Genomic DNA, 144,179 nt, shown 5'->3' on the forward strand with positions numbered 1-144,179 from the left:
TAAATGTTGCATTTGTACCAGCCTCCACCACATCCTCTGACAGCTCACTCCACACACATACCACCCTCTGCGTGAAAAAGTTGCCCCTTAGGTCTCTTTTATGTCTTTCCCCTCTCACCCTAAACCTACGCCCTGTAGTTCTGGACTCCCCCACCCCAGGGAAAAGACTTTGTCTATTTACCCTATCCATGCCCCTCATGATTTTATAAACCTCTATAAGATCGCCCCTCAGCCTCCGACGCTCCAGGGAAAACAGCCCCAGCCTGTTCAGCCTCTCCCTGTAGCTCAGATCCTCCAACCCTGGCAACATCCTTGTAAATCTTTTCTGAACCCTTTCAAGTTTCACAACATCTTTTCGACAGGAAGGAGACCAGAATTGCACGCAATATTCCAACAGTGGCCTAACCAATGTCCTGTACAGTCGCAACATGACTTCCCAACACTTGTACTCAATGTTCTGACCGATAAAGGAAAGCATACCAAATGCCTTCTTCACCATCCTATCTACCTGTGACTCCACTTTCATGGAGCTTTGAACCTGCACTTCAAGGTCTCTTTGTTCAGCAACACTCCCTTGGACCTTACCATTAAGTGTATAAGTCCTGCTAAGATTTGCTTTCCCAAAAAGCAGCACCTCGCATTTATCTGAATTAAACTCCTTCTGCCACTTCAACTTTGATATTGAACATGTTTTGCTATATTAAGGACTACCTTAGTATCTGAGGAGTCACTAACAGTGTTAAATGTTATGCAATCATCAAACATCCCACTCCTGGTCTTATGCAGGAGGGTAGGTCATTAACTAGGCCTAGGACACTACATACGGTTGTGTCCAGAGACCAAGCTGACTAACTTGCAACATCCACAGCCATTTTCTTTTTGCCAGGTACAATATTAGCAGCTGACATTTTTCACTCACTCCCACTGTGGGCGGCATGGTGGCTCAGTGGTTAGCACTGCTGCCTCATAGCAACAGGGCCCCAGGTTCAATTCCAGCCTCGGGCGACTATCTGTGTGGGTTTCCTCTGGGTGCTCTGGTTTCCTCCCACAATCCAAAGATGTGCAGGTTAGGTGAATTGGCCATGCTAAATTGCCCGCACTGTTAGATGCATTAGTCAGAGGGAAATGGGTCTGGGTGGGTTACTCTTCAGAGGGTCAGTATGGACTAGTTGGGCCGAAGGGCCTGTTTCCACACTGTAGAGAATCTAATCTAATCAGAATGTGACTCCAATAGGCTCGGGCTCCAGGATGTCTTATTCATTGAATACTGCCCTTGATGCCCAATCACTCTCACCTCACCAGTTCAGGCCGTGTTGCCTGGCAGAACGCAAACTGAGTATCATTGAGCAGGTTATTACTTTGAAGTGGAGTTTGATAGCAGTGTCAGCAACTCATTCTGTCACTTTGCTGATACTTGAGAGTTTTGGCTAGATTGGATCTGTCTTGTTTTGCACACAGGGCATACCTGGTTACGTTTTCATGTTGTCAGATGTTGTAGCTTTACAGGAACAGCTTAGCTAGGGGATCACCACTCGGATTGGTCACTGGAACGGAGATTTTTGTAAATTAGGCGTATTTGAGACTGACGTCCTCCATGTAGCTCTAGAGTCAGTCTTTTTGGATTCCTGCTTTAGCTGTACTTTACCTGTTGTATGTCAGAAGTTGTGGCTGTAACAACAGCAAGTGAATCTCTGAGTGAAAAAGAGGTTATAGAGCTAAAATTGTATCTTTGTGCCATCCAGATACATGTACATCAAAGCGATGCACAAGTTTCTGAAAATAAGAAAGTTGAGAGTCAAGTGTCCTAGTCCTGGCACAGGCACCCAAAAATTACAAGTGAATTTACCTAGAAAGATCCATAAGACATGAATATCAAATCATAATGAAGTGATGCAGCTTTGTAAGAATATCAAATGTCATGGTTGAAGGGAGTTTCTCGAAATGGAGAAAGGTGACCAGTGGTGTTCCACAGGGGTCAGTATTGGGGCCACTGTTGTTTGTGATAGACATAAGTGATCTGGAAGAGGGCACTGTTGGTCTGATCAGCAAGTGTGCAGATGACATGAAGATTAGTCGAGTAGCAGAAAGCATAAGGGACTGTCAGAGAAAACAGGAGGATATAGATAGACTGGAGAGTTGGGCGGAAAAGTGGCAGATAGTTTTCAATCCAGACAAATGTGAGGTGATGCATTTAGGCAAGACTAATTCTAGAGCGAATTATACAAAAAACAGAAGAGCCTTAGGAAAAGTTGATTAGCAGAGAGATCTGGGAGTGCAGGTCCATTGTACCCTGAAGGTTGCTGCACAGGTGGATAGAGTGGTCAAGAAGGCATGTGGTATGCTTGTCTTCAACACGCGGGGTATTGAGTATAAGAGCTGGCAGGTCATGCTAAAGTTGTACAAGACATTGGTTCGGCCACATTTAGAATACTGTGTACAGTTCTGGTCTCCACATTACCAAAAGGATGTGGACACTTTGGAGAGGGTGCAGAGAAAGTTTATGAGGATGTTGTCTGGTATGAAGGTGCCAGCTATGAAGAGTGGGTGAGTAGGTTAGGTTTATTTTCACTAGAAAAAAGGAGATTGAGGGGGAACCTGATTGAGGTTTACAAAATCATGAAGGGTATAGACAGGATGGATCGAGACAAGCTTTTTCCTGGAGTGAAGGATTCAATAACGAGAGGTCACGCTTTCAAGGTGAGAGGTGGAAAGTTTAAGGGGGATACACACGGCAAGTACTTCATACAGAGGGTGGTGGGCATTTGGAACGCATTGCCAGCAGAGGTGGTAGAGGCAGGCACGGTAGATTCATTTAAGATGCATCTGGACAGATGCGTGAGTAGGTGGGGAGCAGAGGGATACAGATGTTTAGGAATTGACCGACAGGTTTAGACAGTAGATTTGGATCGGCTCAGGCTTGGAGGGCCGAAGGGCCTGTTCCTGGGCTGTAAATTTTCTTTGTTCTTTGTTCTAAATGAACATTTCTATTGTATTACTAGCACCTTATTTTGAGGTGCCTACCACAACTTCTTTATTAAGTTCATAAATAAATAGACAATGAATAGAATGATAACAAAAGCAAAAATTGATGGAGAAACTCAACAGGTCTGGTAGCATGTGCAGAGAAAATAGAGTTAACATTGAATCCAGTGAGACCTTTGAGGTTCTCCAGTAATTTGTGTTTTTGTTTCACATCTACAGCATCCATAATTCTTAATTTTATTTTAATACAGATTGCTGTGTAGCTAAAGGGAAAGCAGGAGCATAGGAATAAATGTTATGTTTTCAGTGCTCAGGTCTTAGCTATTTAATAATCTATATGAATAAAATTATGAGGGGAATAAACATGATGCATTCAAGTACAGCACATAACACAGACTCCATTTTGCAGTTCCTCAGATGGAACACTTGCCAAAATAATTAAAGTGGCCATAAATCAACTCATGTTAACGGAAAGAAAAATATCAATTGAAGACAACAACTTTTATAAAGTGCCTTTGGAGTGGTCAGATGACACAAGATTCATGATATAACTTTTTAAATTCATATCCGACAAACGCCTACACCTCAAACGAAAAACAGCTTCTTCAACGAAAGGCATTTTTGAGAATATGTTAATGGAGGGATGATACTGGAGAGGGACAGGTAGGGACAGAACTCCAAAACATGTATTCTTCGCAACTGAAGGCACAGCCTCTAAACAAAGACGTTTACACAGAAAGAGCACAACAGACCAAAATACAGAGAAAGAAGATATTTCAGATATTTTAATGATTAAAACTGAGGCAGAGAATGAAGACTACATCAGTGGAAGCAAAGAGGGTCAGTCCCACACAGACTGGGTCAGTCCCACACAGACTGGGTCAGTCCCGCACAGACTGGGTCAGTCCCGCACAGACTGGGTCAGTCCCACAGAGACTGGGTCATTCCCCACACAGACTGGGTCATTCCCCACACAGACTGGGTCATTCCCCACACAGACTGGGTCAGTCCCATATAGACTGGGTCAGTCCCACACAGACTGGGTCAGTCCCACACAGACAGGTTCAGTCCAACACAGACTGGGTCAGTCCCCGCACAGACTGGGTCAGTCCTATATAGACTGGGTCAGTCCCACACTGACTGGGTCAGTCCCACACAGACTGGGTCAGTCCCCGCACAGACTGGGTCAGTCCCCGCACAGACTGGGTCAGTTCCCGCACAGACTGGGTCAGTCCCCGCACAGACTGGATCCAGTCCCACACAGACTGGGTTAGTACAACACAGACTGGGTCAGTCCCACAGAAACTGGGTCAGTCCCCGCACAGACTGGATCCAGTCCCACACAGACTGGGTCATATCCCACACAGAACGGGTCAGTCCCCGCACAGACTGGTTCAGTCCCCGCACAGACTGGGTCATATCCCACACAGACTGGGTCAGTCCCACACAGACTGGGTCAGTCCCTGTACAGACTGGGTCAGTCCCACACAGATTGGGTCAGACCCCACACAGACTGTCAGTCCCACACAGACTGGGTCAGTCCCACACAGACTGTGTCAGTCCCATACAGACTGGGTCAGTACCCGCACAGACTGGATCCAGTCCCACACAGACTGGGTCATATCCCACACAGACTGGGTCAGTCCCACACAGACTGTATCAGTCCCCGCACAGACTGGATCCAGTCCCACACAGACTGGGTCATATCCCACACAGACTGGGTCAGCTCCCGCACAGACTGGTTCAGTCCCCGCACAGACTGGGTCAGTCCCACACAGACTGGGTCAGTCCCCGCACAGACTGGATCCAGTCCCACACAGACTGGGTCATATCCCACACAGAACGGGTCAGTCCCCGCACAGACTGGTTCAGTCCCCGCACAGACTGGGTCATATCCCACACAGACTGGGTCAGTCCCCGCACAGACTGGGTCAGTCCCACACAGACTGGGTCAGTCCCCACACAGACTGGGTCAGTCCCACACAGACTGGGTCAGTCCCCGCACAGACTGGGTCAGTCCCACACAGATTGGGTCAGTCCCACACAGACTGGGTCAGTCCCCACACAGACTGGGTCAGTCCCACACAGACTGGGTCAGTCCCCGCACAGACAGGGTCAGTCCCCGCACAGACAGGGTCAGTCCCCGCAAAGACTGGGTCAGTTCCCGCACAGACTGGGTCAGTCCCCGCACAGACTGGGTCAGTCCCGCACAGACTGGGTCAGTCCCCGCACAGACTGGATCCAGTCCCACACAGACTGGGTCAGTCCCACACAGACTGGGTCAGTCCCACACAGACTGGGTCAGACCCCGCAGAGACTGGAACCAGTCCCACACAGACTGGGTCAGTCCCCACACAGACTGGGTCAGTCCCACACAGACTGGGTCAGTCCCCACACAGACTGGGTCAGTCCCCACACAGACTGGGTCAGTCCCACACAGACTGGGTCAGTCCCACACAGACTGTGTCAATCCCCACACAGACTGGGTCAGTCCCGCACAGACTGGGTCAGTCCCCGCACAGACTGGGTCAGTCCCACACAGACTGGGTCAGTCCCAAACAAACTGGGTCAGTCCCTGCACAGACTGGATCATTCCCCACATAGACTGGGTGAGTCCCCGCACAGACTGGGTCAGTCCCATACAGACTGGGTCATATCCCACACAGACTGTGTCAGTCCCACACAGACTGGGTCATATCCCACACAGACTGGGTCAGTCCCCACACAGACTGGGTCAGTCCCACACAGACTGGGTCAGTCCCCACACAGACTGGGTCAGTCCCACACAGATTGGGTTAGTCCCACACAGACTGGGTCAGTCCCACACAGACTGGGTCAGTCCCCGCACAGACTGGGTCAGTCCCACACAGGCTGGGTCATATCCAACACAGACTGGGTCAGTCCCCACACAGACTGGGTCAGTCTACACACAGACTGGGTCAGTCCCCGCACAGACTGGGTCAGTCGCACACAGACTGGACCTATCCCCACACAGACTGGGTCAGTCCCCACAAAGACTGGGTCAGTCCCACACAGACTGGACCTATCCCCACACAGACTTGATCAGTCCCTGCACAGACTGGGTCAGTCCCGCACAGACTGGGTCATATTCCACACAGACTGGGTCAGTCCCCACACAGACTGGGTCAGTCCCCACACAGACTTGATCAGTCCCCGCACAGACTGGGTCAGTCCCCACACAGACTTGGTCAGTCCCCGCACAGACTGGGTCAGTCCCATACAGACTGGGTCATACCCCACACAGACTGGGTCAGTCCCCACACAGAATGGGTCAGTCCCACACAGACTGGGTCAGTCCCCGCACAGACTGGGTCAGTTCCCGCACAGACTGGGTCAGTCCCCGCACAGACTGGGTCAGTCCCACACAGACTGGGTCAGTCCCCACACAGACTGGGTCAGTCCCACACAGATTGGGTTAGTCCCACACAGACTGGGTCAGTCCCACACAGACTGGGTCAGTCCCCGCACAGACTGGGTCAGTTCCACACAGGCTGGGTCATATCCAACACAGACTGGGTCAGTCCCCACACAGACTGGGTCAGTCCCCACACAGACTGGGTCAGTCCCACACAGACTGGACCTATCCCCACACAGACTGGGTCAGTCCCCACACAGACTTGATCAGTCCCCGCACAGACTGGGTCAGTCCCCACACAGACTTGGTCAGTCCCCGCACAGACTGGGTCAGTCCCATACAGACTGGGTCATACCCCACACAGACTGGGTCAGTCCCCACACAGAATGGGTCAGTCCCACACAGACTGGGTCAGTCCCCGCACAGACTGGGTCAGTTCCCGCACAGACTGGGTCAGTCCCCGCACAGACTGGGTCAGTCCCACACAGACTGGGTCAGTCCCCACACAGACTGGGTCAGTCCCACACAGATTGGGTTAGTCCCACACAGACTGGGTCAGTCCCACACAGACTGGGTCAGTCCCCGCACAGACTGGGTCAGTTCCACACAGGCTGGGTCATATCCAACACAGACTGGGTCAGTCCCCACACAGACTGGGTCAGTCCCCACACAGACTGGGTCAGTCCCCGCACAGACTGGGTCAGTCGCACACAGACTGGACCTATCCCCACACAGACTGGGTCAGTCCCCACAAAGACTGGGTCAGTCCCACACAGACTGGACCTATCCCCACACAGACTTGATCAGTCCCTGCACAGACTGGGTCAGTCCCGCACAGACTGGGTCATATTCCACACAGACTGGGTCAGTCTCCACACTGAATGGGTCAGTCCCCACACAGACTGGGTCAGTCCCCGCACAGACTGGGTCAGTTCCCGCACAGACTGGGTCAGTCCCCACACAGACTGGGTCAGTCCCCACACAGACTTGGTCAGTCCCCGCACAGACTGGGTCAGTCCCATACAGACTGGGTCATATCCCACACAGACTGGGTCAGTCTCCACACTGAATGGGTCAGTCCCCACACAGACTGGGTCAGTCCCCGCACAGACTGGGTCAGTTCCTGCACAGACTGGGTCAGTCCCCGCACAGACTGGGTCAGTCCCCGCACAGACTGGTTCAGTCCCCGCACAGACTGGATCCAGTCCCACACAGACTGGGTCAGTCCCACACAGACTGGGTCAGTCCCACACAGACTGGGTCAGTCCCCGCACAGACTGGATCCAGTCCCACACAGACTGGGTCAGTCCCACACAGACTAGGTCAGTCCCACACAGACTGGGTCAGTCCCCACACAGACTGGGTCAGTCCCACACAGACTGGGTCAGTCCCACACAGACTGGGTCATATCCAACACAGACTGGGTCAGTCCCACACAGACTGGGTCAGTCACCGCACAGACTGGGTCAGTCCCCGCACAGACTGGGTCAGTTCCCGCACAGACTGGGTCAGTCCCCGCACAGACTGGGTCAGTCCCCGCACAGACAGGGTCAGTCCCCGCACAGACTGGATCCAGTCCCACACAGACTGGGTCATTCCCACACAGACTGGGTCAGTCCCACACAGACTGGGTCAGTCCCCGCACAGACTGGATCCAGTCCCACACAGACTGGGTCAGTCCCACACAGAGTGGGTCAGTCCCACACAGACTGGGTCAGTCCCCGCACAGACTGGATCCAGTCCCACACAGATTGGGTCAGTCCCAAACAGACTGGGTCAGTCCCAGACAGACTGTGTCAATCCCCACACAGACTGGGTCAGTCCCGCACAGACTGGGTCAGTCCCCGCACAGACTGGGTCAGTCCCCACACAGACTGGGTCAGTCCCACACAAACTGGGTCAGTCCCCGCACAGACTGGATCATTCCCCACACAGACTGGGTCGGTCCCACACAGACTGGGTCAGTCCCTGCACAGACTGGATCATTCCCCACATAGACTGGGTGAGTCCCCGCACAGACTGGGTCAGTCCCCGCACAGACTGGGTCAGTCCCCGCACAGACCGGGTCAGTCCCATGCAGACTGGGTCATATCCCACACTGACTGGATCAGTCCCCACACAGACTGGGTCAGTCCCCACACAGACTTGGTCAGTCCCCGCACAGACTGGGTCAGTCCCATACAGACTGGGTCATATCCCACACAGACTGGGTCAGTCCCCACACAGACTGGGTCAGTCCCACACAGACTGGGTCAGTCCCCACACAGACTGGGTCAGTCCCACACAGACTGGGTTAGTCCCACACAGACTGTGTCAGTCCCACACAGACTGGGTCAGTCCCCGCACAGACTGGGTCAGTCCCACACAGGCTGGGTCATATCCAACACAGACTGGGTCAGTCCCACACAGACTGGGTCAGTCCCCACACAGACTGGGTCAGTCCCCGCACAGACTGGGTCAGTCCCACACAGACTGGACCTATCCCCACACAGACTGGGTCAGTCCCCACAAAGACTGGGTCAGTCCCACACAGACTGGACCTATCCCCACACAGACTTGATCAGTCCCTGCACAGACTGGGTCAGTCCCGCACAGACTGGGTCAGTCCCCGCACAGACTGGGTCAGTCCCACACAGACTGGGTCAGTCCCCGCTCAGACTTGGTCAGTTCCCGCACAGACTGGGTCAGTCCCATACAGACTGGGTCATATCCCACACAGACTGGGTCAGTCCCCACACAGACTGGGTCAGTCCCACACAGACTGGGTCAGTCCCCACACAGACTGGGTCAGTCCCACACAGACTGGGTCAGTCCCCGCACAGACTGGATCCAGTCCCACATAGACTGGGTCAGTCCCACACAGACTGGGTCAGTCCCACACAGACTGGGTCAGTACCCGCACAGACTGGATCCAGTCCCACACAGACTGGGTCAGTCCCACACAGACTGGGTCAGTCCCTGCACAGACTGGGTCAGTCCCACACAGATTGGGTCAGTCCCCACACAGACTGTGTCAGTCCCACACAGACTGGGTCAGTCCCACACAGACTGTGTCAATCCCCACACAGACTGGGTCAGTCCCGCACAGACTGGGTCAGTCCCCGCACAGACTGGGTCAGTCCCACACAGACTGGGTCAGTCCCACACAAACTGGGTCTGTCCCCACACAGACTGGATCATTCCCCACACAGACTGGGTCGGTCCCACCGAGACTGGGTCAGTCCCTGCACAGACTGGATCATTCCCCACATAGACTGGGTGAGTCCCTGCACAGACTGGGTCAGTCCCCGCACAGACTGGGTCAGTCCCCGCACAGACTGGGTGAGTCCCCGCACAGACTGGGTCAGTCCCCTCACAGACTTGGTCAGTCCCTGTACAGACTGGGTCAGTCCCCACACAGACTTGGTCAGTCCCTGCACAGACTGGGTCAGTCCCTGCACAGACTGGGTCATATCCCACACAGACTGGGTCAGTCCCTGCACAGACTGGGTCATTCCCCACACAGACTTGGTCAGTCCCTGCACAGACTGGGTCAGTCCCCACACAGACTTGGTCAGTCCCTGCACAGACTGGGTCAGTCCCGCACAGACTGGGTCATATCCCACACAGACTGGGTCAGTCCCCACACAGACTGGGTCAGTCCCACACAGACTGGGTCAGTCCCACACAGACTGGGTCAGTCCCCACACAGACTGGGTCAGTCCCACACAGACTGGGTCAGTCCCACACAGGCTGGGTCATATCCAACACAGACTGGGTCAGTCCCACACAGACTGGGTCAGCCCCCGCACAGACTGTGTCAGTCCCATACAGACTGGGTCATATCCCGCACAGACTGGATCCAGTCCCACACAGACTGGGTCAGTCCCCACACAGACTGGGTCAGTCCCACACAGACTGGGTCAGTCCCCACACAGACTGGGTCAGTCCCACACAGATTGGGTTAGTCCCTCACAGACTGGGTCAGTCCCACACAGACTGGGTCAGTCCCCGCACAGACTGGGTCAGTCCCACACAGGCTGGGTCATATCCAACACAGACTGGGTCAGTCCCACACAGACTGGGTCAGTCCCCACACAGACTGGGTCAGTCCGACACAGATTGGTCAGTCCCCGCACAGACTGGGTCAGTCCCACACAGACTGGACCTATCCCCACACAGACTGGGTCAGTTCCACACTGACTGTGTTAGGCGGGGTGCAGTCAGGATCAATCCCAGCACAGATTGGGTGAGTCCCTGCATAGACTGTCCGATCAGCAGGTCAGACCCAGCAGAGGCGGTGTACACCCCCTGATATACAGCCAGGAGGGAGTTGTCCTGGAAGTCCTCAATATTGACTCTGGGACCCCATGAAGTCTCATGGCATCAGGTTAATTATCTGATGGGACAGGACATATGTGGGGATTGTGTTAGTGGTGTCTGGGATATTATCTGTAAGTTATGATTCTATGAGTATCACTGTGTCAGGCTGCTGCTTGGCTCGTCTGTGAGGGGGCTCTCTCAATGTTGGCACTAACTCCCAGGTGTTAGTAAGGAGGAGTTTGCCGGGCCCACAGGGCTGTTTCTACCGTTGGACATTTGTGGCACTGTGTTTTTTAATTGAAACTTCGTTGCAGTTGATGCAACTGAGTGGCCTGCAGGCCATGTCAGAGAACAGTTAAGAGTCAACCAGATTGCTGTGGGTCTAGAGTCACACCCATGTCAGGGCAGCATATTTATTACTGGAAACTGGTGAACTAGGTGGGTTTTTAATTCCACTGATGTTTTTGAATCCAGTTTCACCACCTGTTATGGGGAATGTGGTACAGAGCACTAATCTGGGGATCTGGATTATTAGGCCTCATTCTGTTATTATCTGTGTCTGTCTATCTCCATGTGCCTCTCTCTGTCACTGTAGATCTACCTGTGTGCCTTTGTTTGTTCGACTCTCTCTCTCTCTCTCTCTCTCTCTCTCTCTCTCTGTAGCTTTGCCTGTACCTCTGCCTGCCTCTGGCTCTCTGCATGACTGTAGCTCTGTCTGTACTCCTGCCTCTCACTTTCTGCCTATTCTTGTAACTCTGCCTGTACTTTTGTCTGACTCTCACTGTCTGCCTATCCATGTACCTCTGCCTGTACCTACACTTGTCTCTCATTCTGTGTCTATCCACTTAGCTCTGTCTGTCCCTTGCTCTCTGTCTCCCTCAGCCTGTCTGTGCGGGTGAGAGTCCTCTGTCTGTGTGTCCACCTGTCTGTGCAAGTGTGTGTCCTCTGTTTGTGTGTCAGCCTCTCTGTGTGGGTGTGTGTCAGCCTGTCTGTGCGGGTGTGTGTGTGTGTGTGTCAGCCTGTCTGTGTGGGTATGTGTCAGCCTGTCAGTGCGGGTGTACATCAGCCTGTCTGTATGAGTGTGTGTCAGCCTGTCAGTGTGGATGTGTGTCAGTCTGTCTGTGTGGGTGTGTGTCAGCCTGTCAGTGCGGGTGCGTGTCAGTCTGTCTGTGCGGGTGTGTGTCAGCCTGTGTGTGTGTGTGTGTATGTGTGTGTCTGTGTGTGTGTGTGTCAGCCTGTCTGTGTGGGTATGTGTCAGCCTGTCAGTGTAGGTGTGTGTCAACCTGTCTGTGCGGGTGAGTGTCAGCCTGTCTGTGTGGGTGTGTGTCAGCCTGTCTGTGCGGATGTGTGTCAGTCTGTCTGTGTGGGTGTATGTCAGCCTGTCATGCGGGTGTGTGTCAGTCTGTCTGTGCGGGTGTATATCAGCCTGTGTATGTGTGTGTGTGTCAGCCTGTCTGTACGGGTGTGTGTCAGCCTGTCAGTGCGGGTGTGTGTCAGCCTGTCTGTGTGGGTGTGTGTCCACCTGTCTGTGTGGGTGTATGTAAGTCTGTCTGTGTAGGTGTGTGTCTCCTTGTCTGTCCGAGTGTGTTTCAGTCTGTCTGTGTGGGTGGGTGTCAGCCTGTCAGTGCGAGTGTAGAACATAGAACATCGAACATAGTACAATACAGCACAGAACAGGCCCTTCGGCCCACGATGTTGTGCCGAACATTTGTCCTAGCTTAAGCACCTATCCATGTACCTATCCAATTGCCGCTTAAAGGTTACCAATGATTCTGAGTCTGCCACTCCCACAGGCAGCGCATTCCATGCCCCCACCACTCTCTGGGTAAAGAACCTACCCCTGACATCCCCCCTATACCTTCCACCCTTCACCTTAAATTTATGTCCCTTTGTAACACTCTGTTGTACCCAGGGAAAAACTTACTGACTGTCTACTCTATCTATTCCTCTGATCATCTTATAGACCTCTATCAAGTCACCCCTCATCCTTCGCCTTTCCAATGAGAAAAGGCCTAGCACTCTCAACCTATCCTCATACGACCTATTCTCCATTCCAGGCAACATCCTGGTAAATCTTCTCTGCACCCTCTCCAAAGCTTCCACATCTTTCCTAAAGTGAGGCGACCAGAACTGCAGACAGTACTCCAAATATGGCCTTACCAAGGTCCTCTACAGCTGCAACATCACCTCACGACTCTTGAATTCAATCCCTCTGCTAATGAACGCTAATACACCATAAGCCTTCTTACAAGCTCTATCCACCTGAGTGGCAACTTTCAAAGAGCAATGAACATAGATCCCACGATCCCTCTGCTCCTCCACCTTACTAAGAACCCTACCGTTAACCCTGTATTCCGCATTCTTATTTGTCCTTCCAAAATGGACAACCTCACACTTGACAGGGTTGAACTCCATCTGCCACTCCTCAGCCCAGCTCGGCATCATAGCTAAGTCCCTTTGCAGCTGACAACAGCCCTCCTCACTATCCACAACTCCACCAATCTTCGTATCGTCTGCAAATTTACTGACCCACCCTTCGACTCCCTCTTCCAAGTCATTAATAAAAATTACAAACAGCAGAGGACCCAGAACTGATCCCTGTGGAATTCCACTTGTAACTGGGCTCCAGGCTGAATACTTACCATCTACCACCACTCTCTGACTTCGACCGGTTAGCCAGTTCTCTATCCAACTGGCCAAATTTCCCACTGTCCCATGCCTCCTGACTTTGCGTATCAGCCTACCATGGGGTACCTTATCAAATGCCTTACTATAATCCATGTACACTACATCCACTGCTCTACCCTCGTCCACATGCTTGGTCACCTCCTCAAAGAATTCAATAAGACTTGTAAGGTAAGACCTACCCTTCACAAATCCGTGCTGGCTGTCCCTAATCAAGCAGTGTCTTTCCAGATACTCATAAATCCTATCCCTCAGTACCCTTTCCATTACTTTGCCTACCACCGAGGTAAGACTAACTGGCCTGTAATTCCCGGGGTTATCCCTATTCCCTTTTTTGAACAGGGGCACAACATTCGCCACTCTCCAGTCCCCTGGTACCACCCCCGTTGCCAGTGAAGACGAGAAGATCATTGCCAATGGCTCTGCAATTTCCTCTCTTGCTTCCCACATAATCCTAGGATATATCCCGTCAGGCCCGGGGGACTTGTCTATCCTTAAGTTTTTCAAAATGCCCAATACATCTTCCTTCCTTCCTTCCTTCTCCTCTAGCTTACCAGTCCATTTCATACTCTCCTCTTCAACAATATGATCCCTCTCATTTATAAATACTGAAGAAAAGTACTCATTCAAGACCTCTCCTATCTCTTCCGACTCAATACACAGTCTCCCACTACTGTCCTTGATCGGACCTACCCTCGCTCTTGTCATTCTCATGTTTTTCACATACACATAAAAGGCCTTGGGGTTATCCTTGATCCTACCCGCCAAAGATTTTTCATGCCCTCTCTTAGCTCTCCTAATCCCTTTCTTCAGCTCCCTCCTGGTTATCCTGTATCCCTCCACTGCTCTGTCTGAACCCTGTTTCCTCAACCTTATGTAAGCCTCCTTCTTCCTCTTTACAAGACATTCAACCTCCCTCGTCAACCAAGGTTCCCTCACACGACCATCTCTTTCCTGCCTGACAGGTACATACATATCAAGGACACATCGTATCTGTTCCTTGAAAAAGTTCCACATTTCAATGACATCCTTCCCTGACCTCCTATGCTCCCAATTTATGCTCCTCTGATCCTGTCTTGCAGCATCGTATTTACCCTTCCCCCAATTGTAAAACCTACCCTGTTGCACGCACCTATCTCTCTCCATAACCAAGGTGAAAATCGCAGAATTGTGGTCACCATCACCAAAATGTTCACCCACTAACTAGCCCATCACTTGTCCTGGTTCGTTATCGAGTACCAAATCCAATATGGCCTCCCCTCTGGTCGGACAATCTACATACGGAGTTAGAAATGCTTCCTGGACACAATGCACAAACACCGTCCCGTCCAATCTACTTGATCTAAAGAGCTTCCAATCAATATTTGGGAAGTTGAAGTCGCCCATGAGTACGACCCTGTGGCTTCTGCACCTTTCCAAAATCTGTTTCCCAATCTGTTTCTCCACATCTCTGCTGCTATTGGGGGGCCTATAGAAAACACCCAACAAGGTGACTGCTCCTATCCTATTTCTGACTTCAGCCCATACTACCCCCAAAGGCAGATCCCCCTCAAACTTCCTTTCTGCAGCCGTTATACCATTTCTAATTAGCAATGCCACCCCCCTCCTTTTTTACCACCCTCCCTAATCTTACTGAAATATCTGTAACCAGGAACCTCCAACAGCCATTCCTGTCCCTCTTCTATCCACGTTTCCGTGATGGCCACAACATCGTAGTCCCAGGTACCGATCCACGCCTTAAGTTCACCCACCTTATTTCTAATACTCCTTGCATTGAAGTATACACACTTGAGCCCATCTCTGTGTCCGCAAGTAGTCCCTGTCAGTGCTACCTTCTCCACAGCCTCCTTACATTCTTGGACATCCTGACAAATGGCTAACCTACTTGCTGAACTACAAGTTTGGATCCCATCCCCCTGCCAAATTCGTTTAAACCCCCCCCCCCCCCCGAAGAGTGCTAGCAAACCTACCCCCCAGGATATTGGTGCCCTTGTGGTTCAGGTGCAACCCGTCCTGTTTGTACAGGTCCCACCTTCCCCAGAATGCAGTCCAATTGTCCAAATACCTGAAGCCCTCCCTCCTACACCATCCTTGCAGCCATGTGTTCAACTGCATTCTCTCCCTATTCCTTGCCTCACTGTCACGTGGCACCAGCAACAACCCAGAGATGGCGACTCTGTCTGTCATAGCTTTCGGGTGTGTTTCAGTCTGTCTGTGTGATTGTGTGTCAGCCTGTCTGTGTGGGCGTGTGTCAGCTGGTCTGTGTGGGTGTGTGTCAGCCTGTCTGTGTGGTTGTGTTTCAGTCTGTCAGTGTTGGTGCGTATCAGCCTGTCTGTGTGAGTGTCGGTCTGTCTGTGTGGGTGTGTGTCAGCCTGTCTGTGCAGGTGTGTGTCAGTCTGTCTGTGTGGGTGTGTGTCAGCCTGTCAGTGAGGGAGTGTTCAGTCTGTCTGTGTGGATGTGTGTCAGCCTGTCTGCGTGGGTGTGTGTCACAGCCTGTCAGTGTGGGTGTCTGTCAGCCTGTCTGTGTGGGTGTGTCACAGCCTGTCTGTGTGGGTGTGTGTCACAGCCTGTCCGTGTGGGCGTGTGTCAACCTGTCTGTGTGGGTGTGTGTCACAGCCTGTCCATGTGGGTATGTGTCAACCTGTCTGTGTGGGTGTGTCATAGCCTGTCTGTGTGGGTGTGTGTCACAGCCTGTCAGTGTGGGTGTGTGTCAGCCTGTCTGTGTGGGTGTGTCACAGCCTGTCTGTGTGGGTGTGTGTCACAGCCTGTCCGTGTGGGTGTGTGTCAACCTGTCTGTGTGGGTGTGTGTCACAGCCTGTCCATGTGGGTGTGTGTCAACCTGTCAGTGTGGGTGTGTCACAGCCTGTCTGTGTGGGTGTGTGTCACAGCCTGTCAGTGTGGGTGTGTCACAGCCTGTCTGTGTGGGTGTGTGTCAGCCTGTCTGTGTGGGTGTGTGTCAGCCTGTCAGTGAGGGAGTGTTCAGTATGTCTGTGTGGATGTGTGTCAGCCTGTCTGCGTGGGTGTGTGTCACAGCCTGTCAGTGTGGGTGTCTGTCAGCCTGTCTGTGTGGGTGTGTCACAGCCTGTCTGTGTGGGTGTGTGTCACAGCCTGTCCGTGTGGGTGTGTGTCAACCTGTCTGTGTGGGTGTGTGTCACAGCCTGTCCATGTGGGTATGTGTCAACCTGTCTGTGTGGGTGTGTCATAGCCTGTCTGTGTGGGTGTGTGTCACAGCCTGTCAGTGTGGGTGTCTGTCAGCCTGTCTGTGTGGGTGTGTCACAGCCTGTCTGTGTGGGTGTGTGTCACAGCCTGTCCGTGTGGGTGTGTGTCAACCTGTCTGTGTGGGTGTGTGTCACAGCCTGTCCATGTGGGTGTGTGTCAACCTGTCAGTGTGGGTGTGTTACAGCCTGTCTGTGTGGGTGTGTGTCACAGCCTGTCAGTGTGGGTGTGTCACAGCCTGTCTGTGTGGGTGTGTGTCAGCCTGTCTGTGTGGTTGTGTTTCAGTCTGTCAGTGTGGGTGCGTATCAGCCTGTCTGTGTGAGTGTCAGTCTGTCTGTGTGGGTGTGTGTCAGCCTGTCTGTGCAGGTGTGTGTCAGTCTGTGTGGGTGTGTGTCAGCCTGTCAGTGAGGGAGTGTTCAGTCTGTCTGTGTGGATGTGTGTCAGCCTGTCTGCGTGGGTGTGTGTCACAGCCTGTCCGTGTGGGTGTGTGTCAACCTGTCTGTGTGGGTGTGTGTAACAGCCTGTCCGTGTGGGTGTGTGTCAACCTGTCATTGTGGGTGTGTCACAGCCTGTCTGTGTGGGTGTGTGTCACAGCCTGTCTATGTGGGTGTGTCACACCCTGTCTGTGTGGGTATGTGTCACAGCCTGTCAGTGTGGGTGTGTGTCAGCCTGTCTGTGTAGGTGTGTCACAGCCTGTCTGTGTGGGTGTGTGTCACAGCCTGTCCCTGTGGGTGTGTGTCAGCCTGTCTGTGTGGGTGTGTCACAGCCTGTCTGTGTGGGTGTGTGTCACAGCCTGTCCGTGTGGGTGTGTATCAACCTGTCTGTGTGGGTATGTGTCACAGCCTGTCCGTGTGGGTGTGTGTCAACCTGTCAGTGTGGGTGTGTCACAGCCTGTCTGTGTGGGTGTGTGTCAACCTGTCAGTGTGGGTGTGTCACAGCCTGTCTGTGTGGGTGTGTGTCACAGCCTGTCAGTGTGGGTGTGTGTCACAGCCTGTCAGTGTGGGTGTGTCACAGCCTGTCTGTGTGGGTGTGTGTCACAGCCTGTCAGTGTGGGTGTGTCACAGCCTGTCAGTGTGGGTGTGTCACAGCCTGTCCGTGTGGGTGTGTGTCACAGCCTGTCTGTGTCGGTGTGTGTCACAGCCTGTCTGTGTGGGTGTGTGTCACAGCCTGTCAGTGTGGGTGTGTGTCACAGCCTGTCAGTGTGGGTGTGTGTCACAGCCTGTCAGTGTGGGTGTGTCACAGCCTGTCTGTGTGGGTGTGTGTCACAGCCTGTCAGTGTGGGTGTGTCACAGCCTGTCAGTGTGGGTGTGTCACAGCCTGTCCGTGTGGGTGTGTGTCACAGCCTGTCTGTGTCGGTGTGTGTCACAGCCTGTCTGTATGGGTGTGTGTTAACCTGTCAGTGTGGGTGTGTCACAGCCTGTCTGTGTGGGTGTGTGTCACAGCCTGTCAGTGTGGGTGTGTCACAGCCTGTCTGTGTGGGTGTGTGTCACAGCCTGTCGGTATGTCAACCTGTCAGTGTGGGTGTGTCACAGCCTGTCTGTGTGGGTGTGTGTCACAGCCGGTCCGTGTGGGTGTGTGTCAACCTGTCAGTGTGGGTGTGTCACAGCCTGTCTGTGTGGGTGTGTCACACCCTGTCTGTGTGGGTATGTGTCACAGCCTGTCAGTGTGGGTGTGTGTCAGCCTGTCTGTGTGCGTGTGTCACAGCCTGTCTGTGTGGGTGTGTGTCACAGCCTGTCAGTGTGGGTGTGTGTCAGCCTGTCTGTGTGGGTGTGTCACAGCCTGTCTGTGTGGGTGTGTGTCACAGCCTGTCCGTGTGAGTGTGTGTCAACCTGTCTGTGTGGGTGTGTGTCACAGCCTGTCCCTGTGGGTGTGTGTCAGCCTGTCTGTGTGGGTGTGTCACAGCCTGTCTGTGTGGGTGTGTGTCACAGCCTGTCAGTGTGGGTGTCTGTCAGCCTGTCTGTGTGGGTGTGTCACAGCCTGTCAGTGTGGGTGTGTGTCACAGCCTGTCAGTGTGGGTGTGTGTCACAGCCTGTCCGTGTGGGTGTGTGTCACAGCCTGTCAGTGTGGGCGTGTGTCACAGCCTGTCCGTGTGGGTGTGTGTCAACCTGTCAGTGTGGGTGTGTCACAGCCTGTCTGTGTGGGTGTGTGTCACAGCCTGTCAGTGTGGGTGTGTCACAGCCTGTCTGTATGGGTGTGTGTCACAGCCTGTCTGTGTGGGTGTGTGTCAACCTGTCTGTGTGGGTGTGTGTCACAGCCTGTCAGTGTGGGTGTGTGTCACACCCTGTCTGTGTGGGTGTGTGTCAACCTGTCTGTGTGGGTGTGTGTCACAGACTGTCTGTGTGGGTGTGTGGGTGTGTCACAGCCTGTCTGTATGGGTGTGTGTCAGCCTGTCAGTGTGGGTGTGTCACAGCCTGTCTGTGTGGGTGTGTCACACCCTGTCTGTGTGGGTATGTGTCACAGCCTGTCAGTGTGGGTGTGTGTCAGCCTGTCTGTGTGGGTGTGTCACAGCCTGTCTGTGTGGGTGTGGGTCACAGCCTGTCAGTGTGGGTGTGTGTCAGCCTGTCTGTGTGGGTGTGTCACAGCCTGTCTGTGTGGGTGTGTGTCACAGCTGTCCGTGTGAGTGTGTGTCAACCTGTCTGTGTGGGTGTGTGTCACAGCCTGTCCCTGTGGGTGTGTGTCAGCCTGTCTGTGTGGGTGTGTCACAGCCTGTCTGTGTGGGTGTGTGTCACAGCCTGTCAGTGTGGGTATCTGTCAGCCTGTCTGTGTGGGTGTGTCACAGCCTGTCTGTGTGGGTGTGTGTCACAGCCTGTCAGTGTGGGTATCTGTCAGCCTGTCTGTGTGGGTGTGTCACAGCCTGTCTGTGTGGGTGTGTGTCACAGCCTGTCCGTGTGGGTGGGTGTCAACCTGTCAGTGTGGGTGTGTGTCAGCCTGTCAGTGTGGGTGTGTCACAGCCTGTCAGTGTGGGTGTGTGTCAGCCTGTCAGTGTGGGTGTGTCACAGACTGTCAGTGTGGGTGTGTCACACCCTGTCTGTGTGGGTGTGTGTCACAGCCTGTCCGTGTGGGTGTGTGTCACAGCCTGTCTGTATGGGTGTGTGTCACAGCCTATCTGTGTGGGTGTGTGTCACAGCCTGTCTGTGTGGGTGTGTGTCACAGCCTGTCTGTATGGGTGTGTGTCACAGCCTGTCTGTGTGGGTGTGTGTCACAGCCTGTCTGTGTGGGTGTGTCACAGCCTGTCCGTGTGGGTGTGTGTCACAGCCTGTCTGTGTGGGTGTGTGTCACAGCCTGTCTGTATGGGTGTGTGTCACAGCCTGTCTGTGTGGGTGTGTGTCACAGCCTGTCCGTGTGGGTGTGTGTCACAGCCTGTCTGTGTGGGTGTGTGTCACAGCCTGTCTGTGTGGGTGTGTCACAGCCTGTCTGTGTGGGTGTGTGTCACAGCCTGTCTGTGTGGGTGTGTCACAGCCTGTCCGTGTGGGTGTGTGTCACAGCCTGTCTGTGTGGGTGTGTGTCACAGCCTGTCTGTGTGGGTGTGTCACAGCCTGTCTGTGTGGGTGTGTGTCACAGCCTGTCCGTGTGGGTGTGTGTCACAGCCTGTCCGTGTGGGTGTGTGTCACAGCCTGTCTGTGTGGGTGTGTCACACCCTGTCTGTGTGGGTGTGTCTCACACCCTGTCTGTGTGGGTGTGTGTCACAGCCTGTCCATGTGGGTGTGTGTCACAGCCTGTCCGTGTGGGTGTGTGTCAACCTGTCTGTGTGGGTGTGTGTCACAGACTGTCTGTGTGGGTGTGTGTCACAGACTGTCTGTGTGGGTGTGTGAGTGTTTCACACCCTGTCTGTGTGGGTGTGTGTCACAGCCTGTCTGTGTGGGTGTGTGTCAGCCTGTCAGTGTGGGTGTGTGTCACACCCTGTCTGTGTGGGTGTGTGTCAACCTGTCTGTGTGGGTGTGTGTCACAGACTGTCTGTGTGGGTGTGTGGGTGTGTCACAGCCTGTCTGTATGGGTGTGTGTCAGCCTGTCAGTGTGGGTGTGTCACAGCCTGTCTGTGTGGGTGTGTCACACCCTGTCTGTGTGGGTATGTGTCACAGCCTGTCAGTGTGGGTGTGTGTCAGCCTGTCTGTGTGGGTGTGTCACAGCCTGTCTGTGTGGGTGTGGGTCACAGCCTGTCAGTGTGGGTGTGTGTCAGCCTGTCTGTGTGGGTGTGTCACAGCCTGTCTGTGTGGGTGTGTGTCACAGCTGTCCGTGTGAGTGTGTGTCAACCTGTCTGTGTGGGTGTGTGTCACAGCCTGTCCCTGTGGGTGTGTGTCAGCCTGTCTGTGTGGGTGTGTCACAGCCTGTCTGTGTGGGTGTGTGTCACAGCCTGTCAGTGTGGGTATCTGTCAGCCTGTCTGTGTGGGTGTGTCACAGCCTGTCTGTGTGGGTGTGTGTCACAGCCTGTCAGTGTGGGTATCTGTCAGCCTGTCTGTGTGGGTGTGTCACAGCCTGTCTGTGTGGGTGTGTGTCACAGCCTGTCCGTGTGGGTGGGTGTCAACCTGTCAGTGTGGGTGTGTGTCAGCCTGTCAGTGTGGGTGTGTCACAGCCTGTCAGTGTGGGTGTGTGTCAGCCTGTCAGTGTGGGTGTGTCACAGCCTGTCAGTGTGGGTGTGTCACACCCTGTCTGTGTGGGTGTGTGTCACAGCCTGTCCGTGTGGGTGTGTGTCACAGCCTGTCTGTATGGGTGTGTGTCACAGCCTATCTGTGTGGGTGTGTGTCACAGCCTGTCTGTGTGGGTGTGTGTCACAGCCTGTCTGTATGGGTGTGTGTCACAGCCTGTCTGTGTGGGTGTGTGTCACAGCCTGTCTGTGTGGGTGTGTCACAGCCTGTCCGTGTGGGTGTGTGTCACAGCCTGTCTGTGTGGGTGTGTGTCACAGCCTGTCTGTATGGGTGTGTGTCACAGCCTGTCTGTGTGGGTGTGTGTCACAGCCTGTCCGTGTGGGTGTGTGTCACAGCCTGTCCGTGTGGGTGTGTGTCACAGCCTGTCTGTGTGGGTGTGTCACAGCCTGTCTGTGTGGGTGTGTGTCACAGCCTGTCTGTGTGGGTGTGTCACAGCCTGTCCGTGTGGGTGTGTGTCACAGCCTGTCTGTGTGGGTGTGTGTCACAGCCTGTCCGTGTGGGTGTGTGTCACAGCCTGTCCGTGTGGGTGTGTGTCACAGCCTGTCTGTGTGGGTGTGTCACACCCTGTCTGTGTGGGTGTGTCTCACACCCTGTCTGTGTGGGTGTGTGTCACAGCCTGTCCATGTGGGTGTGTGTCACAGCCTGTCCGTGTGGGTGTGTGTCAACCTGTCTGTGTGGGTGTGTGTCACAGACTGTCTGTGTGGGTGTGTGAGTGTTTCACACCCTGTCTGTGTGGGTGTGTGTCACAGCCTGTCTGTGTGGGTGTGTGTCAGCCTGTCAGTGTGGGTGTGTGTCACAGCCTGTCCGTGTGGGTGTGTGTCAACCTGTCTGTGTGGGTGTGTGTCACAGACTGTCTGTGTGGGTGTGTGAGTGTTTCACAGCCTGTCTGTGTGGGTGTGTGTCCGGGTTCTCCGCCACTCTCTGAGCCCCTGGTTCTCTCTGTCAGCAGTGACAGACGCTGACGTCTGTGAGCCCGGCTTTAAATGTTCGCGACTCGATGCTGAAGGTTATTCGGGGCCAGCGGGAGCCGCAGCGAGTTTGAGGGTTTGGAGCAGGATGCCTGAAGCTGGGAGAAAGCCAGGTGAGAGCCTAGGGGAGGGAGAGGGAGGTCAGTGTCCAGGGAGCGGACAGAGCTTTCACCCTGATCGTTGTGTCGAGGTTTGGCCGGGAGTCCAAAGACTCACTCCAAACCATCATTGGGAATGTTCAGATACCTCCCTACCATCCGCCACCTCTCACCCTCCCCGCACCACAAAACAGCTCTCCTCTGACAAGCCCTGTCACCCCATCCTGCCGTCCAATCTGGAGAGTCCCAGATCCAGAAAACCAGCCAGCCCTGAGCTCATTCAAAGCTGCTATAACCCCAGGCCAACGTTTCAGCAATAATACTGAGGACTCATGCTCCCAGAACCTGCTGACCCCCACCCCGGTTAAGCAGCATGTACCCAACAATGTGCAACATTGCACAGGTATGGTCTGACCCAAAAAGCAGGATAAATCCATCCCGGCCAATCACTGCCCCACCACCTGTAAAGTGATGGAAGGGGTGCCAAACAACACTTGCTCAGTGATGCCCTGTTTGGGTTCCTCCAGGGCCACGTTCAGCTCCTGATCTCATTAATTGCCTGGGTTCAGACATGGACAAAAAGAGCTGAGCTGGGGTGAGAGTGATAGCCCTTGACATCAAGTCTGCACTTGACCAAGTGTGGCATCAAGGAACAGGGCAAAACTGGAATCAGTGGGTATCAGGGGGGACACTCACTGGTGGTTGGAGTCATACACATAGGAGGATGGTCATGATTGTTGGAGATCAGTCATCTCAGCTCCAGGACATCTCCACAGGAGCTCCTCAGGCTGGTGTCCTAGGCCCAGCCGTCTTCAGCTGCTTTAACATTGATCTTCCTTCCAACATAAGGTCACAATTGGGGATGTCACTGAGGATTGCATCATGTTCATCACTGTTTGTGACTCCTCAGTCCATGTTCAAATACAGCAAGAACTGGACAAAATCCAGGCTTGGGCTTACAAGTGGCAAGTAAATTCATGCCACACATTATCAATATTCGGGTGGGGGGGGGGGTTACCTCTTACCGGAAACTGAACTGGACTCTCCACGTAAATACAGTGGCTACAAGAATAGGTTAAAGTCTAGGAATACTGCAGTGAGCAACTCATCTCCTGATTTTCAAAAGCCGCATAAGTCAGGAGTGTGGTGGAATATTCCCCAGTTGCCTGGATGGGTGCAGCTCCAATAACACACAAGAAGCTTGACACCATCCAGGACAAAGCAGCCCACAACCAGCGGCTCCCTCCATGACCGTAGCAGCAGTGTGTATCTTCAAGGTACAGAAATTGACCAAGGGTCTTTAGCCAGCACCTTCCAAACCCACAGCCACTTCCATCTAGAAGGACAAGGGCAGCAGATACATGGGAACCCCATCAACTGCAAGTTCCCTCCAAACCATTCCCCGTCCTGACTTGGAAATACAGGCAATCCCTGGCTTGTGAATGGTTCCTCTTCTTAAGTTCGATCACAAGTTGATTTTTACTTGGGTCAGAACGCAATACAGGTCCACATAAAATAGCCACTCATTGAGTGCAGAAAATGTTCATATGTTAGATTTTTAACATTGTTTGTAATCCAGGTCATTCTGTTATAACGCATATTTTGTCAACACTAATTCGCTGTAATATGAATGACGAATCGGGGACGCTGTTCCTCAAGCACAAACCTTTAAAAGGTGTGATTGCTGTAATGCGATTACAGGGCCAGCACTTTAACCACTGTTTCTAAAGCTCAATTTTTCGATAACACGGGGTTGCATGAGAACACAACCATTGCATTATAGAAGAACTGGCTGTGCAGATGGTTGTAAGTCGGTGGTTTGTAAATTAGAACTCCCTGTATATCATCATTCCTTCAGAGTAACTGGGTCAAAATTCTGAAATTCTGTCCTTAACAGCAATGTGGGTCGACCTACAGCATGTGGACTGCAGTGGTTCAAGAAGGTAGCTCACTACCACCTTCTCAAGGGCAACCAGGGACAGGCAATAAATAATACTGGTCCAGCCAGTGACACCCAGTTCCTGTGAATGAATAACGTTAGTAGTCATTAGGATGACGATGTTTTTAACATTAATAATTCTCCTCTCCATTACACAAAGACTGAAGCTTGTCCCATGTCTTGAGAGGCTGCAGACTCCAGATCTGTAGTTTCGACTGCTTCCTTCTACCTAGGTCCAGTCTCTGGAGTCCTACAACTGAGGGCAATGGGACGAGAAGATCAGTCACTTTATGGTTAAACAGAATGTGGCTTAATCCAACCCAACTCATACCTAAAGTTCCTCTGGTGTATCTCCCAATCCAGACCTGGGACATGTCCATTCAGAACCTGTAACACCTGCCACATTGCTGCTGGAAGAGTGTGAGGGATGTTGGAGGGGATGCGAGTGAGTTCATGGATGGATGGGGAAGGCATTGAGTGGGAGAGGAGGAGAGTGTGCAGGAGGGAGGGTTGGGAAAGGTATTTGAGTAGGGAGGGGAGAGTACCAGGTAGGTTAACAGTGTAGGTATGTGGAGGTGTATGTGCATGTGGGCATCTACATGCTGGAGGGTATTCTTCTGTGCGTTTGTCAGAATCAGACAGGCTGCTGGTATGGAGAGTGTGAGGTTGAGCACCTTTCTGAAATCCTGTGTCTCTCATTGTGTGCCACCTCCCTGATTCCCCCCCCCGCTCAGCTTCCTCCTTCACAAAGAAGCCACGGAGCGCAGTGTTCAACGTGGGCAGTGATGCCACGTTCGCAGCGGAGACAGAGAAAGGGGTGGCGAAGGTGAGATGGCAGCGGCATGGTGCAGACATGGCAGCGAGTGAGCGATGGACCATCGTTTCAGAGGGCACCCGGCACACCCTCACCATCCACTCAGTGAGCAGCCTTGACAGCGGAGTCTATGCGGTCATCGCTGGAAGTTCAAAGGTCAAATTTGAGCTGAAGGTCAAGGAGCCAGGTTAGTGTGCAATATAGATAACAGCGGCAACAATGTGGGCTGTTGGGGAATAGTAATCAACAAGGGAATGAGAAAAAACTTACTCCTCCTGAGACAGGTGGGACTTTGGTTTGATTTAACTTGACCTTTAGCCTGATAGGGTGCCAACATAGAGGGAGCTTCCATTTCAGTTTAAAACAGTGAAGGAAGCTCTACTTTCAGCTTAAAAGAAAAGAGAGCACTTTACTTACAGTTTAAAAGAACAGAGGCAGTTTTAGATTAGATTCTCTACAGTGTGGAAACAGGCCATTTGGCCCAACAAGTCCACACCAACCCTCCAAAGAGTAATCCACCCAGACCCATTTCCCTCTGACTAATACACCTAACATTATGGCCAATTTACCTAACTTGCACATCTTTGGAGTGTGGGAGGAAACCAGACCACCTGGAGGAAACCCACACAGACACGGGGAGAATGTGCAAACTCCACACAGACAGTTGCCCGAGGCTGGGATCGAACCTGGGACCCTGGTGCTGTGAGAGAGCAGTGCTAACCACTGGGCCGCCGTGCCACCCTGACTCTGTATCTAACTCCATGCTGACCTTGTCATGGGAGTATTTGATGGGGACAATATCAAGAGAGCTTTACTCGCAGTTGACTTTTAGTTTAAAAGAGTAGGTGGAACTTCACTTTGTAGAAATGGAGTCTGGCCTGTGGGGGGTGACTGAGACATGATGGGTGAGTGAGCAGGGTATAGGATTTATGAGCCTGTGATACTGGGTGATGTAGTTTGGGTAAGGAAAAGGTACTTCAGTGAATGTGGAACAACTAGAGAAACTGGGAATGTACTCGTTACAGCAGAGGAGGCATGGGAGATTGAAATTTCCTGCGGGGTTTTGGCAAAGTAACTGGAATGGGAAGGTGGTATTGTGTCTAGTACCAAAGGACATGTAAGGAGATTGTCAAAAGGTGAGGAGGATATTTTGACACAGAAGCCCATTATGATCTGGAACTCCCTGCCTGAGAAAGCTGGGAATTGTATCCTTTCCTTAAGTGGAACAATTTATCAGGAAAATATGAGGAGAGTAGGATTGATGGGACAGCAGTCTGAAACAGCGCAGTGCGTAGTGAGGAATCAAGTCCTGGATTGTTCTGTAACAATGTAGCAGGAGATTGAGCATTAGCTGGGGGATGCATTTGGGTATTCAGCAGCAATGTGGATTAGGAAGGACAGTCAGGAAGTTGCTTTCTGCTTTTGGGACATGTGCTCTATTCTGAGAACTGAGGAATGTCACCGGAGTTGGAGAAGAGAGCAATGTGCGCTGCAGTTATTCATAGTTCAAACAATGCCCATTAATAGCTTGTATCATGGGAGAAGGGGAGAGGGTTGTACTGATTAGGGTGGGGGAGGGTGACCAAGGTGACCAACTGTTGTGAACATTTTCCAAACAACACTTGCCTCTCCACTTGATCCAAACACCCTTCTCCCAAATATGGAAAAAAAACCTGCCAGACAGTTAGCTCAAGAGTTTCCACTCAAGAACAGATTGAGTGTTCAGAATTGACAGATCCCCAGAAGTGAGTCATAGACTGGACTCTAATCAAAGGTTTCAGGGTAGTGTATAGACAGGATAACAGATACTCAGGAGTGAGTTACAGACTGGAATCTAATTGAGGGTCTGGGGGTGGTTTATATATTGAATAACAGATATCCAGAAGTGACTTACGGCCTGGAATGTAGAGTGACGAATGTAATGTTCAAAGCTTTCCATATATTTTAACATTTTACATCTTGCTGTGTTGTTCCCCTCAACGAGGGAGGAGTTCCATATTCTCATCAGTCTCTGGTTCAAGCAGTTCCTCCTGAATTCCTTGTTGGATTTATTTGTTGTTATTTTGTATTTATTGTTGTTTATTATTTCTGGTTTGACCTCTTCCTATTCTCTCTGTGCACTGCCTTGGTTAAATTAGGAAATGGGGTGATTGTAAATTGGGAATCCTTTCATCTGCTAAGCCCTCAGGCTTGATGGCATAACGGAATGTTTCGCGTACCCCTTTTCCTTTTCTAAGGAAGACTGGTGGCTGAACCCCAGACCCTAGTTTACAGATTACACTTTGCTTGAAATCAACCCACAGCAGAAGTTTTTACGATGAAATCAAAGATCGGGCTTATTAAACGAAGTTAGGGAATTGCTTCACTGTGCCATTCTCACTACAAAAGCACTCAGGAAATTCAGGAAGACGGGAACCAGAGCAGTTACAAATTACAGTAGGAATTACAAACAATTAAGACTAAGTCCATGACAGGTACGCTTTCCCTGAGGTCAGTGTAATGGTTTCCTTGGTGATTGGGCTCAGTTATTTTACCTTCACACAGGCAAAGTGTATGCTTCTTTCCATACTGCCATTTGGAGACAGAGGTGAAGTGTCTGAGGCAACCTGTTGACTCATTTAGTCTTGCTTTCTCTCTGAAGGTTAAACAACAATGGACTTTTAGAATCCAAGAATTATACATGTCAGCAATTATCCCAGTTCAGATTCCAGAACAGGCAGTTCAGGATCTGATGACCCACCACGTATAGTTGGGGCTGAAAGGGGTGAAGTTTAACATGGATAAATATGAGATTATCCATTTTGTTTGGTAGAGCAGAAAGGCAATTAATGATTTCAATGGAGAGAAATAATTTGGAGTGTTTTTGTGCAGAGGGATCTGGGTGTCCTCGTGCATGAAACACAGGAAACTAATGTGCAGGAAATAAGGAAGGGAAATGCTAAAGGATAGAAGTTAAGAAAAGGAGGGGTGTGTTGCTCCAACTGTGCAGATGTGAGACCACATCTGGAGTATTGTGTACAATGTTGGTACCTTTCCTTGCTAGTAACATTGGAGGCAGCTTAGAGAACGTTCTCTACATTGATCCCAGAGATGAGGGAAAACTCAACACATCTGGCAACATCTGGGAAGAGAAATCACCAGCAACCTATCCCATCCAGTGATGCCTCTTCAGTCTGGAACCTACTGTCTGAGAGTGTGGTTGAAGGCAGGTTCACTCAAGACTGCCAGGAGGGTGTTGGACCAATGTGAGCAGAGGCAGGGGGAAGGTGGGAAAATGGCCTTCAGTCACAAGGCTCATTGAGAAAGCTAGTACGGACACAATGGACCAAATGAACACTCTCTGCACGGTAACAATTCTCATTATGCAGAGACCAATTCAGGGGATGTTCACTCCATGCTGCCTTGTTCAACATGTTTTCACTTATGCTAGAAAGTAACAGGGTGGATTCAATTTGAAATAAAACATTGCTGTTTTACAGCTTTGTTACTTTGAATGGTGGGTATGTGTGTAACCCTAACACCCCTCGATACCTCTCTCTCATTCAGAGACCGACATCATAGAATCCAAACAGTGTGGAGATAGGCCATTAGACCGAACAAGTCCACACCGACCCTCTGAAGAGTATCCCACCCAGACCCATTTCCCTACTACTTTACATTAACCCTGACCAACCCACCTAACCGACACATCCCTGAACAGTGACCAATTCACCTAACCTGCACATCTTTGGTTTGTGGGAGGAAACCGGAGCAAACCCACGCAGACACGGGGAGAATGTGCAAACTCCACACAGACAGTCCCCCAAGGCTGGACTCGAACCCGGGTCCCTGGTGCTGTGAGGCAGCAGTGCTAACCACTGAGCCACCATACCACCCTGAGGAGGGTGTGAAGCCCTGCCTACTCTGATAATTGGTGTGTGTTTTCCAGTTTGAATTACCAGTCACAGAACAGCTTAAAGTACAGGGTGGTACACTCACTGAGTTTGACCCAGACATTGGACTAACTCCCTTGATCGATGCTATGGGGGGAGGTTTGCTAGTGCTCTTGGGGTGGGGGAGGGGGGGGGGGGTTTAGACTAACTCTGCAGGGGCATGGGAACCTAGACTGTAGCTTTAGGGTGCAGGACCTGGAGTGTAGGGAGGTTAGGAACATGGTACCAATCTCAAAGGAGGGTGCCTGTAAACAGAAAAACGGCTTGAAGTGTGTATACTTCAATGCAAGAAGTATACGAAATAAGGTAGGTGAACTTGCAGCGTGGGTTGGTACCTGGGATTTCGATGTTATGGCTATTACGGAGACATGGGTAGAACAGGGACAGGATTGGCTGTTACAGGTTCCAGGGTTTAAATGTTTTAGTAGGGTCAGAGGTGGGGGTAAAAGAGGGGGAGGTGTGGCATTGCTTGTCAAAGATTGTATTACAGCGGTGGAAAGGACGATGGATGAAGACTCGCCATCTGAGGTAGTTTGGGCTGAGATTAGGAATAGGAAAGGTGAGGTCACCCTGTTAGGAATTTTCTACAGGCCTCCTAATAGTCCTAGAAACGTAGAAGAAAGGATTGCGAGGATGATTCAGGAGAAGAGTGAAAGTAACAGGGTGGTTGTTATGGGGGACTTTAACTTTCCTGATATTGACTGGGAAAGCTATAGCTCGAGTTCGTTAGATGGGTCGGTGTTTGTCCAATGTGTGCAGGAGGGTTTCCTGACGCAATATGTAGACAGGCCAACAAGAGGTGAGGCTATACTGGATTTGGTTCTGGGTAATGAACCAGGCCAGGTGTTAGACTTGGAGGTAGGTGAGCACTTCGGGGGCAGTGACCACAACTCGGTGACTTTTACTCTAGTGATGGAGAGGGATAAGTGTGCACTGCAGGGCAACAGTTATAGCTGGGGGCAGGGAAATTATGATGCGGTGAGGCACGACTTAGGATGCGTGGCTTGGAAAAGTAGGCTTCAAGGCAAGGGCACAATTGATATGTGGAGCTTGTTCAAGGAGCAACTGTTGAGTGTCCTTGATAAATATGTACCTGTCAGGCAATGAGGAAAGGGTCATGTGAGGGAGCCGTGGTTTAATAAGGAATTGGAATCCCTTGTTAAAGGGAAGAGGGCGGCCTATGTAAAGATGAGGCGTGAAGGTTCAGTTGGGGCGATTGAGAGTTATAAGGTAGCCAGGAAGGATCTGAAGAGAGAGCTAAGAGCACCAAGGAAGGGACATGAAAAGTCCTTAGTTGGTAGGATTAGGGAAAACCCAAAGGCTTTCTATAGGTATGTCAGGAATAAAAGAATGACTAGGGTAGGAATAGGTCCAGTCAAGGATAGTAGTGGGAAGTTGCGTGTGGAGGCTGAAGAGATTGGGGAGACACTGAATGAATACTTTTCGTCAGTATTCACTCAGGAACAGGACATTGTTGCCGATGTGAATACTGAGTCACAATTAATTAGAATGGACGGCTTTGAGGTATGTAGGGAAGAGGTGTAGGAAATTCTGGAAAGGGTGAAAATAGATAAGTCCCCTGGGCCTGATGGCATTTATTCTAGAATTCTCTGGGAAGCAAGGGAGGAGATTGCAGAGCCATTGGCCTTGATTTTTATGTCCTCGTTGTCTACAGGAATAGTGCCAGAAGACTGGAGGATAGCAAATGTGGTTCCCTTGTTCAAGAAGGGGAGTAGGGGTAACCCTAGTAACTATAGACCAGTGAGCCTCACTTCTGTTGTGGGCAAAGTCTTAGAGAGAATTGTAAGGGATAGGATTTATGAACATCTGGATAGGAATAATTTGATCAAGGATAGTCAGCATAGTTTTGTGAAGGGCAGGTCGTGCCTCACAAACCTTATCGAATTCTTTGAGAAGGTGACTAAGGAGGTGGACGAGGGTAAAGCGGTAGATGTGGTGTATATGGATTTTAGTAAGGCGTTTCATAGGGTTCCCCATGGTAGGCTACTGCAAAAGATACGGAGGTATGGCATTGAGGGTGAGTTGGAGGTTTGGATTAGGAATTGGCTGGCTGGAAGGAGACAGAGGGTAGTAGTTGATGGTAAAGGTTCATCTTGGAGTGCAGTTACTAGTGGTGTTCCGCAAGGATCTGTTTTGGGACCATTGCTGTTTGTCATTTTTATAAATGACCTGGAGGAGGGGTTAGAAGGTTGGGTGAGCAAGTTTGCGGATGATACGAAAGTCGGTGGAGTTGTTGACAGTGAGGAAGGATGTGGCAGGTTACAGCGGGATATAGATAAGCTGCAGAGCTGGGCAGAAAGGTGGCAAATGGAGTTCAATGTGGGTAAATGTGAGGTGATTCACTTTGGTATGAGTAACAAAAAGATGGGGTACTGGACTAATGGTCGGATAGTTGGTAGTGTGGATGAGCAGAGGGATCTTGGTGTCCATGTACACAGATCTCTGAAAGTTGCCACCCAGGTAAATAGTGCGGTGAAGAAGGCATATGGCGTACTGGCTTTTATTGGTAGAGGAATTGAGTTCCGAAGTCCTGAGGTCATGTTGCAGTTTTCGTCGCCATATTGTAGGAAGGATGTGGAGGCACTGGAACGGGTGCAGAGGAGGTTTACCAGGATGTTGCCTGGTATGGTAGGAAGATCGTATGAGGAAAGGCTGAGGCACTTGGGGATGTTTTCATTGGAGAAAAGAAGGTTTAGGGGTGACTTGATAGAGGTGTACAAGATGATTAGGGGTTTAGATAGGGTTGACCATGAGAACCTTTTTCCACGTATGGAGTCAGCTATTACGAGGGGGCATAGCTTTAAATTAAGGGGTGGTAGGTATAGGACAGATGTTAGGGGTAGATTCTTTACTCAGCGAGTTGTGAGTTCATGGAATGCCCTGCCAGTAGCAGTGGTGGACTCTCCCTCTTTATGGGTATTTAAACGGGCATTGGATAGGCATATGGAGGTTATTGGGCTCGTGTAGGTTAGGTGGGCTTGGATCGGCGCAACATCGAGGGCCGAAGGGCCTGTACTGCGCTGTATTCTTCTATGTTTCTATGTCTCTACCTTCACAGCAGACGGTGGATGTGGCCCATTACCTCCAGGGGAAGGAGAACAAAAACTGACAAGAGACAGACATGCAGGTAAGAGGTGAGATGGGGTTAGATCAGGGAGGGGATTGAGGGGGGTAGCTGGGTGAAGATGTGGGAGTGGGGGGCAGTGGTTTGACAGAGGGGAGAGAGTTTGAGGGTGATGGGGATGAGGAAAGGGGCTAGGATTACTTGTGCTGCCACATTAGTGAATACAGGGACAGATGACAGAGCAGATGACTGTGTGGCTGAGGAGTTAGTGCAGGAGGAAAGGTTTTAGATTCCTGCATCATTGGGACCAGACCTGCAAGTGTCACTTGAACTGAAATGGGAGATAACACCCTTACTGGGTTGGCGCGGTGGGGTGGCTTTTGCACATACTCTCAGTGTGGGGGCTTAAACAAATTTCCCAACGGATGAGAGAGGCCGTAGTGGTTCAGGAGGAAGTGACACACAAGTAAATATAGAAGACCCAGGTCAGCCTGGCAAGTCGGGTGTGTACAGTCAAGCTCAGACACTAGGAAAGGGAGCTAGATAGATTTATATTAGTGCGAGGAGTCCTGGGGGGTAAGGTGGGTGAGATAACGATGTGTAATCATTACTATCACAGAAGCGTGGCTGAGGGCGGGGCAGAAATGGTAGCTGTGTATTCCAGGGTATCAAATCTTCAGGCCAGGTGGGGGAGAGGTGGGGCAGTGTAAAAGAGGAGAACGTGTCACAATATTGACACAAGAAGGGAATGACCTCAATCGGCAGGAATGACATCTCAAAGGCTCCTCAATTGAGGCCATATGGGTCAACATATGGGGGCAAATCACTTTGAGGGTATTATAGACTCCTAAACAGTCAGGGAGAGAGAAGATGGCAGAGATGGCAGAAAATCTCAGGGGCGTGTAAAAATATGTAAAGGTAAAAATCAGTATTGTCCTCAAGGGCTGCTCCCTCATGAGGGAGCAACGGCTGGTGATGAGTTTAAACCGAGGGTCACCATGCCTCAGGCAAGGTTGAGTAGGTGGGCCCTTCATGGTAATCTCAGCCAGGAAGGGGAAAGCAACTAACCTGACACTCATGATGCAGAGGAGGCCATTCTGTCCATCACATCGCTGCTGGGTCTCTGATTGAGCCTAGCCTTTCTCCGTGAGGCTCACAGCTCTGTCTGTAAAACCGAGTGTGAGGGATATGGGCCTCCCGAGGAACATGAGCTGTCATTTCTCTTATTGTTTCGACAGCCTCCCCCACCGGGAATGTTTCAGCAAACAGCGAGGCAGCAGCTGGAGTCCCGGGCGGAGAGAAGGTTCCAGAATCACACAGCACAGAGCAGGATCAGGAAGGGTGTGACGGAGAGAAAGTTCCAGCTCCTTCTGGAACAGCTCTGAAGAGGGGCAGTGTCGAGGGGGCATCTTTCCAAGATGGTGTTCCCTTGTTTCTGGAGAGACCCCAGTCTGGGACAGTTACTGTCGGTAAGGAGTGACCACAGGGACTGTCTTAGCTTAGGACACCCCTTAACCGCATAGTCACATCCCCTACTCCCATACTCACACCCTATACCCACATTCTGTATACCCTTTACCCTCATCCCCACACTCTAAACCCAATATCACCATACCCCAACTCATACCCTTTACCTCCATAGTCACACCATCTACCCCTTTACTCCAAAATCCACACCCCTTATCCTCATACCTCCATACTCACACCCTATATCCCTTACACTAAATCAACACCCATTACTCCCATCCCCATCCCCACACCCCTTACCCCTAACCACATCCCTTGCCCTACTCCCCTTACACTAAATCCACACCCCTTACTCCCATATCCACACACTATACCCTCATAGCCACACCCGATGCCCCTTACACCAAATCCACACCCTATACTCCTTCCTCCCCATATACACACTTAATCAAATACCATCACCCCAGTCCACATCCCCATACACTCTTCACTCACTCCCCTTTTGCTTTGGAACTCCTGTGTTCTAGGTCCTGGGGCCTAGCACTATCACTCCTCACACATTCCATGCCACCCGTACTCCCCCTCACTCCTTCCTAAACACCCTCACTTACCCCCCCCCCCCCCCCCCCCCCCCATCTCCCCATTCATTCACAACTGCACTCAGTGTTCCCTCTCCATTCCCAAACACCCTCACAACTCCCCCACCTCGGCTAATTCCCAAACACCCTCACATCTCCCCTACCCCAGCTAATTCCCAAACACCCTCACTCCCCTCCCACTAAATTCCCAAACACCCAGACTCCCTCCCCCCCAGGCTAATTCCAAAACACCCTCACTCATTCGCAACTGCCCTCAGTATTCCTTGCCATTCCCAAACACCCTCACTCCGCTCCCCACTAATTCCCAAACACCCTCACTCCACCTCCCACTAATTCCTAAACACCCTGACTCCCCCCCGCATTATCCCCCTGCTAATTCCCAAACATCCTGACTTTCCAGCCCCCTGCTAATTCCCAAACACCCTCACTCCCTTTCCCACTAATTCCCAAGCACCATCACCCTCTGTCCCTCCTGCTAATTCCCAAACACCCTCACTCCCCATTCCTGCTTGTTCCCAAACACCTTTACTCTTCCCCCCCCAGTCCCCATTTAGACCCAAATTCCCTACTTTCCCCATAGCTCATTTCCAAAATGCCTTCATTCCACCCTCCCAGCCTCCCCATTCATTCCCAAATACCCTTACTTGACCCCTCACCTGTTGCCAAACACCCTTGCACCCCACTCCCCCCAATACCCCCCCACCACCACTCCCAGCCTGCAGTGCCCTGGTCCTGGTGTGTTCTTGTGGCCCTTGTGCTGTGTCTGATGCGTGTGTTGTCATGTGCTGCTTAGGGTCGGACATTATCTTCACCAGCCGCGTCCAGGGCACCAACATCCTGAGGAAGCCCACCGTGCGATGGTTCAAAGGGAAATGGATGGATGTGTCCAGTAAAACCGGAGCTCACCTCCAGCTGAAGGAGACATACGATCGTAACAGCAAGGTAACAGACCTAGTCATTCCCAATAGTGAGCAGTCACTCTACCCAAGAGGGGCAATAGCAGAGCAGTCGACTTTACCCCCCAAACCCTAGTGAGAGTGAATAGTGAGTAGTCAATTCCCTGGGCAAGGCTAATAGTGAGCAGTCAATCCTCTGGTGATAGCCAATAGCAAGCATTTAACCCCCCGGTGAGGCCAGTAGCGAGCAATTGATTCCAGTGCCCCCCTCCCCGGGTGTAGCGAACATTTGATTCCCCCCTCCTCCAGGCCAATAGCAAGCAGCCAGTCGCCCAGTGAGGGCCAGTAACAAGCAGTTGTTCCTGCCTCGTTGGGACCTATAGTAGCAATCCCCTGGTGAGAACCAATAGCACGCAGTCACAGGCCCCATGAATGCCAATCACAAGCAACTGATCCCCAATGAAGGCCAATGCGAGCAGTCATTCCCCCTAGTAAGGGCCAATAGTCCTGTCTGACATGTCACCTCTCTGCTGTAGATGTGCAGCCTGTTCAACCTAGTTCAGTATCTGGAGAGACAGAAGGGCTAATCCTCTCTGAGGCATCTTTCACCCAGTCTCACAAAGAAGCGGGAGCTTCCCACAGGCTGCAATGCTTTGCAGTGTGTGTCACAGTTAGAGACTGGGTGAAGGCTCACCACAGCTCAAAGTTGTTAGCCTTCCCGACGATGTTGTATCTTCACTGAGATAAAGTTTACCCTTGCTGGCAGTCTCTCTCTCTGGTTCACACAGGTCTACACGTTTGAGATGCATATCATACAGGCAAAAAGCAATGACGCAGGGGGTTATCGCTGCGAAGTGACTGACAAGGACCGCTTCGATTGCTGCAACTTTGAATTGACCGTTCACGGTGAGTGCCTCCACAAACAGACAGAGAGGAAGGGAGTCCTCAGAGACCGTTGGCAGGTTGGGATGTATGATGACCAGCCAATATCCCAAAATAACCACCCCGATGTGGGATTGCCAACATCCCATTTCAGTGAAGCTCACCTGGTTCAGAAGCAAAAATACTGCAGATGCTGGAGATCTAAATTAAACTCAAAATGCTGGAGAAACTCAGCAAGTTAGGTAGCATCCATTAGGAAAGAGAAACTGTTCATGGTTCAAGTTAATGCATGAAAATTGGAAGAACTCAGAGATGTAATCAATCTTAAAGTATAGTTTTAAAAGGTGATATCAATTCTAAATGGGTTGCAGAAGCAAAAGAACCTGGTTGCATATGTTAGAAGGTGGCAGAATGAGTGAGGGAGCAGTTAATAGAGCATATGGTGTTCCCAGCTTTATTAATAGGGGCACAGAGACCAAGATCAAGGAGGTGATATTGAACCTGTTCATCCTCATGTGGAGTATTATGAAGTAAGTGAATGCACTGGAGAGAGTGCAGAGGTGATTTACAGGAATCGTTCCAGGAATGAGGAACTTCAGTTATGAGGATGGATTGATGAAGGTAGGATTGTTCTCCCTGGACTAAAGATTTAATCGGGGTGGAGAAGATGCAAACGTGAAAAGCAGAAATAATATCAGATCTTCTCCAGAAATCAAAATGGAAGCAGAGACGTTGATTTCATGTCATTGATCTTGATGCTGGGGCCAGAAGGTTAAGAAGTTCTCTGGCTAACATTAAACCTGACCAGAACAGCACAGTAGGTTAAGGACAGAGGTCAGACAGAGAGCAAGGTGGAGATTTAAAATGGCAGTTAGCTGATCGTTTTGAATCATTTTGCAGACAAGGTAGAAATGTTGCACAAAGCAGTCGCCCTGTCTGTGTTACATCTCCGCACATGAGACCACATTGGGAGCAGTGAATACCATAGACTCGATTGACTCACTGCCATACCTGAAAGGTGTGCGTTTTGGATTTGGACAGTGAGGAGATGAATGGGCAACTCCTGTGGAAAGATGCATGAGAAAGGAAGGGGAGGATGAGTGACAGTGAGAGGACATCAAATCATATTTTATTAAAAATTCTATTCGAGTCAAAGAGATGTACAGCGCAAAACAGACCCTTCAGCACAACCTGTCCATGCCGACCAGATATCCCAACCCAATTTAGTCCCACCTGCCAGCACCCGGCCCATATCCCTTCAAACCCTTCCTATTTATATACCCATCCAAATGCCTCTTAAATGCTGCAATTGTACCAGCCTCCACTACATCCTCTGGCAGCTCATTCCATACACATACCACCCTCTGGGTGAAAACATTGCCCCTGAGGTCTCTTTTATATCTTTCCCTTCGCATCCTAAACCTATGCCCTCTAATTCTGGACTCCCCAACCCCAGGGAAAATACTTTATCTATTTACCCTATCCATGCCCCTCATGATTTTGTAAATCTCTATGAGGTCACCCCTCAGTCTCCGACGCTTCAGGGATAACAGCCCCAGTCTGTTCAGCCTCTCCCTATCACTCAAATCCTCCAACCCTGGCAAAATCCTTGTAAATCTTTTCTGAACCCTTTCAAGTTTCACAACATCTTTCTGATAGGAAGAGACCAGAATTACATGCAATATTCCAACAATGGCGTAACCAATGTCCTGTACAGCCGCAACATGACCGCCCAACTCCTGTACTCAATACTCTGACCAATAAAGGAAAGCTTACCAAAAGCCTTCTTCACTATCCTATCTACCTGCGACTCCACTTTCACGGAGCTATGAACCTGCACTCCAAGGTCTCTTTGTTCAGCAGCACTCCCTTGGACCTTTTCATTAAGTGTATAAGTCCTGCTAAGATTTGTTTTCCCAAAATGCAGCACCTCGCATTTATCTGAATTAAACTCCATCTGCCACTTCCAGCCCATTGGCCCATCTGGTCCAGATCCTGTTGTAATCTGAGGTAACCTTCTTCACTGTCCACTACACCTACAATTTTGGTGTCATCTACAAACTTACTAACTGTACCTCTTATGCTCACATCCAAGTCATTTATATAAATGATGAAAAGTAGTGTCTGCAGCACCGATCCTTGTGGCACTCCACTGGTCACAGGCCTCCAGTCTGAAAAACAACACTCCACCACCAACCTCTGTCTTCTACCTTTGAGCCAGTTCTGTATCCAAATGGCTAGTTCTCCCTGTATTCCATGAGATCTAACCTTGCTAATCAGTCTCCCATGGGGAACCTTGTCGAATGCCTTACTGAAGTCCATATAGATCACGTCTACTGCTCTGCCCTCATCAATCCTCTATGTTACTTCTTCAAAATACTCAATCAAGTTTGTAAGACATAATTTCCCACACACAAAGCCGTGCTGACTATCCCTAATCAGTCCTTGCCTTTCCAAATACATGTCCATCCTGTCCCTCAGGATTCCCTCCAACAACTTGCCCACCACTGACATCAGGCTCACCGGTCTATAGTTCCTGGCTTGTCATTACCACCTTTCTTCAACAGCGGCACCACATTTGCCAACATACAGTCTTTTGGCCCCTCACCTGTGACTACCTATGATACGAATATCTCAGCAAGGGGCCCAGCAATCATTTCCCTAGCTTCCCACAGAGTTTTCGGGTATACCTGATCAGGTCATGATCTTTATGCATTTCAAGACATCCAGCACATCCTCCTCTGTAATATGGACACGTTTCAAGATGTCACCATCTATTTCTCTACATTCTATTTCTTCTATGTACTTTTCTACAGTAAACATTGATACAAAGTACTCGTTTAATATCTCCCCCATCTACTGAGGCTCCACATAATCTTGCTGATCTTTGAGGAGTAAAAACAAGGACTGCAGATGCTGGAAACCCAAGTCTAGATTAGAGTGATGCTGGAAAAGCATAGCAGGTCAGGCAGCATCCGAGGAGCAGGAAAGTCAACGTTTCGGGCAAAAGCCCTTCATCAGGAATAGAGGCAGGATGCAGTTTTGAGGCACCTTATTCTCTCCCTAGTTACCCTTTTGTCCTTAATGTATTTGTAAAAGCCTTCTCCTGAACCCTATTTGCCAAAGCTATCTCATGTCCCCTTTTTGCCCTCCTGATTTCCCTCTTAAGTATACTCCTACTTCCTTTATACTCTTCTAAAGATTCACTCGATCTTTCCTGTCTATACCTGACATACATTTCCTTCTTTTTCTTAACCAAGCCGTCTATTTCTTTATTCATCCAGCATTCCCTATACCTGCCAGCCTTCCCTTTCACCCTGACAGGAATATACTTTCTCTGGATTCTTGTTATCTCATTTCTGAAAGCTTCCCATTTTCCAGCCGTCCCTTTACCTGTGAACATATGCCTCCAATCAGCTTTCGAAAGTTCTTGCCTAATACCATAAAATTGGCCTTTCTCCAATTTCGAACTTCAACTTTTAGATCTGGTCTATCCTTTTCCATCACTATTTTAAATCTAGTAGAATTATGGTCACTGGCCCCAAAGTGCTCCCCCACTGACACCTCAGTCACCTGCCCTGCCTTATTTCCCAAGAGTAGGTCAAGTTTTGCACCTTCTCTAGTAGGCACATCCACATACTGAATCAGAAAATGTTCTTGTACACAATTAACAAATTCCTCTCCATCTAAACCCTTAACACTATGGCAGTCCCAGTCTCTGTTTGGAAGGTTAAAATCCCTTACCATATTCTTACAGTGGTTAGCACTGCTGCCTCACAGCGCCAGAGACCCGGGTTCAATTCCCGACTCAGGTGACTGACTGTGTGGAGTTTGCACATTCTCCCCGTGTCTGCGTGGGTTTCCTCAGGGTGCTCCGGTTTCCTCCCACAGTCCAAAAATGTGCACGTCAGGTGAAGTGGCCATGCTAAACTGCCCGTAGTGTTAGGTAAAGGGGTAAATGTAGGGGTATGGGTGGGTTACGCTTCAGCGGGTCGGTGTGGACTTGTTGGCCTGAAGGGCCTGTTTCCACACTAAGTAATCTAATCTAATCTAACTGAGATCTCCTTCCAGATTTGTTTCTCAATTTCCCGCTGACTTATTAGAGGGTCTATAATACAATCCCAATAAGGTGATCATCTCTTTCTTATTTCTCAGCTCCATCCAAATAACTTCCCTGTATATATTTCTGGGAATAACCTCCCTAACTACAGCTGTAATGTTATACCCTTATCAAAAACTCCACTTCCCCTCCTCTCTTGCCTCCCTTTCTGTCCTTCCTGTAGCATTTGTGTTCTGGAACTTGCGCACCGCTGGCTGGCCCACATTTATTGGCAAGTCCCTAATTGTCTTTGGGAATGTGGTGGTGAGTTGTCTTTTTGAACTACTGCAGTCCATGTGCTGTAAGTTGACCCCCAGTGCTGTTAGGGAGGGAATTCCAGGAGTTTGACAGGGATGTTTCTATCGTTGTCGTTTCTGGTGCCTAAGGTTGATGCCAGGTTTCATTTCTTTGTTGAAACTTCATAGCGGTCGATACAACTGAGTGGTATAGTCAGCCAATTCAGCAGTCAGTTCAGAGTCAATCAGATTGCTGTGGTCTGGAGTCACATGGATGCCAGACCAAGTGATGCTCGCAGATTTTCTTCTGTGAACCACATTGGTGAACCAGATGGGTTTTTCTGACACTCGGCTGTGGTTACATAGTAGTGAATAGATTCTTTATTCCTGATATTAATGAAAAACAGAGGAGGGGAGGGGAATGACAATGGCCTCACACTAAAGATGACAGAAAAGGGGCAGAGTAGTCTGTTGAATACGGACGTGTGGAAGGTGAGGTCAAGGGGACTGTAATTGCGGTCCTGGAAGGGAGGGGAAGGGTAGAGCAGGAGTGTAGGAAATACAGCTGGAGCCTGGGGGTGGAGGTGGGTGGTATACGTAGCTGGTGATGAATGTATTGGACACACTGGTGCGGATGGATAGTGCTGTTTGGATGGAGCGGGAATCTGAAACCCTCCAACAAGTCGGGTCAGATTTACCAGCAGGGGAGATGCAGGGCTTCTCTGAAGAGAATTCCAGAGCTTGGGGCTTTGAAAATGTAAGGCATGGCTATGACTCCTGGACGAGGAAGAGGAATATAGGAACAGGAATAGGTCATTGAATCAGTCCTACATGGTCTTACAGGTCCAGAAGTGGAAGAGTGTAGTTACCTCAGGGTATGGACTGGAGGTTACAGAGTTGGGGGGGGGGGGGGGGGGGGGGATGCTGAGACAAGGAGGGATATGAAATTTAAAGGGAATGGACTAGGTCGATGAGAAGGGGTTTGATGGGTGTGTGACAAATGGGAGGCATGGTGGGAATCTATTCTGTAAGTACTAACTCTGTGCGTTTTCATCCCAGACGCTCCGGTGCAGGAGGAGATAAACCTTTTGTCTCAGTTCAGACGCACGTAAGTGATTCTCTGTTACTCCTCGGGATCACTCTGACAGGACAAAGTTAGCAGGAAGGGCAGGAGGCAACAGAGAAGGTACACTGAGATATAGAGAGGCGAGTGAGTGAACTGCAAGGTGATAAATGGTCACAAGGTGTGATCGTAAAATCACATTTTTCGAAAGGTTTAGAAGTTGTAAGAGGTATTGTTCAGAGGCTTAGGTATGGTTATGCAAAAAACACAGTTGCCATATGCAGGAAGGCAAATGGTATTCCTTCTTTTATTCCTGCACTCCAATGCTCTTGTAATAAGGAAGTCTTGTCCCAGTTGTTTGTTGAGTCCACTGCTGGAATACTGGGTGCAGTTTTGTTCTCTGTTCTCCATATTGAAGGAAGAATGTCCTTACATTGGAGACAGTATAGTGCAGGTTCACCAACTAGGTCCCTGAAGTGGGGAACCACCGTGGGATGAAAAGCTGAGTAAATCAGGTCTACGTTCCCAAAATGGAGGGACGTGTAAGTGGTGGTTGAACCCAAGGTGGTTGTGAATGGTGATGTAGCCTCGACAGGCTGGATGGTCCACTTGTTTCCTGTGCCTTGGCTTGACAAACTCCACCTCGTACCCCCTCCACCTTATTCCAGGAATGCCAAACAAATCATTTGAAGCCAGAACTTCCAACAAATCCATCATCTTGTCGGGCCACTTGTCTCTGCACTGGAGCTGTATGTGCTGGTAGCTGGGCCAGGCCAAGTCCGGTCAGGCCAGGCCAGTATTTGCCAGTCTGCGGCCTAGAACAGCTGATAAATCGGGGTGAACACACTCACTGACCAGGACAGAGTGTGCCAGTCCAGTTGAGTCCACTGCCAATGGATTCTCTGGGGATGGATCTCCCTAGTGGGTAGCTTGGTACCCTCATTCCTGATAAAGGGCCCATGCCCAAAACGTTGACTCTTCTGCTCCTCAGATGCTGCCTGACCAGCTGTGCTTTTCCAGCACCACTCTAATCTTGGCATCCATCCCATGCCTGAGGCAGGGAGGGTAGGCAGGTAGCTCCCACAGGTCCAAGGTGCCAATGTATTGGTCCATTTCTGTAGCCCAGTTCATCGGTCAAATGTGTGTCAGTGTAAGCTGGTAGATGGTTGGTTCAATGTGGCTGCTCACCGATTGCTGCAGGAAGCCCGTGTGTAACTCACCCGATTCCTGCAGCCTCTCAGCTGCTTTGCTTTGGTGAATCGGCGGTTTTTCCAGGTTTTGAAATGTAGGCCATGGTGACTGAGAAGTGCTGGGGAATATCTGAGATTGTATGTGGACTTGTCACTGGGATCGACTTGAGTCAGACAGTTACCGGACACAGCAGCTGTAATCTCTAATTCAACCTCCCACCAGGAGCCTGGCAGCAGTGGGATCTCGCAAGAGGACATTGACCAGCGGCAGGTAGTTACACTGAGTGGCAGCACTCCGCCTCCCGGCTCTTAAAGGGCTATCCACCACAGTGGGAGCCTCCTCACTGCTTCTCAATTGGCCAATGGGAAAACCCAGTGAAATCACAAATAGCAAAGGGGAGATCCAGGACCTTAAAAAGGCCATGGATCTTTTAAGAGCCTGGAATATGGAAGCTGGTTAAACAGAATCCCCCTCCCCAGCATCGGGCCTCACTTGTCATTGGGGAGGTGTGAGGATTCTGCAGGCACTTATGCTAAAAGAGACAAATCACCCAGTCACATTGGTAACCTCGTGAGAATAACACACTTGGTATCTGGCTGAGACTTTCCCACACTTGACCAACCCACCCTCATCGAGCAAAACCCCTACACAATTTCACCAACACTGACCTATACCTCCAAAGACTGTGCACACCCAACAAGAGCCCAACCCAATCCCCCCACCCCCATACCTGCCACTCCCTCCACTTTTGCCTTCCCACATCCCCCTCCCTAACCCTGTCTTCAACTCCTGCCCTCATGTTTCTCCCATTCAGCCCTCACAGCTCTCCAGCCTCCCATCCGCACCCCACTCCCACCTTATCTGCCCTCAACCTGCTTCTTTCCATCTCTCCCTCCCTCTTCCCCTCTCGTCTCTCTCTCTCTCTCCCTCCCGACTACCTGTCCCCCTCTCCTTCTCCCCCTCCCCATGCACTGTGCTGCCATCTCACTGCTGTGACATAACAGCAACACTGCATGATTGCTGTAATCACCAGTCTTGATGGTGGGAGTGATGAAGAAATGAACTTTGCAGGGGGAGTGAGCCAGAGTATGTCACAGTTTATGACACAAAATATAACCTAGTCTGAAGGAAGGACGACTCCGCCTAATTCCCAACATCCAGGGCAGTTCCCAATTGGTGAAGTCCTTTGTGAACATTGTCACCGGGGATTCTGAAATGGGGACAGTGTAGTGGAAACTTTACTCTGTATCTAACTCCGTGCTATCCCTGTCCTGGGAATGTTTGATGGGAACAGTTTAGGAGGAACGTTACTCTGTATCGGGCCCGTGCCATCCCTGTTCTGGGAATGTTTGATGGGGGACAGTGTAGAGGGAGCTTTACTCTGTACCTAACCCTGTGCTGACCCTGTTATGGTAGTATTTGATGGGGGGAAAATGAGCTCTATGTCTGTGTACAGCAGAGATGGACCAGCTCAAGAGGTTCCCTCCTTTAAAGGAATTGGTTGATCCATTCGGAATAATTTGAGGGGTGGGGCCTGGTGACATTTGAGCAACATTTACTGCATTTGAAAAGTTTGAACAAAGAAGCCAAAAATAACAAAAGAAACAGCCAAGATTCCAGCACTCCAGCTGATAATTTGCAAAATGTGAGTTCACTAACTCTGACATACATCAATGACTCGCTGTAAGGAGCAGCTCCACTTTCTATGACTTTCTTATCTCTAACTGCCTCATCTCTGCAGTAGCACCGATGGGGGAGAAGAAGCTGGTGAACTGGACTTCAGTGCACTCCTCAAGAAGAGGTAAGATCCAGGACAGAGACCTCCCCCCACCCCACAGCACTGGGTGGACACCACACCCCCACACACCAAGGTCTCCATCAAGACCCCTTCCCCTCCCACCCCCGACACAGAGACTACCTCACTGACATTGTTTTCCCCTTACTGTGACACAGACTGTCACAACATCTCCCATTCTCTCTCGCTCGCTCATGCGCGTGCGCTCTTTCTCTCTCTCTCTCTCATGCTTGCTCGCTCTCTCTCTCTCTCTCTCTCACTGTTACAATCCCTGCAAAGACCAATCATTTTCCGAGAGACAAACATTAGGTGAAATCTAGTCTTTCGGACTCTTATTGTAACAATCAAACCAAAATCCACATAGACTAAACATCACTTACCAAGCAACTAATACATTAAATGGAAGTAATGTTCATTGACCCTTTAATGAACTACGACAATTGAATTCCTTTTACACCTCAGGTATCTCCCCCTCAGAAAGCACCCTAGGAGATTCAGTATGCAGGTATCTGGGGAAAAAGCAGGTGATTGGCACTAGGGTATAGAATTGGCACAGGCATGATGGACTGAATGGTCTCCTTTTGCACTGTAAGAATTTCAAGATTCTGTGAAAGAAAGTGGCACCAACACAGAAAGCTGGGGCTAATCAAGCAAAGGCAGCTTTGTGAGCACAGGCTGGACAATGCCCATGTGCCACTGAATAAGCTTCATGAGAAGGCAACCTGTGCCAGGGGACCAGCGGGATGCCCCAATTCAAAAGGATTGTCAAAAATGACATGACAGCCTCTGCCATTCAGTGGAAATGGCGACATGGGCTGATGGTGGGAGTCACCACCATGGGCACATGTTTCCAACAGTCAGAGGTGCAGGTCAACCCTGCAGAGAAGATGCCAACCTGCACTGCCACATAGGGTTCAGTCTGCTCAAAGTGTCCCATCTGGGTCCGCTTTCTCTCCAATCGAGTGAGATGCAGCAGACAATCTCACATGGACCACAACAGAACTCAGGCTGCATTACTGCTGCTCCTCTCTGCTGAAGGGTTGTCAGTCAGAAAGTGCTTTTAGGATACAAGTGGGAGAGCTCAGAGAAACCTCACCGAATGGCAAGCTAGACCTCTGTGTTTCTGAAGTGTATTACACAAAGAAACAAACCTCCTCAAATGCAAATCCATCCAGCCCAATTATTAAATTTTATAATCTGAGATAGATCCAGCTTTCCCAAAAATAGGAGTGCATTCAGGGATCATCCATGTTCTCAACGGGAGCCTGAATGGTCTCCTCCTGTTCCTTTGCATCACACTCCCTCTTTCTCCTGAAATGGGAGCAGGTAAGTGTGATGACAGTGAGGAGGGTGAGCAAAGCCACACTGTTTTGTGCACTGAGGCCTGGTTCCTCCATTGTTGAATACACCTGTTCTCTGAACACTGGTTGTGGCAAGGCAGAACTTAACTGTTGCTAGAGAAAACAAGACATTTGTTTCAACTCAACAGAATAAGTGACAGCCATTTGCTTGTTGATCCTTCAGGGCGTCGACCAATTAGAGTCAACCTGCCTGGTGTAAAGTTTCAAGGGTGGCAGTTAACTGCCAATTATCATCAACTGGTGCATCCCCCTTGGAACTGTCTCTAATAATCAGAGTCCATTTGCCAATCAATTTGCACTCTCCTCTTGCACGGTCTAAATGTAGATTTTCCTTTTAAATTAAAATTCTTGCAATGAACAGAAAGCAAACCTGACCTGAAGGCTGCATTTGATCAAATGTTGCATCAAGGAGTGCTAATAAAACTGGAATCAACAGGAATCAGAGGGAAAACTCTCCACTGGTTAAAGTTGTACCTGGCACATAGGAAGATGGTTGCGGTTGTTGCAGGTCTGTCAGCCCAGTTGCAGGACAACTCTGCACGAGTTCCTCAGGTCAGTCCTCTGGGCTCAATCATCACTGACCGTGCCTCCACCTTACCGTCAGACGTGGGATGTTCACTGATGACTGCATCGTGCTCAGCACCATTTGTGACTCCTCAGGTATCAAATCGGTCTTGTTTAAATACAAGATCTGGACAATATCTAGGCTTAGGCTAACAATTAGAGAGTGCGGTGCTGTAAAAACACAGCAGGTCAGGCAGCATCCGAGGAGCAGGAGAATCAACATTTCGGGCATAAGCCCTTCATCAAGGATCCTGCCCGAAACATCGATTCTCCTGCTCCACGCATGCTGCCTGACCTACTGTGCTTTTCCAGCACCACACTCTCAACTGTGATCTCCAGCATCTGCAGTCCTCACTTTCTCCTTCGACTAACAAGTGGCAAGTAACATTTGCACCACACAAATGCCAGGCTGTGACCATCTCCAATAAGAGTCAATCTAACCATCACCCGTTTACATTCCAATATTGTTACCAATACTGAGTCTACCACTATCAACATCCTGGAGGTTACCATTGACCAGAAACTGGCTCCACTACATAATACAGTGGCTACTTGAGCAGGTCAGTGGCTGGGAGTACTGCAGTGAGTAAGTCATCACCTGACTCCCCAAAACCTATCCATCATCAACAAGGCACAAGTCAGGAGTGTGACAGAATATTCCCCACTTGCCTGGATGGGTGCAGCTCCAACAACGCTCAAGAAGCTTGACACCATCCAGGACAAAGCAGCTCCTTAATTGGCACCACATCCAAATATGTCCATTCTCTCCATCACTGATGCTCAGTAGCAGCAGTGTGTGCTGTCTACAAGATACACTGCAGAAATTCACCTAAAATCCTCAGATAGCACCTTGTGAAACCATGACCACTTCTGGAAGGACAAGGGCAGCAGATACATGGGAGCATCACCTTCAAGCCGCTCACCATCCTGACTTGGAAATATCTTGTCATTCCTTCAGTGTTGATGGTCAGAATCCTGGAATTCCTGCTCTAACAGTATCGTGGGTCAGCTTGCAGCACATGGACTGCAGCAGTTCAAAACAGCAGCTCACCGCCATCTTGTCAAGGGCAACTAGGGATGGGCAATAAATGCAGGCCCAGACAGTGATGGTTGTGCCTTGTGCACAAATAGAAATTAGAAACTAGTCCCCAGACCCTGGAGGCAAACTAAGTCGATAAATCCAACCAGGGGACGGGGTAGCTGAGGAAGCTAGTCCCCTTTCTAGAAACATTGAAACTAGGAGCAGGAGTAGGCCAGTAAACCCTTTGAGCCAATTCCACCATTTAGTATGGTGGTGGCTGGTCATCCAACTTAGTACCCAGTTCTCATTTTCTCTCCCTTACCCTTTAGCCCTAATAAACATATCCAACTCCATCTTGAAAACATTCAATGTCTTGGCCTCAATCTCTTGTTGTGACAGAGAATTCCACAGGCTCATCACTCTTGGGGTGAAAACATTTCTCCTTATTCTTAGACTGTGACCCCAGTCATTGGGAATATCCTTTCTGTGTTTACTCTGTCTAATCCTATTAGAATATTATAGGTGTCAATGAGATACCAACCTTATTCCTCTAAATTCCAGTGAATATAGTGGTAACCGATCCAGTCTCTCCTCATCCATCAATCGTGCCCTCTCCACCCTGCAGTGTGGTCTGCTTTAAAGAATTCCTTTCTTCTCACAGGAATGTAAAGGTGGAGGAAGGGCCAAAGATTGATGTCTGGGAGATTCTCCAGAACGCTCCACCCACTCAATACGAGAAGATAGCGTTCCAATATGGAATCACCGACCTGCGCGGGATGCTCAAGCGTCTGAAACAAATGAAGAAGGACGAAAAGAAAGGCACAGGTTGGAGGAGGGAATATGAAGGGGGGGAGTGGGGGGGGTGTTCCATCAGCAGTGGGGTGGAAAGCTGCAGGGTGCTGGTGTGTTGGGGAGGCATTGTGTGATGTCTGCCCACACTTTTGTTTCCTCTTGTTACGGCCCCACCCAGCCTTCCTGACCAAGTTAGCTGGAGCCTACCAGGTCGACAAGGGCCAGACGATGAAGCTGATGGTGGAAGTGGCCAATCCGGATGCGGAGGTGAAGTGGCTGAAGAACGGCCAAGAGCTGCATCCCAGCGGCAGGTCAGTGGCTGAGGAGGAGGGGTGGGGAGTAACAACCGGACATACACCCCAGGGCAGGGGAATAACATCTGTATATAAACCCCATGGGGTGGGGGGGGGCAGTGACAATATATAAACCCCACGGGGGGGGGGGGGGGGCCAGTGACAATATATAAACCCCACGGGGGGAGGGGGGGGGGGGCAGTGACAATATATAAACCCCACGGGGTGGGGGGGGGGGGCAGTGACAATATATAAACCCCACAGGGGGTGGGGGGGGGGGGGCAGTGACAATATATAAACCCCACGGGGGGGGGGGCAGTGACAATATATAAACCACACGGGGGGTGGGGGGGGGGGCAGTGACAATATATAAACCCCACGGGGAGAGGGGGGGGGGCAGTGACAATATATAAACCCCACGGGGGGGGAGAGGGGGGCAGTGACAATATATAAACCCCACGGGGGGAGGGGGGGGCAGTGACAATATATAAACCCCACGGGGGGGGGGGCAGTGACAATATATAAACCCCACGGGGGGGGGGGGAGGGGGGCAGTGACAATATATAAACCCCACGGGGGGGGGGGGGGAGGGGGGCAGTGACAATATATAAACCCCACGGGGGGGGGGGGCAGTGACAATATATAAACCACACGGGGGGTGGGGGGGGGGGCAGTGACAATATATAAACCCCACGGGGAGAGGGGGGGGGGCAGTGACAATATATAAACCCCACGGGGGGGGAGAGGGGGGCAGTGACAATATATAAACCCCACGGGGGGAGGGGGGGGCAGTGACAATATATAAACCCCACGGGGGGGGGGGCAGTGACAATATATAAACCCCACGGGGGGGGGGGGGAGGGGGGCAGTGACAATATATAAACCCCACGGGGGGGGGGGGGAGGGGGGCAGTGACAATATATAAACCCCACGGGGGGTGGGGGGGGGCAGTGACAATATATAAACCCCACGGGGGGGGGGGGGCAGTGACAATATATAAACCCCACGGGGGGGGAGAGGGGGGCAGTGACAATATATAAACCCCACGGGGGGAGGGGGGGGGCAGTGACAATATATAAACCCCACGGGGGGGGGGGGCAGTGACAATATATAAACCCCACGGGGGGGGGGGGAGGGGGGCAGTGACAATATATAAACCCCACGGGGGGGGGGGGGGAGGGGGGCAGTGACAATATATAAACCCCACGGGGGGTGGGGGGGGCAGTGACAATATATAAACCCCACGGGGGGGGGGGGGCAGTGACAATATATAAACCCCACGGGGGGGGGGGGGGGGGGCAGTGACAATATATAAACCCCACGGGGGGGGGGGGAGGGGGGCAGTGACAATATATAAACCCCATGGGGGGGGGGGGCAGTGACAATATATAAACCCCACGGGGTGGGGGGGGGGGCAGTGACAATATATAAACCCCACGGGGGGGGGGGGGGCAGTGACAATATATAAACCCCACGGGGGGGGGGAGGGGCAGTGACAATATATAAACCCCATGGGGGGGGGGGGAGGGGGCAGTGACAATATATAAACCCCACGGGGGGAGGGGGGGGGGGCAGTGACAATATATAAACCCCACGGGGGGAGGGGGGGGGGGCAGTGACAATATATAAACCCCACGGGGGGGGGGGAGGGGGGCAGTGACAATATATAAACCCCACGGGGGGAGGGGGGAGGGGGGAGGGGGGCAGTGACAATATATAAACCCCACGGGGGGTGGGGGGGGCAGTGACAATATATAAACCCCATGGGGGGAGGGGAGGGGCAGTGACAATATATAAACCCCACGGGGGGGAGGGGGGGGCAGTGACAATATATAAACCCCACGGGGGGGGGGGGGGCAGTGACAATATATAAACCCCACGGGGGGGGGGGGGGGGGGGGGCAGTGACAATATATAAACCCCACGGGGGAGGGGGGGCAGTGACAATATATAAACCCCACGGGGGAGGGGGGGGCAGTGACAATATATAAACCCCACGGGGGGGGGGGGGGGGCAGTGACAATATATAAACCCCACGGGGGAGGGGGGGGCAGTGACAATATATAAACCCCACGGGGGGGGGGGGGCAGTGACAATATATAAACCCCACGGGGGGAGGGGGGGGGCAGTGACAATATATAAACCCCACGGGGGGAGGGGGGGGGCAGTGACAATATATAAACCCCACGGGGGGAGGGGGGGGGCAGTGACAATATATAAACCCCACGGGGGGAGGGGGGGGGGCAGTGACAATATATAAACCCCACGGGGGGAGGGGGGGGGCAGTGACAATATATAAACCCCACGGGGGGAGGGGGGGGGCAGTGACAATATATAAACCCCACGGGGGGTGGGGGGAGGGGCAGTGACAATATATAAACCCCACGGGGGGAGGGGGCAGTGACAATATATAAACCCCACGGGGGGGGGGGGGGGCAGTGACAATATATAAACCCCACGGGGGGAGGGGGGGGGGCAGTGACAATATATAAACCCCACGGGGGGAGGCGGCAGTGACAATATATAAACCCCACGGGGGGGGGGGGGCAGTGACAATATATAAACCCCACGGTGGGGGGGAGGGGGCAGTGACAATATATAAACCCCACGGGGGGGGGGGGCAGTGACAATATATAAACCCCACGGGGGGGGGGCAGTGACAATATATAAACCCCACGGGGGGTGGGGGAGGCAGTGACAATATATAAACCCCACGGGGGGGGGGGGGCAGTGACAATATATAAACCCCACGGGGGGGGGGGCAGTGACAATATATAAACCCCACGGGGGGGGGGGGGGCAGTGACAATATATAAACCCCACGGGGGGGGGGGGGGGCAGTGACAATATATAAACCCCACGGGGGGAGGGGGCAGTGACAATATATAAACCCCACGGGGGGGGGGGCAGTGACAATATATAAACCCCACGGTGGGGGGGAGAGGGCAGTGACAATATATAAACCCCACGGGGGGGGGGGGCAGTGACAATATATAAACCCCACGGGGGGGGGGCAGTGACAATATATAAACCCCACGGGGGGTGGGGGGGGCAGTGACAATATATAAACCCCACGGGGGGGAGGGGGGGGGCAGTGACAATATATAAACCCCACGGGGGGGAGGGGGGGGGCAGTGACAATATATAAACCCCACGGGGGGGGGGGGGCAGTGACAATATATAAACCCCACGGGGGGGGGGGGGGGGGCAGTGACAATATATAAACCCCACGGGGGGGGGGGGCAGTGACAATATATAAACCCCATGGGGAGGGGGGGGCAGTGACAATATATAAACCCCACGGGGGGGGGGGCAGTGACAATATATAAACCCCATGGGGGGGGGGGGGGCAGTGACAATATATAAACCCTATGGTGGGGGGAATAATATCTGTATATAAACTCCCAATGCAAGGTCAACAATTGTACATAAATGCCCTTAGGGTGGCAAGCGATATAAACCCCAGAGTGGGATTCAATGGGGGGAGGGCACTGGTGGGGTTGGGGTGGGGGTAGTGGTGGCGATGAAGAACTGTCCATAAACTCTGCGGGCATCAATCGTCTGTTGACCTGGGCAGGGTCCTGTTTGTTTTTCTGAGTGAGGGCATTGAGTGGAGTGCAGGAGAGGATGGCGAGTGAGGTTGAGTCAGTAAACGCTGGAGGGAGTGAAATGAGAGTTAGTGAGTGTGGTGGGAGGGAGTGAGTCAATGAGGGAGAGTGAGTGAGCGAATGAGGGCAGTGAATGAGGGAGGAGTGAGTGAAGGGAGTGAGTGAGTGGGCAGTGAGTGAGTGCAGATGGCCATCACAGGTTGGAGCTGTGACAGGACAGAGGGGCTGGTTTCTGCAAGACGGTGCCAGGTGGAAGGAGGGTGCCACCTGGAATCAGCCCGCAATGAGCTGTCTGGGAGGGGTGGGGTATTAAACTCTGGGGCAGGAAGGCAGATTGGGAGCAGCCAGTATTGGTCGCACTGTAAGGGACCAGGGTCACACTGAGGGACAGGGAACTGTAGCTGTTTATTGCCTGCTGTTCTCCTAATCTCTGTCTCTGTCTCTCTCTCTCACTCCATGTCTCTGTCCCTCGGTCATGGATTCACTCGTTCATCCTGCAACTGATTGGCTCCACAATTGATAACAAACATAGCAAGTATGTGATCTCAATCAGCAATGAGTGGGGGTAGTCCTAGGGCCATGGTATTCGTGGGACATGGGGGTAAATGTGTGGTTGGGAGTGGGTTTATTTGCAGATGGGGGGGGGTGTCAAAGTGATGTGGGGGCAATTTTGGGGAGTTATTTGTGGGTGAGTATGGGAGCATGTACACATGGAAGTGTTTGTGGGTGAAACATATTTGTGGATTTTGAGGAGGGGTGGTACTTTGTGTGCCATGAGGGTATTTGAGAGCAGGGGTTTTTGCAAGGTTTTTCCAGGTGGTATTATGTGAGGGTGGTGGGGTATTTGCACTCAGGGGTATTTGCACGTGACATGGGGATATTTGTGGGCAGGGTAATTGCAAGTGATAGGGTATTTGGGGATTTTGCAGATGGGGGTATTTGTAGTGGGGTTATTTGAGGGTGGTGGGATATTTGTAGGTGGGGTTATTTCAGGGTTGTGAGGTGTTTGTAGGTGGAGTTATGGGAGGGTTATTTGAGGGTGGTGGGGTATTTGTAAGTGGGATTATTTGAGGGTCATGGGGTATTTGTAGGTGGAGTTATTTGAGAGTTGTGAGGTGTTTGTAGGTGGGGTTATGGGAGGGTTATTTGAGGGTGGTGGGGTATTTTGTAAGTGGGATTATTTAAGGGTGGTGGGGTATTTGATGGTGTAATTTGAGGGTGGTGGGGTATTTGTAGCTGGGGTTATTTGAGGGTGGTGGGGTATTTGTAAGTGGGATTATTTAAGGGTGGTGGGGTATTTGATGGTGTAATTTGAGGGAGGTGGGGTATTTGTAGCTGGGGTTATTTGAGGGTGGTGGGGTTTTTGTAAGTGGATTATTTGAGGGTCATGGGGTATTTGTAGGTGGGGTTATTTGAGGGTTGTGAGGTGTTTGTAGGTGGGGTTATGGGAGGGTTATTTGAGGGTGGTGGGGTATTTGTAAGTGGGATTATTTAAGGGTGGTGGGGTATTTGATGGTGTAATTTGAGGGTGATGGGTATTGTAGGTGGGTTATTGAGGGTGGTGGGGTATTTGGTGGTGTAATTTGAGGGTGGTGGGGTATTTGTAGCTGGGGTTATTTGAGGGTGGTGGGGTATTTGTAGGTGGGTTATTGAGGGTGGTGGGGTATTTGGTGGTGTTATTTGAGGGTGGTGGGGTATTTGTAGCTGGGGTTATTGAGGGTGGTGGGGTATTTGTAGGTGGGGTTATTGAGGGTGGTGGGGTATTTGGTGGTGTTATTTGAGGGTGGTGGGGTATTTGTAGCTGGGGTTATTGAGGGTGGTGGGGTATTTGTAGTAGGGTTATTGAGGGTGGTGGGGTATTTGGTGGTGTTATTTGAGGGTGGTGGTTATTTTGTAGGTGGGATTATTTGAGGGTTGGTGGGACATTTTGCGTGTGGGGATGCACTGGGACACAGGGTTGTTGACCGGTTTAATTTGTGCCGTCAGGTTTATCTTTGAGAACATTGGAACAAACGGATGCTGACAATTAACCACTGCTCACTGGCTGACGATGCAGCCTACCAGTGTGTGCTGGGAGATGAGAAGACCATCACAGAGCTCTTTGTCAGAGGTACTGTCAGAGTCCCTGACTCCCCGACTGCACCTTCCCCAACTCCCCCCCGCCCCCCCACCAGCCCAGATCACCCCAACCAACCCCCAAATCATCCCAGGCCCTTGCCCCCAAGCCTGACCTCATCTTGACCCTCACCTGACCCAAACCTGACCCCAGCATAGACTTCACTCCTGACTCCAAACAAAACTAGAGCCTCCATAACCCACCCACGACCCTCAACCTGACCCCATCAGAAACCCTCTTCATGATTCCACCCTTGCCCCTGTGCTGACCTTTACCCTGAGGGTGTAGCCTTCACTAGAGGGAAAGGTCAATCGTACTGAGGGGGAGGAGGCATCACTCTGTCTGAGGGACCTCAGTGAGGGGGAGGAACCATTACACTGTCTGAGGGACCCTCACTCTTTCAGAGGGACCATCAATGAGGGGGAGGGGGCATCACACTGTCAGAGGGACAGTCACTGTTTCGGAGGCACGCCTAGGTGAGGACGAGGGGCCCTCTGTAAAGGGTAGATGCCGTTATTGATGTGGAGGGGCCTTCACAGATGAGTGGCTGTGTGCCCATACTAACTGCCTGTTCTTTACCATGACAGAGCCCCCCAGTGTTGATTACTCACCCCCTCGAGGATCAAGTGGTAATGGCGGGTGAGAGAGTGGAGTTTGAGCTCGAAGTGTCTGAGGAAGGGGCTCTGGTCAAGTGGTAAGTGGCACACTAAATCCAGACATAGAAAACCTGTAATACAACAAGTATACATACAAATCCCTCCTACAGCTGCACATTATAAAACAACCTCATTGGAGTGAGAGCACGCATATTGGACATTATTAACCCATCACACTGTAATGGTGGGCAAGACTGCTGCTTCAGCTACTACTAACCCATCACGCTGTGCCAAGTGCGTACAACTGGATATTTACTCATTTCACTGATGTGTGACAGACTTAAACAGAGGGAGGAAGGCAGAAAACTATAGCCAGTTAGCATGATCTCTGTCATCATCTTAATTATCATTTTCCTAATCGTCATGTTAAATTAGAAATGGCCTAGTAATGGGAGTGGTTCTCGGGCCTCCCCACTGTTGGGGGGTGATTGTGAAGTGCTAGGTTGGATAAATGCAAATACTGGATTAGTGGTGCTGGAAGAGCACAGCAGTTCAGGCAGCATCCAACGAGCAGCGAAATCAACGTTTCGGGCAAAAGCCTATTCCTATGAAGGGCTTTTGCCCGAAACGTTGATTTCGCTGCTCGTTGGATGCTGCCTGAACTGCTGTGCTCTTCCAGCACCACTAATCAGTATTTGATTTTCAGCATCTGCAGTCATTGTTTTTACCCTGGATAAATGCAAAGGCTGGACAAGTACGTAGCAGAAGCAGAGAGATTGTATTGAAGATTTTATCTTCTGTAGGGATTGGATTAAGCTTTCAAATGTCAGGCAGGCAGTGAATTTCTTGAGTGTGTGAGAGTTGGTTTTCTGTGAACAAGCAAAAGCGGCGTGATGGGTTAGCATTGGTGATGAGTAATCAGTCAGATTCAGTGTACAGCTAATGATATCATACAGCATAGAAACAGACCATTTGGCACACATCTCAAACCACGCTAATCCCATTTACCTGCACTTGGTCTATGAAATCACTCCACAGAGGCCAGTATCTTGTCACACATGAACACTGATCCAGCTCCCTCAGAGGACACATCATGGCTCCTATTTGGAAGCCAATTTGTGGATCGGGTTTACCAACTTGTCTTGGATCCCATGGAGCTCTTACCTTTTGGAGCAGCTGTCCAAGTAGTTTCTTACTGCAGCCAATGTAAACCACAGCAACCGCATTACCCTCACTAATACACTTAGTCAGCTTTTAAAATCCTCAATTAAATTTGTCAGATTGGATGGCCCTCTAATAAATCCTTGCTGACTTTCTCTGACATTCCCTGCTTCCAAGTATTGATTAATCTGTCCCTCAGCACTTTTTCCAATAATTTCCCTGCTAATGATATCTCACCTAAGCAGTCTGTAATTACCTGGCCGTTCCCTGCTACTCTTCTTGACAAAGGACCCACATTAGCTACCCTCCAGTCAGCTGGAACCTCATCTGTGGTGAGAGAGGTATTAAATATCTCCACCAGGGGCTGGACACCATGGTTCAGCTATAGATAGCCCTGCTTAGACCACTCTTGGAGTCACTGAGAGCTGCTGTGGGCCCCACACCTTTGCAGAATGTTAGCATGTGAGGGAGAGCAGTGCAGATTTATTGGAATGAAATCCAGCAGTCAAATGGTTAAATTAGGAGCAATTAAATAAGATGATCTCTTGCTTCTGGCATTTACAAGGCTTAAGGGGTGGAAGACCATTAGGAATGTTTAAGCTATCATAATGGTAACAGTTTCTGCTGGTTGGGGAGAGAGTACAAAAGTCAACACCTTACGGGATTGAAATTAGGGAACACTTGATGTGAAATCCAGTGTTGATTGGAAATCGGAGATTTCGAGGGTTTTTCGTTAACTGTTCAGTGATGAGAAGTTAGATCACTCATCAAACATGTTCAGGTGAAATGGCGGGTGGATTTGAATTGCTAAATGATCTCCTGTACCGAGATCTCTGTTGTGCAAGAAATAAGATGCAGCAGTGGGGATATTGAGTTACAATGCTGATCAGCTACGATCTAATTAACTGCTGTGACTGACTTGGGAACTCCATCACCTCGGCATTAAACAATATTTCCGAGGGTATGGGCATTTCTGGCTGTACAATCTTCATGGCCCCTCCCTAGTTACCCTGGAGAAGTTGCCAGTAAGTCTCCTTCCAGGTTCCTGGTGATTAGAGATGTCTCTGCATGCCGTCCTATGGCACCTCTGACTTGTGTTCCATGCCCTTGTGAACATCCCCCTTTTGTTGCCCTGAAGTCCTTGGAGAATTGGCTTGGGCCTAGTTTTCCTCAGTTTCCAGTGATGCAATTCCCTGTGTTCCTTTGATTACCTATTGATGGCGGCAGTGTAGGGTATTGTGGGGAAAAGCAGCAGGCAGGGGTTTGGAGGCTGACATGATGTTGTCATGATGTTTATTTTGTACGCAGGGAACGCAACGGCCAGGAGCTGAGACGAGAGGAGACGTTCAAGTACCGCTTCAAAAAAGACGGCAAAAAGCATGTTCTGTTCATCAATGAGGCTACCAAAGAGGATGCTGGTCACTACACTGCCAAAACCAATGGAGACCAGTCTGTGGCTGAGCTCCTTGTCCAAGGTAACAGGAGGAGAAAGCAAGGTGGGGGGGGGGGTGCTGTTGCTGGATCCACTCAGTCCACTTCTCCTCATACTGTCTCAAACATTTCCCTCCCTCACACCCCTCCTCCATCAGCTATGGACGACCATAGATTGGCATTTCCTGAGTAAACTGGTCTTCTTAAACTGACAGTGAACTGTTGGCCCTGGTAACATGTGAACAGGTCCTAGATTGGGACAATGTGGGTCAGATGTGCAGCCACCTCTGCCCCTTCATTGATGCTTCCCATTTCTTAATGCAGCGTCTCTGACTTACATAGGGTCGGGTTACTCATAGTCCAGATTAGCAAACCCAGCCCAGTAATTGGGGCTTTGATTCGTAAATCAAATCATTAGATCAACATAACAGTAGATAGGGAGAACAAGAACAAGTGTGTGTAAATTTAACATCAAAGAGTGTGGCGCTGGAAAAGCACAGACGGTCAGGCAGCATCCGAGGAGCAGGAGAATCAACGTTTCAGGCAAAAGCCCTTCATCAGGAATGTGGTGCAGGCCCGAGGGGACTGAGAGATAAACAGGAGGGTGGAGGGGCTGGGGGGGATGGTAGCTGGGAATGCAATGAAGGTGGGGAGTGATAGTGATAAGTCAGAGTGGAGGGTGGAGCAGATAGTTGGGAAGGAAGATGGACAGGTCAGACAGTTCAAGAGGGCGGTGCTGAGTTAGCGGGTTGGATCTGGGGTAGCGTGGGGGGGAGGGGAGATGAGTAAACTGGTGAAATCAACGTTGATCCCATGTGGTTGGAGGGATCCAAGGTGGAAGATGAGGTGTTCTTCCTCCAGGTGTCGACTGGCTCGGATTTGGTGATAGAGGACGCCCAGGACTTGCATGGCCTTGGTGAACTTGGAGGAGGAGTGGAAGTGTTCGGCCACAGGGCACTGGAGTTGTTTGGTGCATGTGTCCCAGAGATGTTCTCTGAAACGTTCCGCAAGTTGGTGTCCTGTCTCCCCAGTGTAGAGGAGACCACTTCGAGAGGTGTTTGGGTGTGCAGGAAAATCTCTGCCGAATGTGGAAGGATCCTGTGGGGTCTTGGACGGAGGGGTGGGGGCTGGGGGGTGGTGTGTGCAGGTTTTACACCTCTTGCAATGGCATGGGAAGGCGCCAGGAGTGGAGGGTGGGTTGGTGGTGGACATGGACCTGACGAGGGAGACACAGAGGGAACAGTCTCGGCAGAACGCAGATAGGGGTGGGGAGTCGGTGGCTTTGAAGTAGGTGTCCCTTACTCCCAATTCGTACACCTACGCCAAAACGGACATCTAGTTCAAACTCACCAACAACTACCTGGACTACACTTCCATCCACCCCACCTTCTGTAAAAACACAATCCCTTATTCCCAATTCATCCACCTCTGCCATATCTGCTCCCAGAAGGACCAATTCCACTCAGAACATTAGAGATGGCCTCAAGGACTGCAATCTCCCCACCCCCATGATCAACAATGCCCTCTAGTGCCTCTCTTCCATTTCCCGCACCTCTGTCGTTGAACCCCACCCCTCCAGATGCAACAACGACATGACAGAACCCCCCCCCCCTCCCCCCCCCACTTCCTGGCTCTCACCTTTCACCCACTAATCTCCAGATACAACATATTATCCTCTGCCATTTCCACCACCTACAAACAGACCCCACCACCAGGGATATATTTCCCTCCCCACCCCTATCAGTGTTCTGCAGAGATTATTTCCTCCGTGACTCCCTCGTTAGGTCAATGCCCCCACCAAACCACCCTCCGCTCCCAGCACCTTCCCCCCTCACCTCCATCCAAGGCCCCAAAGGATCCTTCCATATCCTGCACACCCAAACACCTCATCTACTGTGTCTGTTGCTCTCAATGTGGTCTCCTCTACATTGGGGAGACAGGACAGCAACTTGCAGAACATTTCAGGGAACATCTCTGGGACAAATGCACCACCCTGTGGCCGACCACTTCAACCCTCCCTCCCACTCCACCTGGGTCTTATCCACTGCCAAATCCTAGCCACCCGACACCTGTTGGAAGAATGCCTCCTCTTCTACCTTGGGACCCTCCAAACGTATGGGATCAATGTGGTTTTCACTAGTTTCCTCATCTCCCCTCCCCCCATCTTATCCCAGATCCAACCTTCCAACTCGGCACCACCCTCTTGAACTGCCCATCTTCCTTCCCACCTATCCGCTCCACCCTCTGCTCTGACCTATCGCCATCAACCCCCACCTTCATCTACCTACCACATTCCCAGCTACCGTCCCTCCAGCCCCACCCCTCCTCCCATTTATCTCTCAGCACCCCTGGGCCCCCACCACATTCCTGATGAAGAGCTTATGTCCGAAATGTTGATTCTCTGCTCCTTGGATGCTGCCTGACTGGTTGTGCTTTTCCAGCGCCATACTCTCAGCTCTGATCTCCAACATTTGCAGTCCTCCCTTTCTCCCATAAATTTAAAATGATGTGCAAAAAAAGCAAGAGCGATGTGAAAGAGGATTTTTCATTCAGTAAGGAGTTAGGGTCTTCAATACACTAGCTGAAGATGTGGTGGAGGCAGGTTTTAACTGAGTCATTTCAACAGGGTATTGGATGTTTACTTGGATGAAAATAGTGCGTAAGGGAGTGGAAAAAAGCCAGGAGATTGGCACAAGGTGATGACGTTCATTTGAAGAGCCAGAGCAGGAAGAATGGGCTGAATGGCCATAATAGTTCTGTGGAAAAAAAAGAGGCCCTGTGGTTTGAGCATGGGCTCCCTTTCCCCTCAGGGAAAACCGACACTGAAATGTGAAACTCTTTTTCAGTGAAGGAGAGCTGGAATTGAGGATTGTTAGGTAAAACTGGAATCAAACAAAACCTTCAAAGCAACAAAGATGAGGTAAGGAACGCACGTTCTGACAGTGACCACGGGGAAGGATTCCAAAAATGGGATTTTCTGAATAAGTAAGCCAAAATATCCTCTAACACCCAGAAGCAGGAGTGGCATCATGCTATAGAATTAACCCATAGCCTCTAGTGGAGACAATACACCGAGTGCAAGCACAACTCCAAACAAAGAACAAAGAAGATTACAGCACAGGAACAGGCCCTTCGGCCCTCCAAGCCTGCGCTGATCCAGATCCGCTAACTAAACCTGTCGCCTATTTTCTAAGGATCTGTATCCGTCTGCTCCCTGCCCATTCATGTATCTGTCCAGATATATCTTAAATGACGCTATCATGCCCGTCTCTACCACCTCTGCTGGCACCATATTCCAAGCCGCCACCACCCTCTGTGCAAAGAACTTTCCCTGCATATCTTCCTTAAAGTTTTCAGCTCACTTTGAACTTGTGACCCCTAGTAATTGAGTTCCCCACTCTGGGAAAACATTTCTTGATATCCACCCTGTCTATACCTCTCATGATTTTGTAGACCTCAATCAAATCCCCTCTCAACCTCCATTTTCTGATGAAAATCATCCTAATCTACTCAACCTCTCCTCATAGCTAGCACCCTCCATACCAGGCAACATCCTGGTGAACTTCCTCTGCAAAGTTTTTTCCAAAGCATCCACATCCTTTCGATAGTGCAGCGACCAGAACTGTACGCAAACAAGCCGACACTTATTAAACTTCATCCACACCTTGGAGAGGCGAAGTGAATTTGGACTGGAATTGGTGCTGGAGTTCAGTCTGAGAATGAACTTTAACCTGAGGCCAAGACAAGGGTGGAGGTGATTACAAGGTTTCCTGAAGACCTAGATGCAGTGCCACAAGACATTTAATGATCTTGCAAGGTCAGTTAATGCATCTTCAAGTGACCCACTTATTAAACCTCACACACTAGTCAATACAATCACAACTCAACCAAACAACAAAATATTAATCAGACTCCAAATCTGACATTCAGATCCTACATCTCATAACAATCTAAATCTCACATTATTATAATTCCAGCTGATAGTATGACTGGACAAGTTAGATCCCAGAATGAAATTTAGCTTGACGGATCTTCTCATTAAATTTAACTGAAGGTCTCTCACTAAAGTGCAAGCACATCGATCTGCAGTTTTGCTTTTAACAAAAAAAAATAACATAAAACGAACCAAGCTATCAAAGATTGGAAGATTTGAAAATACGGAAAATCAAAATCTCCCGTCCAACACCATCACTTTGCATGTTGATTAATGACAAAGAAATTCCTTCACTATCAAAACTGTCAGTTTGACTTCATAGCTTCTTCTGAGTGCCAGTCCTGTGAGCTGTGAAGTCTTTTCTCTTAACCACTCACACAAGTGAGAGCTTAGACTTTCTCAGTCTTTTACTGATCTGCAGAGTTTTAACCAAACACTCCTGGTCTGGAAGGTTCTCCAGCAACACTCTTTCACTCCGGTAACTGCACATCTGCCTGGTTTGTTGAGGAAATCCTTTAAGTCTGGACGTGTTACACCACTCCTTTCAGTAGACTTCAGTGACTTTAAACAATGCTAGAAACCATGAAACAATTCCACCATCACAGCAAAAGGCAGTAGCACGTTTCTGGGATGGTGAGATTGACTTATGATGGGACACTGGCCCTGTATTCTCTAGTGCTTTGAAGAATGGGTTGTGATTTCATTGAAGCTTATAAAATCCTAACAGGGCTCGACAGGGTAGATATAGGAAAAATGTTTCCTCCTGACTGAAGAGAATGGAGGAGGGGGACCTAGGATCTGGGGACAGAGGTTCAAAATGAGGGGCGAGCTATTTTGGATTAAAATGAGGAGGACTGTCTTCCCTCAGATAGGGACTGAATCCTTGCACCCTTTGCCCCAGAGGCCTGTGGAGGATGTGTCACTAAGTGTGTTCAAGTCCAATGGCAATTGATCTCAGCGGATATGGGGATAGTACAGGGAAATGGTGCAGAGGGAGAAGGTGAGCCGTGGTCTCCATTGAATGGTAGAGTGGGCTCACAGGGCTGAATGGCCTTTTCCTGTTCTGATTTCTGCAATGCTCAGGAAAGTTGTTTAAGTAAGTACATAAATACTTTGGGTGTGTAATAGGGTCCGTGTAACTGCTGAATGCTTGTTCAGCCACGTAAGGTTCAGAGCTGGAGCAGGTGGAACTCCAGAATGACCAGTCTCCTGAACTACGTGCTTCCGGCTATGACCCCACTGCATGAAGATGAACATCAGAGCCAAAAATGGCATCCAGCCCAGCTAACACCAAACATGACTGACTGAGGCCTCTCCAGAAGAACAATGACACTTGGGCACAGGATGGTGAAGAGTTGGATTTCGCTGCCAGAAAGTTTAAAATGAGAACAAGAAGAGATTTCTGCAAATCACTAGCTTCGTTATAGTAACCAAGCTGAATGGAGAATGTACAAAGGAGGCCTAACAAAGGGGAAAATGTCTGAGGTAGATTAGTGGCTCACATAATGGGGAGCAGAGAGGTCATTTAATATATTTAAGGTATTTGGAGGAGGGTGAGATGGGCTTAGAGATATTGTTGTGGAGCCAGAGGAAGTAGCCCTACAGGAAGTGAGTCCCTTGCATCCATCTTCACTGGAAAAGGGGATGTTTCCCAAATAGAACATAGAACATTACGGTGCAGTACAGGCCCTTCAGCCCTCGATGTTGTGCTGACCTGTGAAAATAACCTGATGCCCATCTAAACCACATCATTCCATTATTGGAGGAAGGGGACATGAAGGGGAGCTGATAAAATGATATAATGAAGGGGACATATTGGAGCTGGTAAAAATGGATCAACTTGAGAGATGTGTAAGATCTGCGGTCATCAAAAATGAACCATTGCAGATGGATACCCTCTGAGCTGAGTGAGGACAATAAGGGTGGTGACATGCCAGGTGCTGTAACCTTCCTTGTAAGTTCACGGCAGACTTGTTCACAAATTAAAGCCATGGGATTAAAGGGATTGTAGCAGCAGGGATTCTGGATGAACTATGGGCTCGGAGTTTTGGGGTGAAGGATTTATTTTCAGACTGCAGGAAAGGATACATTGGTGCTCCTGTAAGATCAACGCTGGGACCACTGATCTTTGTGGTATGTCTGAATGAACACCACTTGGTTATACTCTCATGTGTTCTCCTGTCCCTGCAGAGAAACAGCTGGAAGTTTATCAGGACATTGCAGATTTGACGGTGAAGGCTGAGGAACAGGCCGTCTTCAAGTGTGAGGTGTCTGATGAGAAGGTCAAAGGGACCTGGTTTAAGAATGATGTGGAGGTCATTCCCAATAACAGAATGCAAATCACACACATTGGCAGGTAAACCATTGTGACTATGTCAAGAGCTCAGATCAAGAGTGGCTGGCATCGATATCTGGTGTCTGGTCTTGTGGGTTTGGCATCATTAAATTTTGCCCTCAGATCTTGTTTCTGGAGGATTATCTACCATTGAAGAAAACAGACTAATCTATAATTACTGAGTTTATCCTTACAACCTTTCTTGAACAAGGGTTTAATGTTTATACTTCTCCTGTCCTCTGGCACCTCCCGTGAGTTTTGGGAAGATTGAAAGCTTATGACCAGTGCCTTTGTAGTTCCCATTCCCACTTCCATTAAAATCCTCGGGTGTATTCCATCTGGTCAGAGAGTCAAGCAGCATGGAAACAGACCCAAACAAAACTAGTCCCATTTACCTACGTTTGGCCCATATCCCTCGAAACCTTTCCTATTTATGGACCTGCCTAAATGTCTTTTAACTGTAACTGCACCTGCATCTGCCACTTCCTCTGGCAGTTCATTCCACATACAAACCATCCTCTGTGTAAAAAAATTTGCCCCTTTGGTCCCTTTAAATCTTTCTTTTCCTTAAAAATATGCCAGGAGAAAGTGAGGACTGCAGATGCTGGAGATCAAAGCTGAAACTGTTGCTGGAAAAGCGCAGCAGGTCAGGCAGCATCCAAGGAGCAGGAGAATCGACGTTTCGGGCATGAGCTTTTCTTCAGGAAAATAACTCCTACACATTAGTCTTAAAGTCTACTTTTTATTTCTTAATTCCACCCATAAATGAAGTTTAAAAACCACACAACACCTGACGAAGGAGCAGTGCCCCAAAAGCTAGTGCTTCCAAAGAAACCTGTTGGACTGTAACTTGGTGTTGTGTGATTTTTAACTTTGTCCACCCCAGTCTAACACTGGCACCTTCACATCATGGCTACCCATAAATAACATATTACCTTGTTTCCTTCTCATTTTTCCCCTCTCCTTATTCTTTCATCCTGAATCACCAAGACTCCTCCTTTGCTTCTCCGTTTTCCCATAGGTTTGCAGTATTGCTGTATCATTACCAGACTCTCACTCTGTTCTGTTTGCATTCCTCAGAATCCACAAACTAGTGATTGACAATGTGAGACCTGAGGATGAAGGTGATTACACCTTTGTACCTGATGGCTTTGCCTTCAACCTCTCAGCCAAGCTGAACTTCCTGGGTAAGCAACTGAATCAGATGGATTTCGGGAAATTTGTCAGTGCAACGAATCCTGAGTAACTGGGTGTATTGCAATTGCATTGGAATGAAGGATATCCACTGACAGTGCTAGTCTTACCAGGGGGTCGAATGGTATCAGCTCGATCCTCATGATTCCAAACTGTTTACTAGCTTTATTGCTTGATTTTGAGATCTCAACTGGGGAGTTAATCAAATCATACTAAATGGGTTTCCTCATCAATTGCCCTTTAACAAACTAATTGGGGTGAAGTTGGGCTTTAGAATTAATCAACTTGGGTTGACAATGTCTGTTTGACATGTGTCATTTTCCTCTAAGCTGTTGTGTTTAATTCTCATCACCTCATTATAGAAAGGATGTGGAAGCTATAGAGAGGGTGCAGAGGAGGTTTACCAGAATGCTGTCTGGACTGGAGGGCATGTCTTATGAAGAGAGGTTGAGGGAGCTAGGGTCAGAGTGTGTGGTGCTGGAAAAGCACAGCCAGTCTGAGGGGTGGGAGAATGGACATTTTGGACATAGGCCTTTCATCAGGAATGTCCCAAAATGTTGACTCTCCTGCTCCTTGGATGCTGCCTGACCTGCTGAGCTTTTCCAGCAACACACTCTTCGACTCTGATCTCCAGCATCTGCAGTCCTCATTTTCTCCTAGTCGGGGTTTTTCTCATTGGAGCAAAGAAGGATAAGACGTGACTTGACAGATGTGCACAAGATGATGAGAGGCATAGATAGAGTGGATAGGCAGAGACCTTTTCCCAGGGCGGAAATGGCTATCATGAGGGGGCATAATTCTGAGGTGATTGGAGGAAGGTTTCGGGGAGATGTCAGAGGTAGGTTCTTTGTACAGAGAGTGGTGGGAGTGTAGGAGAAAGTGAGGACTGCAGATGCTTTAGATCAGAGCTGAAAAATGTGTTGCTGGAAAAGCGCAGCAGGTCAGGCAACGTCGATTCTCCTGCTCCTTGGATGCTGCCTGACCTGCTGCACTTTTCCAGCAACACATTTTTCAGCAGTGGTGGGAGTGTGGAATGCACTGCCACTGATGGTCGTAGAGTCAGAGACATTAGGGACATTTAAGCGACTCTTGGATAGGCACACGGATGACAGTAAAATGAAGGGTATGTAGGTTAGTTTGCTCTTAGGGTAGGATAAACACACGCACAACATCGAGGGCCGAAGGGCCTGTACTGTGCTGTACTGTTCCATCTGTACCTTTCTGCAGATAAGGTGATTATGTAGCTCAGTGGTAGTGTCCTTACCTCTGACCAGGAGGTTTGGGTTACAGTCATATCTGCTCAAGAGGTGTATACTAACATCTCTGAGCAGGATGATTCAGAAAGTATCTATGTATCAGATCAAGAGAGACCTGTGAGGCAGTGGGTAGTGTCTCTGCCTTGGAACTAGGAGTTCTGGGTATGACTCCTCCTTTCATGATCCTGTGTTTCCAAGTTAATTTATAAATCCTTCTGACATCGGCCATTCATAGACCTATACTTGGTCTGCTGTGTCAAGGGGTGTGTGAAAATTTCTAAGTGAACAGAGTTTTTCTTATTACTTAATTTTAAATTGTTTTATTCTCTTTCCCCTTTCTCTTTCTCTGTTCATCACACCAGAGGTTAAAATTGACTACGTACCCCGGCAAGGTATGAACATTGTATTCAATACATGATAGTGCGGGGATGGGGGTAGGGGAGCTGTGGGGATGAGGTGGGGGAGCTGTGGGGATAGGGGATGGGGGAGCTGTGGGACTGGGGATGGGGGAGCTGTGAGGATAGGGGATGGGGGAGCTGTGAGGATAGGGGATGGGGGAGCTGTGGGGATAGGGGATAGGGGAGCTGTGGGACTGGGGATGGGGGAGCTGTGAGGATAGGGGATGGGGGAGCTGTGAGGATAGGGGATGGGGGAGCTGTGGGACTGGGGATGGGGGAGCTGTGGGACTGGGGATGGGGGAGCTGTGGGGCGGTGGGATGGGGAACTGTGGGGATGGGGGAGCTGTGGGGCTGTGAGATGGGGGAGCTGTGGGGCTGTGAGATGGGGGAGCTGTGGGGATGGGGATGGGGGAGCTGTGGGGCTGTGGGATGGGAAGCTGTGGGGATGGGGGATGGGGGAGCTGTGGGTCTGGGGATGGGGGAGCTATGAGACTGGGGATGGGGGAGCTGTGAGGATAGGGGATGGGGGAGCTGTGGGGCTGTGGGATGGGGGAGCTGTGGGGCTGTGGGATGGGGAAGCTGTGGGGCTGTGGGATGGGGGAGCTGTGGGGATGGGGATGGGGTAGCTGTGGGGCTGTGGGATGGGGGATCTGAGAGGCTGGGGTTAAGGATGGCGATAGAGGAGCTGCAGGGATGGGGATGAGGGTCCTGTAGAATTTTAAAACAATATGTTTCTGCACTCCGCAGATCCCCCCAAAATCCACCTGGACTGTTTGGGCAGAATTCCTGATGCCACCATCATTGTTGTGGCTGGGAACAAGCTCCGGCTAGATGTGCCCATCACTGGAGACCCAGTCCCTACCGTCATCTGGACTAAAGCTAACCAGGTGAGACCAGGGAGGGAGTGGGGGGGGGGGGGGGGGGGGGGGGGGGGGGTGCGAGGGGTTGGGGGGGTGTGGGGGGGAGGTTGTGGATCTCCCAATGGGGTAGACGTTGGAGAATCAGAATCTAAATTCCAAGTCGGTTGATGATAGACTATAGCCCGTCCTCCTACACACACACACGCACGCACACACAGTGATATACACTGCACTACACACACTCACTGACAGCAATATATATGGCACACAGATATCTACATGCCACACACAGTCATAAACAGTGTACACAGCAATACCTGTTACACAGTGATGTATACTGTACACACATTGTACACATGAATGCAGTGTACCCATGCTACCAATGTTTTACTGTGTACTGAGTGTGCAGTAATACCTGTTGTACATATATTATAGTGTCATTCAGTGTACTCGAAAATACTATGTACAAAACATTATTGTATTGTAAAGTACACTCTTCACTATAACCACAATAGATATTTGTACCGTAACTGAATCACATTTACTCTTTTGCCACTTACCTGGCAACTCCATTTGTATTTCCTGCAGTCTACAGTTTTCTTTAATGTCAATCATGTACCCTATTTTTAAATCCTCTATGAGCTTCTTCATCATACTCCTACATTTAAGTGCAAATCATTAACACATACCACAAACAGAAGAGTACTGATCCAGTACTGAGCCCTATGGAACCCCACTGGAAACAGACTCCCAATCACAAAAACGCCATCAAACATTCTTCTTTGCTTCCTCCAATGAGCCAAATTTGGATCCAACCCGTCACTTTGCCTTGGATTCCACGTTCTTTCTTGCCCCACTCACTGGCAATCCCTTATCACCATGTTGAGGTACTGGGGATAGAGGTGAGAATTGACGTGTTCATAATTAATCTCTGAATGTTATGTGAGGTTACCGCTCAAGAACCACAAGCGCCCGATGACTGGACCATCATCGCTCTATCCTCAAAGTAAGCTGGTTGGTTTAGCCTAGTGAACTCCATAAGATGGGATGCTGTTGTAGGCACCAACGCAAGGATGATGGGTAGCTTCGAGTGAAGGTCCGAGATGGGTCTCAATGCAAGTGCTAGTCGGGGTGTAACTCTGACTGTGTTGCCATGGACAGGTGATCACAGAGCTTGATGGACGTGTCCACATTGAGAAATACCCTGACCACTGTGTATTCATCATGGAGGGAGCAGAGAGGTGTGATCAGGGTGTCTACACTGTCCTAGTGAAGAACCCAGCAGGGGAAGATCGAGCCGATATCACTGTCAAAGTAGTTGGTGAGTACGTGAGACTTGAACCATAGCCTGGAGGCAGTCATTGGATGATGTTATCATGTTAATGTTTCATTGGATGAGCCAGATCCCAAAGTGAAACCTGGCTTGATAGATAAAAGAAATAAAAAGTAAGTCATATATAGATTTACAACAGTTTCGAAAGATCTAAACAAAAAACAGTAAAACAAAGTTTCAACCTTTACCCCAGCAACATTCTTTGCAGATACTCATTCTAAGTGGAGTGTACATTGTACAGTACAGCGCAGAGTGGGCCATTTCACCCACTATGTTGTGCCGAACATGATGCCAAGTTAAACTAATCTTTTCTGCCTGCCCTTGGTCCATAATCCCTTCTTCCCTTGCACATTCCCTTAAACACCCCTATTGTATCTGCCTCTACCACCATCCCTGACAGTGTGTTCCATACTCCTACCACTCTCTGTGTCAAAAACCTTTCCCCTCACATCTCCTTTGAACTTTCCGCTTCTCATCTTGAACGTGTGCCCCCTAGTTTTAGACATTTCATCTCTGGGAAAAAGATTCTGACCATCAACCCTATCTATGCATCTCACAATCTTATTGACTTCTTTCAAATCTCTCCATAGCCTCTGCCACTCCAGAGAAGACAAGCCAGGTTTTTCTAATCTCTAATACCTTCTAATCCAGGCAGCATGCTGGTAATTCTCTTCTGCGCCCTCTCCAAAGCTCCATATCTTTCCTGTAAATGTGGCGACCATTACAGGGTCACTCTTACCTTCACTCTTTAACTTCTTACTTAACTGAGTCTTTTGCAGGTTTGATGAATGAGAGACCCCTTTCCAGTTTTTATAGCTTGATCACCACTCTCACAGCTTGAACCAAATTAGTTTGCACAAACTACCCTTCCTTATTACTAGGGTGAACTGAAACTGGTTCGGGATAGAATTCAAAGAAAGCTGGTGCGTGTTCTTAAACTTCAGCCATTAACCCCACAGACATTGGACACTTAAATCACATGCCTTCTTGGAATTGGTGTCTTTTACACAGATCTATTTTACATAAATTTTAAAATCCAAATGGCCAAATTGTTATCACATTAATGTAAGGTGATTGGGTTCATCACTGAGTGCAGTACTCAGACCAGTTCCTGATAACGGAACTCTCCCTCACACAAACGCATCATCCCAAAAGCCGCTGTCAAGCTACATGACTGAACCACATAAGGGGGTGTTAGGGTCAGCTGATTAAAAGCCAGGTCCCTGAGGGAGGCAAGGTAGACCCTGGAAGAGTTGAGAGAGGGAGTTCCAGAGCTGAAGGCCCAAGCAACTGATGGCATAGCTACAGACAGTGTAGCAATTAAAATCAGGAAGGTGAAAGAGAGCAGTGTAGGAAGAGGACAGGGATCTTGGAGAGATGTGCAAGCCTGGAGATGATCACAGAGATTGTTGATAATCTGATGGGTTGGGCCATAACCGTTGGAGGAGAACAGCCAGGAGTGAGAGCTTGGAGGAGGGAACGGGCAGGAGAGGGAAGTAAGGAATGAGGAGAGTGAACAACATTAGGAGACAGAGTGAAGACCAGTGTGTTACTTACAGACATGCTATTAAATTCCAAAGTCCCAGCTTCCTCAAGCTCTGACAGCCCATACCATATGGTGGTGTGTGAATCCTCAGCATGTCATCCTAATTTTCCCAAAGGTCAGAACATACTGCTGTCACTGTTGCTAGGTCAAAATCCTTGAATTCCTTCTCCAACAGCATTGTGGCGGTTCAAGAAGACAGATCACCACCATCTGTTCATGAGGTAGATTAGATTACTTACAGTGCGGAAACAGGCCCTTCGGCCCAACACGTCCACACCGACCTGCCGAAGCGCAACCCACCCAGACCCATTCCCCTACATTTACCCCTGCCCCTAACACTACGGGCAATTTAGCATGGCCAATTCACCTGACCTGCACATTTTTGGACTGTGGGAGGAAACCCACGCAGACACGGGGAGAACATGCAAATTCCACACAGTCAGTCGCCTGAGACGGGAATTGAACCCGGGTCTCTGGCGCTGTGAGGCAGCAGTGCTACCTCATTAGGCACAGATAGCTTGTCGTCCCATAATTCCCAGAAAATAGAACTATTTTTACTGTAATATATACAGTTATGCTGCTGCAAAACAAACTACAAGTGGAAATAGCTTTTGTTCAAAACTTTTTTCCTCCCTGAATTTTATTCACTGGAAAATTAGAAATCTGTTCGTGATCCATGAGAGACCTTAACGTGCGTAGAAAATTAATATTCACTGGAATTGTGAGATTGTTACCGATCGTGATAGGATCCAATAGAGACAGGTTCCTGTGTTGACAGCCTAGTCCCAAACCCCCAACTCATGTCTGACAAATACTAACCACCCACATTACCTGGTGCAGACACACAGCTCAGTAACAGAGAGATCCTGCTGTCTGAGAGAATGGTTAGATTAGATTAGATTAGATTAGATTAGATTACTTACAGTGTGGAAACAGGCCCTTCGGCCCAACAAGTCCACACCGACCCACCGAAGCGCAACCCACCCAGACCCATACACTTACCCCTTCACCTAACACTCTGGGCAATTTAGCATGGCCAATTCACCTGACCTGCACATCTTTAGACTGTGGGAGGAAACCGGAGCACCCGGAGGAAACCCACACAGACACGGGGAGAATGTGCAAACTCCACACAGACAGTCGCCTGAGACGGGAATTGAACCCGGGTCCCTGGCGCTGTGAGGCAGCAGTGCTAACCACTGTGCCACCGTGCAGCCCTCTTCCTCTTCACACACCCTCTCAACCCTCACGGTCCACCCCCTCAAACTCCATCAGCCCCTCATGGCCCACCCTCTCACCCCAACAGAACCCATCCCCTCACACTCCTCCCCCCCCCCCCCAACACACTCCTCCCCCTTCGTCACTGCCCCCACCTCCCACTTCCCATCATATTTGCTCCCCCCTCACATTGCCCCCCCCACTCTCAACACTGCGCCCTCTCATACTTCCCCTTCATACCAGCCCCCTCTCATACTGACCCCCTCTCCCTCCTCTCTCACTGCCTCAAACAGACAATAAAGGCTGACAGCTGGGATCCTCCAGTTGATTCTGTGCACTCTCTCCTCAGACGTCCCAGATCCCCCTGACTCTCCGTCGGTACTCAGTATTGGGGAGGACTGCTGCACGATCCAATGGGAGCCCCCGGCATTTGATGGAGGTCAACCTGTGCTGGGTAAGAGTGAGACTGTGGGGTAAACACAATGGCTGTAGATGCTGGAAACCAGAGTCTGGATTAGAGTGGTGCTGGAAGAGCACAGCAGTTCGGGCAGCATCCGAGGAGCAGCGAAATCGACGTTTCGGGCAAAAGCCCTAATCCTGCTGAAGGGCTTTTGCCCGAAACATCGATTTTGCTGCTCCTTGGATGCTGCCTGAACTGCTGTGCTCTTCCAGCACCACTAATCCAGAGTGAGACTGCGTCTGAAGGTTGCAGGCCAAGTAGAAGACAGGACCAAGCTATACACTGTCTTCTTCTTTTGCTCTGCTCACTGTCTCTCTTACCTCCCTTCCTCCCTTTTGTGCTCTCTCTCTCTGTCCCCTTGATTTCTATCATTCCACTATCTATTTCTATGTCTCTTATGCTCTTTCATGAGCAACTATTCTGTTTCTATCGGCCCGTTTTTGCTTACTTGCTATTCTTCCTCTGTTTACTTGATCTCTTTATCTATTGGCATGTCCTTATTCTACCCCTTTTACACTGGCTTATTCCTGTCTGTCTCTCCATCTCTCTCTCTCTCTCTCTCTCTCTGTGTCTCTCACTTTCTGGCTTTCTCACTCGCCATCCGTCCCTCTTTCTCTGTATCTATCTGTCTCTCTTTCTCTGTGTCTGTCTGTCTGTCTGTGTTTATCTGTCTCTAAACCTCCATGACACAAACTCTGTCTGTCTGTCTGTCTGTCTTTGTCTCTCTCTCTCTCTCTGTCTCTCACTGTCTCTCTCTATCTATCTCTCTCTGTTTCTCTCTGTCTGTCTGTCTTTGTCTCTCTCTCTCTCTTTCTCTCACTGTCTCTCTCTCTCTTTCTCTGTCTCCCACAACACTTCCCCACTGTTGTCCCCCCTCTCCTTTTCCTCCCTCACTGCTGGGATGGGACCACCTCTCTCTTTCTGTCTATCCTTTTCCCTTCACTCTCTTGGTTTCACAGGGTACGTGCTGGAAAGGAAGAAGAAGAACAGTTGTCGGTGGATGAGGCTGAACTTTGACCTCTGGAAGGAGACGACATATGAGGCAAAGCGAATGATTGAAGGGGTTGTCTATGAGATGAGAGTCTACGCTGTCAATTCTATTGGCATGTCGCGGCACAGCCAAGCCTCCAGACCCTTCGTACCGATTGGTGAGAGTCTGACCAGGACAGGGTTGGAGGCCAGACGTGGGCAGCAACATGGGGGGAGCAGGCTGCCGAGAGGCCAGGCAGTGAGACCTGGAAATGCATTGGTCTCGCGATACCCTCTCTCTCACAGGGAGATATCAATACACTTTCTGGTGTCTCTCAGTCCCCTCTCTCTCACAGGGAGATATCAATACACTGTCTGGTGTCTCTCAGTCCCCCCTCTCTCTCACAGGGAGATATCAATACACTGTCTGGTATCTCTCAGTCCCCCCTCTCTCACAGGGAGATATCAATACACTGTCTGGTGTCTCTCAGTCCCCCCTCTCTCTCACAGGGAGATATCTATACACTGTCTGGTATCTCTCAGTCCCCCCTCTCTCACAGGGAGATATCAATACACTGTCTGGTATCTCTCAGTTCCCCCCTCTCTCACAGGGAGATATCAATACACTGTCTGGTATCTCTCAGTCCCCCCTCTCTCACAGGGAGATATCAATACACTGTCTGGTGTCTCTCAGTCCCCTCTCTCTCACAGGGAGATATCAATACACTGTCTGGTGTCTCTCAGTCCCCTCTCTCTCACAGGGAGATATCTATACACTGTCTGGTATCTCTCAGTCCCCTCTCTCTCACAGGGAGATATCTCTACACTGTCTGGTATCTCTCAGTCCCCTCTCTCTCACAGGGAGATATCTCTACGCTGTCTGGTATCTCTCAGTCCCCTCTCTCTCACAGGGAGATATCTCTACACTGTGGTAAAAACAATGACTGTAGATGCTGGAAAGCAAATACTGGATTAGTGGTGCTGGAAGAGCACAGCAGTTCAGGCAGCATCCAACGAGCAGCGAAATCGACGTTTCGGGCAAAAGCCCTTCATCAGGAATAAAGGCAGTGAGCCTGAAGGGTGGAGAGATAAGCTAGAGGAGGGTGGGGGTGGGGAGAGAGTAGCATAGAGTACAATGGGTGAGTGGGGGAGGAAATGAAGGTGATAGGTCAAGGAGGAGAGGGTGGAGTGGATAGGTGGAAAAGAAGATAGGCAGGTCGGACAAGTCAAGGAGACAGTAACTGGGCTGGAAGTTTGAAACTAGGATGAGGTGGGGAAGGGGAAATGAGGAAGCTGTTGAAGTCCACATTGATGCCCTGGGGTTGAAGTGTTCCGAGGCGGAAGATGAGGCGTTCTTCCTCCAGGCGTCTGGTGGTGAGGGAGCGGCGGTGAAGGAGGCCCAGGACCTCCATCTCCTCGGCAGAGTGGGAGGGGGAGTTGAAATGTTGGGCCACGGGGTGGTTTGGTTGATTGGTGCGGGTGTCTCTGAGCTGTTCCCTAAAGCGCTCTGCTAGGAGGTGCCCAGTCTCCCCAATGTAGAGGAGACCACATCGGGAGTAATGGATACAATAAATGATATTAGTGGATGTGCAGGTAAAACTTTGATGGATGTGGAAGGCTCCTTTCGGGCCTTGGATAGAGGTGAGGGAGGAGGTGTGGGTGCAGGTTTTACAGTTCCTGCGGTGGCAGGGGAAAGTGTCAGAATGGGAGGGTGGGTCGTAGGGGGGTGTGGACCTGACCAGGTAGTCACGGAGGGAACGGTCTTTGAGGAAGGCGGAGAGGGGTGGGGAGGGAAATATATCCCTGGTGGTGGGGTCTTTTTGGAGGTGGCGGAAATGTCGGCGGATGATTTGGTTTATGCGAAGGTTTGTAGGGTGGAAGGTGAGCACCAGGGGCGTTCTGTCCTTGTTACGGTTGGAGGAGTGGGGTCTGAGGGCGGAGGTGCGGGATGTGGACGAGATGCATTGGAGGGCATCTTTAACCACGTGGGAAGGGAAATTGCGGTCTCTAAAGAAGGAGGCCATCTGGTGTGTTCTATGGTGGATCTCTACACTGTCTGGTATCTCTCAGTCCCCCCTCTCTCACAGGGAGATATCTATACACTGTCTGGTATCTCTCAGTCCCCTCTCCCTCACAGGGAGATATCTGTACACTGAGTGATGTCCCTCAGTCCCCTCACTCTCAGGGAGATATCTGCACACCGACTGACTGGTGTGCGTGTCTCTCTCTCTCTCTCTCTCTCTCAAAGAGGTATCTGCACACTGACTGGTGTGTCTAAGCTGATTATTTGTTGTGTGTGAGATTGATATCCCACTGTAATAATCTGAAACATTGCTATCCCACCCAAAATCGAGTATTAACTGATTCCTTTCCTGCAGCGCCCACTAGTGAACCCACGAATCTGACTGTGGAGAATGTGAGTGACACAGCCATCTCTCTGAAGTGGAGAGCTCCAGAGAAGGTGGGGGCAGCTGGATTGGATGGATATCTGGTGGAGTATTGCAAGGAGGGATGTGAGTGTCTGACCACACAGCTGTTCACTGTGTACATATGTTGTTCTGCTCTGAGGCTGTATACACACACTGTTCACTATTAGATCATGTTATTGCATGGGGCTGTGTACACCCTGACAATGATTGGATGTAGATTTGACATTCCTGATGGAAGGGAGCTGTGCAGTATCCAAATGCGGACAGTCACAGACATGCAAACAATGAATCTGCTTGGTTAATGACACTGTATGTTCTAGTGACCTAATCCGAAAGTAGCTCAACACACAGCACTATGGTAACTTATCACATCGCTGCCTCAGTGCTCACACGGAACTGATTTACACAGGGTTCTGCACAATAGTACTATGGCCATTTACAGCAAATCCCCCTGCAACTCAGTTTACTGCTGCTTTCATTTTCAATTTACAAGGAGGAGGTGATGGTCTCATGGTATTTTCATGGGCCTGTTAATCCAGAGACCCAGGTAATGTTCTGGGAGTCTGCGTTTGAATCCCACCATGACAGATAGTTGAATTTGAAATCAAAGAAAATCTAGAATTCAGATCCTAACACTGAAACCGTTGGAGATTATTGGGAGAGACCTATCTAGTTCAGTAAAGGAACAGCAACAATTTGCTGTTCTACATATCCATCATGCAAACATTTTCTCCATCTCACTCACTATCTCAAGTTGTCTTACCTTCCTATCTCCCCGTCTTATCCCTTACTCCTGTCTCCATGTCTCTGACCACCCCTCTCTCTTTCCCTCTCTTGCCTCCTCTGTCTCCCCCTCTCATTGGTCAATACTTCTCTATTGAACATTGAACATAGAACATTCTAGCGCAGTACAGGCCCTTCGGCCCTCGATGCTGTGCCGACCTGTGGAACCAATCTGAAGCCTATCTAACCTACACTATTCCACTCTCATCCATATGTTTATCCAATGATCATTCAAATGCCCTTAAAGTTGGCGAGTCTACTACTGTTGCAGGCAATGCGTTCCACGCCCATACTACTGAGTAAAGAAACTACCCCTGACATCTGTCCTATATCTATCATCCCTCTATGTTTCTCTCTTCACTTCCTGCTTCTCCTCCACCTTCCTGTTTCCTCAGCGAATGACTGGGTACCTGCTCAGCAAGGACTGACTGATCGTAACTCAATCCTAATCCATGACTTGCCCACGGGGGAGAGGATGCATTTCCGAGTGAGAGCCATCAACATGGCAGGACCGAGTGCTGCAGCCTCACTGAGCCAACCGGTCACCATCCGGGAAATAGTCCGTGAGTATCAGTCTCACACACACAGACACACACAAACACCCACACAGACACACAGCATATCTACACACGCACACAGACACACACAAAACACGCACACGGACGCATACACAAAACACACACACACAACACGCACACAGATACATATGTGCTTTCACACATACTCACACAGACCCATATTCCCAATAAATATATACTCATTCACACAGTCATATACATAACTTGACACATTATACATACACTCGCACATAGACAGAGATATATATATATACACACACAAACATAGACACAGACGCATGTGCACATGTGCATAAATATAGGTACACACCCCAATAGATGTACATGCCTACAATGTAGGCACATAAAAGATTGGATTCAAACCCTAATCTATAGACAAGGAAATGGAGAAGGAAATAGGCAGACAAATGTGTTAGCGAGTTTTGAGAAGATTTGTCGCTCAGGTTGAGGTTCTGGATATAGGTTTGCTCGCTGAGCTGGAATGTTCATTTTCAGACGTTTCGTCACTATACTAGGTAACATCTTCAGCGAGCCTCTGGACAAAATGAATGTGTAACATAGAATGATTATTATGGGGACCTTCATTATCCCAAAATGAATGAGCCATAAAAGGTTTGGAGAATGGAGTTCCTCCAATATGTACAGGGTTCAATCAGCACCTCAAAAGCCCAAAGAATATTTGGCTTTGGACTTGAACTATTCCAGGGCATAACTGTGGGCGGTGGTAGTAAAATGGCAGAAATATGAGAGAAGGATTAACTGTCAGTATCAACCAGGGAGAATCACCAGGAACGTGACAGTGCAAGATCAGTTCAGAAATTTCATATGATGAGGAGAAATTTTAAATCAGCTCATAAAGCTCAAACAGGATAAAGCTCTGGCCTGGAACAGAGAGTAAATATGGCTGTTTCAGCTGAGCATTACCTTCAACACATTCTCCTCCGTATTTCAGAGCGGCCCAGGATCTGTCTGCCTCGAAACCTCCGACAGAAGGTGCTGAAAGTGGTGGGAGAGTCAGTGAACCTCCTGATCCCCTTCCAGGTAAGCAGTCTCCCCAGATCAGTAACACCATTCAACAAAGACACTAGCTGTCAGTCCCATTCCACATTCCCCAAGTCCTCTTCCCTCAGTCCCATTCCCCTGTGTCCTCTCGAATCATTCAGGACAGAGAAGGCCCTTCAGCCCCTCGGGTCTGTACTACCAGAAATACGCTACTAGCTGCAGTAGATCCACTTTCCCACACTAGGCCCATCGGCTTGAGAACACTTCCCGTTCTCTTCCAAGTACTTTGTAAAGGTTTTAAGGTTTCCTGCCCTAACTACCCTCCCAGGCAGAGCATTCTAGATTCCCACCAACCACTTGGTGAGAAAGATTTTCCTCAAATGCCATCTAAACCTCCTGCCTTTAACATTGTGCCTGCTTGACTAAGGAGATCAGCTGCTTTCAATTCACCTTGTCTAAGCCCCTCATAATCTTATACTGCTCTATCAGGTCTCCCCTCAACCTTCTCTGCTCCAGAGAAAACAGCCTGAACTTATCCATTCTCACTCCATAGCTGAAATGCTCCTTCCCAGGTAGCATCCTAGTAAATCTCCTCTGCAAGCCGTCTAGTGCAATCACATCTTTGTACAGTGTGGTGACCAGACCTACACACAGTACACTAACTATGGCCTAACCAAAGTTCTATATAGCTCCATCATAATCTCCATGCACTTGCAATCGATACTTCAACTGATAAACACAGGTGCCCCATTTGTCTTCTTAGCTACCTTATTTACCTGTCCTACCACCTTCAGGGATCTGTGGACAAGCATCTCCAGTTCCTTCTGTTCCCCTGACCTTTGTAGTATCCTGGGGTAAAAACAATGACTGCAGAAGCTGGAAACCAGATTCTGGATTAGTGGTGCTGGAAGAGCACAGCAGTTCAGGCAGCATCCAATGAGCAGCGAAATCGACATTTCGGGCAAGAGCCCTTCATCAGGAATAAAGGCAGTGAGCCTGAAGCGTGGAGAGATAAGCTAGAGCTTTATTCCTGATGAAGGGCTTTTGCCCGAAACGTCGATTTCGAAGCGACTTGGATGCTGCCTGAACTGCTGTTCTCTTCCAGCACCACTAATCCAGAACCTTCATCCCCTCCCCCACTCACCCATTGTACTCTATGCTACTCTCTCCCCACCCCCACCCTCCTCTAGCTTATCTCTCCATGCTTCAGGTTCTCTGCCTTTATTCCTGATGAAGGGCTTTTGCCCGAAACGTCGATTTTGCTGCGAATTGGATGCTGCCTGAACTGCTGTGCTCTTCCAGCACCACTAATCCAGAATCTGGTTTCCAGCACCTGCCGTCATTGTTTTTACCTCGTGGGGAGAGAGTAGCATAGAGTACAATGGGTGAGTGGGGGAGGAGATGAAGGTGATAGGTCAGGGAGGAGAGGGTGGAGTGGATAGGTGGAAAAGGAGCTAGGCAGTTCGGACAAGTCCGGACAAGTCAAGGGGTCCTATCCACTCCACCCTCTCCTCCTTGACCTATCACCTTCATCCCCTCCCCCTCTCACCCATTGTACTCTATGTTACTCTCTCCCCACCCCCACCCTCCTCTAGCTTATCTCTCCACGCTTTTTAGTATCCTGCCATTCATTTGAGTATGGGAAAAGGATTCACATTTTTGGATCATTGGAACCTCTTTTGGGGTAGAAGTGACTTGTACAAGAAGAATGGATTGCACCTAAATTGGAAGGGGGCTAATATACTGTCAGGGAGATTTGCTGGAGCTGCTCGAGAGGATTTAAACTAGTATGGTGGGGGGAGTGGGGAGAAGGTGGGACCCAGGGAGTTAGTGAGGAAAGAGATCGATCTGAGATGGGTACAGCTGAGAACAGAAGTGAGTCAAACAGTCAGGGCAGGCAGGGACAAGGTAGGACTAATAAATTAAACTGCATTTATTTCAAGGCAAGGGGCCGAACAGGGAAGGAAGATGAACTCAGGGCATGGTTAGGAACATGGGACTGGGATATCATAGCAATTACGGAAACATGGCTCAGGGATGGGCAGGACTGGCAGCTTAATGTTCCAGGACTTAGCAGGTCTTATACACTTAATGGTAAGGTCCTAGAGGGTGTTGCTGAACAAAGAGACCTTGGCGTGCAGGTTCATAGCTCCTTGAAAGTGGAGTCACAGGTAGATAGGATAGTGAAGAAGGCATTTGGTTTGCTTTCCTTTATCAGTCAGAGTATTGAGTACAGGAGTTGAGAGGTCGTGTTGCAGCTGTACAGGACATTGGTTAGACCACTGTTGGAATATTGTGTGCAAATCTGGTCTCCTTCCTATCAGAAGTATGTTGTAAAACTTGAAAGGGTTCAGAAAAGATTTACAAGGATGTTGCCAGGGTTGGAGAGTTTGAGCTATAGGGAGAGACTGAACAGGCTGGGTCTGTTTTCCCTGGAGCGTCGGAGGCTGAGGGGTGACCTGATAGAGGTTTACAAAATCATGAGGGGCATGGATAGGATAAATAGACAAGGTCTTTTCCCTGGGGTCAGGGAGTCCAGAACTAGAGGGCATAGGTTTAGGGTGAGAGCGGAAAGATATAAAAGAGACCCAAGGGGCAACGTTTTCACTCAGAGGGCAACCGTCGGCCAAACTTTGTGCCATCCTCAAATTTACCATCCCTCCCTCATTCTCTCTCCAGCATTATGAATATCACCCATTATGAGGGACCCAGCACTGATCCCTATGGTTTGCCATTGTACACAGGCTCCAGTCTCACAAACAGCCTTCTGCCACCACCCTCTGTCTCCTGTCACTGAGCCAATTTTGGATCCAGCTTGTCAATTTACCTAGGATCCCATGAGCTTTTACTTTCTTCATCAATTTCCTGTGTGGGACCTTGTCAAAGGCCTTGCTGAAATCCATATAAATTTACAGTAATTGTCCGATCCTCATCCAAACACTTGGTCATCTCCTCAAAGGTGAATGAGTTTGTTCGGCATGACCTCCCTCTGACAAAGCCATGCTGACTATCCCTGATCAATCCTTGCCTCTCTAATTAAGGATTAATTTTCTCCCTCACTATTTTCTCCAATAGCTTCCAGACTATTGATGTAAGACTTTCTGGACTATAGTTCCCTGGCCCATCTCTACGATCTTCCCTGTAAAGTAGACCCACACCAGCAGTCCATCAGTCCTCTGGCACCTCTATGGCCAGAGACAATTTGAAAATTTGGATCAGGGCCCAGTTAAATTTGCCAAACTCTCTCATACTGCCTTGCTTCTGATGTCAATCTGCTTAAGAACTTCACAGCCCATTTTCTCAAATTCTGCACTTGTATCCTTCTTCTCCTGAGTACTCAGTACTCATGAGGGACTGATTTAACTCTCTCCCAATGACCTCTGGCTTCCTGCACAGATTACCATCTTGACCCCCAGTAGACCCTATTGTTTTCCTGGTTATCCATTTCCTCTCGATATGTTTGCAGAATATCTTAGGGTTCTACATAATCCAGCATTTTCTCATGCCCCTCACTTTTACTCTTCTAATTGCTGTTTGAAGTTCCACCCTGCATTTCCTGTACTCCTCCAGGGACACCATTGTTTTACTCCATTTGTACCTGTAATACGCCTCTTTTTTTGTTTTTATTCAGTCATAGAGTCATACAGCATGGAAACAGACCCTTCGGTCCAATCAGCCCATGCTGAACCTAATCCCAAACTAAACTAATCCCCCCTGCCTGCTCCTGGCCCATATCCCTCCAAACGTTTCCTATTCATGTATCTATCTCAATGTTTTTTAAATGTTCCTGAATATTCCTAGACATCCATGGGGTTTATTGTTCCTACATTTCGCTCTAAAGGGAAGATGTTGGGCTATACTCCCCCTGTTTCTTTTGTGAATGCTTCCCATTGTTCTGCTATAAATTTACGCTCAAGTAGCTGATATGGACTTACCTGATAACAACTCCTCCCAATTACCACTCCCCAGCGCCTGCCAAATACTGATGTAATTTGCCCTCCCCCAGTTTAGTACCTTCCTGCAAAGTCCTGCTGTCTTAAAACTTAAGGAGTTGATTCCAAATGCTACCCTACTGAAAGGTCAATCATTTGGCCAGGCTCATTAGCCAATACAAGGTCCAATATGGCCCCTCCTCTAGTTGGACAATCAATACTCTTTCAAGGAAGCCTCTTGCTTACACTTAAGTTCTGCCCCATCTAAGCCTCTTGCTCTGAGTGAGCCCCAGTCAATGTTGGGGAAGTTAAAGTCACCCACAATTTTATTGCATATTATTACATATTTTCATAAACTGCCTACATATTTGTTCCTCAATGTCTCGGTGGCGGTTGGAGGTCCGATAGCATAATCCTATCAGGGTGAGTGCATCCATCTTCTTTTTTGGGCTCTACCCATATTGCCTCAGTGGATGAGCCCTCCAGTATGTGCTCTCTGAGTGCAGATGGAACATTATCTATGATTAGTAATGCAACTCCTCCACCTCTTTCACCTTCCTCTCTGACTCATCTAAAACAAGGAAATGCTGAAATGTTGAATCCTGTCCCCCTCTCAACCAAATCTCCATAATGGCCACGACGTCAAAGTCCTGTGTACTGATCCAAGCTCTAGGCTCATCTGCCTTACCTAGAATACTCCTTCAATTGAAATAAACACACTTCAGCCCATCAGCACCATCGTGTTCATTAACTGGTTACTTAAATTACAGTTCAGTCTTTGTAAATAGTCTCAATCTCTCTGTGTGGAAGAGGGAAGGATGGAAACACTACAGTCATGTCATGTTTGGAACTTACTGTACCTTGACGCCAGGTTCTTCTTTGATCTGCTGTTCAATCACGGTGACTGTGCCCACTTTTCCCAGAATGCTCCTCAGAGAAGTCTCTCTGCCGCCCTCTATTGGGTGAGGAAATACCCCCATCCCACTCGAACACTGTGGGGATAGAGAGGTAGACACTCCACCACTCATACTCTGGGAAGGGGACAGACCCTCTCACTCACTGATGCCTTGGGGATAGAGATCCCTTCCAACACTAACACTGACACCCTCAGCCAATTGTAGATACTGGCAATGCACATGTACCCCCACTCCTACTCTAATGACCTCAGGATAGAGAAATACATACTTCTCCAACCCTGTTGCCTGAGCCTCACGAATTCTGTTGGAGTGTCTGTGCTGAAGGAAGTGCTGTATTGTCAGAGGGTCGGTACCGAGGGAGTGCTGCACTGTTGGAGGGTCAGTACTGAGGTAACACTGCACTCAGGGAGGGTCAGTACTGAGGTAACACTGCACTGTCGGAGGGTCAGTGCTGAGAGCGTGACACACTGTCGGAGGGTCAGTACTGAGGGAGTGTTGTATTGTCAGTGGGTCAGTGCTGAGGGAGGGCCATTCTGTCAGAGGATCAGCACTGAGGGAGTAGGCCATTCAGCCCCTCACACCTGCCATTCAATCGGATCACAGCTGAACCGTTGTTCTCCTTGTTCTTTCCCTGTAACCCTTGATTGATCAGGAATCTATCTCCGCCTTAAATATGCACAAGGACTCTGCCCCTAAGATCTCTGTGGTAAGGTTTTCCAAAGACTCTCAACCTCTGAGGGAAGAAATTCCTCTTCATTTCAGTCTTAAGTTGGTGCCCCTGTATTCTGAGATTCTGTCCTGTGGTGCTAGACTCTCCCACGAGGGGAAGCATCCTGTTTAGCCTTCCTAAGACAATACTATGGATCATGCCTAGTGAAGCTTCTCTGAGCTGCGCCCATTGAAATTATGTCTTACCTTCAATAGGGAGACGAAAATTGCTCACACACTCCCGATGTAGTCTCCCCAGCACATTTTACAGTTGCACTAAGACTTCCTTGCTCTTATAATCCAACCCCTTTAAAACCAGGGCTGGCGTTCCATTGATGACCTGCTGCATCAGTGTGCTACTTTTCTGTGTTTTGTGTACAAGTACGCCCCCCCCCCCCCCAACATGTTGCAGCTTTCTGCTGTTGAATTTAAATAATATTCTGTTTAGTTCTCCTTTTCAGAATGAACAGCTTCACATTTTCCCACACTAGACTTCATTTGCCAGTTTTTTGCCCTCCAACATAATTTGTCAATATCTCTCTGTAAACTGTTTGTATCCCTCTCGCAACCTGCTTTTCCATCTATTATCATCTGCACATTTGCCTACAGTTTTTATGAACTAGACCAGACCACCGCCCCCCCCCCCCTCAAAATATTTTAGGAAAGTAGCCCAGACCTTATCTTTTTCTTATTTTAAAGTGAAACATAAAATGCTATGTTCCCAATGCAAAATTAGATTAGATTCCCTATGGTATGGAAACAGGCCCTGCAGCCCAACAAGTCCATACCGACCCTCCAAAGAGTAACCCACCCAAACCCTACCCTATATTTACCCCTGACAATGCACCTAACACTACAGGCAATTTAACATGGCCAATTCACCTGACCTGCACATCTTTGTGACTGTGGGAGGAAACTGGAGCACCCAGAGGAAACCCACACAGACACGGGGAGAATGTAGAAACTCCACACAGACAGTCGCCTGAGGTGGGAATTGAACCTGGGTCCTTGGTGCTGTGAGGCAGCAGTGCTAACCACTGGGCCACCGTACCACCCATATGGCTGGTCAAATTACACAACTTGAAGCAAAACACCATTTATTCAAATACTACAGTTAAAATAAACAAAAACAAACTCAACTCTATTGTAAAACTTAACAGAATAATATACAGTAACTATTACTAGTTAACTGTTCCAATATAGTAACATGCTGAAAATGTGTTGCTGGAAAAGCGCAGCAGGTCAGGCAGCATCCAAGGAGCAGGAGAATCGACGTTTCAGGCATGAGCCCTTCTTCAGGAAGGGCTTCCAATATAGGGCTTCCAGTTTCCTTCCAATATAGTAACATCCCATAAACGCATCCTTTGGCTAAAAGGCAAATTCAGAAAATAGATTTGCCTCACAGGTAAGCCAGCAGCAGAGAGAAACCTTAGTTTCTGGCTGTAACCAAGAGAAGGAAAAGATGGCTTCGACTTCAAGACTCCAGCAGCATCTGCAGAACCTAAAAGCTAAAAAAAACCCCTGGAAATCCTGGTCTGTGAGAGCTGGCAATACCCCCATCCAGGCTGCTTCTATAGGGAGGTGCTTTTGCTAACGCTATTGGAGAGGGTTTAAATGTGGAAGGGGGATGGGAAACAAATGAGGAGGTTAATGCACAGTAAGGAGGTAGTATCTAAAGCCTGTAAGGAACTAGATAATGAGGTCAGCATGATTAGGGGGAAGAGTAGGCAGGGAGCAGACAATGAACACAAAGGGACAGATGGTCTGAGGTGCATTTGCTTTAGTGTGAGAAGTGTAGTGGGTAAGCCAAGGAACATCTGGCTTGGATTAGTACCTGGGAGTATGATGTTAGTGCTATTACTGAGACATGGTTGAGGAAAGAGCAAGATTGGTAACTAAATATCCCAGGACATAGATGCTACAGGCAGGTTAGAGAGGGAGGTAAAAGGGCTGGAGGAGTTGCATTACTGGTCAGAGAGGATATCACAGCTGTGCTGAAGGAGGACACTATGGAGGACTCGAGCAGTGAGGCAGTATGGGCAGAGCTCAGAAATAGGAAGGGTGTGGGAACAATGTTGGGCTTGTACTACAGACCTCCCAACAGCGAGCATGAGCTAGAGGTACATATATATGAACAGATTATGGAAAGATGTAGGAGCAATAGGGTGGTGGTGATGGGAGATTTTAATTTTCCCAACATTGATGGAGTTCACTTAGTATTAGAGGTTTAAATGGAGCAGAATTTGTAATGACCATCCAGGAGGGTGTTCTAGAGCAGTGTATAAATAGTCCAACTTGGGAAGGGGCCATACTGGACCTGGTATTAGGGAATGAGCTCGGCCAGGAGGCTGAAGTTTACTTTGGGAATAGTGATCACAATTCTGTAAGTTTTAGGATACTTATGGACAAAGACGAGAGTGGTCCTGAAGGAAGAGTGCTAAATTGGGGGAAGACCAACTACAGCAAAATTCAGCAGGAGCTGGGGAATGTGGATTGGGAGCAGCTGTTTGAGGGTAAATCCACATTTGGTATGTGGGAGGCTTTTAAAGAGAGGATGATTAGAGTTCAGGAGAGATATGTTCCTGTGAAAACGAGAAATAGGAATTGCAGATTAGGGAACCATGGATGACTGGTGAAACTGTGAGACTAGTTAAGAGGAAAAAGGAAGTATTCATAAGGTCTAGGCGACTGAAACACAGAAGAATATCAGGAAAGTAGGACCAATCTGAAATGAGGAATTAAGAGGGCTAAAAGGGGTCATGCGATATCTTTAGCAAACAGGGTTAAGGAAAATCCCAAAGCCTTTTATTCATATACAAGGAGCAAGAAGGTAACTAGGGAAAGGGTTAGCCCACTCAAGGGCAAAGGAGGGAAGTTATGCGAAGAATCAGAGAAAATGGGTGAGCTTCTTGGATCAGTATTGAAGTATCGATATTCACCGAGGAAAGGGACATGACGGATGTTAGGATTAGGGATAGATGTTGATTACTCTACATCAAGTCAGCATAAGGAGGGAGGAGATGCTGGGTGTTCTAAAGGGCATTAAAGTGGACTAGTCCCCAGGTCCGGATGGGATCTATCCCAGGATACTGAGGGAAATGAGAGAGGAAATAGCTGGGGCCTTAACAGATTACAGCATCCTTGAACACGGGTGAGGTCCCAGAGGACTGAAGAATTGCTAATGTTGTCCCCTTGTTTAAGAAGGGTAGCAGGGATAATCCAGGTAATTACAGACCCGTGAGCCTGATGTCGCTGGTAGGGACAAGATACTGAGGGATAGGATCTATTTACATTTGGAAAAAAATGGACTTATCGGTGATAGGCAACGTGGTTTTGTGCAGGGAAGGTCATGTCTTACAAACTTAATAGAATCCTTTGAGAAAAACCAAGTTTACTGATGAGGGAAGGACTGTAGGTTCCTGATGAAGGGTTTTTGCCTGAAACATCAATTTCGAAGCTACTTGGATGCTGCCTGAACTGCTGTGCTCTTCCAGCACCACTAATCCAGAATGTAGATGTGATATACATGGACTTCAGTAAGGTGTTTGATAAGGTTCCTCATGGTAGGCTGATGGAGAAAGTGAAGTTACATGGAGTCCAGGGTGTGCTAGCTAGATGGATAAAGAACATAGAACATAGAACATTACAGCGCAAAACAGGCCCTTCGGCCCTCGATGTTGTGCCGACCTGTAAACTATTCTCAGCTCATCCCCCTACACTATCCCCAAAACATCCATGTGCTTTTCTAAGGATTGCTTAAATCTCGCTAATGTGGCTGAGTGGACTGCTTAGCAGGTAGGGCATTCCATGCCCTTACGACCAAAGATGGCGTAAGTAAGAGAGAGTTGATGAGAGCGAGAGGGGAGTCGAGCAAGAGAGAGGGAATGGGGTGAGCGAGAGTGTGAGTGGGTGCAATAGAGAAAGAGCGAGAGACGACCTAGAGGGGGCGAGAGAGAGGGGGGGGAGAATGAGATGGGCAATTTAGAGAAAGTACGAGATGGGGTGAGCAAGAGAGAGAGAGTTGGCAAGCGAGGGAGGGGGCCGAGAGAGAGAGACAGAATGTGGTGAGTGAGAGAGAGAGAAAGAGAGAGGGCAAGAGAACATAGAACAATACAGCGCAGTACAGGCCCTTTGGCCCTCGATGTTGCGCCGATCCAAGCCCACCTAACCTACACTAGTCCACTATCCTCTATATGCCTATCCAATTCCCGTTTAAATGCCCATAAAGAGGGAGAGTCCACCACTGCTACTGGCAGGGCATTCCATGAACTCACGACTCGCTGAGTAAAGAACCTACCCCTAACATCTGTCCTATACCTACCACCCCTTAATTTAAAGCTATGCCCCCTCGTAATAGCTGACTCCATACCTGGAAAAAGGTTCTCATGGTCAACCCTATCTAAACCCCTAATCATCTTGTACACCTCTATCAAGTTACCCCTAAACCTTCTTTTCTCCAATGAAAACAGCCCCAAGTGCCTCAGCCTTTCCTCATACCATCTTCCTCCCATACCAGGCAACATCCTGGTAAACCTCCTCTGTACCCGTTCCAGTGCCTACACATCCTTCCTATAGTATGGCGACCAAAACTGCACACAATACCCCAGATGAGGCCGCACCAGAGTCTTATACAACTGCAACATGACCTCAGGACTCCGGAACTCAATTCCTCTACCAATAAAAGCCAGTACGCCATATGCCTTCTTCACCGCACTATTTACCTTGGTGGCAACTTTCCGAGATCTGTGTACATGGACACCAAGATCCCTCTGCTCATCCACACTCCCAAGTATACAACCATTAGCCCAGTAGCCAATCTTTTTGTTACTCATACCAAAGTGAATCACCTCGCACTTACCCACATTGAACTCCATTTGCCACCTTTCTGCCCAGCTCTGCAGCTTATCTATATCCGCTGTAACCTGACACATCCTTCCTCACTGTCAACAACTCCACCGACTTTCGTATCATCCGCAAACTTGCTCACCCAACCTTCTAGCCCTTCCTCCCGGTCATTTATAAAAATGACAAACAGCAATGGTCCCAAAACAGATCCTTGCGGAACTGGCTGGGCAACAAGAGACAGAGAGTAGTAATGGAAGGGAGTTTCTCAAAATGGAGAACTGTGACCAGTGATATTCCTCAGGGATCTGTGCTGGGACCGCTGTTGTTTGTGATATACATAAAAGATCTGGAGGAAGTTATAGGTGATCTGATTAGCAAGTTTGCAGATGACACTAAGATTAGTGGAGTAGCAGATAGTGAAGGGGACTGTCAGAGAATACAGCAGAATATAGGTAGATTGGAGAGTTGGAGAAATGGCAGATGGAGTTCAATCCGGACAAATGCGAGGTGATGCATTTTGGAAGATCCAATTCAAGAGCGAGCTATACAATAAATGGAAAAGCCCTGGGGAACATTGATGTACAGAGGGATCTGGGTGTTCAGGTCCATTGTTCCCTGAAGGTGGCAACGCAGGATGATAGAGTGGTCAAGAAGGCATACGGCATGCTTTCCTTCATCAGACAAGAGTTGGCAGGTCATGTTATAGTTGTATAGGACGTTGGTTCGGCCACATTTGGAATACTGCACATATTTCTGGTCATCACATTACCAAAACGATGTGGATGCTTTGGAGAGGGTGCAGAGGAAGTTCACCAGGATGTTGCCTGGTATGGAGGGGACTAACTATGAGGAGAGGTTGAGTAGATTAGGATTATTTTCATTAGAAAGACGGAGGTTGAGGAGGGACCTGATTGAGGTCTACAAAATCATGAGAGGTATAGACAGGATGGATAACAAAGAAGCTTTTTCCCCAGAGTAGGGGACTCAATTACTCGGGGTCACAAGTTCAAGGTCAGAGGGGAAAAGTTTAAGGGAGATAGGTGTGGAAAGTTCTTTACTCAGAGGGTGGTGGGGGCCTGGAACACGTTGCCAGTGGAGGTGGTAGGAGCAGGAACGATAGCGTCATTTAAGTTGTATCTAGACAGATACATGAATGGGCAGGGAGCAGAGGAGTACAGATCCTTAGAGAATAGGTGACAGGTTTAGATCGAGGATCTGGATCAGTGCAGGCCTGATGGACCGAAGGGCCTGTTCCTGTGCTGTAATTTTCTTTGCCCCTTGTTCCAACTTTAAAAAAGAATCCAAGGCCTCACAAGGTGTTTGTGTTACCAGTGACAGCTTGCTCCCTCTTGTTCAATCTCTCTTAAAAGAAACCAGGACAAAACAACCTCTTAAAGCCACAGCAAGATCACTCAGTGCATTTCACTCCCTTCAACTCATGAATAAATACCAGAAATAGTTGTGGTCTCAGTACTGATCCTGATGGGAACCCCACTGTTCACAGGTTGCCAATCTGAAAAATAACTCCTTATCCCTAAAATAACTCCATCGAGGCTGGTATCCTGTCACCAAGTCACCCTTTATTTATACACAGAGAGTCCTTGACACTGCTCCAACTCTCAGAGTGAACAAAACCTCTGACACTCCTGTTTATTGTTTATTGTACCTTGTATTGTTTATTTTGTTAAACAATACAAGGTACAAACAGTTAACATGAACAGCCGTACCACAAGAAACAGCAACGTACAGAGGGGTGGGGCGTCAAAGCCAGACCCCAAACTCCACCAGTTCACAGGGAAACAATGACAGACCTCGAATAGCACCTTAACCTTATGGAGAAGATAGCAATAAACGCAATCACATCCAGACAGTCCTACACACCGAACAAAAAAACACTCCTGTTTATTTGTTTTACTTTTCTTCCCCCGATACTACCACCTGTCAGCGGTAATGTTTATTTTCCCCCCGCACCCATGTCGCGTGTGTGTGTGTGTGTGTGTGTGTCAGACACAGTGAAAAACAACAAGTGTGTAAATCTTTATTTAAATCCCACCACCAGGGAAAGAGGAAACAGCCGTGTGGCCAGTGACAAGCACTGCCCTTCACATCAAAGGACAATGCTGTGTGATCAAACAGTGAAGGGGAGGGTAGGGACTAAATCAAAATAGATTTAGTCTATTAAATAATACACTCCACTCCCTGCGGCACCCACCTCTCCCTGAACAACTCCAGGGTGTTGGTGGACACCGCATGCTCCTTCTCCAAGGACACCCGGGCTCTAACGTAACCCCGGAAGAGGGGCAGGCAGTCGGCCCTAACGACCCCCTCCATGGCCCGCTGCCTGGACCTGTTTATGGCCAGTTTGGCCAGGCCTAGGAGCAGACCCACGAGGAGGTCCTCTGCCCTACCGTCCCCCCTCTGTACCAGGTGACACACTCCTATTTATATCTGTCAGCCAGGGCTCCCTGATCAGGCCAGATTAACAGCTCCAGTTTGGGAACTCATAACTAATGAGGGTTACCTGGCTGACCTTGTTACAATCACTACAGTCCCCACTTGCTGTTTCCTGCCCATTCGACAATTCTCTACCCAGACCAACACACCATCTCCAAGACCGTGAGCTCTGATCTTATGACTAAACATTTTGTCAAATGCCTTCTGAAAGTCCAAATACAACACATCTACTGTTTCCCCCCTATCCAGTCTGGTTGCGTTTCTTCAAAAAAACCAATAAATTAGTCAGATACGATTTCTTTTCCATGAAGCCATGCTGACTCTGTTTGATTGAATTATGACACTCCAAATGTGCAATTACTTCCGTAATAATTAATTCCAATGCTTTTCCAACAACAGATGTTATGCTAATCGCTTTTCACCACCCCCACGTTTTGAATGGGGATGGCACTTTAGCAGTGTTCAAATTCTCTAGTACTCCTTCAGAATTTGACGATTTTTGGAAAATTACAACCGATACACTCAGTATCTCTGTAGCGACTTCTTCTAGGATCCTAGAATGCAAAGCCAGGAGATTTATCTGCCTTTAGTCCCATTAGTTTGTTTAATGCTTCTTCTCTCGTGATTGTATTTAATTCCTTGCCAGTATTCTATGGTATTAATGGGATGTTCAAAATACCTTCGTCAGTGAACATTGATGCAAAATATCGGTTACCTCCTTTGCCATTTCCTCGTTCTCCATAACTATCTCCCAATGGCCTTCCAAACTCTCAGTGCATATCCTCTGGCCCTATCTACCCTGCTATGTGCTAGATGTCTCTGATCTCTACTCTGTATGAAGCCTCTTACAGCGTCCTGTGGGGAGGGATAGTACAGTCGCTGCTCGTGCATCTCCCGTGAGATGTGGTTGTCTGACAGGAATTGTTGCTGTGACTGACTGTGCAGGGCAAGCCCAGACCAGTGGTCAGCTGGTTGAAGGATGGACAGCCTCTCAATCTGCAGGACATCACAGTCCGCAACAGCGACAGCGACACCATTCTGTTTATCCGCAGTGCAGAGCGTGGACATTCGGGCATCTACCAACTGCAGGTAGAGGTTGAGAGTGCCCAGGACACAGCCAGCATCCACATCCAGGTCATAGGTAAGTCCACGTCACTAATTGCACACTGCAGTTTCCACAAGCAATTCCCTCATCAGTTAGGGACAACACAGGGTTAGATACAGAGTCAAGCTCTCTCTACACTGTCCCCATCAGACACTCGCAGAACAGGGACAGCACAGAGTTAGATACAGAATAAAGCTTCCTCTATATTGTCCCCAGGTTAGGTACAGTGTGGGGTTAGATACAAGGTAAAGATCCCACTACATTGTCCCCTTCATACACTCCCAAGGCAAAGCAACCCACTTGGTTGGCACCATATCCAGTCCCTCTGTTACTGAAGCTTTGTAGCACAAATTACAAGCAGAAATTCACCAAACGATCCTTAGACAACACCTTCCAAACACACAACCACTTCCACCGAGAAGGACAAGGGTAGAAGATACCTAGGAACACCACCACCTGCTAGTTGCCCTCCAAGCCATTCAGCATCCTGACATGGAAATATATCGCCATTCCTTCATTGTTTCTGGGTCACATTCCTACAATTCCCTCCCTAAGAGCATTGTGACTCAATTGACAGCACATGGACTGCAGTGGGTCAAGAAGGCAGGTCACCACAATCTTTTCAAGGGCTGCTAGGCACTGGCAATAAAAGTGCTGGCCATCCAGTGAAGTTCCCATTCCACAAGTGAATAAGAAAAGAGGTCACAGGGTAAAGTTGCCATTACACCGTCCAGGTCAAACCCTCCCAGGACAGGAACACAGAGTAAAGCCTCCTCGATACTGACCCCATCACACTCTCAAGACAGGCACAACACGGGGTAAGGTACAGAGTAAAGCTCTCACTATGCTGTCCCCATCAAATATTCCCAGGATGGGGACAGCACGGGGTTAGATACAGAGTAAAGCTCCCTCTGCTCTGTCCCCATCAAACACTCCCAGGACAGGAGTGGTTATCACATTGCTTCAGTGTGCTCAGTATAAATTAATGCTGTGGTGATTATAACCAATGAGATCATCTCAAAGAGTAAAGTGTTTTGTGACCTTTGGAGTTTGTGGAAGGTTGTTTCGCAATTAATCAAGCATTTCAGAAAAATGTCTCAATATCCTCGGGTCTCGAACCTGTTCTCTCGAACACCTTCCAGGGAATACAACCCAAGTTTGGGTCATCTCTCCCCATGTTGGAGCACATGTATCACTCTAGTAAATACACTGTTGTCCCTGAAACACTCATATCTCCTTCCAAATGGATGAGGCTCAGAGCAGCTCCCAGTGACTCCAAGACTCTGTAAGGCTGCATCGTGATGTCTGGGCCTTTGTGTTTGAGTCCTTGAGATAAAAAGCAGAATTCCTTTTGGACTTGTTGGATCAGTTTGTGGACCTGTTCAGAATATTTTAATGATCTGCAGAGCTGGAGCCACACAGTGCACATTTGTTTGTGCACTGCTTTTCCCCATTTAGTTTAGATTCCCCACAGTGTGGAAACAGGCCCTTTGGCCCAACCAGTCCACACTGACCCTCCGAAGAGTAACCTACCCAGACCCATTTCCCTCTGACTGATGCATCTAACACTATGGGCAATTTAGCACGGTCAATTCACCTAACCTGTGGGCGGAAACCGGAGCACCCGGAGGAAACCCATACAGACAGTCGCCCGAGGCTGGAATCGAACCTGGGACCCTGAGGCAGTGGTGCTAACCACTGAGCCACCGTGCTGCCTGAATTTAGAAGGAGACCAGTTTTCTTCTTTTTAGGTCACAAGTGGGTGACCTCACAAATACCCACATTGTAATCTACTTAGCTCCGTTTTACTCAATCACTCCATCGACTGGGAATTACTGAAAAAAGAGACACGTTGACACCTTGTACTCAGAAGGCAAGAATGCAAAATTTCAGACAATCGAAACAATTTTTACTGCAGGAGAAAAGGGCCACAAGATTTGAGCTGGAGAGTGCTAATTGGTTGACAGGTCAGTTCTGATTGAGCACTGAATTGAAATTATTTCAGCCTTTTGGAATTTTGCATTTTTGCATCAGTCCTGAGTGAAATTTGGTGTTCTAGTATCCATCCTAACCGAAGTATGGCTTTCTTGCTTCTGTCAGGATGAATGCAAGATGAAAAATCTTTAACAACTCAACTCTCCCTTCAGCGATACATGGGAACTTGGTTATGCAGAACCTTTAACTGTTTCGTTGTACTGTCATGCTTCAATCTACAGTCCTGATTCTGCTGCCTGGTCTCAACATAGATCCTTGTCAGCTATCACTGATCACAAACTACTAGTTACTCTACCCACTCGATAGACCTCCTCTCCCTCTCCAGACACTCAGCCTGTTCAGCTACCAGCTCAGCCTGAGTGAAGGGCATCCGAGAACCATAGGTTCCTTCAGTCATACATTGCAAATGAGGCTCTTTGGCTCATCAAACCTGTACTACCAGAAAGATGGTAACTCTGCACTTGTCCCACTTTCCTCCACTCGGCCCAGGCAGTGCATTCCACACACTTGTCGGCTTCTCAATTAAAAAAAAACTTTCTGCAGATTCCCTCTAAACCTCCTGCCTTTCACCTTAGAATTATTCCCCCTTGTTATTGACCCTTCAACTAAGGGGAATACCTCCTCTCTATTCACCTTGTCCATGCCCCTCATCATCTTATACACCTCTGTCAGGTTCCCCTCAGCCTTCTCTGCTCCAGGGAAAACAACTTGAGCTCTTCCAGCCTCTCTTTGTCGCTAAGATGCTGCATCCCCTGAAAACATCCTGGGGAATCTCTTCTGCACTCCCTTCAGTGCGATCACATCCCTCCTGTAGTGTGGGACCAGAACGGGACACTGTACTCCATCTGTGGCCTCACCAAAGTTCTGTTCAGTACCACCAGAACCTCTCTGCTGTTGTAATCTGTGCCTTGACTGAAGTGTCCTGTTTGCTACTTTGACCTGAACCTTGGTCAGGCCAGAATTGGATTACTGGACACCACACTTCAGGAAGGATATGCTTGTACTGGACGGGGGTGCCAAAGAGATTTCCCAGGATGTTGCCAAGGATGGAGCACTTCAGCTATGAAGAGAGGTTGAGTAAGCTTGGGTTGGTTCCTTTGGTGAGAGGAGACCTGATTGAGGTATATAAGACTGAGGAGTATGGACAAGGTGAAGAGAAAGCAACTGGTCCTCTTAGATGAAGGGTCAATAACAAGGGGGAATGTCCACCACGGCTCTTACCAATTGTTATAGATGTACCATAGGAAGCATCCTATTTGCAGCTTTAACACTATAGTCTGCATTCTGTTCTATGTGCTTAGGTAAGGTGTCATTTGTATAGTTAGCATGCAAAACATTTTTTTTTGTTGTATCTCAGTCCCTGTGACAAGCATAGTCAATCAAATCAAAATGTATTTAGTTTGGTCCAGCAGCTGCTCTGCCCAAGACCACAAGGAATTGCAGAGAGTTGTGAACACAGCCCGAGGCCATCACACAAACCAGCCTTCCTGCCAGTAACTCCATGTACATTTCCTGCTGCCTTGGGAAAGCAGCCAATGGGGTGGCCTGGTGGCTCAGTGCACTGCTGCCTCACTGCACCAGAGACCCGGGTTCGATTCCCACCTCGGGCGACTGAATGTGTGGAGTTTGCATATTCTCCCCGTGTCTGTGTGGGTTTCCTCCGGGTGCTCTGGTTTCCTCCCACAGTCCAAAGATGTGCAGGTCAAGTGAGTTGGCCATGCTAAATTGCCCAGAGTGTTCAGAGATGTGTAGGTTAGGTGCATTAGGCAAATACAGGATGGGGGAATGGGTCTGGGTGGGTTACTCTCCAGAGGGTGGGTGTGGACTTGTTGGGCCAAAGGGCCTGTTTCTACACTGTACGATTTTAACTCTAATTCAATTAATCAAACATCCCTCCCACCTGATTATAAAATACAAAACTTTGAAAATACTTACCAACTGATTTCAGAACAGCTTCTTCTCCTCTGTGAGCAGACTTATGAACACACCACTCATATATTAGAGTTGATCTTTGCAGCTTTAACACTATAGTCTGCATTCTGTTCTATGTGCTTAGGTAAGGTGTCATTTGTATAGTTAGCATGCAAAACAATTTTTTTTTGTTGTATCTCAGTCCCTGTGACAAGCATAATCAATCAAATCAAAATGTATTAATCCTGTCCCTCCACCTTCAGAGATTAGCCAAACACCCAAAGATCCCTCAGTACCTCTGAACTTCTTACTGCCCTGTTACATCTGTACAAAGCTTCATTCAGACCTGTGTCGCCTCACCTCAGAAAGGATATGACAATCTTGGAGGGAGTTGTATATTAAAGAAAAGGATTCTGGGACTGAGAGGGTTAATCCCTTTAGCCCTAATTAGCCCTAATCCCTTTAGCGTCTAACACCTTCATGAAAGCACTCAGTGTTTTTGCCCACATCTCTTCTGTGGTAGAGAATTCCACAGACTCACCACTCTCTGAGTGAAGATCTTTCTCCTCATCTCAGTCCGAAATGGTTTATCCCGTATTAATAAATGCGAGCACTGTCTCTGGACTGCCTGGTCATCGGGACCATCCTTCCTGTGTTTATCCTGTCTGGTCCTGTTCGAGTTTTGTAGGTTTCTATGAGATTGCCCCCTTCATTCTTCTAATCCCCAGTGGAAGCAGTCCTAACCAATCCAGTCTCTCTTCATACATAAATCAGGAAACAGTCTGGTCAATCTTCACTGTATTCCCTCCATAGGCAGAACATCTTTCCCCAGGGAGGGGACTAAACTGCACATAATACTGCAGGTGAAAAGACAGGTCAGCCCAGACTAACTGAACAGTGTTGAGGAGCCAAATCCCCTCCTTCTGTCCCCACTATCGAAGACATGCTGCAGTCCCAGTTAGATGCAGAATGAAGTCCCACTTCTACTCAGTGCTAGTCCAGTATTTTTAATGTCACTCACTCAGAATTAGATTCCCTACAGTGTGGAAACAGGCCCTTCAGCCCAAGTCCACACCGACCCTCTGAAGAGTAACCCACTCAGACCCATTCCCCTGCCCTATATATACACCCCTGACTAATGTGCCTAACACTATGCACAATTTAGCCTGGCCAATTCACCTGACCTGCACATCTTTGGATTGTGGGAGGAAACCGGAGCAAACCCACGCAGACACGGGGAGAATGTGCAAACTCCACACAGTCAGTCGCCCGAGGCGGGAATTGAACCCGGGTCTCTGGCAACGTGAGGCAGCAATGCTAACCACTGAGCCACCGTGCCACCCCACCTACTCACTCACTCACTCACTCACTCACTCACTCATTCATTCATTCATTCATTCATTCATTCATTCATTCATTCATTCACCCACCCACCCACCTCTCCTGCAGTCCCCATGCTGAGTTATTCTCACTGTCCTGTGTGCTCTCCCAGACAGGCCAGGACCCCCTATTGCTGTGAAGATCCGTGAGGTGTGGGGCTTGAATGTGGCTCTATCCTGGCTACCCCCGAAGGATGATGGCAACTGTGAGATCACTGGCTATACCATCCAGAAGGCTGACAAGAAGACCATGGTAAGAGTGTGCCAGAATGTTGTGGGATGAGGGGGAATGACAACACACAACAGACCACTGCCACTCACTGGCACTGCCACCAGTTGGCAATGCCCAGTACTGGGGACTATGCTGTGACCAAATCCCCAATCGATCTTCAATTACTGGGTAGCAGTGCCATGAGTTGGCTCGGGCACTGGGTGGACCTGTCCCAGAGTTGCCACCAGGGAACCCATCACTTCCAACAGAAACAGACTGGGCACAAGAAAACCTGTTTAGGAGGAGGGGCAGGAGGAGAGTTAGTGGGGGCAAGAAGGAGTGAGGGGAAAGATGGTCAACGAGACTTAAACAGGAAAGGGAATGAACAAAATAAGGAGGGAAGAGCGGGATAACCGAGGGGCAGGGAGGGGCAGGGTGAGTGGGGAGGCTCAGAGGCATGTGAGGGTGGTTTTGGTGGGGGAAGGGATGGGACATTTGGTTGTTCAGACTTGGGGAGGAATAAGGGAGGACAAAAGGGTGACTGAGTTGGAGAGATGCAGGAGTGGTGTGTAGTGAGCCAGCTGAGGGGAGGAAGAGTGAGTGGGAGGTGGATGTGAGTGAAGTGAGACAGGCAGAGGAATGAGCAGGTCAGTCTGTCTGTACAGCCTCATTAGCAGCTGCCCAGGAAGTGCCCGAAACTCTGAACTGACCCTTTCTTTGTTCGATAATTCAAATCCCCTGGATAAAACCAATCAAGCCCATGCTGTCTCCATTCCCAAACATTCAATCTCTCGATTACCATCAGACAGTGGAGCAGAAGTAGACTCTGCTCTGCTACATAATCCTTTTCAACACTCTCCTCTTACTTCCCGAGAGACCTTACTATTTTCTTTTCCTCTCGTTTACGGTCTGTGCTAATGTCTCTCTCTGTCTGGAATTCCTTCCCTTACTTACTCGGTCGCTGCCTTGCTCATTCCCGCTCTCTCTCTCTCTCTCCCTCTCCTGTGCTGCTCCAGGAGTGGTTCGTGGTGTATGAGCACTGTCGGCGGATTGAGTGCTCGGTGTCGGAGCTGGTGGTGGGGAATGAATACTTCTTCAGGATTTTCACGGAGAATCTGTGCGGTCTGAGTGAGGAAGCTGCTCAGTCCAAAGACAGTGTCTACATCCAGAAGCCAGGTAGGCCTGGAATATCTGTTGTCATGGGAACCTTAACTGTGCTGACAGGAGCTGGGGGCTGCTCTGGACCTTTCTGCTCCCTCTCGTGCAACCTTGGCGTTTAGTCATGTGTGGGAACTGGTCCTGGACTCTCTAGGTGGAACAGACTTGAGTCAAACACCTTATTTTTCATCCATGTTTCTTACCTGGCAACATTTCGAATGAGAATTGTCAAGGTCATGCAGTCAGCCAGTTTTACTCAAACATTAGGGGTATCTAACTGAACTGGGGGCCATTGAAGTGGGAGATCAGTTGTATGATCCAGCTGGATTCATCTGCTCCCGAGCGTTTACCAGGTTACAGTGACAAAGGGCTGGTGGAGGGGCAAGGTAAAAACAATGACTGCAGATGCTGGAAACCAGATTCTGGATTAGTGGTGCTGGAAGAGCACAGCAGTTCAGGCAGCATCCAACGAGCAGCGAAATCGACGTTTCGGGCAAAAGCCCTTCATCAGGAATAAAGGCAGTGAGCCTGAAGCGTGGAGAGATAAGCTAGAGGAGGGTGGGGGTGGGGAGAAAGTGGCAATCCTAGAATATTCAAGAGGTCAAACAGCATGTGGCTGAGTGAGGGAAAAGGGGCTATGGGTAACTGTGGACTCTGACTCTGTATCTTCCTGCTGCCTCACAGGGACAGAGTACAAACCACCCAGCTACAAGGAGTATGACTTCACCGAGCCCCCCAAGTTCACCCGGCCCCTGATCGACCGCTCGGTGATTTGCGGTTACAACGCCACACTGAGCTGTGCTGTGCGAGGAACACCCAAGGTAACAGTTCACCATTAGCAAGGAATAAATTAGTGACTCCTATCCAGCCTGACTCAACTCTCTCTTTCACTCCCCACCTTCCACCTCACTTTCCCTTCATCTCTCTTAATCCCACTGTTTCTCCCTTCTCCACAACTTCCTAATTCCATCCCAACTTCGCCGTCTCTGTCTCTCACTCCCTGTCCCGCTCCTATCCTATGTTCCCGTGTTCCTGCTTCTCTCTCCCTTCCCGTCTCTCTTTCTATCTGAAGGTCTGCCACCGAGTTTTTGTTTGTTCCTGTCAATCCCCACCCAACCCAATTCCCTTATTCTCCTAAACATCCTCATCCCTGTCTCTCACTCCTTGTGTGTGTCTCTCTCCTCTCTTTCTGTTCACATACTCATCTTTCTTCCTCCACTTCATCTCTCTCTCTCTCCCTCCCCCTCATCCATCTCTTTGTCTCTGACTCTTTCACTCCCCCTCATCCGTCTCTCTCTTCCTCCTGCCCCCATTCTCACATTTTCCCTCTCCTATCCTCTCGAGTTCTCTCCCTGTCACTGTTCTGACTCTATCTCCTTTGTCTTTGCTATCTCCAGCCCAAGGTGGTGTGGTGTAAGAACCAGGTGGACCTGTCTGGTGATCCACGCTACAGGATGTTCAGTAACCAAGGAGTACTGACCCTGGAGATCCGCAAACCAAGCTCCTTCGATGTTGGGATCTACAGCTGTGTGGCCAGCAACCCCTTGGGAGAGGCCAGGAGCAACTGCAAACTGGAGGTCCGAGGTAAAAGAGGTGTTCAAGGGAGAGGGTGGGAGCCAGCTCCATGGGGGACCTACTCAAGGAGAACTCTTGCAAACTGTACCTTCTGACAAATTGATGGCTTTTGAAATGGAAACATAAACACCCTGGGTTAAAATCCTGAAATTCCCTCCCTAAGGGCATTGCAGGTCTACCTACAGCACGTAGACTGCAGTGGTTCAAGAAGGCTCCTTCAGACAAATGGTTCACCACCACTTTCTCAATGGCAACTAGGAATGGGCAATAAATAATGCATGCTGGATCAGGCTGCAACCCCATATCGGCTGAATAGGTAAAACATTAAAACCGAGTATTTGGTCATTATCTCGGTGATGGTCAGATGGTGTAGTGTGGTACTCCATCAGAGCTGACCCTCCGACAGTGTGGCACTCCCTCAGTGCTGACCCTCCGACAGTGCGGCACTCCCTCAGCACCAACCCTCCGACAGTGCGGCACTCCCTCAGTACCAACCCTCGGACAGTGCGGCACTCCCTTAGCACTAACCCTCCAACAATGCAACACTCCCTCAGTGCTGACCCTCCAACAATGCAGCACTCCCTCAGAGCTGACCCTCCAACAGTGCGGCACTCCCTCAGCACTAACCCTCCAACAGTGCGGCACTCCCTTAGCACTAACCCTCCAACAATGCAACACTCCCTCAGTGCTGACCCTCCAACAATGCAGCACTCCCTCAGGACTGACCCTCCAACAGTGCGGCACTCCCTCAGCACTAACCCTCCAACAGTGTGGCACTCCCTCAGCACTGACCCTCTGACAGTGCGGCACTCCCTCAGTACCAACCCTCCAACAGTATGGCACTCCCTCAGCACTGACCCTCTGACAGTGCGGCACTCCCTCAGTACTGACCCTCCAAAAGTGTGACACTCCCTCAGCACTGACCCTCTGACAGTGCAGCACTTCCTCAGCACCGACCCTCCAACAGTGCGGCACTCCCTCAGTACCAACTCTCCGACAGTGTGGCACTCTCTCAGTACTGACCCTCTGACAGTGCAGCATTCCCTCAGTACTGACCCTCCAACAGTGCGGCACTCACTCAGCACTGATCCTCTGACACTGTGGCACTCTCTCAGTACTGACCCTGCGACAGTACGGCACTCCCTCAGTACCAACCCTCCGACAGTGCGGCACTCCCTCAGTACCAACCCTCCGACAGTGCGGCACTCCCTCAGCACTAACCCTCCAACTGTGCAATGCTCCCTCAGTACCAACCCTCCGGACAGTGCGGCACTACCTCAGCACTGACCCTCCGACAGTGTGACACTCCCTCAGCACTGACCCTCTGACAGTGTGGCACTCCCTCAGTACTGACCCTCTGACAGTGTGGCACTCCCTCAGTACTGACCCTCTGACAGTGCGGCACTACCTCAGCACTGACCCTCCGACAGTGTGGCACTCCCTCAGGACTGACCGTCTGACAGCGCAGCACTCTGTCAGTGCTGAGCCTCCTGTAGGCTTTAGTCCTTTCCCTGTGGGTCTTGCAGGCCCTTTGGCCCACTTTGTTGTCAGGTCTGGACTGTTCGAGGTGCTCCTATGAACTCTGAGTCCCAGCTGTTTGTAAACTGGTCACTTGCTGTCTGTGTCTGCTGTTCTCTGTCCGAACCCCAATCATTAATCAGTTGTGTTTTATTTTGCAGTGCCATAGTAGCCTTTCACAGCTTTCCACACAGGCATTGGAGGTAAGCTATAAATTATGGAGGAGGGGGGAAAAGTGGGGGAGGAAACTATGAAAGGAAGGAAGGCAGATGTAGGGGGAGGCAAAAGAAGAAGACCTTTTATGTAAAGTACATTACCTTTTATGTAAAGTATCCTGGAGAGCTGCTCAGAAGGTTAACCTGGCAGTGCCAGGGACGTGTGGGTTGGGAGGGGAACCCAGAGCTTTCAGAGACCAGGTTGATAATGACAAGGCCACCACTGACATTGGGGTATGAGGACAGTGATCCTGGGTTTTCAGGTGGCTACAGAGTCCTGGTCCATGGAGGGATCAGAAAGCAAGTATGAGAACTTTAAAATCCAAGTGCTCCATCACTGCAGCCTGAGAGGTCAAGCAGTTCAGGGAGCGATCAGTGAAGAGGGCTCAGGGTGCGTTAGAACATCCCTGGCTCTGCTTTCTAGCAGATAGAACACAGGATGGCAGCCCAGGGAGTTTTGGAATAGGTACGTGTACAGGAATATAACAAAGACGAAGGCTTTAACCAGGCGCTAAGCTGAGCTGTGTGGTGGAAATGAGTCACTTTTTTGATCTCACAGCTACAAGATGGGGAACTCATCCTGTGGTTCAAAGTGATAGCAAGGTTGCAAACTTGGCCAGGGAACAGGATCCAAGTTTGAACAGACTGAGAACAAATACAAAGGAGTATATTTTATTATTTGATTTTATTTTGTTGGATTTGGTCATCACTGGCTTTTACTGCCCATTGCAAATTTCTCAGGAGAAGGGAGAAGATGTGGAAGGATTAAACAACCACAATTAAGATAGGGAGATGTAATCAGTTGGGATGCTGGCACAGTGACAGCTCAGGGAAGAATTTTGAAATCTTGGGAGTGCAGTAGGGAGTGAGTACAGTTAGACATTGTTTTGATGTTAGTTATTTTTGTCAAAGTCCTGTTCATACCATTGAGCTGTGCTCTAGATTTCAGGCCTGGGTTCACTGGCTAAGGATGTAAAGGAAGACAATCACCCCAACTGGAAGGCTGAAGTATTGGAGAGGATGGAGATGGAGAACCTTAGCCGATTAATCAGCCTCCAGGTTCTCGATCTCTGATTGAAGCTGAGGCATTCCTACCAAAGCCACCCTGCTCTGAAACTCTGTCTCACTTGCATGTGGCCGTGTGTGCGCGTGTATTTATAGCCAAACGTGATGCTCTGATCCCATCCAATTGTTGCAGACTTTTTGTTTTGTGTCATGGGTTTATTCTTTTGTGTGGTCCTTCTCTTCCAGTTACCCAGAACGTTCTGAATGTGTGATTGCACAGAGAGTGACCATTGAAGGGCACCACCCTCTGCTCTGCCTGGTTCCCAGGACAATATGTGTCTGGTTGCACTGTGTTTGTAATGATTTGTAAAACCCTGCACTACATTTCTGAAATAAAGAGTCTTCTTAGTAACACTGCAATCTGTCTGATCACATTCAATTCCACACACCCTCTTAGTGGCTCCACTCCAGTTAAACATTGTACAAATTTGCAGATGACACAAAAATAAGTGAAAAGGCAGGTTGTGAGAGGGATATAAGCAGTTTATAGAAAGATGTTGACAGATTAAACAATTGGGTTAAAACGTTAGTAAATGGAATATAAGTTGGGAAAATGTGAAGTTGTTCATTTTGGAGGGGAGAACAATATTATTTAAGTGGGGAAAACGGCAGCAAATTGCAACACAAAGGGACTTAGGGAGCGGACTTGTGTCTGAAACACAGAAAGCCAGCACACAGCAGATAATCGGGAAGGCTTGATGTGTTTGTTGATAGACTTCCGATTGGAATGCCATGCTTCTAGGAGGGAGTTTTTTTTTAAACAGTAAAGGCTAAACGGGTTGGAAGTCCACTCAATGGAGTTTGGAGGAATGAGAGGTGATCTTGTTGAAATATATTGGATTCTTAAGGGGGCTTGACAGGGTAATTCCTGAGAAGGTGTTCTCCCTCATTCTCCCTCAAGGAGGAGTCTGGGACAGAGAGAGCATAGTCTCAGAAATAAAAGGGTGCCAAATTAATACTGAGATAAGGAGTTTCTTCTTTCAAGGTTAAGGATCTTTGAAACACAGCTTTCTATGACAATGAGTTCCAGAGTCCTGGAGGAGGGGAATCGTGGGTTTGAAGGGAAAAGCAGGAAAGAGGTGTCTGCTCAGCTATGATCCTATTGAATGCTGGAGCAAGCTCAAGGGGTCAAATGACCTACTTCTGTTCCTGGTTCCTGTGGTCCCTTTGCTCCTGTAACCCTTTACAGACATACCCCTTATTTCATCTTACCTCTCTACATTCTTCATCCCAAACTGAATCATTTCACATTGCTCTGTATTAAAGTTGCTTTTTACCTGCCCTATCAGCTGAGGCAATGTGAAAGCCTATTACTGTGGGTGAGAATGGAACTACGAGGAACAGAGAGTAAAGTCCATGGACAAGTGAAAGTTACTACCTGAATGAGTGGACCATCCACCAGAAACTAAAGGAACCAATGGCACAAATAAAGAAAGTGAAGTGACATGATTGCAAGGTGACTAAAGGTGTGAAATAATTATAGACAATAGCAATATTTTTGAAAGGACAGGCTAAACGGAAGAGGAAAGATACACCTGATCATAAAAGATCAGATTAGATTCCCTACCGTTTGGAAACAGGCCCTTCGGCCCAACAAGTCCACACCGACCCTCTGAAGAGTAACCCACCCCCCCTCTAACTAATGCACTTCACAACTATGGACAATTTCCCATGACCAATTCACCTGACCTGCACACCTTTGGAATGTAGGAGGAAACCGGAGCACCCGGAGGTAACCCACGCAGACGGTGTGCAAACTCCACACAGACGGTCACCTGAGGGTGGAATTGAACCCATGTCACTGGTGCTGTGAGGCCACTGCAGTGCTAACCACTGAGCCACCGTGCCACCCCAAAAGATGACCACAAGGAAATTTGTGAGAAAGAGTTCTGACTCAATCTGAAATATGGCTGATAATTAGAAATAATAAGTGCCAGAAATTGCTGGTGGGAAAATTTCTAACTGCTATTCGAGGGTCTATAATATCAAATCTAGAATTAAACAAGAAATCCCTGCTCTACTTGATTAGTCTAGCCTACGTGAAAATGAAAATTCTTGCAGTTATCATGTTGAAGTGTATGATAAAGCAAATGTATTCTGGGGGCTGTGTTTGTAGGATGCTTTTATAAATGTCCCGCAGAATCAACTGGGGCCCGGACTATTTTGGATCTGATTTTGTGTAACAGTGTAGGGTTGATTAGCAATCTCATCGTAAATAAACCATTGGGAGATAATTATCACAATACAGAATTCAATTGTATTACATTGAAATGACATCCTTCAAATGGTGTCTTGACTTGTATGAGAAGAGGATGGGGAGGACAGGAGTAAAGTCATTGTGTTGCAGGGTTTTGCTAATTTGATGGCCAGAAACTGCAGTTTTGATGTCCATTTTTAAGGAAGGATGTATTTACACTGGAGCACGTTTTATTTGATTGGTCCTTGTGATGATGGTTCTATCTTCTAATGATAAGTTGAATAAATTGGGTTGATATTCTCTGGAGTTTAGATGAACAACAGGTAATCCCATTGAAACATACGGGGCCATGCAGGTCAAGATTGGAGCATTGAGAACACAGAGCGATACTTCGGGGAATGAGGTCAAGTCTTGGATGCTGGAAGACACACATCTATCTTTCAAATGAAGCAGCAAATCCTTCCCTTGTCTCAGACAGGGAAGTGTTTGGAGCAACAGTCACTTTAATAACTCACGTAAACAGTTTGAGTTAAATTACTGGAGCACAACATTGAGATAAAATCCTCCAGTTCTCCTGCAGCTTCACTGTAAAATTCACAAGGTATAACATTCTACAACAGGGTCCATTGGATTTATTCAGAATCTGTTCATTACAATTCATTCCCTTCCTGTAGATTATTGTTTCTCAGTCTGAAAACCTGAATTTTCTATGACCTGGGGTTCTCACTCCTCGTTAGCTCTGCACCTATAGTGCTCCTAAGAGAAAATGAGGACTGCAGATGCTGGACATCAGAGTCAAAGATTCTCACTCAGCCCTGAGAAGAAACCCAGAGTTGATCTTTCGGGCATAAGCCCTTCATCAAGAGTTCCTGATGAAGGGTTTATACCCAAAATGTCAGCTCTCCTGCTCCTCAGATGCTGCCTGACCTGCTGTGCTTTTCCAGCGCCACACTTTTTGACCCTGTACTGCTCCTTTTCCATTTGTCCCATGGGCTTTTTGAAGGATGCCCCTCACAGACATTGTTCACGTCTGAGGTCCAAACAGGAGACAAAACAAAGATGCAGGGCAGGAGAAATTGTTCTCAGGGCTGAGTGAGAGTGCAAACTATTGTGAATGTATTGGGCTTGGAAAAAGCGAAACATTCCATCAGCGTCAGGACTGACGACCATGTCAGTAACTCATCAGCACCCTCTCAACAGGGCTCTCCAGTTATACTCATCCTCTGACCACAACAATGCTCTGACCTCAATGTTTGTTGATTGCAAACAATTCCAAGTCTGATTCATCCTTCAAGCATTCCACTCATCACTGAAAACAATTAATGGGGTGGGGTGGGGTGGGGTGGGGTACATTACCACCCTCACAGACAGTATGGACAGAACAGGACCTGTCTCTCACGTATTGTTTGGAAACATGAACGAGGGGCGAGAATCATGGAATCCTTACAGAATCCTAGAATTCCTACAATGTGTGGAAACAGGCCCTTCAGCCCAGCACTCTCTGAAGAGTATCCCACCTGGACCCATTCCCCTATTCGTCTACATTTACCCCTGACTAATGCACCTAATCTGAACATCCCTGAACACTACGGGCAATTTAGCATGGCCAGTTCACCTCATCTGCACATCTCTGGACTGTGGGAGGAAACCAGAGCACCTGAAGGAAACCCACGCAGACACGGGGAGAATGTGCAAACTCCCCACAGACAGTCGCCCGAGGCTGGAATTGAACCCGGGTCCCTGGCGCTGTGAGGCAGCAGTGCTAACTATTGAGCCACTGTACCAGCCATGAGGTCCTGAATTAAGTAGCTGGCAAACAGGTGTCACTGGCATTAATCTTCAGATTGCCCCTAGAGTTATACACTAGTGAATCTAGGAATAGGAGCATCGGAGATGACTGTGCCTGGATAAATGGTACAGGAGGGAGGGCTTTAGATTGCTGGGACATTGAGTTGTGCTATTTAAACTAAAACACCCAGAGAGGATTGCCTCACCTTGTAATCTGTTAAAAATGTGTGAATGAAAGAAGATACCTGATTTTCACTGTATAAATAAAAAAGCAACAATTTATTTATTTAACCCTAACGGGGAACAATAACCAAAACCATTAACACACCTAACACTCTTTCTCCTAACTAATCACTATTCCTGACCACAATTCTATTAATATGCTGTCCCAATAACACAATTAATAATAGCGGTAAATTAGCACTTAATCTCTGCTTCCTTCAGCGTTCCTCCCTTATGTTCCTGAATCTGCTGTCTTCTCAGGGGTGGTCATCTTACTTTTTATTGCAAGTGTTTTTAGCGATCAAATGCCTTGGCACCTTTTAAATAGATCATGCCTTCTTAGAGATTCCCTTGAGAGCTTTAGATGGGTAGTTAACTCTCTCCCGATTTTCAAAATACCCGTTTTTTAATATATTCCTTATGATGCACCATGTTCTTACACCGTGATTGGTTTCAGGCTGTAAACACCATCAGTTTTTTTGATTCAGTCGGCTTTGATTGGCTTAGTGTTTAGTTTATATTAATTGGTCAAATTTGACTTGTCGTCAAAACAGCAGCAAAACCTCAGGTATCCAATAACAAAGTCAACTGTTACATGTTTCCATGTTAGAACAGTCTGTCTCCCACAGCTGCTCATAGACCCCCTTCTCTGCTGACCTGTCAGCTTAAACAGCACATTTCCTCTTAAAGGGACCACACTGTGCTTTTCGATTCACTGTTCTCCAACGCAGCTTTGTAACAGTTGGTTCTGGGGAATCTTCGGGCAGTAAGGATTCCACGTGAACACAGCCAGGAGTGATGTCTTCACAGGCTAGTTTCTGGTCTTTTAGGGGCCGGTTTACATTAACTTGACAATGAAGTGGGAAATGGTGTAGCATAAGAAATAAGGAGGAAAAATGATTGCGAGAAGCAGTTATCCCTACAGTAAAGTTTTACATGGGCCAGTCTAAGAAGTAATGAAATAAAGTCGAGATTAGCTTTACAGTATATGTCGTAAACACACAGAACACAGTGAATAAGGTTTGTGAATTGTGGGAGCAGAAGGAGATGTTCAGAGAAGATAGGAAATAAATTAATGGAGGAGCATTTATCCAGAGTATTGTAGTGCTGGACAGAGTGAAGAAAACTGTCCTTGCCAACTGCGAAAGTGGGAAGGAGAGAGGATTTTAAATTAAAATATGGGGTTAGAAGATCAAACTTGGGAAGATGTGGTGAACCAATATGGGAAATGATAAGGAGACCAAGACCCAAAGGCACAGAGAGTATGAGTTGAAGAGTCAACTAACAGACGATAATTTACAAAATAAGCAAAACTAACTGCCCTATACTTGAATGCACACGGTATTCAAAACAAAACAGACAAACTGAGTGGGCAAACTGAGATGAAGAAATATGATCTGGCTGCTATTATTGTGGCTGGATTAGGACATGGATCACGAAGGGTAGAGGTCAAGAATGACAGGAAAGGTGGAGGGCTTGGGACTGTTAATTAGTCACTGTCATGACACTGTCATCTTTTGCTATAAATTCTTTCTTATGGTCCTGCTCCACAGCAACCTGATGAAGCAGCAGTGCTCTGAAAGCTAGCGTTTCCAAATAAACCTGTTGGACTATAACCTGGTGTTGTGTGATTTTTAACTTTGTCCACCCCGGTCCAACACTGGCACCTCCAAATCATCGGTAAGTTTGGGACACCAACATAAGGAAAAGGGATGGGTAGAGAAGAAAAGTTATAGGTGTGGAGTCAGCTGTGGGAATAGCACAAAAACCTCTCCTTGTATGCCTATCAGGTGATTGCTATCGATGGAAGAAATAGTCAGACTGTCAGAAAGTGATATCATTGTGGGTATTAACCTACCAACAGGCTTGAAAAATTGGATGGGCAAAGGTAACTTGGATGAGGAGGATAATTTCTTAGGACAGCGCATCCTGGAGCTGAACAGAGAACAGCAGCTAGACCTGATACTGTGTAAAGAGATCGGGTGACCTCCCCATTAACTAATCCTATGTAGCAGCACCCATAATGTGATTGAATTTTACATTCAATTTGAGAGAGATTGGGGGGGCGAATCTGAGGCTTTTTTTGAAAATTTATCTAAGGGCAATTATGTGGACATGCAAGCAGAGTGGGTGGTACAGTGGGTAGCACTGCTGCCTCACAGTACAAGGGAGTTGGGTTCGATTCCAGCCTTGGGCAACCATCAGTGCACATTCTCCTCACGTCTGCATGGGTTTCCTCCCACAGTCCAAAGTTATGCCGATTAGGTGTATTGGCCATGTGCCTGTGGTGTCTGGGGATGAGCAGGCTAGGTGGGTTAGCCATGGGAAATACAGGGCTACAGTGAATCAAGTAGGGGGTGGGTCTGGGTGTGATGCTCTTTGGGCCAAATGGCCTGATTCCACACAGCAGAGATTCTATGAAGCTAGGTAAAGGGATGGATCAATAGAGAAACAGAGGCAGGCACTTAAGCAAATATTTCAAAATATAAAGATACATTCCATTAAAAATGAAATTGAGATGAGAGAATTGAATAATGAAGAAGGAAGGGGAAGTGTGGCCTTGTGGCATTGTTACTGGGTTGTTAATCCAGAGATAAAACAAAGAACTCTAGGTGCTGGAAATGAGGCAAACACAAATTGCTGGAGAAACACAGCAGGTCTGACAGCATTGATGGGGAGAGAAACAGAGTTAATGTTTCAGGTCCAGCGACCCTTCTTCAGAAGACTCCTTTAATTCACCAAATAATGGAAATGTAATTCCAGACGTTTTGGAATCAAAGTCCAATGATGACATAAACACCCATCTGGTTCACTGGCAACTAACAGTGGTTTTATTATGTCCTTTAGGGAAGGAAACTACCCGTCCTTAGCTGGCCCATGCAGTGGGTCTAGAGTCACAAATGCATAACATTTCAAAGGACAGTTAAATCAACCAAATGAATGAAAACTAGACGGACCATCTGATATCGAGCAAGGGATCGGAACTGACAATGGCAGAAACAGCGCTGTCACCCCTGCAAAGTCCTTCTCACTAACATCTGTGAGGTAGTGCCAAAATTGGGAGATGTCTCACAGACTAGTCAAACAACTGCCCGACATTGTAAGCTCTGATTCCATGAATACGACAATGTCAGGTTATTGCATGACTGTTCTGTGAGACAGTTCTCTGAATTTTGGCACTGGCCCCCCCAGACATTCGAAGGGAGGACTTTGCAGCATTGACAGGGCTGTTTCTGATATTGTCGTTTCCAGAGCCTAGGTCAACGCCAGGTGGTCTGTCCAGTTTCATTTCTGTGTTGAGACTTTACAGGGATTGATACAACTGAGTGGTTTGCTAGGTCATTTCAGAGGGCAATTGAGAATCAACCACATCGCTGTGGAGTCACATGTAGGCCAGACCAGGTAAGGATGGCAGATTTCCTTCCCTGAAAGACATTAATGAAATGATTGTTCTAAAAATCTATCTGGTTCACTAGTGTTTGAAATCATGAGATCTGGATTTAAATTCCACAATGTGCCATGGTGGGATCTGAACTCCAACTCCATAGAATTACCTGGGTCTTTGATTTACCAATGCAGTGACCATACATCATTCCCTCCCAACCAAAAAAAATCTGAAAAATTGCCAACTATGAGAAGAAATTTTCGTACCCTGCATTTTTGAAAGCAAAAGGAAATTGGAAATGGGGTCAAAAGTGTGGAATGTGCAGCAATGGACGGAGTTATTTGTGTGAAGGGCCAGCAGGAACATCAGGGGTTGGGATCCCCCTGGTGGCCATTTTCTGCTCTGTGACAATCCTTCATTTCAAATACGCAATTGGGATAGTTGGAAGGAAGCAAGGACATTATGGACAAGACACGTCTTGCCTGTCAACTTCTTGAACGGCAGAAGTGTTGGAAAAAACAGCTCAAAGTGGTGGATCAATGCTTGATAAATGGGATCTTGCCAGTTTTCTCTGACCCTTCCAGAGAGAACAGTGACCTCTCAGAAATAGCGCCCTCACAGATCCACTATCAGCACTTCATAAGGTGCAACTAAATCAGTGCTGAGTGCTTTATGTACCTCAAGCCCTTGAAAAAGCAGCTCACCCCTTTGTGATCTGAAAGCAGTCTTGTTTGGTTTTTGATTGAGAGGTGCCAGATAAGAGACAAATCCAGCCCCATCACTATGACAAACAGAAGCAAAGTATTTGACATTGTGTGCCAATTCCCCTCCCATACCCTCTGTCTGAACTGAAGGAAACTGATTTCAATGTGTACGTGTAGATTCAGTTCATACTGCTTACGCTGTGTTTCAGATTGCATTTTATAACAGCAACAGACCACTCTGCCCATCTGCTCCATGCTGGTGTTTAGGGGTAAGACAAACTCATAGTATTACAATATAAGACATGGGAGCAGATGCAGGCCCATTGAATCTGCTCCAATTCAACGAGATCACGGCCGATCCGATCATTCTCAAATCCACTCTCCTGCCTTTTCTGCATAACCTTTAATGACCTCACTGATTAAAAGTTTGTTGGTCTTGAATGACCAAACCTTAACAGCCTCTGCAGTAAAAGATTCCACAGATTCTCTATTGCCTGAGAATGAGAATGAGATTAAAATAACTCCGCTAGGAAGAAAGGTTTGGAGGGAGATCTAACTTCCATTTAAATGACATCTATTCTCTATTGGAACCACTCTTTGTGATTCGTAGTTATGCATTCTAACATCTTTAGGTGAATCGTGATGGTTAATGCCAGCTGATCGACTATTTAGAATTCTTTCTGAGCATCACTTGAAGTTAATCTTTACCCGAGCTTTCCATTTGCAGCAAGCTGTGTTTTCGTTACCATATAAAGCTGTTTGTTTAAAGATTCGATGAAGTGCGGCTATATTTATACTCAGTCCCAGGGAATCACTTAAACTGAACAAGTGTCAGACCAACCCTGCTCCACATGTCCTGGGGCACGTTCTCCTCCCCCCAGCCCCAGCTGCTGGACTATTCTGGGTGACTGCACAACTGGTGGGTGTCAACCAGCTCCAGGGCATCCTGTCTCTTCACAGAGAAAAGATCTAAAGTGTACAAAGCCAGGTCTTTGTCAGGGAAAGTATCATGTTCTGCAGATTAATATGCTCTGAGGTTCCAACCATGTTAGAATGTGTCGGAGGGTCAGCGCTGAGGGAGTGCAGCACTGTCGGAGGGTCAGAGCTGAGGGAGCGCCGTGCTGTTGGAGGGTCAGCGCTGAGGGAGTGCAGCACTGTCGGACGGTCAGCACTGAGGGAGTGCAGCACTGTTGGACGGTCAACACTGAGGGAGCGCCACGATGTTGGAGGGTCAGCGCTGAGGGCGCGCCGCACCATCAGAGGGTCAATGCTGAGGGCACGCTGTGCTGCCGAAGGATCAGTGCTGAGGAGTGCAGCACTGTTGGAGGGTCAGTGCTGAGGCAGCGCAGCACTGTTGGAGGGTCAGTGTTGAGGGTCACACCGCACTGTTCGAGCGTCAGTGTTGAGGGTCGCACCGCACTGTTGGAGCATCAGTGCTGCATTGTCGGAGATGCTGTCTTACATATAAAACGTTAAACAGAGCCTACTCACATGAATGCAAACATTTCTTTATCGACTACTTTATGGGAGTTCTTGCCAACATCTTTGTCAATATTTATATCTCAATCAACAAGACAGCAAACATATCATTTACCTTCATTATGTTGCTGTTCATAGGGTTTTAGTTGAGTTTCTCCTGGGAGAAAGTGAGGACTGCAGACGCTGGAGATCAGAATTGAAGAGTGTGGTGCTGGTAAAGCACAGCAGGTCAGGTAACATCCGAGGAACAGGAGAGTCAACATTTCGAGCATGAACTCTTCATCAGGAATGAAAAGATAAATGGGAAGGGGTGGGGCTGGGGAGGGCAGCTGGTAATGCAGTAGGTAAATGAAGGTGGGGGTGAAGGGGTCGGAGAGGAGGGTAGAGCTGATAGATAGGAAGGAGGATGGACAGTTCAATGGAACAGTGCGGAGTTGGAAGATTGGATCTGGGATAAGTTGGGGGGGGCGGGGTGGAAATGAGGAAACTGGTGAAATCCACATTGATCCCATGGGGTTGGAGTGTTCCAAGGTGGAAAATGAGGCATACTTCCTCCAGGCATTAGGTGGCTAGAGTTTGGCGGTGGAGGAGGCCCAGGACTTGCATGTCCTTGGCAGAGTGGGAGGGGGAGTTAAACTGTTCTGCCACAGGGTGGCAGGGTTGTTTGGTGTGGGTGTTCTGGGCATGTTCTTTGAAACGTTCTGCAAGTTGGAGTCCTATCTTGCCAATATAAAGGAGACCACATTGAGAGCAATGGACACAGTAGATGATGTGCATGTTTAAGTGCAGGTAAATCTTTGTCAGATGTGGAAGGATCCTTTGGGGTCTTGGATGGAGGTGAGGGGGAGGTTGGCTGCATGTTTTGCACTTCTTGTGGTGGCAAGGGAAGATGCTGGTAGTGGAGGGCAGTTTGGTTGGGGGGGGGGGGGGGCATGGGCCTAACAAGGGAGACGAGGAGGGAATAGTCTCTGCAGAACGCAGATAGGGTTGGGGTGGGAAATATATTTCTGGTTGTGGGGTCTGTTTGTCGGTGGTGGAAATGACAGAGGATGATGCGATGTATCCGGAGATTGGTGGGCTGCAAAGTGAGGAATGGGGGGAGGGGTTCTGTCCTTATTGCGATTGGAGGGGTGGAACCCTCCAACCACATGGGATCAATGTGGATTTCACCAGTTTCCTCATTTCCCCTCCTCCTACCTTATCCCAGATCCAACCCTCCAACTCAGCACCGCCCTCTTGAACTGTCCTACCTGTCCATCTTCCTTCCCATCTATCCACTCCACCCACCTCTCCAACCTATCACCTTCACCCACACCTTCATCTATCTAACGTATTTCCAGCTCCACTCCCTCTCATTTATATCCCAGCCCCTTTGGGTCGCCCCCTCATTCCTGATGAAGGGCTTATACTCGAAACGTCGACTTCCCTGCTCCTCAGATGCTGCCTGACCAGCTGTGCTTTTTCAGCACCACACTCTTCGACTACTGAGTATCCTGCACAACAGTGACAACACTTGAAATAATTTTCACAGCACAGACATCTCAAAGTGCTCAAAAGCCTGATCTTTCTTGCTTGTGGGAGTTCAGACTCAGAAAAATCTGAACTATAGGTCGACCCACACTGTCCTTAGACAGGGAATTCCAGGATTTTGTCTCAGTGACAGTGAAGGAACAGAGATATATTTCCAAGTCAGGATGGTGTGTGGCTTGGAGGGGAACTTGCATATAGTGGTGTTCCCGTGCAGCTGCTGCCCTTGTCCTTCAAGATGAAAATGGCTGAGGGTTTGGAAGGTTCTTCAACGTTGACAATCATCCAGGATTTCCTCAAACTTTATGGAAACAAACACAAATTGCATCAACAAATATTTCCTTGTCTGCACTTCAGTCACTTCATGTCAATTTACCTCCTCAAAGCAGTGCATTGGAATTAACAAGTGTTGAGGGTAACTGGTCAATGTGGCACTTACATTTCCAAAAGGCATTTGATAGTCATAGAGTCATAGAGATGTACAGCACGGAAACAGATCCTTCGGTCCAACCCATCCATGCCGATCAGATATCCCAACCCAGTCTAGTCCCCACCTGCCAGCACCCAGCCCATGTCCCTCCAAACCTCCCATTCAAGTACCTTCTAAATGTTGCAAATATACCAGCCTCCACCACATCCTCTGGCAGCTCATTCCATACACGTACCACCCTCTGCATGAAAAGGTTGCCCCTTAGCTCTCTTTTATATCTGTCCCCTCTCACCCTAAACCAATGTCCTCTAGTTCTGGACTCCCTCACCCCATGGAAAAGACTTTGTCTATTTATCCTATCCATGCCCCTCATAATTTTGTAAACCTCTATAAGGTCACCCCTCAGCCACCAGCACTCTAGGGATCCAAGCATACAGTGTAAAATAAAAACCTGTTTTAAAGGGTGCAACATATGGATATGGAATGAAGATTGGCTGGCCCAACAGGAAGCAGACCATCCACTTTCTCTGGGTGTCAAGATACAATGAGTGGTGTGCCACATGGATACAAGCTGAGAATTGAAATCGTAACAAGTTATACAAATAGCTGGGTCAAATAGACTGAAGGTGACGCAGCCAAATTTGTTGATGACAAGATTAGGAAGAATGTATATTTGTGGCCACAATAGTTGGTAAGTAGCTGACCAAAGATCTGGAAAATGGAGTAAACAATAATCAGATAATGAGTGCAAGTGTGAAACTGGCCATTTTGGTGGGAAGAATAAGAGAAGCATATTATTTAAATGGTGAGAGGTTGCAGAGCTCAGAGTTACAGGGAGATCTGGGTGTTTTAGTGTATGAATCACAGAAGGTCAGTATACAGCAAATAATCAGGAAACATACAGGGTGAGTCCCGTATCTGTGGAATCGTTTTCAGTGGTTTCAGCCCGAACATATTAAACCTTCCGAAACCAGGGACTGGGGGCTGCCAGGAAGGTCCATTTCCTATTGAAATGAATGGGTTCGTTCCTATCCGCGGTTTCGGACTTCCACAGTAGGTGGTAGAACATACCCCCCGTGGGTAATGGGAGGATTACTGTAACACAGTGTTATGGTTTATCGTGAGGGGAATTGAATACCAGTGTAGAGTTTAGTTATATAACTTTAATTATACAGGACATTGGTGAGATCTCATCTGGAGTCCTGTGCATCGGAATGGGCACTACTGTTAATGCATTGCAAGCAGTTCAGAGAAGGTTTACTGAATAATATCTGGAACAGGTGGTTAAACAGGCTAGGCCTGTAAAGATGACTGAAAGATTTTGACTGGGTGGATGTAGCAAGGATGCTTCGTTCTTGTGGGCGAATCTGAGACTCGAGTCACTTTGAAAATAAAGAGAAGGGGATGAGAATCTTATTTCTCGGAATCTTTGAAACTCTGCTTCCACTGTCTTTTGAGGAAAAGAGTTCTCAAATATTTTTGAATTTAGAGAAAATCGTTCATCCTCTTGTTTACTGCATGTTCCCACAATATTCTTGATCATCAATCATATTAAATCGCAAAACAGACTCAGGGGGCTGAATAGCATACTCATGCCCCTAATATTTTTTAGATTCCAGTGGAATCTACAGTGTGGAAACAGGCCCTTTGGCCCAACCAGTCCACACTGACCCTCCGAAGAGTAACCCACCCAGACCCATTTCCCTCTGACTAATGTACTTAACACTATGGGGCAATTTAGTATGGCCAATTCACCTGGCCTGCACATCTTTGGACAGTGGGAGGAAACCAGAGCACCTGGAGGAAACCCACACAGCCACCCGAGGCTGGAATCAAATCCAGGTCCCTGGTGCTGTGAGGCAGCAGTGCTAACCACTGAGCCACTAAACAAAGAAACAATATCTAAACCTTTCAGAAATAAACTTCGGGTTTGCCTCTGAGTTTTAATAGTCACCAACGATACTTCTAGGTTGGTTGTTGACAGGATTCCTTCTGGCTGCTGCTGTTTACAGGGTTGTTTAAGTTTGCTGATATCTACTGGCTCTGACCTCAAAGACTTTGCAAAAGCTATTTGCTCCCAAATGTGCAGCAGTTGTTTTCATTCTCATTGAAATAGTGTCTCTCAAACCTGATTGCATTTTTTGGGGAAGTAACCAAAAAGATTGATGAGGGTAGAGCGGTGGACGTTGTTTACCTGCTCTTCAGTAAAGCTTTTGATAAGGTTCCAGTAGACTAATTAGTAAAATTTAGATCATGTGGGATTCAGGGTGAGCTTACCAATTGGAGGAGACAGTGGAAGGCTGCTTTTCAGACTGGAGGCCTGTAATTAGTGTTATTTCAAAAGGATCCATTTGTCTGTCATTTATATAAATGATTTGGATGAGAGCACAGTAGGCATGGTTAATAAGTTTGTGGATGACAGCAAATTTTGTGGTATAGTGGACAGTGAAAAAGGCTATCGAAGATGACAAAGAAATCTTGATCAATTTGGTCAGCGGGCTGAGAAGTGGCAAATGGAGTTTAATTTGGGGAAAAAAAATACTCGGTATTGCATTTGAGTAAAACAAACAAGAGCAGGACTTATAGTTAATGGTAATGCCCAATGCCCAAGGGAGTGTTGTAGAAAAGACAGACTTAGGGGTTTAGGTACATAATTCTTTGAAATTTGCGTCACAGGGTAGTTAAGGTGGCATTTAGCACGCTTGCCTTCATTGTTCAGAACTTGAGTATAGGAGTTAGGGCGTCATGTTGAGGTTGTACAGGATGTTGGTGAGGCCTCTTCTGGAGTATTCTGTGCAATTCTGGTCACCCTATTACAGAAAGGATATTATTAAACTGGAGAGGGTTCAGAAAAGATTTACCAGGATGTTGCTGGGAAGAGGGCTTGAGTTATAAGGAGAGGCTGGGATTTTTTTTTCAGGATTAGTGGTGCTGGAAGAGCACAGCAGTTCAGGCAGCATCCAAGGAGCAGTAACATCGACCTCTCCCCATGGTAGGCTCATGCGGAAAGTCAGGAGGCGTGGGATAGTGGGAAATTTGGCCAGTTGGATAGAAAACTGGCTAACCGGTTGAAGTCAGAGAGTGGTGGTAGATGGTAAATATTCAGCCTGGAGCCCAGTTACAAGTGGAGTTCCACAGGGATCAGTTCTGGGTCCTCTGCTGTTTGTAATTTTTATTAATGACTTGGAAGAGGGAGTCGAAGGGTGGGTCAGTAAATTTGCAGATGATACGAAGATTGGTGGAGTTGTGGATAGTGAGGAGGGCTGTTGTCAGCTGCAAAGGGACTTAGCTATGATGCAGAGCTGGGCTGAGGAGTGGCAGATGGAGTTCAACCCTGTCAAGTGTGAGGTTGTCCATTTTGGAAGGACAAATAAGAATGCTGAATACAGGGTTAACAGTAGGGTTCTTAGTAAGGTGGAGGAGCAGAGGGATCTTGGGGTCTATGTTCATAGATCTTTGAAAGTTGCCACTCAGGTGAATAGAGCTTGTAAGAAGGCCTATGGTGTATTAGCATTCATTAGCAGAGGGATTGAATTCAAGAGTCGTGAGGTGATTTTGCAGCTGTACAGGACCTTGGTAAGGCCACATTTGGAGTACTGTCTGCAGTTCTGGTCGCCTCACTTTAGGAAAGATGTGGAAGCTTTGGAGAGGGTGCAGAGGAGATTTACCAGGATGTTGCCTGGAATGGAGAATAGGTTGTACGAGGATAGGTTGAGAGTGCTAGGCCTTTTTTTTAGATTAGATTAGATTACTTACAGTGTGGAAACAGGCCCTTCGGCCCAACAAGTCCACACCGCCCCGCCGAAGCGCAACCCACCAATACCCCTACATCTACCCCTTACCTAACACTACGGGCAATTTAGCATGGCCAATTCACCTGACCTGCACATCCTTGGACTGTGGGAGGCAACCGGAGCACCCGGAGGAAACCCACGCAGACACGGGGAGAATGTGCAAACTCCACACAGTCAGTCGCCTGAGGCGGGAATTGAACCCAGGTCTTTGGCGCTGTGAGGCAGCAGTGCTAACCACTGTACCACCATGCCGCCCTTTTCTCATTGGAACGGCGAAGGATGAGGGGTGACTTGATAGAGGTTTATAAGATGATCAGAGGAATAGATAGACAGTCAGAGACTTTTTCCCCGGGTACAACAGAGTGTTACAAGGGGACATAAATTTAAGGTGAAGGATGGAAGGTATAGGGGGATGTCAGGGGTAGGTTCTTTACCCCTCTGGGGTGGGGGCATGGAATGCGCTGCCTGTGGGAGTGGCAGAGTCAGAATCATTGGTGACCTTTAAGCGGCAATTGGATAGGTACATGGATAGGTGCTTAAGCTAGGACAAATGTTCGGCACAACATCGCGGGCCGAAGGGTTGTATTGTGCTATGTTCTATGTTTCGGGCAAAAGCCCTTCATCAGGAATACAGGCAGAGAGCCTGAGGGTGGAGAGATAAGTGAGAGGAGGGTGGGGAGGGGAGAAAGTAGCATAGAGTACAATGTGGGGGAGGGGATGAAGGTGATAGGTCGGGGGTGGGGTGGAGTGGATAGGTGGAAAAGAAGATAGGCAGGTCGGACAAGTCATGGGGACAGTGCTGATCTGGAAGTTTGGAACTGGAGTGAGGGAGGGGAAGGGGAAAATGAGGAAACTGTTGAAGTCCACATTGATGCCCTGGGGTTGAAGTGTTCCGAGGCAGAAGATGAGGCGTTCTTCCTCCAGGCGTCTGGTGGTGAGGGAGCGGCGGTGAAGGAGGCCCAGGACATCCATGTCCTCAGCAGAGTGTAGGAGATTGAGGGGTAACCTTAAAGAGGTTTATAAAATCATGAGGGGTTTAGACAAGCAAAGGTCATTTCCCCTGGGTGTGGGCATTCAAAACTTGGGGACCTATTTTTAAGGTGAGAGGAGAAAGGTTTAAGAAGGATCAGAAGGGCAAATTTACTTTTAACACAGACCAGTTAGTGTGTGGAATGAACGACCAGAGGAAATGGTGGATGCAGGTACAGTGTGTAAGAACATGAGTAGGAAAGGTTTGGAGGGATATGGGCCATTTGTATTTAAATCATCCAGCAAACTTTGTGTCGCAAGCCATGGAGGGGTCTCATGGGAAAATTTCTGAATAGTCAGCTGTGGAGCACGGGCTGATTTCTGATAGCCCCTTGAAATCTTGCTTTGTTTTATTGGTGAGTGTGGCCCAAATGGACTGCTCTCAAACTCTACTGCTGCTCCTGCAAAGGAAAGGTCAGGGACAAAAGCACCCCCCCGCTTCCCCCCCCTCATTAGAACTGATGGCTTTCCCAGCGTTTCATTCTCAGGGCTACTGAAATCAGAGACTTTGAGATGGGGTGGCATCAGGGAAAGGGGAGTTAAGCCTGACAGCAGGGCAAACTGTGTCAACTGGGATGACAAGACAAATTCACTGGCCAAATTGTTGATTGCTCCAGTGACAGGAACAGGTCAACATAGGATGAGTAAGCCATTCAGTCCTTCTAGCCTGCTCTACCATTGTTGGAGGGAATCCTGAGGGACAGGATTTACATGTATTTGGAAAGGCAAGGACTGATTTGGGATAGTCAGCACGGCTTTGGCCGTGGGAAATCATGTCTCACAAACTGGATTGAGTTTTTTGAAGAATAACAAAGAAGATTGATGAGGGCAGAGTGGTAGATGTGATCTATATGGACTTCAGTAAGGAGTTCAACAAGGTTCCCCATGGGAGACTGATTAGCAAGGTTAGATCGCATGGAACACAGGGAGAACTCACCATTTGGATACAAAACTGGCTCAAAGGTAGAAGGTGATGGTGGAGGGTTGCTTTTCAGATTGGAGGCCCGTGACCAGTGGAGTGTCACAAGGATCGATGCTGGGTCCACTGCTTTTGGTCATTTATATAAATGATTTGGATGTGAACATGGGTGGTATAGTTAGCAAGTTTGGTGTCTCCTTCCTACTGGAAGGATGCTGTGAAACTTGAAAGGGGTCAGAAAAGATTTACAAGAATGTTGTCAGGGTTGGAGGATTTGAGGTTGAATAGGCTGGGGCTGTTTTCCCTGGAGCTTCGGAGGCTGAGGGGAGAACTTTTAGAGGTTTATAAAATCATGAGGGGCATGGATAGGGTAGATAGACAAAGTCTTTTCCCTGGGGTGGGGGAGTCCAGAACTAGAGGGCATAGGTTTAGGGTGAGAGGGGAAAGATATAAAAGAGACCTAAGGGGCAACATTTTCATGCAGAGGGTGGTACATGTATGGATTGAGCTGCCAGAGGAAGTGGTGGAGGCACTTTTCAACATTTAAAACATTTAAAAAACATCTAGATGGGTTTACGAATAGGAAGAGTTCAGAGGGATATGGGCCAAGTGCTGGCAAATGGGGTTAGATTAGGTTAGGATATCTGGTTCTGGATTAGTGGTGCTGGAAGACCAATGTGGGGAGACTGGGCGCCTCCTCGCAGAGCGCTTTAGGGAACATCTCTGAGACACCCGCACCAATCAACCAAACTGCCCCGTGGCCCAACCAGTCAGTCTGGGGGATTGGGACACAGTCAGGCTGCTGAGGACATGGAGGTCCTGGGCCTCCTTCACCGCTGCTCCCTCACCACCAGACGCCTGGAGGAAGAACGCCTCATCTTCTGCCTCGGAACACTTCAACCCCAGGGCATTAATGTGGACTTCAACAGCTTCCTCATTTCCCCTTCCCCCACCTCATCCTAGTTTCAAACTTCCAGTTCAGCACTGTCCCCTTGACTTGTCCGAACTGCCTAGCTCCTTTTCCACCTATCCACTCCACCCTCCCCTCCTTGACCTATCACCTTCATCTCCTCCCCCATTCACCCATTGTACTCTATGCTACTTTCTCCCCACCCCCACCCTCCTCTAGCTTATCTCTCCACCCTTCAGGCTCACTGCCTTTATTCCTGATGAAGGGCTTTTGCCCGAAACGTCGATTTCGCTGCTCGTTGGATGCTGCCTGAACTGCTGTGCTCTTCCAACACCACTAATCCAGAATTTGGTTTCCAGCACCTGCAGTCATTGTTTTTACCTCTAGGATATCTGGTTGGCATAGACAGGGTGGACTGAAGTATCTGTTTCCAAGCTGTATATCTCGACGACTCTAATATGATTAGGGCCAAAGTGGTTGTGGCTTCAACTCCACTTTGCTGTCTGCCTCCTATAAACCTTGACTCTCTTAAGAATCAATCAATTGCAGCCTTAATTAAATTTTAAAGAGACAACCTCATGTAACTGCTGGAGAAGAGAATTCCACAGAACGACCTCTTTTATTAAAAGGGAGTCGTCTTCCTCAAACTGAGATTTTTTTCTCCTCTTAATGCCCAGGAAATCTAGTCTCCTGAAGTGGAAACTTTCTTCCAGCATCCAGTCTTCTTATTCCTGTCAGATCTGTATCTATGCTTCTCAGCCCCTAACCTGCTCAACCATCTAACCTGCTCAACCTTTCCTCATGACATAAGCCTGTCATCCTAGGAACGATGTGAGTGAATGTTCTCAGAACTATTCCTAAATTAATCAGTTCCTTTTTCATAGAAAGAGGCCAAAACTGCTCCAGATGTTGGTCTCACCAAAGCCCTGTCCAGCTGCGGTTAAACACCACTACTTCTATATTACATTTTCTTGCAATAAAGGACTTTTTCTATGCATTCCCTTGTAGAGTCTATTTACAACTCTATGTGAACTAGAACACCCAGATTCCTCTGTCCCACCAGATTCTGCAATCTCTCTCCATTTAAACAAGTTCACATTGGCACATGTTATTAGCCCATGTCTGGGAAAGATTTGTCATTCACTTAACCTATTTCCTGTTGCAGACTGTCGACCTCTACTTGACAACTTAACGTCCTCCTGATTGGCAAATGTATCTAACGTATATTCAGGCTCACCCAGTGACAGACTCACTGATCACTGTAGCTGCCAGCGGCTGTAGTTTCCCAATATAATAAAGACCCTTTTAGCCCTACTTTATGATTCTGTTCACTGTCCAATTCTTTTGCAAATCCAGTACACCACATCTACCAGTTCCCCTTCATCCACTATCACTGTCACCATTAAATATTCAAAAGGATTAGTCAAACACAATGTTGCTTTCACAAAAGCCTGTTGGCTTTTCCTTGTCATATTGAGATAACCTGCTCAATAACAGATTATAACACCTTCCTTATGACAGATGTTCAGCTGACTGACCTATAGTTTCCTGCTTTCGACCTCCCACCCTTCTCGAATATTTTTGATATTTTTCAATCTGCCATGACTTTTCCAGACTCAAAGGAATCTTGGTCGATTATAACCAACACATGTACTCTCTGGGCCTTCACTTCTTTTATGATAGGTTGGAGGCCGTCCTGGGAATTGTCAGTCTCTAGTTCCAGCACCATTGTCAATTCCCTAGACCGGCTCTTTCCTTATTCAAATACTTTTGGTAACAGATTGGAACCCACTTTCCTCTCTAGAGGTCAGAGCTTTCGCATCAGTAGCTGGCACAAAAGTCACAGTGCCAGGGACCCAGGTTCAATTCCCACCTCGGGCAACTATCTGTGTGGAATTTGACATTCTCCCCGTGTCTGCGTGGGTTTCCTCCCGGGGGCACCGGTTTCCCCTCACAATCCAAAAGATGTGCAGGTTAGGTGAATTCGCCGTGCTAAATTGCCAAATCAGGAGTAAATATAGGGCCGGATGGGCTACTCTTCAAAGGGTCGATGTGGACTTGTTGGGCCAAAGGACCTGTTTCCATACTGTAGGGAATCTAATCTAGATACAGGCCCTTGGCCCACTATACCAACCAACAAACACCAAACTACACCGATCCCCTTGATCCATAGTCTACAAAGACCTGGCATTTTAAGAAGCATCTGTACAAACACTTAAGTGTTGAGAGAGTACCTGCCTCTACCATCCTATCAGGCAACATGTTCTGTATATCTTCTGGATGAAAACTTTTTTTCCTTCAGATCTCCTCTAAACTCCTCACTTTAAACATAGGCCCTCTGGTCTTTAGACACATTTTTCAAAAAACCTAAAATTATTCAGACAAGGTCTCTCTTTAACAAAAACACGTAAGCCATCCCTGACCAATCCCTGCCTTTCCAAGTGTTGAATAACTCTGTCCCCCTCAATTCCGTCCAATAATCTCACCCACCACCAATGTCAGATCACCTGCTCCGTAATTACCTGGCCTATCTCAACTGCCCTTCGTGAACAAAGGAACCACATTAGTTGTTCTCTCTCACTATCTTTTGGCTGGTTCTTCAGCAGAAAGCAGTGACCAGGTCTGTCCAGTTCGCTGACCTACCACCAATCTTTGCAGGTTTGTACGGGGTTTTTTTCAATTGAATGCTGGTCATGAGCTTCTCTTTCTCATGTAAATACATCTTTGAAGGCAATCATAAAGTCTCAGCAAAGCGTGCCAATGCATCTCTTTTGATACTGTAAGCTGCCTTTCCAATTCACCACAATCAGTTCAGCCTTCATATCCTTCTAGGGCCCTCCATTTTCCAGCTAGAATATACTTCCTCATGAAGTAGTCATTAATTGGTGCTAGTCTATTGTGTGTTTGGGCCTCTGGACTGAGTTCTGCAGCTACACCCTCATTACAAAAGGGTTACACCTGAAACGTTGACTTCTCCACCTCCTAATGCTGCCTGGCTTGCTGTGTTCTCCCAGCCTCCTGCCTGTCTACCTTAGATTCCAGCATCTGCAGTTTATTTTTATCTCATTCCTCATTACATGGTGCTTGGGGAGATTAGTTATTCGGAGGCATCCATGATCTTGTCTTGTGTGTCGGTCAACTTGACAGAGTTCTGGTTGCCAAGGACTTTCTATTTTCACCCCTCAACATGAGAGGCAGAGTGTGAAATATTGAGAGGAACAGTGAGAATGCATAGTAGGGAGTGCATTCTGTGACAGAGAGCAAATTAATTGAGAGACTGACAATAAGAAACAAAGCGGAGTGAGTGTGCGAGAGACAGAGAGAGATAAAGTGAGGTGTCAAAGAAGGAATGAGGGAGTGAAAGAGAATTAGGGGAAGGGAATGAGTAGGTAAAAAACAGAGTGACATTTCAGAGACAGTTCTGAAACATGGAGAGGGGAGCAAATGGGAGTGTGTATGTTGGTGAGAATCTGAGGAAGCACAGTGATACTGAGACATGGAAATGAATCAGTGTGTACAAAAGATTGAGATAGAGTAGCAGCCAGCGTGAACGCGAGATGATGGTATGAAAGATAGAGACAGGAAGAGTGTGAGAGCAGGAGAGGAAGCATGTGTCAGGGGTGAGTGAAGAATATAAGCCTAGGCCCTGTGGCGGGGGGAGAGAGGAGGGACGGTACCTCAGGAAGAACAAGATGGGTGCAGGTACATGGAGGAGACAGGTGCTGAGAAGGACATGAAACAGAGGCCACAGGGACAAGAGTTTATTGCAACATTCAAGGTACTGTACAGTGCTATAAATACATATAATACTGAAATATTTACACCAAAATAATGCATTCTACATCAGCAAGCATCAAACACAAAAAATAAAAACCCTTCAGGCTAAACAAGATCAGAATACCCGACAGATGAACACAACACAACACAGCAGGAAGAGCAGCAGGTAGCAAACTGTAATCCTGAAGAGAGCACAGTCGGGCCCATGCCTGATCAGACATTTGGGCAGGAGTCTGTCCTTACAGATCCATTCTGACCACTTCACTTTCCCCTCAGCTCATGCCGAAAGAGTGATACTCACTAAAGGGGTTTGGAGGAAGCGGGGTGTCAAGTCCATTGCCAGCAAAAAGAAACAAACTGACAGATACAACTTTCAAGAACTGATCCCAGAACACATTGGGCAGAGAATTAGTATGTGTTCAGATTGTAACAAGGGACAGCATTAATCCAATGGGACCGGGGCATGGGCTAGGGTGGGGTAGGTAATCACTCTGGGGCACAGGTTGGAGACAGGCGGAGGTGGGGGGCAGGAATCACTCCAGGGGGCATGGGGAAAGGGGATCACTGCTCTCTGTCACTCTGGGCCTTTCCACTGAAGTATGGGGGTGCTTTGAACTGAGTGGGCTGCAGTTGTGAAGAACACTGTTTGGTAGGTGATCTATTCACAGAGAGGCTGGCGAGACGATGGTGTCCCCACCCAGCAACTGGGTGAGTGTGAGGGTGGTTTGGTCCAAAGCTGAGTCAATTCTGAACTCCTCTCTGGGTGCTTTATAACCAAGTGGCAGTGTTTGGATACGCCAGTGAGTGAGAAAGAGCTGGGTGCGTTTGGGGTGTTAGGAAGGTCGAGGGGTGGCAACCTGTGTCACAGGACATCGCTGGAAGGTCATAAGACTTCAGCCTCTCCCACAGGCTGGTTGCTAACCTTCGACTCTCCTTCTAACTCAATGGCCTGATACCAAAGGCTCAGTGTCCAGGGCACTGCCAAGCCATCGTGTGTTAAAGCTGCAGGGGGTTTGGCATGGCTTAGCTCCCTATCTGATGGGGTGAACAGGGTGGAATAAAGGAAAGCACAGTCTCTACAGCTCACCTCTTTACACTGAACACGAAATTGGTACAACAAAAACAACTCAATGTTGGTCTGTACATCAGAGGAAGTTAATTCTCCTCGGGAATCTCTACAAGTGTCTCCAGTGCAGGGTAACTTCCTGTGGGCAAATCCAGTGGACTATTCCTCCACAGTGGCTAAATCCCATTCGGAATCAGTTCCTGATTCTGATAGTTTACAGTGAATTCAGTGGAAGGGAACTGAACAGCCAAATCCAAGGGCAGAAAATAGTGACTTTGTGAACGTGAATAAGGTGGAGGAACAGTGATTTAAATGGGGACCCTGGGGGGACTCATTCGCAGTGAATCCCTTGTTGAGGTGGCTTCATTTCATACTGTCAATTCAAAAGGACCCCTGAATGGGTGGAACAAGAACAGAGTGACCTTAAGTGGGGAAATTCATACTGTCGTCATTTTCAGTGGGAGAACATGCAGAGATTCCAGTATATGAGTCGCCCTTGGCAGGAGGATACATAGTAAATGCAGTGCAGGAATGGTCTTCAATGGGAGAATATACAGCGAATCCAGTGCAGGAGTGGCTTCTGACAGGACAATATACAGTGAATCCGGTGAAGAAATGGCCCTCAATGGAAGGGTCTGCAGTGAATCCAGTGTAGGAGAAGACCTTGACAGGAAATAACGCAGTGAATCCAGTGAAGAAATGGTCCTTAATGGGTAATATTCAATGAATCCAGTGGAGAGAGGTCCCTCAGTGAATGAATATCCATCAAATTCAGTGCTGGACTGGTGCTCCATGAATGAGTATGGATCAGTAGTCCTTGACAAGCAAATATCCAGTGATGTGGTGCCTGTTCAGTGAAAATGAAATCATCCTGCGCAAGATGGCCTTCGATGAGCAGTGAACCCAGTGCAGAGGTGGTCGATGAGTGGCCTTGCAGCGAATCCAGTGCTGGCACAGCCCTCAGTAATTGGGTTTGCTGTAAATCCAGTGTACGACCAGTAACGAAGCTTGTATTTGGAGTAAGTTTCATGTTGCAGTCTTAAGTTGGTAGATACAAGACAAGGAGCTCTGACCGGGTTGGTTAATTGGACGAGCCTCGAGCAAGTGTGGTGGTTTAAGAACAAGCACAAGCCAAACAGTCGTAATTTATAATACGCCTGCCTGACAGGAGCTGTAGCATTGCAGAGACAGTGGGAGAGAGCAGGCTGGGGGCCATGGAATGGAGTGTTCAGTTCAGAGAGGGGGGGGGGAACGAAAGGGGATGAAAAGGGGCCGGTGTCTTACCGCGCTGGAGTCACCTTGTTCTTGCTCTCCATTTCTTTCCCTCGTACTGCGGCCATGTAGGAGAACAGACACAGCACAGAGTAGCAGATTTCATGAGCCTGAAACCAGAGAACAAGGGGCCAATTAGCAGCTACAAAGCAAGCAGCTGGAATGACTCACTGACTCAGCAGGGACACGACAGAAAATGGACACAGGCAGCACCCTCTTTCCCAGACGCTCACCGGGCGGTCACTTGTTTCCACTTCTGCACGGGGACACGGGGGAGGGAGCCTACACGGCACGGGGTACAGCATGGGGAGAGGGAGCCCACGCTGAGGGGACACGGGGAGGGAACGCGTGTAGGGGGGAGACAGCGGGAGCACGCGTGGGAGGGACATGGGGAGAGGGAGCCCACACTGAGGGGACACGGGGAGGGAACGCGTGTGGGGGGGGGAGACAGTGGGAGCACGCGTGGGAGGGACATGGGGAGAGGGAGTGCGCACGGGGGAGACACGGGGGGAGGGAGCATGTGCAGGGGGACACAGGATGGAGGGAGCACACAGGGAGAGGGAGTGCGCGTGGGGAAGACACGGGGAGAGGGAGCACCTGCTGTGGGGGGGGGGGGGGGGGGGGGGAGGAGTGGGAGCGTGTGTGGGGAGACACATGGGGGAGGGAGTCCCTGCGCGGCAGGGGGTGGGGGGGGGGGGAGACACGGGGCGAGTCCACAGCAGGAGACAGCTCGTATATGACAATGGAAACCAGAATTTAAATTTGAGAGAATTGCTCACAAACCAGTTTTGGAAGCTCTAACCCAGCACAGGTTTTAACAGAGTGATAGGAGGAGACCAAACCACAGAGGGTCGTGTGTGTTAATAACAATAAGGAATGAAAAAGCTACTCACCATTGGAGTCTTGTACTTGTGGGTCACCACTTCGTTAGTTTGTGGAACTGGAACCAGACGAGCAAGAGACAAAAGGAACAGTTTAACCCAGGAACAACAAAAGATCACTGCAATCCGAGACTCTGTTTACACACAGACTCCTCTCACACACACGTCCATGTTTACAGATCTGACCAAGGCCAAGAACACCAGCAGAGACAGAGGTATACTGTATCCACACGCAGTCACACAGCAGGACCCCCCCACCCATCCTCAGTAACTCAGCAGGCCCCCCCCCCACCATTCACACACGGTAACACAGCAGGACCCCCCCCCCCACCATCCGCGGTAACACAGCATGACCCCCCCCCCCCATCCCACCCGCAGTCACACAGCAAGACCCTCTCCATCCACACACGGTCACACAGCAAGACCCTCTCCATCCACACACGGTCACACAGCAAGACCCTCTCCATCCACACATGGTCACACAGCAGGACCCCCCCCCCCCCCCATTCACACATGGTCACACAGCAGGACCCCCCCCCCATCCACACACGGTCACACAGCAGGACCCCCCCCCATTCACACATGGTCACACAGCAGGACCCCCCCCCCCCATTCACACATGGTCACACAGCAGGACCCCCCCCCCCCTCCACACACGGTCACACAGCAGGACCCCCCCCCCCCCCCCCCCATTCACACATGGTCACACAGCAGGACCTCCTCCACCCATCCGCGATAACACAGCAGGACCCCCACCCATCTGCGGTAACACAGCAAGAACCCCCCCATCCACCCGCAGTCACACAGCAAGAACCCCCCCATCCACACACGGTCACACAGCAGGACCTCCCATCGGCACAGGGTCACACAGCAGGACCTCCCATCGTCACAGGGTCACACAGCAGGACCCCCCCCCCCCACCCCCACCCCCATCCACCCGCGGTCACACAGCAGGTCCCCCCACCCACGGTCACACAGCAGGATTGTGTCCTTAGACTGTACTATATGAAGGTTGTTTATGATAAGGACACATCCCAGAGCATGCATAGTGAGATCCTTGAAATGTAAATCTAAGCATTTGTATGTAAAACTGGATACACATTCATGACGTAAACTTTGTGCCATTATCAGAAAAAGGTTTTATAACATTGCAGTTTAACAGAACGAGAGGTAATGTTATTGAAACACACAAGAACAACAGAGACTGCATATAAACAATTCACTTGACAGTGGGCCAGAATAGACTGTAGCTGGTGAAGCTCAGACTTGCTTCTGCATGTTGAATTTTCAGAAGCCGAGTGAGATGGTGCCAATGGGAAATGCTAATAGTGTTATAGCCTTGACAGGACGACAGGCAAACAGCCGCACACCTTCATCAGGCTGGCCATGAGCTGCCATGGAATGAGAGAAAAGTGCAGAAAGTGCTGGTGATACTCAGCAGGTCAGACAGCATGCATGGAGAGAAAACGAAAGAGTATTTTTCAGGTCATGACTGTCAGAACTGGAAGGACTTGGAGAAATAACTGACCTTGAGTGAAGAGGCAGGGAAAGCAGGGCAGGGTGGGGGGGGTGGGGGGCGTGGAGAGATTAAAGGACAGAAGAGGCTAATGGTGCAAAGGTTGAAAAGAGTTGGAAATGGGACACAGAAATAAAGAGATGTAGGACAGGTGGAGGAAATGGGAAAAAAATAGAAACGTGACTAACAGCTGATTTGTAAAACAACAGGGACAGAGGCGACAAACTGAAATGTTTCAACGCAATGCTGAGTTCAAAAGGCTTTAAAGTGCCTTCCTGATAAATGTGGCGTTTACACTGTGCGTCACTGGAAGAGTGCAGGAGTCCAAGGACACAGAGGTCAGAGTGGGAATAGGACAGAGTACTGGGTAGTTTCAATCATGAATTCAGCGTCAAGCCAGACGCAGAAAGCAAAATACAATAAGGAAAAATGATTCAGAGGAAACCTAAACAAGCAATAAGGTAGAGCGTTACGGCTGTGCTGAGGGAGGATATTCCCGGAAATACATCCAGGGATGTTACTTGGGTGGAACTGTGAAATAAGAAAGGGATGATCACCTTATTGGAATTGTATTATAGACCCCCCAATAGTCAGAGGGAAATTGAGAAACAAACTTGTAAGGAGCTCTCAGCTATCTGTAAGAATAATAGGGTGGTTATGGTAGGGGATTTTAACTTTCCACACATCGACTGGGTCTGCCATAGTGTTAAGGGTTTAGATGGAGAGGAATTTCTTAAGTGTGTACAAGACAATTTTCTGTTTCAGTATGTGGATGTACCTACTAGAGAAGGTGCAAAACTTGACCTACTCTTGGGAAATAAGGCAGGGCAGGTAACTGAGATGTCAGTGGGGGAGCACTTTGGGGCCAGCAACTATAATTCTATTAGATTTAAAATAATGACAGAAAAGGATAGACCAGATCTAAAAGTTGAAGTTCTAAATTGAAGAACGGCCAATTTTGACGGTATTAGGCAAGAACTTTCAAAAGCTGATAGGGGGCAGATGTTTCAGGTAAAGGGACGGCTGGAAAATGGGAAGCCTTCAGAAATGAGATAACGAGAATCCAGAGAAAGTATATTCCTGTCAGGGTGAAAGGGAAGGCTGGTAGGTATAGGGAATGCTGGATGAATAAAGAAATAGACGGCTTGGTTAAGAAAAAGAAGCATATGTAAGGTACAGACAGGATAGATCGAGTGAATCTTTAGAAGAGTATAAAGGAAGTAGGAGTATACTTAAGAGGGAAATCAGGAGGGCAAAAAGGGGACATGAGATACCTTTGGCAAATAGAATTAAGGAGAATCCAAAGGGTTTTTACAAATACATTAAGGACAAAAGTGTAACTAGGGAGAGTATAGGTCCCCTCAAAGATCAGCAAGGTGGCCTTTGTGTGGAGCCACAGAAAATGGGGGCGATACTAAATGAGTATTTTGCATCAGTATTTACTGTGGAAAAGGATATGGAAGATATAGACTGTAGGGAAATAGATGGTGACATCTTGCAAAATGTCCAGATTACACAGGAGGAAGTGCTGGATGTCTTGAAATGCATAAAAGTGGATAAATCCCCAGGACCTGTTTAGGTGTACCTGAGAACTCTGTGGGAAGCTAGAGAAGTGATTGCTGGGCCTCTTGCTGAGATATTTGTATCATCGATAGTCACAGGTGAGGTGCCAGAAAACTGGAGGTTGGCAAACGTGGCGCCACTGTTTAAGAAGGGTGGTAAGGACAAGCCAGGGAACTATAGACCGGTGAGCCTGATGTCGGTGGTGGGCAAGTTGTTGGAGGGAATCCTGAGGGACTGGATGTTACATGTATTTGGAAAGGCAAGGACTGATTAGGGATAGTCAGCACGGCTTTGTGCGTGGGAAATCATGTCTCACAAACTTGATTGAGTTTTTTGAAGAAGTAACAAAGAGGACTGATGACAGCAGAGTGGTAGATGTGATCTATATGGACTTAAGTAAGGTGATCAACAAGATTCCTCATGGGAGACTGATTAGCAAGTTTAGATCTCATGGAATACAGGGAGAACTAGCCATTTGGATACAGAACTGGCTCAAAGGTAGAAGACAGAGTGTGGTGGTGGAGGGTTGTTTTTCAGACTGGAGGCCTGTGACCAATGGAGTGCCACAAGGATCGGTGCTGGGTCCTCTACTTTTTGTCATTTACATAAATGATTTGGATGCGAGCATAGGAGGTACAGTTAGTAAGTTTGCAGGTGACACCAAAATTGGAGGAGTAGTGGACAGCGAAGAGGATTACCTCAGATTACAACAGGATCTTGACCAGATGGGCCAATGGGCTGAGAAGTGGCAGATGGAGTTCAGTTCAGATAAATGTGAGTTGCTGCATTTTGGGAAACTAAATCTTAGCAGGACTTATACACTTGATGGTAAGGTCCTGGGGAGTGATGCTGAACAAAGAGACCTTGGAGTGCAGGTTTACAGCTCCTTGAAAGTAGAGTCGCAGGTCGATAGGATAGTGAAGAAAGTGGTACGCTTTCCTTTATTAGATAGAGCATTGAATATTGGAGTTGGGAGGTCATGTTGTGGCTGTACAGGACATTGGTTAGGCCACTGTTGGAATATTGCGTGCAATTCTGACCTCCTTCCTAGCGGAAAGATGTTTTGAAACTTGAATGGGTTCAGAAAAGATTTACAAGGATGTTGCCAGGGTTGGAGGATCTGAGCTATATATAGGAAGAGGCTGAACAGGCTGGGGCTGTTTTCCCTGGAGTGTCTGAGGCTGAGGAGTGATCTTACAGAGGTTTACAAAATTATGAGGGGCACGGATAGGATGAATAGACAAAGTCTTTCTCTGAGGTCGGGGAGTCCAGAACGAGAGGGCATAGGCTTAGTGTGAGAGGGGAAAGATATAAAGGAGACCTAAGGGGCAACATTTTTATGCAGACGTGTATGGAATGAGCTGCCAGAGGAAGTGGTGGAGGCTGGTAAAATTGCAACATTTAAGAGGCATTTGGATGGGTATATGAATAGGAAGGGTTTAGAGGGATATTGGCTGGGTGCTGGCAGATGGGACTAGATTGGGTTGGGATATCTGGTCGGCATGGACAGGTTGGACCAAAGGGTCTGTTTCCATGTGGTACATCTCTGACTATAACAGCCGATTTTTAAATTTCCAACAATGCCAAGTTACAGCAATGAGACCATGTGGGCACTGATATTATTTTAAGAAATATATTGCATAATTGTAACAAACACCAACAATACTTTGAAAAGGGACGATTCCAGAACAAATGGCCAAATGCCAAGTTGTGTTCTCAATGTTACATTGGTCAGTGGTAAGCAGACACAGTTTTGAGGGGCTCATGGAGTACAGGAATATATGAATTAGAACCAATAGGCTATTCAGTGCTTCACTAAGATCCTAGCTGATGCGGCAGCTGTGGTCGCAGTTCCACTTTCCCGTCTGACCCCCTCCCCCCACCTCATTCTGAACTGTCGAACTTAAGCATGGATAAACACAATAGCCATGTCTGCACTGCTTTCTGGGGAAGAGCACTCCAAAGATTAACAACCCTGAGAAAACGCCCATTTCCTTCTGAAATGGTAGGACACTTATTTTAACCATGCCCCTGATTCCAGTCTCTACCACAGGGAAAGACCTGTCCATCAGCTACCTGGTCAAGCCCTCGAAGGATCACATATGCATCAATAACATCACCTCTCATTCATCAAAACTGCAACTGTTATAAACATCAGCTTGTTCCAAATGTTTGTCTTGCTCAGCATCCTCTGGATTCATGCTTACCCATATCATTGATTGTCAGTACAGCAGTCAAGGTGAAGTCTACTGTACTAGAGGCAATGCCAATTGAGGCAATATATGATTATGCAAATAATGTATGAGTTATAGGCAAAGATCAGGAGCATTGCACTTTGCTCATTCAGAAAGCTACTGCTGACAATGAGGGGCTTAATGGTCTCCTTCCAGACCGTAACAATCCTGTGATTCAATGGTGAACAGACCTCCATGACACAGACTAAGGCTGGACAGTGTTTCACCCACTCACTGTGTTTACATACACAGACTGAGGCTGTACACAGTGTTTCACCCAGATTGTGTTTATACACAGACAGAGGCTCTACACGGTGTTTCATCCACTCAGACCATGTTTACGTACACAGACTGAGGCTATATGCAGTGTTTCACCCACTCACACTGTGTTTACATACACATGGATTGTGGTTGTTTGCTCTGTTTCACACAAAGACTCAGTCCACGTGTATATAAACACAGTCTAAAGATATGAAACACTGTATGCAGCAAGAATCTATACATATTTAAACACAGTCCAGGTATGTGAAACATTGCAAGCATCCTCAATTTGTGTGTATACGAACAATGTTTTGGTATACAAATGTACTGACACTGTACGCAATGTCATAGACAGAGCTATGGATGCAAACAGATGTAAAAGCACAGATATCATCAGGCTGTGTGCCATGTCATATATACCCAGACTACAAATATGTAAGTATTGCTGAGGATGTATGACTTGTTTTACATAACCAGGCTGCATACACACAGTGAGAGACATTCCGATTGCGTTTATAGAGTTACATGCTGAAAGGATATGCAGTGTCACGGATACAGAGGGTGGGAATCAAGCACTCACACTAAGGTATCATTCCCAGAATTTCAACCACAAACCTATGTTAATTAGCCTGGCCTTTACAGGTCAGAGATCACTGGGAAGAATGAGGGGAATGACACTTAGAGTTATTGCTCCAGTTAACAGAAGGCTCACACTGCCCCCCAGGGGAAAATATCTGTGCTGTATGGGAGAATGCTGCTTATGTATTCTTTACCTTTGAAACACAACTTATAACTGACTCAAAGAGAAAACCGTTACAATTATGTAGCTCTTCCAGGTAGTAGGATTTGTCAAGGACTTTCACAGCCACTGAAGCATGTTTGAAGTATTATCGCTGTTGTAATGGAGGCCCAGATGGCATTCTCTCAGACCCCATGAATAGGCCAGTGCCAGAGATATCCGCTGTGAGACATGTGACACAATGCGCTATTGAAAAGAGTTGTGTATAAATAATTGCACGTTTGCCTCAGGTGATGCACTCCCTCAGATACTGCACTGGCCGATTAGAATCCTGTGCAGCACCAGAATTGATAGTCATAGATTTTGCGACACACCAAAGAGCAAATACTGCCAAAAAGTGAATGGATAGTATCAGATCAACATTAGGTTTGATATGAAAGGAAAGAAAGGTTTTTTTTGGTGGGATGGGATGGGAATTGCAGGGAGAGAATGAACTAAATGTAGGGGAGGGCAACAGTCGAGTGAGGGAGCAAGAGAGACACAGGAGGATAGAATAAGGGAGACAGGGGAGGGGAGCAAAGGAGAGGAAATTCATCAGGACACGCTATGGAATAGGCAGTCAGGCTGGGAGGAACAAACTTACAGCAGTAACAGGAAAAGATATAGTGAAGCTAATGTGCTGTCATTACCTGAAGGAGTAGCAAGGTTTTCAGAGTGGTCAAGGCAGCGAGTCAATGTTGTATCACCATGAACAGAGCAGACACTCAAAATCAGAGACAGGAAAGAAACAGAGGCACTCCTTGCTCCCCATCCCCCAGATACTCCAAACCTGCAACCCACCCCTCACCCCAGTCACTCCGATGCTGCAGCAGCACCCCACCCCCAGACACGCCTAACCGGAGGCTAACCCCAGAGCGTTCCTAACCTTTGTCCTCCTAATTACCCCTCTCCGGAAATCTGAGTCAAAAGGTATGGTGCTGGAAAAGCACAGCCAGTCAGGCAGCATCCAAGGAGCAGCAGAGTCAATGCTTTGAGCATAAGCTCTTCATCAAGAATGCTTGAAACTCCTGCCCCACGGATGCTGCCTGACCCGCCATGCTTTTCTAGCACTACCCTTTTTGACTCTGATCTCCAGCATCCGCAGTCCTCACTCACTCTAAACCTCTGTCTACCCTCGGTGTTCCAAATCTCTGAGGCCCATTCTTCCCTGGGTCGTCCTCGCCATGAATTCTAATATGTCATGCTACAAATGGCATTACGATCACCAGGTTCCCCACTAACAACATCCTGGGGTTACAATTGACCAGAAACTGAATTAGACTCACCACATTAATACAGTGGCTCCAAGAGCAGGTCAGAGACTAGGAATACTGCAAATCATTCTCTTTCCATCATCAACAATGTGCCATTCAAGAGTGTGATGAAATATTCCCCACTTGTTTGAATGGGTGCACTCCAACAACATGAAAGAAGCTTGACACCTTCCAGGACAACACAGCCTGCTTGATGGCACATGAAAAAAATTCCCTTTCTACCATACTCAGTAGCATTGAAGACAGCTGGAGATGTATTGCAGAAATTCACCAATGAAATTAGGCAGCACCTTCCAAACCCACAGCCACTTCTATCTCGAAGGACAAGGGCATCAGATACATGGGAACATCACTCCCAGCAAGTTCCTATTGAAGCCAGTTGCCACCCTGACTTGGAAATATATTACCATTCCTTCACTGTCACTGGGTCCAACTCCTGAAATTCCCTCCCTAAGAGACTGTAGGTTTATCTACACCATACAGACTGCAGTAGTTTAAGAAAGCAGCTCACCAGCACCTTCTCAAGGGCAACTGGGAATGGACAATAAATACTAGCCCAGCCAGTGACACCTGAATTCCACCAGTGAACAAAATCAAAAAGCACATTAACCTAATGACAATCGTCAACCTCCTCTCAAGCACAGGACCTGCTACTGAACCATATCCTTGTTACTCTCGAGTCAGTGAAAACTGACACACTCACAGGAAACCTCTTTAACATACAGGACTCAGAATGACAGCAAGTGGAGGGTCCAATGTCCATTTGACATGCCACTGATGCTGTCCGTACACAGACCCAGACTGCGATACAACATCCTGACAGCATATACATGGGGTTTACAACAGAATTCAGTGCATCGGCACATTTAGGGCCGACACTGAATTCAGTGCTATACACATGTTGGGTTACACTACCGTTCATGGCTATGGACACAAGGGTCTTACACCAGGATTCAGGGCAACAAAAACTGCTTTATCCTGGGGTTCTTGCAAAAAAACTTACACAAAGGAACCTAAACTTACTAAATCAAAATAACATTGTCTGGGGTAATTATGTACACTGGCCCTTCAGTGCCCACTTGCCTCTGAAGACCTCTATCATACTGGTTTCTATACTGAACCGTGAGGACCAACAATCAAATCCCCTTCCCCTACTGACTGCTTTCAGCGACCTTTCAATTCCAAGCTCCAGTCGCACCCAATAGCGAGTAGGGATAAGATTCACTCAGAACGGAAAGGCACATCTTTCCTGAGCAAACGTTCGCTCCATCTCACCTGGGGAAATGTTGCTTTGCCTTTTCAAGCCCTCAGTTGCTGGGGAATTGAGAATTTCTTTCAATATGACAACACCCTCAGCCACGGGGAATGCAGCACTGTCCTTTCAATATTATAGCATTCTCAGTCACTTGGGGAATGTGGCACCGTCGATATTACGGCATCCTCAGACACTGGGGAGATGTAGCATTTTTCTTTCAACACAATATCACCCTCATAAATAGGGAGCATAGCACTGTCCTTTCAATATTACTACACCATCCGTCACAGGGACAGCATTGGGCAACCGTATACCCTAAATCTGATTGTGTACACCCCACTGTCACCCTTCACCCTTTGGCTTCAGATCCTGCTCCCTTACCATGAAGTCATTGCGAAACATCAAAACAATAGAGGAAGTTCCAGCTCATAGCCCTAAGCCAGAGGAAACCCCTAGTAACTCCATGTCAATCTCACTGAAACCATGCAAATGTCGGAGACTGATGGAGCCCTGGTTTCCAACGACAGCCAGTGACTGGGCTTTCAGTGTCAAGCCTCTCCTAGTTTGCTCTGCACCCCTCCAAACCCTGCAAAGGAGTGTCTCTGTCACTCGGACGTTTGAGTGCTGATGTCTGGCACAGAGCCAATATCAAATAGTTAATTACCAAATTCTTCCAGGACAAAGACTCCCTTGACTGTATTGCACTTTTTAATGTGATTCAGTTCAATGAAAACCTGAAAACAAACAAAAAGATAAACGGTTATGAGCCAAGATTAAGAACAGCCGAAAAGCCAGGAATGATATCTTCTTTCAGAAAACAAAATGAACATCACTGCAGATCTAGCAAAGAGCGTGTAATAAATAAAGAGATAATTCCCACAATCTGCCACAAAGCAAAACTAAAAGAATGAGAAATTCTTGCTAAGAAGCATAGACAGCAGTAGACTGGTACCTTCCACTCCTTGCAGGAGGAGAAAGCATGGAAGAGAAATGGTTTCAATTAATATCAGGCACAGCAAGGAGACATCCAACACACTCACACCACTCTCTCACTCTTCCCCATTGTTGACCAGGCCTGGGGACCAGCAGGTCACACCAAGGGATGGCCCGTTACACACATGCACTGCCTTCTTCCGCATTTATGTACAGCCCCTGATAAAACTTGAATAACATGGCTGCGCATGGTATGAATATACATACACAACTTTAAACAGGTTTGTGCATACATGTTAGGCACAAAGTTTGCACGGAATAGAGTACAGTTAAGGAACACCAAACTTATCACATTATATTCAGCTCTCCTTCATTGTGGAGTGCAGGCGGTGTCCCACCAAACAGGCCATTTAGCCTGTTTAACTGTAGCTTGATGTAACTAAACACAGAAGCAAGAGTAGGCCATTGAGATGGATCAGTGTTGATCGAGATGTGAACTTAATTTATCCACCCACCAATCAATCTTTTCCTCTCAGCCTTAGACATCTATACCTTGGTTTAAACCTATCAGTCTTAGTTTTAAAATTAACTATGGATTGCATGCAAGTTGTCATTAGCAGCAGTTTGTGTTTTGTAAAGTTTACATGTGTTTCCCCAATTCGACCCCAAACGAATCTGGTTCAAAGCATTACAGTCCTCTTAGTCCTCAATTCCAAACCAATTAAATCCTTTCCAACTTCCACTTGCCCTCACTCCTTGCATCTTCTCCCCCAGTTTTTCCAAATCCTGCATTCTCAATTTCCTTTAATCGCCCATCCAATTCCTTCATCGTCCAAACCAATGACCACTTCCATCCAGAAGGACAAGACCACCTGCAAGTTGCTCTCCAATGTTCATTCAGATTAACTGCATTCAAATCCCGGAATGAGCGCCTTTAGGGCATTGTGGGTCTACCTCCAACAAATGGACAGCAGTGGTTCAAGGTGCCAGCTCACCACCACCTATGCAAGGGCAACTCGGGACAGCCAACAAATAAATGCTGCAGCGACTCTCATACTCATGAATGGACTTTTTTAAAAATCCCACTTCCAATCTCCAACAACACCCATCCAATTGAATTCGCACTCCTTTCTACACACTTTAACCTCCAACCTGCCTAACTGCACTTACCTGCTAACACCAGTAAGAGAGGGCATCAAAATGCATTGTTACCAAAGGTTTTCTCAAACTCCAGTTCATTTATCCCACACTCAAGTTGACATTCTACAGCCTTTCATTGACCAGGCAGTTTCCTCACTCCTCAAACCAATGATAGAATTAGTCATTCTAATTCCACTCTCATAATTTTGGGATTCTTCCAATTTTAATTTGCCTTGTCACCCTTCAGGGCTAGTCTGAAGTTGTATCCAAGTACAATGGGAGCCTGGGTATCTACTCATATCCCTGGAGAGAGCAATCCGATCAACTGTCCAGCAGCCAGGCACTCCAAAACACATACAGTGTCTATTGCCTCATTCTGCAAACACTGCAGTACAGTCATAGATGCACACCATCAGCCACTGAAGACATTTCCCAGAACCACAGGGAATCGCCAGAGCAACCCACAGGTGTACTATGCAATACACAGCACACTGCCTAGATACGACACCACCATCCCTATTATCCAATACACATCACACTGCCCAGATACAAACACATGACCATCTCTACTACCCAAAACACAACACCACACTGCCCAGATAGACACCCCCATCCCTGCCACCCAAAACACAGCACCATACTGCCCAGATACAGACACATCCCCATCCTCACTACCCAACACACAGCACCACACTGCCCAGATACAGACACATCCCCATCGTTACTACCCAATACACAGCACCACACTGCCCAGATACAGACACCCCCATCCATACTACCCAATATACAGCACCACACTGCCCAGATACAGACACATCCCCATCGTTACTACCCAATACACAGCACCACACTGCCCAGATACAGACACATCCCCATCGTTACTACCCAATACACAGCACCACACTGCCCAGATACAGACACATCCCCATCGTTACTACCCAATACACAGCACCACACTGCCCAGATACAGACACCCCCATCCATACTACCCAATACACAGCACCACACTGCCCAGATACAGACACATCCCCATCGTTACTACCCAATACACAGCACCACACTGCCCAGATACAGACACATCCCCATCGTTACTACCCAACACACAGCACCACACTGCCCAGATACAGACACCCCCATCCATACTACCCAATACACAGCACCACACTGCCCAGATACAGACACCCCCATCCATACTACCCAATACACAGCACCACACTGCCCAGATACAGACACCCCCATCCATACTACCCAATACACAGCACCACACTGCCCAGATACAGACACACCCATCCATACTACCCAATACACAGCACCACACTGCCCAGATACAGACACACCCATCCATACTACCCAATACACAGCACCACACTGCCCAGATACAGACACATCCCCATCGTTACTACCCAATATACAGCACCACACTGCCCAGATACAGACACCCCCATCCATACTACCCAATATACAGCACCACACTGCCCAGATACAGACACCCCCATCCATACTACCCAATACACAGCACCACACTGCCCAGATACAGACACATCCCCATCGTTACTACCCAATATACAACACCACACTGCCCAGATACAGACACATCCCCATCCCTACCACCCAATGCACACACCACACTGTCCAGATACAGACACCCGCCATCGATTCTACCCAATACACAGCACCACCCTGCCCAGATAAAAACACCCCCACATCCCTACTACCCTATACACACTGCCCCGATACAGACACCCCATCCCTACTACCTAATTCACAGCACCACACTGCCCAGATACAGACCCTTCCACCCTTACTACCCAATACACTGCTCCCCACTGCCCAGACATAGACACCCCCATCCCTGCTACACAATACACAGCACTACACTGCCTAGATACAGACCCCCATTCCCTACTGCCCAATACACAGCACCATACTGCCCAGATACAGACCCCCATCCCTGCTACACAATACACAGCACCACACTGCCCAGATACAGACCCCCATCCCTGCTACACAATACACAGCACCACACTGCCCAGATACAGACCCCCATCCCTACTGCCCAATACACAGCACCATACTGCCCAGATACAGACCCCCATCCTTACTATCCAATACACAGCACCATACTGCCCAGATACAGACCCCCATCCTTACTATCCAATACACAGCACCACACTGCCCAGATACAGACCCCCATCCCTACTACACAATACACAGCACCACACTGCCCAGATACAGACCCCCATCCTTACTATCCAATACACAGCACCATACTGCCCAGATACAGACCCCCATCCTTACTATCCAATACACAGCACCATACTGCCCAGATACAGACCCCCATCCTTACTATCCAATACACAGCACCACACTGCCCAGATACAGACCCCCATCCTTACTATCCAATACACAGCACCACACTGCCCAGATACAGACCCCCATCCTTACTACCCAATACACAGCACCACACTGCCCAGATACAGACACCCCCATCCCTACTACCCAATACACAGCACCACACTGCCCAGGCCCAAACCTCCAATCCTACCACCTGTACCCTCAGCCCTACCTCCCACTCTTTCCATACCACCCACCCACATCCTCATTGCTATCACACATTCATCACACCAGCACCATCCATTCCAACACCTTTCATACACCTTCCCACAATTTCACTCAGCCCTATCCTCTCAACTCCCTCCCCACCACCCTGTACACAGTCTCACACCAGCCAGTCCCTCTCATTGTGCATACCCCCAAACTCATATCCATTCGCACCACCCACGAACCCACTCATCACCCTCTTCCTAGCCTCATGCTGACTTACCCAGAACACTATTTCCTCCTTGCCACACTAACCTTTATCCACGCCAACCCACCACAGCCCAACACCTGCATGCCAAACCCCAACCCCTACACTGTGTCCTCATCACTGTCATCTGCATTAACTCATTCCCACCACCTACACTGACTAGCTCTCATCCCCACGGTCATCAGAGCATAGACATGGAATATTAACCTTTGCCCCAGTGCAGTGTAGGGCAGAGCTGAAGCACTGCTTGCCCAGCAAGACCCAGGCTCAGGACTGACCAGCCCCCATTTACAGAGGGTGTTGGTTGAAGTTGCAAGAATATGTGGCACACATATCCACAGAGCACATGGCAGCAAGGAAAGGCTGTGAGAGTGGGACAAGGGGTGGATGGATGACAGTCAGAGTTAAATCAGCAGCAGCACTGTGCCCCCCTCTCCCGACTGAACTGGTTAGCGGAATAACCACGGGATCTGTGCACAGCAGGACTTCACAGAAGCTTGATTGAAACCTGGCAGTTGAGGAGGGTGTACAGCAACCAGCCTTTATTACTTCCGTATATTTCAAAAGAGATACTTACCTCTCACCAACGTAAAGACTGGAAAGAAATCGTCAAATCAAGCGACACCTCGGAGCAAGCGAAGGACAGGCTGAGCCCACAGGTAACGTAGCAGGATGGTGAGTGCAGACACACACACAGCACACGAGAACCACAGCACCGCTACTACGTCAAAATCTCGTCTCTCTTTAACCCAGCAACAGAAATAAAAAAGGGAACAACACCGAGCAAATGAAACTGATCACTGACACGGACAGACGCCTCGGGGCCCAAATGAAGCCTCAAGCCGGATGACCAGCCCCTCCCATGCTTCTCTCCTCAGTCAACCCACCTACCTGGCTCTGCACAAACTTCAGATTGATCCCTTCCAGGGTCACTTGCAGGAGCCCACCATCTCCGGTTTTCATGTCCTGAACAGGGAACTCTCCTCCGAGCTCGGGACCTGCAGGGGGTGACACCGTGGAGACAAGAGTGAGAAGGACACTCTCAGCCCGCTTGAAGGATGATATACACACACAATTAACATACAGGGCGATCCTAGCTTTTGAAACCGGAGTGTATCAAGATTTGGAGATGCTGGTGTTGGACTGGGGTGTATAAAGTTAAAACCACACAACACCCCTGTTGGACTATAACCTGGTGTTGTGCGATTTTTAACTTTGAGTCTGTCAAAATATCAACAGGCAGTGACAGACATCTGAAGCATAGATACAACAAAAGGCAGCAACCAATCTGTGCACAGTGAGATCCCACTGATGAGAGCATGTCATTGTGTAAATAAACTGCTCCTAAGGGCCTGGTTCAGACATATCTTGAGGTTTTATGATAGGAGGAAGATTACTCTGCTAGGTTTCCTTTGCAGTCTTATTATTCAGGAAGTTCTCAATGACTCAAGGACATGGTTTTATGAAAAGGAAATTAACCAACTTACTGGAGTTATTTGAAGGAGTAACATGCTATAGAGAATGGGGAGCCTGTTGGTGGACAGGACTTGGATTTCCAAAAGGCATTTGATACAATTCCCTCCAATATGTTATTGTGCAAAGTGGGCATTACAATATTAGCATGGGCAGAAGATTGGCTGGCTAGCAGAAAACAGATCATGCACACAACAGTCTTTTACAGATTCACAGAATATGGCATGTGGGGTCCCACTAGGTACTGTGCTGGGCAGTCAACAATTTACAATTACTAAGGTGAGGGAAGTGAAGGTGTGGCAGCTAAATTCATGGAGAACACAAAGATAGAGAGGAAAACATGTAGTGAAGTGGACATAGAGGCAGACGGATAAAGAGAGGTTGAGCGAGTAGGCAAAACATCTGGCAGATGGAGTGTAATGTGGGGAAAATGACCAGTTGTTCACTTTGTAAACATGTGTCTTTTTATTTTCTGCTTTTCTGACTAGGGAATGAAGTGAGAAATGAATGGTTTTATAAACCAACTATGGTTGGAGGATTCTCACATGTTCTGGAAGCAAGTGACCTGTTAGTCATTGTAAGCAGTGGTTAAACTGCGGTTACAGATGAACTAGAGCTCAGGGGGTTTGTGTACAAATGCAACTTTGGTCTGCGGACTATCCATGACAAAGGCTTTCTACTTGTTAACAATTATGTAGTTGGTACTTGGGTAGCTGAAAAGGTTGCGGCTCTAAATAAGACAGAGGAGTTATTGGATCGCCAACAGCTCAGGAGCTCGCTCTGATCTCTGCATATGAAAAGCCTGTTCAAACCTGCAGAAAACCAATTTTACCTTTTCTTCAGCTGCTGTAAGCTGTGACTTTTAATTATTAGGTCAGAGACATTTTAGAAGTAACAAGCAAATCAACAGAAGCATCTGAACAAGGAAGACTGAAGCAGTATTGTGAGCAGCTCAACAATTATCTCAGCAAATTCTGTGGATAGGATCCACTGAACTGCCTTCCCAGTCCTCCCCTCCACCCATACATCCATTTTTCCTTCATGTGCGCATGTATATATATATATATATAT

General features: G+C 48.5%; 2 protein-coding genes across 2 annotated transcripts in view; one reads left to right on the forward strand and one right to left on the reverse strand.

Annotated features, from left to right (window-relative positions):
* Positions 1-22,158: 22,158 nt before the first annotated feature.
* Positions 22,159-102,852, forward strand: LOC140493459 (myosin-binding protein C, cardiac-type-like). The gene is given in 32 exon segments (XM_072591904.1): positions 22,159-22,285; positions 24,944-25,210; positions 32,035-32,103; positions 33,279-33,509; positions 34,900-35,048; positions 35,791-35,908; positions 41,279-41,327; positions 44,215-44,274; positions 47,876-48,039; positions 48,185-48,317; positions 52,438-52,440; positions 53,892-53,911; positions 53,914-54,020; positions 54,609-54,715; positions 57,087-57,253; positions 63,334-63,499; positions 64,559-64,665; positions 66,291-66,320; positions 67,074-67,213; positions 68,348-68,507; positions 71,633-71,737; positions 72,703-72,891; positions 75,091-75,225; positions 76,320-76,487; positions 77,455-77,543; positions 91,306-91,501; positions 96,864-97,003; positions 97,978-98,137; positions 98,804-98,940; positions 99,517-99,703; positions 101,374-101,415; positions 102,370-102,852. Coding segments are annotated over 31 exon segments (3,786 nt in total). The 5' UTR covers positions 22,159-22,260; the 3' UTR covers positions 101,382-101,415; positions 102,370-102,852.
* Positions 102,853-124,622: 21,770 nt separating this feature from the next.
* madd (MAP-kinase activating death domain) overlaps positions 124,623-144,179 on the reverse strand; it is a 145,307-nt gene continuing 125,750 nt past the window's right edge. The window contains exons 32-35 of the mRNA XM_072592876.1: positions 142,527-142,633; positions 137,418-137,487; positions 127,885-127,931; positions 124,623-127,101 (exon numbers count right to left, since the gene is read on the reverse strand). Of these exons, the coding sequence (XP_072448977.1) occupies positions 127,000-127,101; positions 127,885-127,931; positions 137,418-137,487; positions 142,527-142,633 (326 nt within the window). The 3' untranslated portion in view covers positions 124,623-126,999. The remainder of the gene's footprint in view (positions 127,102-127,884; positions 127,932-137,417; positions 137,488-142,526; positions 142,634-144,179) is intronic.

Source organism: Chiloscyllium punctatum, chromosome 22, assembly GCF_047496795.1.
Source record: "Chiloscyllium punctatum isolate Juve2018m chromosome 22, sChiPun1.3, whole genome shotgun sequence".
Taxonomy (NCBI): domain Eukaryota; kingdom Metazoa; phylum Chordata; class Chondrichthyes; order Orectolobiformes; family Hemiscylliidae; genus Chiloscyllium; species Chiloscyllium punctatum.